The following is a 144,179-nucleotide window of genomic DNA, read 5'->3' as shown; positions in this document are numbered from 1 at the left end:
AAATTATTTTAACCAGATGCTGCAAAAATTATCTCATTCTTTTCCAAGATTATTATTATTACTACTACTACTACTACTACTAAGGGCCAAATCCCAGGAGAAACAAATTTCACACTAGACTTAAAAGGACTTTTACATAATGAAAAAAAAAGGGGTCTTTAATTTGTCTTTTACCCTCATTTGCTGGTATTCCCATGACATTGCACAGGCATGGATAACAAAGATGAAGTGCTACGTCCCCTAGTATAGATACACCTGCATCTTTATTCCTATGATCAGATCTCAGTTTGCAGTCACATTATGAACTTTCTTCAGTCGTATCTCATTATGGAGTCAAAATTGCTGAAGCAGTCTTTTGTACACAGTGTTCTGCATTTGTTTTGATTTAGCTTTCTGTGGAGTTCAGCCCCAAGATCTGATTTATAAAAGAACTGCTTGGCATGGAAGCAGGTCAGTTATTTCTGTGTATTTGTGTTCAGGACTGGTTTAACCACTCCACTCCCCAAACCTGTTTCCTAGATCTTAGCATGACACATGAAAATGAGAGCACTCAGTTATTTCTGTCAGACTAAAATCTTATGGTTTTTCCTTCATCTTTTCCCCCTTTTCCTCCTGATACCAGTTTTTGAGATCAGAACAGTTGTTCCTATGCTTCTGGCACTCAATAAGAATTAATAGAGTTATTGTCTACTTCTTTGCAAAGGAAAATAAAAGAACATAATTATTAAGAAACAAATTAGCTATGAGGGGATGAAGATTCCAATGAAAGTGAGAGGCCATAAAATTAATAGTTCAAGTCTTTAAATCCTTACCATAACAAATGAAAAACCCTTCCAGAGAGATATCCAGCCTTCTGGACATGCAGGAACTATAGTTGTTTGGCTATGAACTGCTATTACCATTGCAGCTCCTTCACAGACAACACACCTATAAGAAGACACATGCATTCAGTGCAGATATGAAGGAAAACATGAAAGCAGACCAAAATTGTGTCTTCTAGGATAGCAGCTACCTAATGGCAGAGCTTACCATAAATGTTGTAATTCACACAGGTTTTATTGTCTGTCACACCAGACAAAAATTGGTATGAGGTGGGAATTAGTCCCAGAACATTTGAGCTTCCTAATCTTGCCTTTACTGAAGTAACAAGCTAAATTTTTTCATATGTTCACTACTTTATGTTGTTATGGTTTTGATCAAAGTTCTGTACCTTTATTTGCCAAGATTAGAAAAAGTAATCTTTATTTCCGAAATGAAGAAACTATGAAGCTGAGCTACTAGACAGGCAACAACAGGGGTAGGGCAGGCTAGAAGACAGAGTGCAAAGCTTGCTTTTCCATCTTTGTTTTTGCTAGTCACGGTCTTTCATGTTTTTAGAGCTTTTCCTCTTAAGATGCTTTTTGTCCTTCTCAGCTGTTCTAAAGCAACTAAAAAGGGCCACGTTTGCACAAGGGTGTTTCCTAGCAGAGAACCTTCAGCCTCAGCTTGCAATGTTCTTCACCAGTTACAGTAAATGTATCACATGTCATTGAATGCTGAACTTGATTTATACTCTATTCCAAATAATGAAGCTGTCTTTATTTCATTTTAGTCTGCTTCCAATATACACAACAGACTTTTTAAAAAATATCACTGCAGCCAGTAGGACTGGGTACCATCTTCTCATGTCAGATATGCAGATTAAGCCCTGTAGTGGGACTCTAGCTTTAATCTAACTTTTCTTAGAGTATCACTGAGTATCTGATATATTCAGGTGAGTAATCAAAAATCAGGTGGTTATTAACAGTGCTTGTACTGGCTGAAATGGGCAGGTCTTTGCCTAAGATTTGCCATTCAAAACAATTTATAATGTCATTGTGGTTCCAGGCGAGAAGAGCTAAAACTCTTATACTCTTACCTGCTTATATGGGGCTCTAGTGCCCTTCCAGAAATTGGTGCCATGTCTACTGGCATTACTGCTGCAGTTGACAGCCAGTATGAATAGTCATTGCGAGAAGCAAAACTACAAATGTCATTGGTGTTACAGAATAAGAATGGCATGGTGGTAAACCTCTGCAAGCAGCTACCAGCTGTTCCTAAAAGACAAGAGAGGAGAGGTTTGTGACAGATAGGAGATTACATTTAGTGCAGCAAACAGAAGAGACAGATGATGGCATCCAATCTACTATAGTGAGAATTAAAACAGTTGTAACTATAAAGGGAGAAGCGTCTGTACAGTGGAATTGTTCAAAAGCAAAATGCTTATGTTATATATAAAAATATATACATAAAAAATAAGGGCTAAGAACAAAATCTTGCATCATGACACAGTGCACAGAACAAAATCAGCTGCTTAAACAAAAGCTTCTGGTACCATTTTTGACACCCTAAAGCACCCCATTTGGTCTCCAAAAAAGCAAGATTCTCTCTCAGATCCTGTGTTATTACTGTCAGCCCTGTGCAGATGTTGTGAACATTTATATGCTATTTAGATGTTGATCCATCCATAAGTAACTGAATTCCTCCTCAAAAGTGTCTACAGATAGCAAAAAGGGAATACAGGAGTGCAGGAAAGAAAGGTGTCTTTCAAGCTATGATTCCTGATTTGACTCCGAGCAGCAGACCACTCTAGAAACTCATGGTTGAAACCAATGTTCATCTCAGAGACTTACTATGAGTTTGGTTTAAATGACAACCTAGCATTACTGAATAGATAATAGTTTCTTATAGAAAATAATCTGAAAATTTTTACCAATACAGTACCAAGATCTTGTCCATGTGCTCGTTCATTTCCTTGTACAAAAAGCAGGGAATAGCCAACATAGATCTGTGATGTCCCATATGGGCATGAAGGAATCTTTGTTGACTGACTATGCCGGGTAAAGATAAAACCTCTTCTTGTTGGACCAGCAATGATAGTACCTGGTAATCCAGGTAACCCCTGTAGACCTGGAAAGCCAATCAGTCCAGGTTGTCCTGTGTAGGAGAAAGAAATATGACTTCAAATGTTATAACTGAATTTTTTCTTAATTTAAATTAGTGGAACCACTTGAAAACATTTATCAGTAAGAAGGTACAACTTGAACATCGGTGGTATTTGTTGCTAGATGTATCAGCTCCTTCAGACCTAGCTCAGGTAGCTTTATATTTCATAGTTTCATGGAATAGTGAGCTATTTTAAAGAAACATGGCCATTTTTACTAAAAAAGTTGTAAAAACATTTTATGGTGACTAAAAAATATTTAGTTACATTTTGATGTCATTAAAAGGCACACTGATACCTAGGGATTTCAAGTGGATAAATAAATGTGATTAATAACAGAGGAGCACAGTCAAGCATATTTTTGTAAATTATTATTTCAGTTGTGAACATGCATCTGTTAGAAGTTAAGAATGTGCTTGAGCCCTAAAGCTACTGTAAATGTTACAGAATTTCAATACATGCAAGAGGAAGCATCTACAGAAATCAGGAATACAGTTTATCTGTAAATTCAATAGTAGCAGTCAGAGATGTCTGCTTTCCTGTACCTCTTTGTCCTGGAAATCCCCTGTCTCCTTTTGGACCAGGCAGTCCTGGTTGACCTGGACGACCGAAACTTCCTGGTAGACCTTTTACTCCTTTAAGTCCTAAATTGTGATCCAGAAAAAATGAGACTCATATAGCACTAGTTATTCTAGATTTTAATAACTGTTAATGAATAGAAGTTAAAATCCCCAAGTAAATGTAGCTGCATTAGAATAAAAACATCAGCATGAATTTACGAAGTTTTGAGACTGTCTGTAGTGCTACTGTATTTCCTATCAGGAAGATTACAAGGAAATATTGAATGTATTGCAGAAAAATATTATTTCCATAAGAAATGTTTACAGAAACCAAAGCAAATAGCTTTTTTTTTTTCTTTTAGCTTGTGTCATACAACAGAAATATTTAAAAATATAGTAACAGGCCATAATCATCGTGGTCACAGTTTATAATTCTATAAATAATGCACCTCCTTTGTAAAACAACTTTAAGGAAAGTATAAAAGAACGGTTCTCTCGTGCCTGCCTTGATATGCTGGAGGCAACTGTCATTCCTGAGTGGGGAACGCCTTCTGGCAAGCCCGCCCCCTGAGGAGCTCTCTTCCTGGGGTGAAAAGCTGTGCTATTGAGAAGGGTGGCCAAGTACCCATTGCACATCCACCTCATCCTACCCGCTCCTTGCTTCCCCATTCTTCACAGCCGTGACAGGCTTCACTTCTAGTGCCAATGGAGAAGTAGCCAGCCTCTCCTTTCCCTTCCCACCCCCAGACTATAACAATCACTTCATAGCACATCTATGTGTGGTAATTTTGCCCACAAAATGACAAACATGACAAACATGCCAGCATGGTTCTGGTTGTATGAAAATGGTGAATGTTTTGATCCAAGTTTACTTTTTATTCCATTATTCTGTTTAGGCTTATATTGAGGGAGAAACTTACTCACTGATTGTGAGGGTGGATGGCACGTGAAATGGGACCAGTTATAAATACAAGGTTGTTAACAAGGTACAAAGAGCTATTTTTAAATATGGAGAGGTATTTTTAAAGACAGATCAATTTTCTATCCAGATGCACGTTTTCCCACCAAACAAAAATGTTTCACTAAGCAGCACACAAACATACAGAGATAAAAGTATAAACCACCTTGTAGTCCAGGAATTCCTTGAATGCCTTGATCACCTGGTGTTCCTGGGATTCCTGGCAGTCCAGGAGGACCCTTACTTCCTGGGACAGAGAATATTCTCCCAGGGACTCCAGGTGGACCTAACAGCAAAAATATAATGGAAGAGCTATTGTTTTATATTAAAAGAAAGCAAACAAACTACAAAACAGAACAAAATAAGTCAACTTAAGTCAGCTGGTATTAGAATGAGAAGGGTTGGTTACCATGCTGGCCCTTTGGTCCCCTTGGCCCTTCTGCACCTTGTGGTCCAGGGGGTCCTTGATTACCCTTTTCTCCTAAAAAAAGAAGATTGAAGACGCATGTGAAAACAACTGTCAAAGTGTCAGAGGCTTATTTAAGTGTCCTGCAACCTTCCCAAAGAGTAACACAGTCTGTAGACTCATCTGAAATGCAACAGTGGACTTCTACATCTCTGCTGTTACTGTATAATTTATAGGCCAAGTGCACTCAGTTTATAAGAAGATGTTTCCATGCCTATCTTCATAAAATGGCTGGTCCTGCAAGCCGAGTCTAAAATCTCAACTTTAGACTATGTCGTTTTTATCTTATGTGTTTTTGTCACTGAGTTTGCAGGTCAAGTGCTGCCTTCAGTGATGCTATGCAGTTCAACTCCCTTTAAACCCTACTATCAGTTATGCTGATGGCTCTTAGGAGGGTTGTATAGTTTTTCAAGTGTTTGAAACTTAATAAACAATTATTTTCACTGTGCAAAATATGAGGTTACATTCAGATTACTCTCCACAGCTTTGCTGGAAATAAAAAAAAAAAAATTGGTATCATCAAGTCAGGAGATTTGACTGACTATTCCATGAAATGAGTGTTTTTTGCTTAAGTATAATTACTGTCTGTATGGTGACTTTTCAATTTAGAACAAATTTAAAATACACAATAATTACCATGGAACACAAACCAGTAGGTTATACAGTCAATGACATTTTTGTGTCACTGTAAATCATGCAGCTGAAAAATGAGAATACTGGACTAATACAGACCTATATCAGTTTTAAATCACTAGAAAAATATCTAAATTAAAAGGATTTTTAACCAGCCACTGATCCAACTAACCCTCAGCAATATGAAATTAATGAATCCAATATATCTAACAGTTTGTCTGCTGATAAACTGGTAAATTAGGTTATAACTGGGACTATTCTTACAGCCAACAGAGGACCCAGTGCTCTGTGTTGTAATTGTGATTAAATGCTCTTGAGTTCCACAGCTAAGAGGTTGCCAAGAAGTCACATTATCTAGCAATGGTGTGGCACTTCTAATTAGCAGACTCAGTCCCAAAGTCCTTACACATTATTAGTCACTAAGGACAAATTGTTTTGAATTTGCCTGGAATGGAGGTGTTTGAAGTTTCAGCCTTTCCTCAGTTTAACATCAGTTTGAACATACTCATAGCATCTAACTCAAAGAAAATGCTCTCTTAGTGAACACTTCCATTTACAGCTGACCTACACCCTGCCCTTGATGGAAAAACCTCGTCTCTATTACACAAATACTATTATAATGCAGCATGTAAATGGTTGTATTTGGCCCACAGAAGTGTATGTAATAAATATATGAATACCTTTTACACCTGGGAATCCAATAAATCCAGGGTCCCCTCTAGCACCAGGATAACCTGATCGACCTTCTACTCCCTGCAAATCAGGTAACATCAGTAATAAACAGGAAGCAGCACCTGCATGCTATAAAATACTTTTCCTTTTTATCAGAATATTCAAGGCATTATGTTAACTGAATATGCTACAACTAGAATTATCTGCATTTGTGAGCATGTTAGAAATAGTCGTATCATTGTTAATATCATTCTGTAATACTGAATGGCCAAGGAAATGACATGCCAGAAATTCATAATGATTTCTTTTTGGTCCAATTAAGTCCATAAAAACTACTTTTTATATCCATTTTTATATCTTTCCTCCATTACAAAGGTTTTTTAGGAGGATGTGGTTTTGGTTTTTTTGTTTATTTAGGTTTTTTTAAAGTTGTCCTGGGTGTTATTTTCATGATAAGAGCAAATGAACAATGGAGTAAGAAAGAAGCAATATTCCTTTCACTGACTTTTGGACCAGGAGGACCAGTGTCACCAGCTGGGCCTGTTGGCCCTGGTATGCCATCTGCCCCTCTAACACCTTTGCTTCCTTTCATGCTGGGAGTGGAGAGACCAGGAGGCCCTGGAAAACCAGGAGCACCTGCACAAAAACATCAGAATAAGTAAAGGTTACTGCCAACAGCATTTCACATACATTACATACAACGCAGTACAACATTCAACAACTCTGTAATGGTGCTCATGTTTACCACCTCAGTGATTCCCCCAAAAATATACACATTTAAAAAAAAAAATCAACTCATTTTTCCTAGCCTGCTAGTTTGAGATCAGAGCTGAGCTCTTGCAGTACCCTACAGCACTAGAGTTTTCAGAATATCCTCCAGTTGTAGTTATGCCTGTAATCATGCATTCATAGAATCATTTAGGTTGGAAAAGACCTTTAAGATCGAGTCCAACCATAAACCTAACACTGCCAACTCCACAACTAAACCATGTCCCTAAGTGCCATGTCTACACACTCATGCTATCTCATTTCTTGTAAAGTTGGATCTCAGCTGCCCTACAGACTGCATGGGAAGAAAGCAAAATAATGCGATCAAGTGGACTGCAAAGCTTAGTGTTCTAATTTACATCACACAGCACAGACCATCACAATGTTTGCAAGGGTAACACTGCATTAACTGCTAGAGGAACTACCTGTTTAATTATGAAGTTCTCTTGGGGGAAGACCCCTTTCAACCTCGAGTTCTGGACAGGCTGAATTCTGCTTTCAATTATTAGTGTATCATGTCAGATAAAAAGGAGTTATAGCAACACACCTGGTCTTCCATCTGCACCAGCAATACCTCTATTCCCTTTTTGGCCAGTAATTGCCATGCCTGTTGCGCCTTGAAATCCAGGTAACCCCAGTAAACCAGGAGGTCCAACAGGTCCTTGATCACCGTGATGACCTTTCATACCTGGTGGCCCTGGAAAACCAGGCAGTCCCATGTCCCCTTTGATTCCTGGAAAGTATAAACATTACTTTTGAGGAGAGCTGTCAAGGTGGTAAGATGATGTAACTACACAGAATATGTGTATTTACTATACCACAAAGGTGGAATTCAGCCTTTGTTTTAAGTATGGAGAAGTTCCCAAAGCCACCTCGCTACTGTACAGCAAAACAGTTGCAAGAAGACAGGACTTGCTGCAAAGTAGTGTACGCACCACTCTCCATTTTTTTAAAAAAATGACACTTCAGAAATTGCTCATACAAAGGAATAAACTTGAGAAGAGGGTAGAAAGACCAGAGCAGGGAATATTTCTCGATGCATAAGTAGAAGAAATGCTCTCTGAACATCAGAACTGACAAATCCTTTTAAATTAAATTCCAGCTAAAAGCATCAATATGAATACAACAAAATAAGAGACTACTCCAAAAGGATACTGTTTTAAGGTTGGTCTTAGAATGCATGATCTATTTATGGAGAATATGAAGACAGATTTTTTTTTTTTTTTTTTTTTATACAGTGGAAAACCTAAGAAATGGAAAGAGTCCCCTCAGTAAACTGTTCGCCAATATAAAAGGGGAGATGAGCAAAATTAAAATGCCATCACTGCAGCTTTCTTACAGTATACTTAGTATTCAGCAGCATCATGTGTTTTCACTAGAACATACTCTGTTAAGTATCAAATTTCAAAAGCTCTGGAATGTGTATACCACCTTCACAAAATCACAGAAGTTACCATCTTTATTTTCCTTTTACAATAGTCTTAACTTTACAAGCAAGAACTTTTGACATTTAATATATAGCCCCAAATCATTGAGATCAACTCTTGATTTCCTCCAACACTTTGTGCCATTACAAGCGTCCAAAAGCAGGAAGCAACATAAAGGTGAAGATGATGATTCTGTATTTAAAAATTCAGGTTTTGCTTTCTGAAAAGACAACTCACCTCTACGACCAGGAATACCTCGAAGGCCAGGGATTCCTCTCCCTGGTGCTCCTGTAAAATATTAGGTCACATTATACTCAAAGTCTTGAATAATTGTTAGAAAACATTATAGTTGTGTATTTCATATTTCTTGGGAATTCACTGAATCAAAACATAGATTTTTAGTTATATGTAAAATACAGTTTCTTGATTATTTCCATTTCTTCTACCCAGAAATCCAAATTAAATTTGTAAGTTTTTTATTATAGTAGGAACTTACTGATCAATCATATTTGAAGTACATTCTACAATAATAAGTTTTGTCTTTTTTCAGACAAAGAAACAGAAGAAAAATCTGCATGTTAGTTACTAAGAAAAATAGAAGAAGAAATGCAAATACCTAAAAAAGAAAATATAACAACAGCGACTACTTCAAACTTAATATGAAAACACTTAATACTATGAATGCCTTCTCAGTGTCCTCTTTATACTAATATACAAAGAAACATTTTCACTGTAAAATATAAAAACAGTTTCTGTTGGAATTCAGTGGAGGACTAAATCTATCTGTGAGCATTGATGACATCAGGAGTGACATTTAAATGAAAGGTTTTACAACCCAAGAGCCCGGTCACAGAAACCTTCACTGTTCATGTAAACACTATGATTCCTTTATCTCGCATCCATAGAAGAGAGGAGTCTCCTTGAAAAGAATTTTGGTTATTTTCATCTTTTTGAGATTAAACACACAAGAACTGTTAAGAGCAATACTTTTTTACTAAAAACATTTTTAGGTGATATTATCACACATCACATGTATAATAGAGAAGCGACATGTACATTTGGGTTGACAGCATGTGCAACAATTACATAGAAAAACCTCTGAATTATGTAAAAGTGAAAAACCTTCTACTTATAAATTTATCTTTGGCTTCACAGAAGCTCCTTATTAATCCTTCCCAAATAATCCTTGTCAGTTTAACTAGCAAAAAGAACAAATGTCAAATAGAATGAAAATATTTCACTGGTGTTACCTGGTTCTCCCTTTACTCCTGGGGGACCAGGCATACCATCCTGACCTTGGTTACCTCTCTCACCAAGTAGTCCATTTTTTCCAGGGTCTCCAACAGCACCTGTGAATTATAATGGACCAGAATATCATTTTCACTTCTATTATTTTACATGTCAAACGGAGAAGATATGAGTTCCCTTTATAAAATGTAGTTAGTCCAGCTACTTCAAAGATAGATTTAACTGTGTAGGTATATAAACATTTGTAAAGAACAGCGTATAATTTTTACTGAGCTCACTGGACTCTGGCACTGTTTTCACAGGCAATAACTTCCTGTCTTTTAAAGACATTGTAGGACCCTGCCTTTGATTTAACCCATGCTGGTGGGAATCCACACAGGCAGCATGGTTTCTCTCCCTGACTTGATTACAAATTCAAGGTTTCTTGACAGGGAGTAGATTCTGATCTTTGCTAAGTCTGCTGATAAGCCAGTGTAAGTTCACTAAGTCTATAAACCCACAACATCACAATTTTGATGAGGATCTCTGAAAATAAGAGTATTCAATGACATTCAAAAGACAGTGACTGGCACTCACTTTTAATAAAGTCTGCATTGCATACCTCCTTGTTGCTGCGTATTTACACACTCCCCCTTATGTGTATTTTGAATGGTTTGATCTTTTCTGCTGCTTTAACAAGCTGCAAGTGTGCCCCCTCTTTCCACTCTAATTTATTCTCCTCCTCATCTAGCTACGTCTTAGTTTATTATTCTCTTCTAGGAGATAAAACAAGCTTTCCTTACAATTGTGTGGATATCATATCTTGAGACCTTTGGATTAAAAAAAAAAAAGGCAAAAAGCTTTACAATAGTGAAAAAAATTTAAAACCTCTTGCCTTGGCTGTTCTGATAACATTGAAAACAGGCTTTTAAAGACCTTAGCTGGAACCAGAGAAGGTAAACAAAGGCTAGAACTAAGATAAACAGAGATTGCGACTGCATCAGTTAAATTCCAAAAAACTCAGAACATTAACTACCTCATTACAAAGAAAATAACAAACCAGTATTTGGGCAGTGATTTGGGAGATATGCTATATACCATACCAGGAGGGCCTGTAATGCCCTGTTGCCCTGGGCGGCCCGGCCGTCCTTTAACACCAATATCTCCAGGAGGTCCAAGCTTCCCTGTAAGAAGAGAGTGTGGGAAAGGAGAAGAGGCATTATCACTAGATCCAGACTCAGTCTGAGAACTTTGTTATCATTTCTGCTTCAGTCAGCTGTGAAAAGATTTCTAGCTGACACTAGCTAGTCTGGCTGCACTGACTACAGAGGAGCTGTTTAGGTTTACAGCAGCTGAATACAAATGTGCCAGCCCACAAGCACCCTGTGTAGTTATTAAATTTATTGTAGTTTATCTACTCCTAGAAGCATGTCAACATCTCACCATTCCGCCAAAACAACACATACCTGGGATTCCTGCACCTCCAGTTTCCCCTCTGATCCCATGTGGTCCTGGTACTCCTTTGTGTCCTGGATGACCTTGGGATCCTTTTTCTCCTTTGATGCCCAAAACTCCTGGGAGGCCTGGATCTCCCTGAGAAGTAGCAGTTGCACACAAACAGGTAAAGAATCACATTACCGTAAATACATTACATTTCATAGTTGAACAAAAGAAAAATCATATGTAATTTTAAATGTTAAGTAAGTATAATCATGGTTCATTATGATTTTCAGACAAAAATCAAAGTAGGCTAATATGAAGTCTTATAATACCACTGATCTTTTAGACATACCTAAGAAAAGATTTTTCTTTGATCTGTACAAACTAAATTGAGTCTTCAGATGTTTTCACCTGCACATAGACTTACCTTCAATTTTATTCTAACAGCTCCTGTTTGGTTCAAAACAAACATTCCTTACAAAATGTACAGCTATACAAAATACTAAAATGCCTGTTTTTCCTTAAATTCTTACTGATTTTCACACCAGTACTCTCCTTGTGGCTACCCAGCTAGTACAGAAAATAAACAGATAATTTAGACAGATTACAGGAGTTGCAGTGCAGTTTACACCCTTAACCACATATTTCAGATAATCTTATATGTAGAAAGACTCCCAGTTGTTCAACAACCAGAGTATGTAGAATAAAATTGTATCCAATTGGCCTAACTTAAAAGATACTGTTTTTTTCTTAGCAATACATATTACTGAACATAATATATACCGAACATAACATATATTGCTAGAAAAAAACCCAATTCATCCTGTGTAATGGTATTACTAGACTGTCAAAAACCAACAGTACAATTTTAGGTTACAAAACTTTCGGATTTGTTAAAATTATGTTCTTCTGTACTTTTTAATGTACAAATGTTCCCACTGCTGACTTTTTAAATGGAAGTCCTTGTTCTTAATGGATGAGCAACTTTTACAGAAACTTCACAAATAAATTCTTGCACCAAGAGATGAATTAAATAAAAAGAACTCAAAAATTTCTGAATAATGACTCCACAGACTTTTTGCATTTCTTATCACTAACAAATCATCTATTTCCACAAACCCTACAGCTCTTGCTTACATGTTGTTCTGTTTCTATAGTCAAAGGCTCTGCTTACTGCCTAATATGATGCTGTTCCCATTGCCTTCATACCTTTGGACCAGGTTCTCCTGGAGGCCCAGCAGATGGGTACCCAGGATCTCCTTTGTCACCCGGAAAGCCACCATAGCCTGGTGGACCAGGGTCACCTGATGGTCCTGGAAAGCCTGGAGATCCTTTCTGTCCTTTTGGACCTGGAAAAAGAAAGATACTGAGACAATTCTTAAAAGGATCCTAATTGCATACCACACCTCATGTTTTGTGAACTACTGCTTGTACATTCAGATATTCATTCTTCATTAAAGTAAGTTACACAGCCAGTGATTTTTATTTCTAAACATATTAAAAAAGAGGTTCTTACATGTAACATAATAATAATACATAAATTAAAGAAGTTATATTTCATTTAGAGAGAGGGAGAACAGCATTCTACAAGTGAAGCAAATGCTGGGGTGGTGTGAAGTCTATAGTACTGCGAAGAATAAATCCCAGTCTAAGTATTGTGTAGTGTGCTTACAGTAACTGCTCAAATCTGTGCAAATGCTTCTATACAGCTCTATGAACTTGTAATATGGCTTGACAGAAAATGACCTGGAATTCCCATGTCCCCTTTGTTTCCTGGTGCACCTGGAAATCCTTGTCCTCCAGGAATCCCTGGAAGACCCATAAATCCTTTGACACCTGCAAGATGAAGAAATGTCATCATCACGTGTTTGCTTTAGACACTAGCTGGCTAGCAGAGCTGTGATAATACAGAATCCTCTACTGCACACACCTTGTCAGGGTATCTTCTTATTTTGTAAATCAACATGCAGCCTTTGCCCCAGATGCAGATAAAATTATCATTATTGTTGTTTGAAAGTCAAAGAAATAAAAAGCATCTCATGGATCAACATTAAAATTAAGGTTTGTGACCACAGCACTTAGGAGCAGCAACTGAAATATACCTTTGCAAATTCCAGTCAAGATCGTGAATTTATATTTATGCACTGGACTCTCCTTTCATTGTCTCCCTGAGCTCAGTCTGGTTTCTGTGCATGTCACGATCCCATTATTACTTGCCTATTATGCACTTCTCATGACTAGTATACTCAAGAGCTGTCTGAGGCACTTCCCCCCCCCCTCCCCTTATCTTAAGCTTAATTCAGCTAAATTAGCATTCAGTTTAATGACTACAAGATCTAGTTGCATCCAGAATGTCCAGATGTCTAAATTCCAGGGTACTAGCAATACTTGAACATTTAAGCAGGTGAGGTCTCATTTTCTTCCATAAAAAGTTAGGGAGTAATGGAGCACTTGCAATTTTTCCCATGATGGTTACATTGCAATGACTACAAAGGATGCTAATAACAGAATATAGCAGTGATGCTATAATGACATATAGCATGAATAATTACCATCATGAAAAGAGTCATTCTGATTACAAGTTTAAAATTATTTCTAATTGTCACCATTTTAATGTATCTAATTATATGTCATATACTTTTCTAGCAAGAAGTTATCTCAAGGAATCGAAGATGCAGAATACAGAGAAATAAAGATGTTTTATTAGCATTACTTTGAAAAAACAGATGCATCGCCTCACTCAAGGGTCAACATGTATCATTATGAGAGCTTATGTAGGTTTATAATTTATGCAGGTTATTTCTAATTCTGCTTTTCACTGAATATCTGGTAACTGTCCAAATATAAGCCAGACAAGCAGGCTTTGAAAAGAGAAATAAATTCAATCTGAAATAAAAAAAGCTTCTGAAATATTTCCATTCCGAACTGCAATGTTCCTATTTTAGAATTTTTACTTTTTTTTTAGATCACTGTGAATTCAAACTTCTATCCACTTTTATAAATATCATTTTTTATTCATCGGCCTCATCAGCTTTTAGATTTTAAAGTTATTTAGGATTTAATATTATTTTCTATTTATTATCCCCAAAATGGTTGATATTTGAAGGAAACAAAGAATCATTTGGCGCTAGCTGCTATGCCTTTCAAATAGCAGCTTTTGAAATTGTTCCAGAATTCTCAGAAAAGCTTCAGTTAATACAGAGAATGTAGCGCTGCTGCTGGAGCCGAGTTTATGTGCTAGCATTGAGGTAATATTATCTCTACTCCCCATGTGACACAGTCATTTTCAATATACAATATTCCATACCTGGAAGACCAGGTATTCCTTCAGACCCATCAAGACCTGGGGGACCTTGCACTCCAGCATCTCCTTTTTCTCCTTTTAGACCCATTCTTCCTTGAACTCCTAAAACAAAGTTTAAATTAAAGAAAATTACAAACCAACATCTTCAAGTAAGTTTTATGTAAAGTTTTAAGTTTTATAACTCTTAAAGCTAACGAAGCAGAAGTGGAGCATAGGATTTACACTCTGTGAACACACATAAGCAAGACACAAGATCACAGTTAACGCTCTCTCTGTTTCCCATATGGAGACAAAAGGAAGCTTCTGAAAGCTTTCATAGGAAAATGTCTACACAAAAAGCCAGATAGCATTAGTTAAGTAGTTACAACTCATATACAGAGAGTCTATATTAATATTGCAAACAAAGGAGTTCTTCTGACAGTCAAGTATTTCTGAGAAGACTCAACTTTGCAATTCAGCATCTAGTTGGTAAGCACACCCATTTCAGCACTCATGGGCTACTACTGTGTAAAACCAGCAACATGTAGCATATTTGTATATAAGCCTTTTAGTACTACTGACACATTATTACTAGTTTAACGTTACAATAAAAGTTTTTTAAAGGAGTATGGACTTGTTAAAATGGAAATAAAAATTCAGTGTTAATATCCAACTACCCCATAAATAAAAAGGCAGTTACAGTGTTCAGCAATGATTATTTCAAAGCCATGTGAATACTCTCAGTAGTAGAGTCAATTTTTTCCATCTTTTAGAGTCCACTGGAACCACAACATAGGTGACAACCCTAACTAGTTTTGAACGACAGAACAACGAATGTGTACCTTTTAAGCCTTGTTCTCCTTTATTTCCAATACCAACCAAGGTCTCAGATGGTCCAGGAAAACCTTTATCACCTCGTTCACCTTTTGCTCCAAGAAACCCTTTTCTTCCCTTTAGTCCTGGGAAACCAGAAGAACCTGCAAGAAAATATAATTAAATTTTCTGAAGAAACCTGACTAGACAATAGCATAAAGGAAACAATGAAACTTCCATTTTCAAGGGCAGAAGTTTCATTTATATTTACACATGTAAATATACGTTCTAAATCCACAATCTAAACTATCTTCCTAATTACTCTAGTCATCAATAAAACATCTATGAGCACAATTATGGCAAGAGTATTGTGCCATTAACAGTAATTATTTCTTATACTAAATATACATATAATCTTGCATCTGTTGAATAGATATAATAATGATACTTGGAACATGAATGGGATGGAAAAAATCGAGCCAAAAAAGCTCTCTGCTCTTTATTTAGCAAATTGCCAGCCACTTTTACAAATACCAAGGAAATAGAAAAGGTGGCAATTCAAAACTGCTAAAAAAAGAGTAATGTCATTCAGTCTGTAGACTGCACATATACAGAAGCCAAAGATCTACCAAGACCCAAGAAATCCCAGTATGACACACATACTCAGGAGTGATAACATACATCAAGATGGATCACAAGACTAACTTCAGCATGGAAGTTCCTATATTCTAAGTAATAATGAAGGCAGATACTATGGCCACTTGCCTCTGATACCCGGGTTGCCAGGTCTTCCAATCACGCCAGGGGGTCCAGGAATTCCTAACCAGCCCATTATACCTGGTTCTCCCCTTGAGCCTGTGGAATTGAAACAATAGAAACATATTTGTTAGTATTTGATCAGTGAAACAGAACATTACTTCAGAAAACTACACATATGCCTGCCATTTAAGTGTTTAATTGCTTATTTATTTTTTCTCTCCATTTCTATAACATACTGTCCAAGCCAGTTTTCTACTCTTTAACCACAGGAATGGTACTTACACACATAGTAACTCCCAAATCACCTAGATTAGTAGCTGCAACAGCTTCTGTCCATAAATGAAATAACTGACACTGAGGGTAATGTATCTGAGATCCACAAAGGGATAGGAAACCTGTCATGGGATGTATGGGAGAGACATTCCTTTCTGACTCAGGAGTTGAAGGCCAGCTGGGACATAACAACTCCCCTCAAATGACATAAGTCTAGGTTTCCATAACTGACTCAAGTGCTACACGTTTATCACTAGTTTTATAGGTTGTATAAATAAAAAGGTATGTACCATCTCCTTCCCACAGGATGATGAAGTATTTGATAGTAATGAAAAATCTTTGTTAGAGATAAGAAGCATTACATAGTTGATTTCTTTTATTCTAGAAATCAAATTTGAACACATTTCTGAAAAAAAACCCTACAGGGATTACCCTCCTTAAAGTTAGCTCTGATTTATGCGACAGAGTTTGATCTGACTTGATTGTCAGACTCAAGATCTGAACTCACTTTTCAAGGAAAAGAACATAGCATTAACAAGCTCTCTGTTTGAAAAGGGATGCTCAGTAAGAACTAAACACACTTCAATTATGATGCGGAGTTGCTTTGGTTGTTAACTGTTTCATGTACTACTGCAAAGACATTACTGTACAAAAAGCAGTGTGAGGTAACCCTCTCTTCTCAGAAGACTGTTTCAGAAAATTCAGTGCTGTGTCGTGACACTCTTCATTTAGAAAATTGTTACTTATTTGTTTTCCATATAGATCTCAATGATATATGAAAGCTGTTGACAGAAAAATATTTCAGCATCTTCTATTTGGAAAATCATGACTGACACCTTTTTGCAGAGACTGACTTAATTTCTGTATCAAAACAAGTATTTGGGAAATCCTCACCTGGCACACCAGAGATTCCTGGCCTTCCAGACTGTCCCTTGGGACCAGGTAATCCTGTATTTCCCTGAAGACCTCTTAAACCAGGTTCCCCTGGTGTTCCATAGATTCCCGGGATACTCAAGCCAGGAGGACCTAGTTTGCCTTTTGAACCTTGCGAACCTCTTCCTCCTAAGAAAAATGCATGATAGTGTAGTACAGTACATCTGCCTGGAAAACAAACCTTCTTCTCTATCTTGGCATCATGAGAATTAAACTCTTCTTGAACTCTGTCTGTTTGAGGGCTAAACATTAGATCTGTAAGACAACATACACATTCAGGAAATCTTAAGAGTTGTGGGTTGTTGGGTTGTTTCATGGTTTGGTTTTTTTTTGTTTTTTTTTTTTTTGTTTTTTTTTTCCTAAAGGGAAACAAAAGGTGAGAGTAGAAAATTCTGTTCTCTTTCAGAAAAAGAAGAAAAACCCAAACATGAAAAACCCACCAATTATGCATGCATTCTCTAATAAAATTAAAAAAATGTACCAAAAAAAAAGTTAGAATTTTGAGATCATATAGAGAAGGACTGTGCTAGGTACTCAAGCGTGTTTCTTTTGGAATGAAAATCATATACAGTATATGCAGTATTTTGAGACTGTAAATTGGTTTTCTACCTGGATGAGCTCTTCCTCTGTTTTGCTTCTTTACGAATCACATTGTACACCAAGGAATCTAAATTCAGCCCCATATAGGAGACATGACTGAAATATCCTTTTTCCTGCAGAATTCTGGCCAGTTTGTAATTACTCTTCATACTGTATAATATAATCTAAATCTTAATCCATCTTAATCAGTGCATGTGTTTCCTCCATCTGCAGAAAGTGCATCTTTTAAATGGGCTCACACTTTCTCACAGACTATCCTACAACCAATGTCCAGAAACAACTTCAGCTCCCTCATGCCATTGTAAAGTAGAAACAAAACCCAGACGCACCGAGCCAAACGACACATTTGATTCAGAAGGTCCTACCTGGTGGGCCTGTAGCTCCCTGGCCACCAGGCAAACCTGGCAGGCCAATAAGACATTCAGCAGGTTTCCCTGGAAAACCTGGATCTCCAGGAACTCCAGGTGAGCCACGATCTCCTAAAAGAAAAGAGTCCAGATTCACAATGATTTAAGCAGAAGTTTTAAGCTTTGAGTGAGCATTGTTTGACTTGGCTTCCTTTTCCTTAAAATAACTTGCAGTGCTCCCTGAGCTTGTTTGACAACAGTACCTCTTAGGCCATCATCACCATCGTGTCCAGCACGCCCTGGTAAGCCTGGAAGTCCTGGAAATCCAGGATCACCTTTTGAGCCAGGAATGCCATGACCTCCTGGTGAACCCAGTCTACCTGGCTCTCCAGGAATAACCATGCCTGGGTCACCCTGCAAGAGAGAGAAATGTAAACTATGTTTTGCAAATCTGCCAAAATAATTTATCCACCATGTAATTAACTAACTACTTTTATTACAGTAATCTTCTCCAGATCCCTGAGGATCCTTCTCATTATAGTTTTTAATGGCCCTGATTCAGCAGACCCCTGGACATTCCTTATCAACCAGCTGCAGGTTCCATACCAGAGGAGTAATTTGTCTAGACAGCTTTTGAACTCTGAACTCTAAGAAATTGCTACTGAGCAATGCAAGACACTTCCCTCCATTTGACCTTTACTGCACTGTGATGCTTACTGTAGCTGTGAAAACCTTTGGACTTGTATCTGAAAATCTGGTTGAAGTTTGCGCAAATACAACTTTTCCTTTATTTTTATGAGTCATATTTTTATCAAAATATTTATTTATAGAATCAAAGTCAGTGCCCAGATATGTCTTAGAACACTCGTGTCATTGGGTTTTTTTAAATCATTCTTCTGAACGTTGTTTTCCATGAAGGCTAATTTTATCACAAATGTCCCAAGTCTATTCCCTGAAGGGGAACTTTGAATTAGTTGGTTTTTTTGTCTGACTGAACTGCTGGTTGTTTTGAGTACTAGCTTTGAGTATCAGCAAATTGATATAGCAATAAAGCAGGTCAGTAGAGCTGAGTTTATAACAGTCACTGATGATATACTTGGACCACAAAGGCTATTCCACATCCAGCTGTTCTGTGATGTCAAACACAGATTAAATAATAACCCTCACACCCTCAAACGCCACACTTTGTCACGTCAAAAAACACACAAAAGAACGGCGTAGGAGCACACAAAAAAAGAAATGTCACTTTTTCAAAACACATAGGTATTATTGTTTTGTTCAGATTGGAATCCTGACTACACAGTAGTCAAGAATCCTATATTTACATATGCCATCAGTAGATTAACTTCTGTTAATCAGCAAGAGTGGATGTAGTATTACCTCCAACCTACTTCCTTTATGCTTCACTTCAACAGAACACTTGTTTAAATTAAATGTATACTTATTTGCTACTGACCTCCCTCAAATATGTGCTTAATTGCAATTTTTGAATAGCCATCTTTTCAGAAGCTATGGCCTTATTTATTTACTGTAAACAATGCAATATACTCCTTGGGCTCCGAAAACTGAAGTACCAAAACATTCAAAACACTTGGAGTTATGAAATCCTCTATCTGAATTTAAAATTTTGGATTGAGCCCCTTTTTACATAAAGAATTCAATTTAATAATTTGTGCATCGCTGGTCGGGAAGCATAGGAATTCCTGTAATTCTTTACACTTCTTAATTTATTTGCTCAGTGTCACATTTAATGTATGGGACCTATGGAAAAGTCTGTGCTGTATTTCTAACCAAACCTTTTCTCCTGGATGTCCTAGGTTTCCAGCTCGGCCTGGATCTCCAATCTTTCCTTCACAACCTGGTGACCCTCTGCCTCCTGCAAGTCCTTTATCTCCTGCAAAAGGAATTAAATGGCAGTACAGATGCTACGGGTTATCACCTTATTTTACAAATGGGTATTTCTATGGATACAGTTATGAGCCTCTGACATGAAAGTAGCTTACATGAGCTGAAGACAGCATCTTGATTTCAGAGTTGATGTGACACACTGCATCTTGTACCTTACATATTCACTCAACAGTAACTCTTATCAGTGCTTGGTTACTTGCTTCAAATTAGTTATTTAACGTGGGAGGTTTTTTCCAAAGTGAAGCTATTCTGATGCCAGTTCCCTACTGTTTTCTTTAACAAGCATGTTGATAATCGTTTTAGTATTGGATATTAAGAATTTGGTAATACTTCTAGTGTCCAAAAGGGGGTATGACTTTGTACAAGGAATGTCCAAATTCACAGTATTGAAAATGCTTTCTATTACCTGCACATTAGAGCAGGTATTGTATATAACCAAAATTGATTAAAAATAAAGTACTGACACTTATACATCTCTGTCTCTGTAACACATATCCAGGTAAAGAGAATCACTCTGAAATAAGTGTGGCACTCAGGTGAAGCTGTACCTGTTTGGGCAGTATTCCAGGAAAAATCAATGTCTTAAAATATTTTCCTACTACCACCTTTGATACTTGATTCTCTGAAATACTTAAAAATATTTCCAACTTATAGTTCATAAGCCTTAAGGCAATAAATTACAAGAGTGCTAAAAACACTTGCCTGAGTAATGTTCATTGATTTTTTTTTTAACTTGTCAATTGCTTTTAATGTGGACTAAAAAGAAGTAGATTTGGGGTTTTGTTGGTTTTTGCTTTTTTTAAAGAACATTATCCAAAAGAGTATTTTACCTTTTGGACCTGGGTTTCCAGGAAACCCAAGCCCTGGAAAGCCTGTGTCACCTGTTGGCCCTGGATGTCCTGAATCACCTGGCTGACCTCTTGCTCCAACCCTACCTGTACAAAGAAAATAAGTAAACTGTGATATATCTTACTGCAGAACATCAACTTGTAAGATTAGATGGCTTATAGTTCAACATTATTAATTAGGACACCACTGTATATTATTAGAATTTAGACACTATTTCTCCTTCACAGCAGATTTCCACAGTTAAAATGCTAATTGTATTCACAATACCCAAAGCAGGCATGAGTCTGTGAGTTCAGTCTTTATGCAAATTGCCCAAATTCCAGACTTCTAGGAACAACTACGTGCAGATACAAATTTTCCACTTGTTGAGAAGATACAAGCACACATTATTGGGGTGAAGTTCAGAACGGAAGGAACTAGAAGAACAGAAACTACCTTAAGTTGGAGCTTTAAGGACTGTTGTTCTACAAAACCAAAGCAAAGATGCCTTACAGTTAACCTGACTTACTGTTATTCAGGGCATTCAAAAATTCTGCAAAATTTAAAACACCAGCAACCAAAAAAATCCCACCTATAACCCAAGCCCAAAACCTACCCAAGAAAGAAAAATCAGGTTCTTAGTATCTTAGAACAATGGTTAGTAACAGTCACATCAAAAAGGAACCAAGAAACTTAGTAATACAGTTACTTTTTTGACTGTGTCTCTGCAAAGCATGAGAAGGGCTAAAGTCTTCAGGAAGATTAAGAATGCTTTAACCTAATATTGTTCCTTCTGTTTTGAAGGCTGCAGCAGTCCCAGCATAATTTAGGATACACTTTTGTCAAAATTATGCTAGAGGCACATTTCTGGATAAATAAGGTGGGGCATATGCCCCAGATGTTTTTGATTCTTGGAGGAACCAAGTCATAGCATAGGACTGCTTGGAATCTCTGCCATACTGCACACCATGGACATGGCCCTCTGTGCCCTTCCTATTCACACCCACTTCCCCCAGTTTTCTTGAAAATAAATGTTACAGCTAATTCCATAGCTTCTGTACCACAGAAATCCTTTTCATAGTTATTTTAAAGTAACGCAACAGGTTACAGTAACCCATCTGGCCAGAGCTGGAAGAGAAATCCCAGATTATCTCTGATTTTTACTCTGTTTAGTGCAGATGTACTCACCAGGCACTCCTGGGGGGCCAGGTAAACCATCTGGTCCCTGAGGTCCTGGCAACGCAGGCAATGGAGTTATCCTACTGGTCTCTCCTTTCAGACCTTCAGCAAATACATAATTAAAGATTACAAAGGCTTATAGTTTGGTAATATGTAATCTTAAGCATTTAAAAATATTAGTGATCCATCTACTTGGTTAAAAATGCAGTCTACTATAGTTTCCATATTTCTGAAACTCCTGGCTTCATAAAGCAAAAGAACTTTATTGACACCAAGCCCACCTTCAGTCTTCCCCCCAGCCCTCCTGCAGTCTAGTGGAGACGCAGAAAAGGAAGCACAGAGTCAGAAGGAAAATGACGCAATTGAGAAGTGCTTAATCTGCAATGCCATTTCATGAAGATTTAATGCATATTCTCTTTTAGAAACCTTGACTATATCTGCCATCCAATTCTGAGTTCTTCCAGATTATGCTTGCCTACAAATAATACTGCACTGCTATGTTTTTAGCACTCAAAAATTAAGTCCTTCATATCTTCCTCGATGATTTAGCTCTAATGATGATAACTAGATGCAAGCTTGAAAACTTTTTTTTACTTAATTCATGATGAGCACAGTCAAGCACTGGAACTGGGATGACTGGAGGTTTTCAAGGCCCAACTGGATAATTCCTTGCCAATAACTTGGTTTGATCTCATTGTTGACCCTGTCCTGAGCAGAATTTTTGACAAAATACCTCAATGGGTCCCATCCAACCTCAATTATCTTATAACCCTTTTGCTATTATCTCCAGTGGAACAAAGCTGGAACAACACTGTGGAAACCTTGTCGCAAAAACGCCTTCCCATTTCATAAATTATGTCTTTGTCTTGAATCTATCTGCAATTTCAACCAAGTACTCTTTAACATAGGTAAAACATGATAAAATTGGAAGTTACAAACCAGCTTCTCCAGGTAATCCAGGTGGGCCAGGTATTCCTTTAGAGCCTTTGAAACCTCTTATGCCTTGTGATCCATATCCTGGCAGTCCAGGAAGCCCCATCTCTCCAGGAGCACCAACACTGCCAGGCAACCCCGGTAGTCCTCTATCTCCTTTTGAGCCAGCCAATCCCTATTAATGATTACACACGTGTCTATACCAAGCATTACTTGCTCACTACACTAGCTTTCATAACAAAATGCCCGGTTCTCTGTCTGACTATAATCTTTCATTACTTCGGTAAGATCGTAGCTCTGATAATTTAAGAGGAATTTTTCCTCTGGTTTACTTGTGACTAAAATTTGAATACCAATAGTTACAAATTGAGGGCTATAAGAGTAAAATAGTACAAACAAATACACCAGCTTGATTTTTTCAATCACTGTGGCACTATACTGTACACTTTTTTCCTTTTTAAGACGTTTGATTAAAAAAAACCCTCAGCTCTGATTTGCCTTGAATACCATGGAGTCAGGTTTAGAGATAGTTATATCTGAATCACTAACAGTTTCTCAGCCAACACAACACAACAGTCGTTGTTACTTATTGTTTCTGCTGAACAAAGAGCTCTGCCCTAACGATTGATTCTAGTTTTAGGTCAGTCTTCCCAGCTTTTGTGGTTTCTCTCAGCCCCGAATGAAGACTGAACAGGACCTGTTTAAATTATTGTTTCCTTTTAAGCATTACAGAAATACCTAAACTAACACCACAACAGACTGCCAAGGTTTTTCAGCAGCATATACCTAAACTAGCCTCATCTCTCTCTGGTATTACATACGAATATTTACTCTTATTGTTTCATGCATGTTGGTTATGCATACTGGTTGCTAACCAGTTGCTAAACCAGGTAGAGGATATTCAGTTGAAGTATCAGAATAGACAAAACAGACTATTATACAAGATATAAATACCGACTTAGGTTTTCATGAATTCTAAATTAATTGTAAACAGTGTATACCCACCTCTTCACCTTTAGAACCCTTGGATCCTTTAGAGCCAGGTCTTCCCAGAAATCCACTTGAACCTTTTCTTCCTTTGTCTCCCCTGGCTCCTGGATCTCCTCGCTCACCTTTCGGCCCTTCTGGATACACATATCCTGCCTCACCTTTTGATCCTTTACGTCCTTGATCTCCTCTAAAACCTGGAGGTCCCTGGAGCAGATCGATCAAAAGAATTTCAGTGCTAGACACGTGTCAACTGTTTTCAAGCTTTCTTTTTTTAAATTAAATATGTGAGAGTGGTCCTTTATTCTCATCTTTATTCACAGTAACGGCACACTTCAATGAACAGTGGGTTGTTGTGGGGTTTTTTTTGGGGGGGTGGGGGGGTGTTGGTTGGCTGATTTGGTTTTTCTTTTTCTCCTGCTTTTGCTCCTTTTGGCTCTGATCACAGTTTCATTTATGCTACTCTAAGCAGGATTAATGCAAGATCCATTAATGGATCAGACCGTTAGCTACCTGGTTGTGCTTTGGTGGCACAAAAAGAAGGACAAGAAAGTACCTTAAAATCTAATTAGAGATTTCTCTTTCACATGGGAATATCTCCTCAGGGACACTATAACTACCACAGTTCATTCTGTTCATAGTTAACATCTCCTCTCCCTTCTTTCCCCCTCAGGGTGTACAAAGTACCTGCTATCACAGCCAAAACCAGTAAAGCTGAAAGCACACTGGGCTTTAGTGATCTTGCGCTCATGAACTGTTGTGAGCCTTCTGAAAAAGCCTGCTAGCAGATTTTTTGCATCTGTACAGCAACTACCACAATGAATACTTGTGCGTGATATTTTTTTATTGGACAGCATGAACTATAATTTCCCCAAAATAATTACTACTACAGGCACAAGTCAGAACAACCAATTGTTATGTCTGTGGCAGCAGGTGTCAGCCTTCCCTCTTCATAATGTTTCCCAAGAGGGAATGTTCTTTGCACCCCCGAAGAGGGTACTATGAGAAGCAATTTGTCCCCACAGCTGGGGTCTTAGCAAGTCCTGAAGATCTCAGCACACAAAACTATATATGCTTTACAGGCACTGCTATGATTATAGAATTATGTAGATGAACAGAAGTTAACTGTAAATTACCTATACCAGGCAGAAGAAGCAGTCTAGCCATCATGAAATGCAGCACAGGTTAATCACACAGGTATTTATTTACCTGCTTCACTGCCTGGGCTGAAGTTCTTACTGCACTGAGCAAAACAGGCTCATGTAAAGCTAGGTCAGCCATACATCACAGTCTCTACCTAGGCTTTCCATGCAGACACATTCATTACTACAGTAAGAAAAGCGTTGACATCACCTAGTATGACACTGCATGTAACAGCAGCCATGAGGTTTCTCTGAAATAATTCGTGTGAAATCTGAAAAATTATTTGAAAAAACTAAGTCTTACTTGAGCCCCTGGAAACCCTGGTGCTCCTGGAGAACCTGGAGAACCTTTTGGACCTGTCGTTCCTTCTCTACCTGCAAGAGAAATAGTGTATTTTGTAAAGAAAAATAAGACAAGGACATGGATTTTGACAAGCTCCAGTAATCACACGCAACACTGAATGTTTCTGCTTGTTACACCAACTGAATCATCACAGACTGACCTGGCTTCAGGCCGCACCTAAGCCTATGAGCATTCTGACTGCACCTCTTTTAGGGCTTGTGCTCACATCAGTGGATGGAGCTGCATCAGGCTCTCACACTCATCACGACCTCAGGGCTAGTTCAAGGCCTGCATCCTGCAGACATGCCCATACCTGATACTCGTATTAAAAGCAGAATCATTAGCATTTCCTATTATACTGTTAGAAACAACAAGATAATTTACCAGGCATGCCGTCCTGGCCACGTGGCCCAGGAGAACCAGGAAGACCAGGTATTCCCGGAATATAGCTACAGTCAGTACACATGTAAGCTTCATCGCCTAGAATAAAAATAATCATTAGTTGTTTTACAGAAAGTCATTCCCAAGCTTAACTAATGTGTTACATAGTTTGCTATAGAGGATGGCTAACACTTTTTGGCCAGAGAGTGGCAGAATCATGGCCTTAATATTGTTGGAAGATCACTTCCAACACAGTACAAGATTACCTGTGGTCAGACAGTGAATCAGAACTGATTACATTTAACTGAAAATGCAGAAACACTTGATTTCAATATTTTTTTTTGTCAAGTCTAGTTTTAGTAAACCATTTGGATACAGTGACTCTACTGATAAGTCAAATTCAAAAGAAGAAAGGGACATAGGCTTCAGACTAACATGGCTCTGTAACAGCCTGGGTGACTTTAATGACTAGCATGTGGCAAAGAGATTCAGCAGCTGCTGTGGTGAAATTTGCAGAAGGAACCCTCTCTCAGAACAACTGTAAGCATTGAACATACACATTCAGAGAATATGAAAACCCTAGCCATCTGTAATAATTGTTCCAGTGAGGATCTACACTCTGCTGCAGTGCTGCACAACTGGTGTGCAGCACTGGCACATGCACTGCTCTTTCAGCTGCTGTTTACTGCAAGGGGATGAAGGCATCTTGCTACCCCTAATGATTTTTCTTAAATCTCTGAACTCATCAAATGGCTTAAGAAGTAAATTAAGTTCAAAATTTCACAAGGACCCATGAAGATTACTGGACTGTATCATCTATTTCTGAGCAACAGTTTTCTGAAACTGACCTTTCACACCAGTATCTCCTGGAGTTCCTGGAGGTCCTGTACGCCCTGGCTCTCCAGGAAGTCCTGGTAGACCTCTTCTAAATGTTACTTCACCTGTTAATGAAATGAGCATGGCATCATTACATCAGCAGATTATTCAGACAATTCTCTAGTTGCAAAAAGAGAAAAAAGTTGCAGGGATAAGCTGGAGATAGTATTCTCATCCTTATTGGTCAAGTTGGTCCCTTCCAACTTGAAATATTCCAGGATTCTTTTAGAAGAGAGAACTACCTGGACAAATCCAAACCACCTGTAACTGCAAGTACTTGAGGATAAATATGGTAATGCCAAAATAAATCTCAGTAGACTGATAGATCCATCTATCTAGGCTTTAAAAAGCATAGTCCCTTCTGGGGAAAGTATTTCCATTTTATTTGAATCAAAGGAACACAATTTTTTTTTTTTTTTTTTTTTTTTTACCACAAATGGGAAGGAAGCCTTTATTTTAATCCTAAATTATTAATGCTGTTCATGTATCTTTGACAGAATTATTCTCCTGTATTTATTATTTCTTTGGAAAAACTGAACACACATCGAACTATTCCTAAGGTAATATATTTGGGGGATAGATATATTTTTCAAAGGGAGAGAAAAGAGAACCACTACATTGGTACTGGTTCAGAAAAACCATACCAATTATAAAAGAAACATCATGCTGTTGGTACTCCTAGTTAAAGAGGTATTCCTAGTTAATACATTTTCTGGAAGTTTTACAAACTGCTGCCTCTTTATTTCCATGCTGCCAGATCTTCAGATCTACTCTAAGGCCCTGTGAGACCTCTGGAGGCATGCAAGGGATTTTCCTAGCTTTCAGATTAGCCCCTTCTGAATTTAGTTTCACAGATTTACTACAACCTCTAGGAGAATTAATTTTAAAAAACAGATTTTCTCTCATTAGTCCTTCCTGGTTTTATGTTGCAGAATTTTACAGTCTGTTACAGAAAAAGGTGAGAAAACTTTATATTGGGAAGTCATTGTTTCTTCCCCACAGAATTTCATTAGGAATGGATCACATACCGTCACTACATATGTGTTTCCATGAATATCCTAAACCAAGATTTTAAAAAAATAATTATATTCTACTGTATTAATCAAAATATACTCTCTAAATAATGTATTTATATAATCTTGTACATTAGATATTGACATGACTCTGGATTTGTTCTTGTTCATTATATATACAATACTGAAATTTCACCTGGTTCCCCCGGAGGACCTGGTAATCCAACAGAACCAGGTCTGCCAGTAATACCAGGTAGTCCTGGAGGGCCTACAGTACACAAGCCCGTTTGTCCTTTCTCTCCTTTTGCTCCTTTTGGCCCAGGAAATCCTGGGGGACCTCTCAAACCAGGTCTTGACACACCTAACCAAAGAGGAAAAAATACAAAAATGAAGTTAAATGAAAAATGGAATTTCAAAGCAAACTAAGTACTTAATAGGATGAGTGAGACAAACATACTGAGTTAATCTCAGAAATCTTTTTTATCTTGTAATATACTAAACAAACACAATGAGAATGTAGACATTTTAAGATTATCTTTAACTTCTCTTTAAATACTTGGACCATCAAAGCTTTCGGGTATCAATTTTTTACCACTTAGAGGTACTTTTAACATCATCTGAAGCTAAGATTCCACAAAGCTGATTCAGTATAATGGGCAGGAAGAATCATGTATTCTACCGTTTGTACTGGATCATTACATGTACCTGGTCTACCAGCATCTCCGGGATGACCCTGTGGCCCTGCAAAAGCAATGTATTTAGAACTTGAGTTAAACAACTGTATACTGTGCAAAGTCACTACTCGATAATACTGACTGCAAACTTTGGGCTTCTGCATTTTAGGCTTACTTTATCTTTTAAGAAGTTGGTTTTGCCTGAGTAGGCATCTACTGCTTATGCTGCTGTTGCATACTGACAATTCTCACTGAAATCTGACAAAATATGTATGTTTACAACAGGTAGGAATAAGATCCACCACGTTTATCTTAGGTGGGGATGCAGACAATTACTTGTGATCAACTTACAGGCCTGAAAACTTGCTTCTTTTTGCCACTATTATTTGCACTAGTAAAGATACCATCTTTTAACAATGCATTAGTATCTTTGCAAGGCTCAACTTCCCTGTTGCCATCCCTTGCAAGTATGTAAGTGGATTTGTAACAACAAAGAGTATTCACTGAATGCAAGAGTATTCACTTGGATACAAAAATACTCATAAAACTAGAACATCAAAACAGAAGGCAAGGACTTGCTGGATAAGTATGAGATGCTGTCTACAAGATGATGCCTCAGAGTTCAGCCCCCAAGTCCTTGTTATAGCTGTGATACAGCTCAAATAATAAATCAGTACATTTTCATTTTATAGCATAGCCAATCCAAAGTAAAAACTTGCAGATCATCACTATTTTGGAATGACAGACAATAAAAATGGTGTAAGACAAACTATGAAAGCTGAAAAAAAAGTGCATGACCTTTAACAGGAGACTTTCAGCCCTTATGGTTTGTCTATGGCATATACAAATAATGTGCTGATTCAGTAATCCACTAAGGTCATGACACAGGATGTCAGTGAGCTTAGGTGCTCAACACAATTATCTGCACAAAGAAGTGTGCTGGCTCCATTATTTTTAAGAGGAAATAAAGCCATAAATGCAAGTTTCAGGATACTTTTCAATTGGGTAATTTGATGGGAGTAATTTGGAAATATTCTTGAAAAGGCAGAAGCAGGTTGCTGGGTACTCAAAAACCTAGCCTAAAACAAGCCATCTGAGTAGACAGCTCTTGCTAAAAGATTCTAGTTTCAACATCCCACTCACCAGGCATGCCACGTTGACCTTTTGGTCCTGGAGGTCCAGGGGGTCCTTCATCTCCTTTTTCACCAACCCCATTATCATAATACTCCGTCTTAAGAGAGAAATAGTAAGAAAAGAAAGAACAGTAAGAATGAAGAAAGAAACACAGTATCTCACATTGAACATCTGGTTAGAACAATGTTATGATCTCATTCATAATTTTGATGGTGTAACATCATGAGACCTTTCTAATCACATGGCAATCACAAACAGCCAGGAATGAATTCATAATTGTTATACACAGATAATGCCAAGAGACCTGTACAAATAGATGGGGCTGGGATTTCAGCTCAGTTCCTCAACTCCCAGAGAACTCCTCTGCCTGCAGATGCAACTATACAGACAAGGTATAAGTTGGAGACCCGATCATGAATATTATGGCAACATGAAATAGAAAATATTCTTGAAAGAAATCTCTAGGAATCACTTAGTCTATTCCATTGGCTCAAAGCGGCATCAGCTATATCTAGAGTACTCTTAAATAATCATATATGAAACTCGACAATAATCAACTACTTAAATAACATGTGCACTAAAAAGTAATTCCTACAAAAATCAATTCTTAATTTATGGCAGGCAAAATCAAAAGTCAATTTGCTGGAACTCTGTTTTATTATAACTAAGTATTTTTTCCCTTTCTGGATTTTTTTGCATGGGCACCATTACTGGCAAATAAACATCACACTGAAACTTAAACTGACCCTTAATGCACCAATTTTAAAAGGAATAAAAAACTGCTTAAAATTACAAATTTTTACTTTTCTCCTATAGATTTTTTGAAAAGCAATGCTTTTTTAGTACTCTATCAATATCACAAATGATTCAGCTTTTTACAAAGTTATTTATTCTGAACAATTTGGGCAGAAGGTTTCCATTAGCTGTGCCTGGCCTTTAAGAAAGCCACTAGTGAGACAGCACGACTAGACAGAGAAGTTGTACTCATAGCATCTCTTGCTTTCTTTAAAAAGTCTTAGGGTTTTAAAATTAACACTACCTGTTCTGGAATTGTCTTATTAGACACTGTCTTAAAAATTAACTCCTGTGAATTTCTGTAAGTGTTCTGTGACAGTTCAAGCTCCTGCCAAAATTGCTGGAACTGAGTGAGGTCTAACCAGGCCCTCACTGCATCCAGCTCCACATGAAGGGAGATGCCATCTCTGTGAGCCTCCCAGCAACATCAGTACTTTGAGAAAGCCATGCCTCAAATAGAGCATCATGGGACATGTATTATTGTCTCATACAGTCAGTTTGGCTTATTCTAGTGGTTTAGAAAAACAGTATGATGAAGGTAATTTACACTTACTTGACCACAAGCTCCAGGTGGACCAGTGTTTCCTTTCATGCCCTTCATCAGAGAACAGAGATGGGTTTGTTTATTTAAAACAATACATGACATGACATTTGGTACCCACTGTTACTTCAGTACATTGCACATAATGTTAAAGAACTTCTGCTCCTGACCAGTTCTTCCCCACCCTTATCTCTGTTCCTCACACAACTGTTCAGCCACATACACCAAAAACTACAGGAACACATCAGCAGGCATCAATGGACACCAGTTCAAACACATGATCTATTTCAGCTGATCCATTCTTTACTGCACAATATCATTACTTGTCATCTGTGAGGTAAAGTAAAATATACGGTACACACAGTGATAAATAAAACTACATAACAACCCCAAAACATACCTTATCCTCATCCTCAAAAGCACCAGCAAAACCATTAGACAATACCTTATCTCCTTGCCTGCCAGCCACTCCTGGTTTGCCCTGTTCACCCTTTTGTCCCTGCAGGAGACAGCACACAATTTTATGAGGATTAATCTTTTAGCTTTAGCACTGTCATCAATAAGATCTAAAATGGAAAGCCTTAATCTTTCATGCTTATGGCAAGGTGAACGTGTCTTGCTCAGGGAAAGACACAGCTTGGAGTACAGTTCTGTGTCTGTGAGATACAGAGATACTGCAGGTCTCTCATCCAAACCTGCCCGTGTAATGGCACACTCCACCAATCCCAAGGTGGAAGCTGATCAGGACAGCACAAGTGTAGGAGACTCTGGTTTGTTCTCCCTCTGCAAGCTACTCAGCAAATCTCTCTCCAAGAACTTGGTCAGTCTGCATGATGGTGCTGATCTCAAGAGGTGTCAGCAAAACCAGGAGGGAAAATAGCACAGACTGCTGCTAAGGCTTTCTGCAAATGTGTATATGCAAGGAAAACAGACTTTGCAGAGGCTTGTGCAGTTGAATGCACTGCTAGCTAGTAAAGTTGAAATGGGAACAGAGCAATGACATGTCTTTGTCATGACAGAAAGTTTTTTTACTGTTAGATGAGGTAGTAGAGCTTTATGGTCTGTCATTCCACATATTTTGTCAGACTGGAATGTGTTTAGACTGTCTGCAAAGGTTATTTTGGCATAATGAAGATGATGTTTTAGTAAGATATATGTGAAATGGGGTATTTTGACAAGAATTCTGATAAAGTATTTGTGAGGTCACTGTGACCCCAATGATGTCGTTAAATTGGAAGCAAAGTAAATATAAAAAAAATATATTTAACCAATTAAATACATTTGAACAAATTTATCTTTTAAATTAGTACAGAAACAAGACAATTTTGGTTCTAAAATGGCGTATTTTAAGAATTGTATGATGACAACAGTTTTAATATCTATCAGTCATCTTATTTCATGCCAAGGCAGCTCTGCCCTTGACAACTTTTCTTTGTAAAAAAAAAAAGCCTTTGATTCTAGTGATTAAAAATTATTAATTTTGCTTCCTGATTTATGCTGAAGTGAAGGTATAACTCTTTTTCAAAAATGTCCACATGACTAACCAGAATTAAACTCAGTAGAATTAATTTTGCGTAATTTGGACTGTATCTCAAACTCATTACATAGTCACAGCAAGCAACAGGCTTTTTTATTTTCCACAGAAGAGACAACATTTATGAAATGAGCCTCTCTCTCCTGCATAAATCTATGAGGACATGGTTTGCCTCGAGGCCAGCTTTGTGAAAGGAAATGTTTCACATGTATGCAAATCAACATTTTCAAACATATTCTGCAACAGGAAAAAGCTGTGACAGGAAGATATGACCGTGATAAACAGATGAGTATTACTTGGAAAACATTTAGAAGGCTTCTTTCATTACCGGTAAGCCAGGTGGACCTGGGGCACCTTCTTTTCCAGGTTTACCCTACAAAAGAAAAACATAAAATAAAATAAATTTAATAAGCTCAGAAGAGAGGTTGTTTTATCCAAAGAGCATAACAACTAAATGTTGTGCATGTAACTGTATTTTAGGTCTCTGTAAATTTTGAAAAGATACTAAGCTTATATTAAAAATGTTCATTATTTCTAATCATTATAAATGTTCATAAAACTACAAAACAGAGAGTAAGATATTCCCTGGACATTCCTCCTTCTGTGGAGGATTAGTTGAGGCAGACACTTCACCAGCACGAAGTGCCAGGCAAGTGCAGAAAGCTTGGTGCAAAATCAGGTCCTTGCAGAAGCAAGACAAATGATAAAACAACATAGCAGCTAGCAGTCCTTCTGGTGGAGAACACGGAAAGATACTGAAGCGAAACTTTTCTTTTACAGGAAACAGGGTTAAGAGATGACTTGGAAGAGAAACTATTTAATAAAAAAGAACAGGGTTTGCACTTCAAAGGTATTGGAAGTAGGGCAGTAGATGGAAAAGTGACAACAGAAGGAGGCAACGTGCCAGAGGTATCTGCTGTCTTCTATGGCACATTAGGCAGCCTGTGCTGGGGACCTGGTATCTAGTGTGGGAACAATATGTGTTAAGCAACAACAGAACAATGGAAGACAAAGGAAAAGGAGAGGAGGGGGGAAAATGGGGAGAGAAACAGAATGAAATGAAAACATAATTCTTAATATGGATACCTTGCTTGCCACCTTGAAGACAGACATGAGGAAAACCTGGTACATTAAAATCCACAGCAGGAAGTTAGTGAGAAGATAAAAGGGGGGATGAAAAATTATGAGTTCAGAACAACAGGGAGAAATTAAATTTTAGAAATTTTTTTGCACAGAATAAATTAATGAAACAATATAATTTTGAAAAAGATGTCCAGACCATGAATTATGATGTAAGCATCACAAAAACCAGCAATACTTGAAAGACAGCAGAACTTAACTAGAGATGATACTTCAGAAGAGAAGGTGGTAAACTGGAACAATGTCACCACAGGCTCAAAACTTGCACAAAATAATATTTCATACATATTTCATTTCATAAAGCCATTTCATACTTTGTGCTCACTGACGTAACTTCAACAGCAAAAGGACGTATTTTGTTTTCATTTTAGAACAGCCCATCAGTCAATGTCTTAACACAATCTGTATTTCCTTAGCATTCTTCAAGTTCAATACTTCCTCCACAAGGGAGCACGGGAAAGGTCAATTAAAAGTTCTAAAAAATACTGCATGACAGGACAGGGCTTTTGCAAGCAGAAAACATAATATGGAAGAAACACAAGAGACTGGGGAAAAATAACACATATTGGATAGAAAGGACATTTAGTACTTTACACCAGTAACTTGAATAGAAATTAAAATTTTCATAATGTATAGGAATAATAAAAATAACAATCACATTGCTCTATATCACCATCACTATAGCACCATACAACTGAAGAAAGAGCAATCTACAGGTAGTACTGGCCTTGTCTTGCTACTTTTTCTTGTGGAAGAAAATTTACTGCAACCACAAGAAGCATGGGAAAAGTTTCAAAATACATGTTTGCACTGAATGAAATTTGAAAATTATTTTTCTTAATATCACTTTCAAAATGTATTTGGAATCAAAAGGTTCTATTCAGAAAATGTCAGAAAACGTTTTGATTTGTTTGGGTATTTTAGGGTTCTCCCCTGATTACATACTGGTAAGTTGTTATGAATTCATAGAGTTTTAGTTACTAAGAACCTGCACTTTTCATTGATTATTTTTTATCTGAAAGTTTGAAAGCCATTTGAATGCAAAGTGGTAACTTTCTATTATTTCTCTTCAAAATGCAAATATACTCAAGTAAATGATATTTTAATGTGTATGCTTTTAAAAAGAAATCTATTGTTTTTTCCTCATACTATCCTGTTAACAGAATAACTCTCTTATGGCCACTTTCTTCATAACTCCACATACCTGCTGGTTGAACACAGTAATTTAAGTCTGCTGCCTTAAGTAAACCCAACAGTTTTTATTGTCTTATACGCTGGCACTGTAAAGTGAGTATGTGTTTAGAAGAGCACTTTTTTTTTTTACTAAGTTTCAACAGTAGAACCTTTACAGCACAACAAATAGAAGTGCATCCACCACCGTCTGATCTTTCCTTCATGTATGTGAACTCATGTATGTGAGCCTGTATGAACAGCCACTTGACTTTCAGCTGTCTAGTCTGGTTTACTGGACGAAAGAGCTTTTGAATCTAAGAAAATTTGCTCTGAGTGGCATTGAAACAAAAAATGGAGATCCATACTAGTGCAAAACTGCTTTTCAGAAAAGACTAATATATGTGTATTCAACTGTTTGCACATACCTGTGCTCCAGGTTCTCCTCTGTCACCCTTTTCACTTTGAGAATCTCCAAGTGGCCCCTGTAACAAAAGCACCCTCAAGATACACATATTTTAAGACTGACATTTTCTAAATTAAATATATCTTTTATAATTTTGTTATCTTTAAAAAGAAGTGAAAAAATAAAGTACATTTCGAATGTTACTAACAGGTGTCATTCACTACTTCTACTCATTAAAGGTCAGAATAAGTAGTGTAAATACTGGACTCCAAAGAGAAGCATTTAATATGTGATGCTGTTGGATTTAAGCAATTTACTTCTGGTCACTTACTGTAAACCCCCTTGGTCCTGGAAGCCCTCTTGATCCTTTTTCTCCTTTCTCTCCTTTCAAGTCCTATTATACAGGAAATAAAAATTTAATATGATCTCTTGGATTTTTCCTGTGCTTACCGTAACACTCAAGGAGAACACCAATAGGAAATGCAAGCTTGTTTAAGCAGAGACAGTTCTACTTAAATGACTAAGAAACAAACTCCATATCAGCACTCCTGCCTCAGTCTATCATGTTTGAAAAAGAAACTGACTCTGCACATATTTCTGAACACAGTGAGTTCAAAACAACATACCTGTGGTTGCATACAAGGGGACTGGAGTAAATATCCCCAGAAATGGCAACAAATTGCAAGTGAAAAGCAAATAAACCTCAGATGCTTCACTGAAGCTACAGTTACCTCCAATACGTAAATGCAGTGGCTACCCACACAATCCTTGCCTCTGTGGGCTCAAGATTAGATTACCCTACTGTGTAATGCAATTATGTATTGGGCCACATCCTAAGGTCACTGTAAAGCCAAAGTTTATAGACTGCCTAATTACCTGGTTAGACCATGCCCCAAACCATTTATGTAAGGAGTTTTGAGGGGTTTTTAAAAACTACCACTCCCCCATGATAAACTGCCACAGCTGTGAGTGGGAAGTGCTCCAGGTGGTCCATATTTGATTTAAACGGGGAATTGCTACTGTGCCTAAAAGCTGAACATTGCTTCTGCAGTCTTTCTATTCCCTCCTCAATACAGTCTTGATGCAAAATTCACTTTTCAGTTTAACACATAATGGAGAGGGAGTTTTGATAAATCCATGGATTAAATACAAAGGAAATAAGGAAAAGAGAATCAAGAACAGGTTGAAGGCTTGTTCTGTTAATAGGTGAACACTTAAAACTGTGTATCAACTACTGCTGTTTAAGTTCTAGATAAGAACAAAATACAAAAATCTTAATTAACAAAACAATACTTAAAATGAAGGCTCAATCAGAGCATTTCCTTTCTCCGATACTCATTGTTTTTTCACTTTTCATCATTACTCATGTTTCAGTAAAAACAATGAGAAAATAAACCCTGAAATGTACATGATCATGTTGTAAGCTTCTGTGAAACTCTGGTAGCTCAGAGTCCTGATATTTTCAGTGACAAGGCCCAGAGGTCAACACAGCTGTGGCTTTCATAGCCATTCAGAAAATTCATGTTAATTTGGTGAAGCTAAAAGTGATTTACTTTTCATGTACTCAGAGATCCACAGCAGGTGGGTTACTAATAAGCATTTAGCATTCCACTGGCATTGTGCAGATGTGCATGTGAATACACAGGCCTCAGCCGAACTGACTGTACAGACACACTCTAAGAAGAGCTTTGTATCTAACTAAACAAGTCTGAAAATGTTAGGATGAGTAAAAGGAGATGTTATCCGAACAATGAAGACAAAAATGTCCTCTCAAAGTAAAACCTAGTAAGATGGCTTATCTCAACATGATGTTTTAACAGTTTTACTACCGTCATGTTATCTGGTCCACTTAATGTCACAATAACGGTTCCTGGTGGTCCAGGGGGTCCAGTTAACCCAGTGTCACCCTTGGAAGGAAAAAAGAAAAATAGAGCAATTACAAGTGGTGTGTTTTTATTGTTTCAAATTACTATCTCTATACCTTTGACACTGAACATTTTTCTGTCATTACGCTCAGCCTTTAATACAGTTAACATTTTTCTTGGCTTGCTATTCATCTTCCAATAAAAAAGGCATATAGAAGACTTAAGACTACTATGGTAACCTTCTAGCTGAGAAATATTAAAATGCATATGCTGATTTCTCTTCAAGTATCTAGAATTAGCTTAAGTTTTTAATACTATTTGTCTAAAACTTATACAACCATTTTAAACCTAAATCAGATATCTCCTTCATTAAAATTTTTCTCTCAATTTAAGTCAATCAATAAAATACATGAACTGTCTTTGTTGACATCATCAAAACTGAGTGTGTGTATTACAGGGAGATGTGCTAACAGATAGAATTAGCTCTCGTGCCCTTAACTAAAACCAATATTACAGTATACTTTTTCATTAAGGATCTTCCAGAACAGGGGAAGTCCTAAAGGTGATCTTCCCTGTGGAGCTCAACAAAATAACATCCATAACTTCCAATGATTTTAAACCAGTGGAATGCCTTTGCATGCACTTGCAGCGTTAACAGCAAAGAATGCATCACTCTTTCCTAAGGAAGCAAGATGCTCTGTGGTCACGTGAGCTAATGAATAATCAATTCTATTTACAGAAATTTTCCTGGGAAAGTTCTAGTACATTTCTGGTAGTAATTACAAAGTTAAAACCACTCCCACTGTCAAGCAGTGCTTTTTCAGTTCACAGCTGAACCTGTTCAGGTCAGTTAGCATAACTGTGAGATGCCCCAAGTTCTTGAAAGGATCCTGTTCAGGCTGACTAAACTGGTTCTCCAACTGCAGGCTGAGGTCCTGAGAGGCAATATATGTATTTGTAGTCATTTCTAGCTTGATGTCAGTTATATGGTATACAAAGTAAGAACACAGATGACAAGTCATCCAATTTTTGACCAAAATCTGGGAGGTTTTCTAGCATCATAAAGGCTGACACTGAAAGGATGTTGGCCATAAGAAGTTGGGAGTCTACAGATGCTAAATATTTACCAGTGTGTACATGCTGAGATAAGCATTTAGGAATACTGTGCAAATGATACATAAATTAATTTAATGCTATGTGTTAATAAATATTAACTATTGGCTCCTCTTAGGTTTCTACCCTTCTATCAGGAAGTTTATCTCATCGGCTTGTATGTGAAAACAGTTTGTCCTTAGATATTAATTGCTGTGTTTCTATTTTCCAATAAAAGACTTCCACATATATACTGAAAATTTTTATTTCAGAATACTTACTTCCACAAACATTTCACCATAATATATCAGAAAAAGCACAAAAGAGAAACAAAACTTTTAAAAAGTTTTAAGCATTTTATACAAGTACCTTTCTTCCTTTAGTTCCTATTACTTTCAGTCCCATAAGACCCTGTAAAAAAAATCCCCAAGTGTTATTTTTTTTAATTTTAAAAACACCTATAAAATGAGTTATTTGATGCTACACATAATAGGAAGTTTTCATTTTTATTACCAATCTGAGACTACCTTAGGTCCAGGAGGTCCTGCTTTCCCTGGCATGCCCTACAAAAAAAGAAAAAAAAAAATCCTTAAAAAATTACAATATTTAGCACCAATATAAGTGTTTTGAAGTATCTTCACGAGTTATATCACTATCTTTATTCTTTCTTCCACCTTTACAACTGCAATTTGTGAGTGGGTGACAGAATGTCTATACAGTCTAGTTGCAAACATATACATCTGTCTTACAGTTATACACATTACTCTTTAAAGGGAATTTATGGGTATTTATTTGAAAATTAAATTTATGCCTACATGGACAAGTATGTTTCTGAAAACATGGATATTATCATGCATAAAAATAATAAAAAGAAACTGGAAAAAAAAATCAGATGTGTACAGAAGGATATGGATTTCACATACACGTCTCTAGACCTCAAACAAGTCTGGGAGAGTCAGGTACTTGCATTTGTGTAATTCCACAGGTTTCTAGGAAAATCAAAGGTTAAACTAACAAGTGAGACATAAGCTCATACTCACTGAAGCTCCTGGAGGGCCTTGTGGTCCAAGTTCCCCAGGATATCCTTGAGCACCCTGGGCACCCTGCATATTAAAAAAGAAACAGGAATACATCTCCTGGCAAGGTTGTGAGCAAACCACAATGCTAAATTCAATGAACTGAATAAGAAACAGAGGAGCAGCACTGCCTCTGGATTTCCTTTTCATGTCTCAGGATAACACAGAAGCATAATTCCTCCTCACTGCTTCACTGGTTGGCATATGTTTTGAAACATGAGAAAACATATCTGTCCTAAAACTGAACTACTCAAGTGAAGATGTATGTCCACAGTTAAACAGGACATTCTCATACTCCATACAGTCCTATTGCTAGCCCTAATAAACCTTTAATCTTTCCAATATCCTATGCGATAAATTCTATACTTTAAGCTTCATTTTTGAAGAAATGGAAAATTAAAAAAAATATTTTCCTTTTAATGTCTTTCATTTATTTTAACAGTCAAAAGAAATGTTTGCTCTGCCTTCTCCTATTAATCTCCATTTTAAAAATATGGCTCATACTGTTCTTTGTTGAACTGGTTTAATCTGTTCCATTTTACTTCATCAGGAATTTTTGCAGTTGGACTCAATGGCCGTTGTAGGTTCCTTCCAACTGAACTATTCTATTCTATTCTATTCTATTCTATTCTATTCTATTCTATTCTATTTTATAAACCTCTAAATCTATGACCAGCTTTTCTCCATTTCTGAAGTGTCGTTGTTTGTCTGCAATCTGACTTCCCTGTCTCACTTTACTAAGACATAAAGAACATTCTTGTTCTGATGGCAAAATTAATTGCTATTGTCTTGGTGTACTCTGTTTTGTAAAGTCAGAAGAAAGGCTTTGAATATATTGTATTAATCAGATTACACAAAGTTCATAATTTTTTAAAAACAGAATTATTTTCTGGTTTAGAAATTAGTGATATAATTGTAAAAAAAAAAACTTTATACAAAATACAGAATATGTTAAAATTATATATCATATAAAAATCCTTTATATATATATACACGTTATATATAATGTGGTTTTTATATATATATAAAAAAATCTCACAGTGTGAATTAATTCTGAATTACCCGAAGTCCAGGCATTCCTGGAAATCCAGGATCACCTTTTGCACCATACCCTTGGTTATATCCCTCTGCAGGGCACCCCTGAAAAGTTAGATAAAAAGAAAGATAAAAAGCTGTACTTTTAAAAAAAAAGTTTACAGAACTCTGTAGTGGGACAAACCTTTGAATAGTTTGTAGGGAAATAAGCAACATCAGAATTGCATGCTGATGGCAACTGTCCACTATGGATACTTCTAAAAAAGGTTTTAATAAAAAGACTATACCTTTTTCAGGCATTCCAGTTCTCCATTAGGAGCAGTCTTCATTTCAGACATACCTACATGACTCACCCACAAACCTAACCTTCAATTTATTTTTGGTGTTTTTTTATCCCTTTAAAATACTCTCTAGTGCATCTGCAGATTTCTATATGAATTCATAAGATGTCTTGGGGAGGGGCTTAGTTCTTTGTGTGCTTGAAAGGATTAAATTCATTACATGCAATAACAGTAGTTAAAGGGGAAAAAAACCCTTAAAATACTGTTTTGTAACTGGAGGTGAATGCAACTAGTACAGACAAAGCACCAAAGTTTGTGGTTGCTTCTCTGGAACATAGACCTTCTGCTTCCCATGAATGGAGATGTTAAGAACTCTTTTCCAGCAACAATCATACACACAAATTATTGATCACCAATAAATATTTCACATAATATGGTACAAATAACTGACCTTCTCTCCTTTGATGCCAGCAATACCCTAGGGAGAAGAACAAACCTATTAGAACAGAAAAATGAAAGACAATGGTGAAAGGACACAGTCTAAATATTCTCTAAGCTCAATGCTCTCGAAGTGATTTATTTTCATGTACATAGTGAATAGCCAGGTACATGTTTATTGTGCCAGTCTTCAATTTAAGAAGAAAGGGCATATTGTTAAAAAATAATCCAGCCTCAACAGTTACAACTCCACAAATGAAGGTAGAAAGAGCTCTGAAGCCTGACCTTAATAAATAAATACATTACATCAGGAGAGCTGTTAAAGTAAAGATCAAGTTTAGAAGTTATTAGATTTGAAGCCACTGGAACTTGACAGACGACATTCCTTTTCCATTTGTTTGAAGTTTCTTTTAAAAACACATTTCTACAGAGAAAAAACAAATCCTAGGGTTAAAGCAATACCCAGAATGAGAAGTTCTGGGTTTAATTCCTGGTTCTTACTGACTTAATTAGGCCATATCCTCAAAGATATTTATGCATGAACTGAAACTGTAATGTATGAAATAGACATGGAACATCTTTAGAGATGGGAGTGGTAAATTTTCGTGAGTATCCACTGAGACACTAAAGAGCTAACACCAGTCAATGCATTTGCATGCTCTCATCAACTAAGAAGTTGAAGTCCAACATGCAGCTGATAGAGCATTACTTTTACCTTTGGTTTCTTTACCACATGGTTTTCATATTAATAAAATGGGGATACCTATGTATTTCAACTGTTGTCAATAGCAGCTAATGTAAGGCTGCTCCTTCATTGAATGGCTTTATGTGGTAGAAATGCACACAAGCATGATTTTCACAGATACCTACCGGAATGCCTGGAGCCCCTCTTCTACCTGGAGGACCTGGAAAACCTCGATCGCCCTGAAAGTAGTAAGAGTGACTGTTAATGCATATAACTATTATTTGGTCTGATTTTAGCAAATGTGATTACAAAAGAAGTTTTTTATGTTATCATACTAAATTGTGACTTGCATTGCCATCATATTTGCTAGAAGGGGCTCAGCCTCACTGTATGGGTCTTGACTTCCACCCCAGACATCAGGCTTTATTAGTTATGTCAGATCAGTTCACTGGTTCACTATAAATGTATGATTTTCCATAGTAGGCATTCTACTGATTCCCTCTTTCAGAGTGCTGGAAACATTTGCTCATAGAGCAAAGAAAAACTAGTAAATCTGTAACAATGTTAAGCTTTTTCTTTTAATTGGTTTCAGGACTTACAAATTGCCAACTGCAAGCTAGATACCTATTCTATAACCCATTTCAACAAAAGTACAGGTTGGACAAAACTGATTAGGTCTTCTGGATTTAATGAAAAAAGTTTTATCTGTCAAAATATCAAACATTATAGCAAAGGCGACTAACATGTATTATTTCATTATCTTACAGAAAAAGGCAGCACTTCCTCTGGCCTCATGATTCAACTTTTTCCTAGTTGATAAAGTCACAAACCAAAACAAACCAAAGTTGTAATTGCAGGAAAAATTCAGAATGCTTTTTGGCCATTCCTAAGCATAGTCAAACACAATATCCGTAATATTCAGCTTGGTTTGTACCTTTGTGCCATTGCATCCTGGAACACCCGAGGGCCCAGGAGGACCAACAGTTCCTGGTTCACCCTAAAAAGAAGTGCAAAATTGACACAAGCTTTGTTTTTGCGCACTCATATTACCCTACAGCAACACTGAAAGAGTTTATGTTGGAGCAGTGTTTCACAGACTTGACAGATTACAATGTGTTCTTAAATCATTACAGTGAGTAAGAATTGCTGATGCTGAGTCTCTAACTGAAAGAGACAATGCTGATGATGAGACTAGAGTGAGCACACTGGGCTGAGGACAATTGTGTACTGAAGATTGTAGCAATAGAGAAATGGTTAAATCAGTTTAATTTTTACTTACTGGAAGGCCTGGGGGACCTGAAAATCCAGGTATTCCTGGGACTCCCTAATGATATAAAAAACCAGAGGAATAGTATTACTAATATTAAGGAAAGGTTCATGACGCAGTTTTTCTTCTGATTTCATTTTTTAAGAAGAATGAATGCAAGTATGATTCTATAAAAAGATTATTACTTCCTTAACACTTCTGACTGTGAACCAAGTATAATGGTAGCTTATGCACTGTTAACAGCCTGGTTTTGCCCACAGAAAAAAACCCCAAGACAACTCTTCATGGAATTCTAGTCTGACTTTTTCATAGCACATCCCAATACTAAATACATACAGCATGAACCTTGTACATATAGTGTAGCAAAAAAGGCAAAAGTTTTAAAAAGTAGATAATGCATGAGCATACTCCGTGTCATAAATTTAAAAAATCATATATAATGTTTCATTTTTATTTTTCACAAATAATTGAACCAAGTTGGCATTTAACATGACATTTAATACATACAAGTCTGTTTATATAAATACTTACTCGTATACCTTTGGGTCCAACAAAGCCCATAAAACCTGGAGAACCCTAGATCACAAATGGAAAACAATGTATTTCAATATAACTGACAAAAAGCGAGTATCCGTCAACAGGACAGGCAATATTTTTAATACCATTTCCTAACATGTGCAGAAGAAATGATATAAATAAATAAATAAATAAATAAATTATTTGCCTGTTACAGACACTATAGCAAACAAGCATTTAATACAACTTATGTAAATCATGGCTTACGGCCCTCCCTTTCAGTGTTTACAGGGGATATATCTCATCATAGGTCAATGTGTTCAAACTGTGAGACCTGGAAGTGCTTTCCTGTGAAATAGCGGGAAGGCTCCTGGACACGGATGATGTCCATGTAATGATCAGGTGTGTACATGTACCAGCCACTCTCACTTGCACTGCTGTGCATGGAAAGGAAAGCCAGGAGCAGGCTGAAAGGGGGCTAAGCAAGATGGGAGAGCAAGGCTGAAAGAAGACAGCAAACGATGTCACAGCACAGTATGGACAGAACCTGTTGGAATTGCTTCAAGGTGCTTAGAGCTTTACTGATAATAAGAAACTCTTATTGTTCCCAGAAAGGAAATGGGGATTGTACAGAACCGCATAGCTCCTAAAATCCCTAGTGACATTTCATTTAAGATAATGTACAGGCACTGAACAGAAAAGCTAACTGGAATACACTAGAGTAGATGGCATTGAGGCTGACAGAGATGTTCTTACTAGATAAATTATCCTTACTTTTTGCCATTCTTGCAGAAGTTATTATCACTTATTAAAAGGGAAATGCTCTACTAAACACTTTTCAGTAAGTTCAAATAAATGGCTCATCAACATGTACAAGATCCACCATGAGTATTAGTTCCACAAAGTATTGTAAAAATAAGATAGGACAGAATAATACAACAATACCCAAGCAAATAAAAACTGTAAAAAAAGTCTGTTTAAAGGTATGAGTAAGTGCTAGAGCCCCATTAGTGCACATCCTAGACATAATGCGACTGTGGCAGTACCTTCCTGTGGCTGTTTACACCATATATACATACAAATAATTTATTCACCAGAGTCAATTTACTGATGACAGCAGCAGTGCTGTTCCTCAAGACAAATATAAATAAAATGTTATTTTAATGAGCAATTTATTTGGTTTTGATGCTCATGCAGGAGTCATTGAAAATTCATATTCAGCCTCAGTTTAGGCATAAAGGAAAGGAAGAAAGCCCAAGTCACCAAAGAGAAGTCACTCTCTCCATGCTGCAGGCAAGTAGGTATGTCCTAAAGAGATCAAGATTTATCTTTAAAATCCCGGTTCCCTTCAAATTTTCTTAAATCTATTTTTCATATTTGTCTCAGTAGTAGATAGTTTTGCCTCTTTCCAGCAGTAGATGTCAGAGTATACTGTTAAGACAAAACTGAGGTTATGCTGCTAAAATCTATTTAGACCCATGTTCATTGCCTCTGGCAGTTCAGTTCAGGTACTTTAGCACTGGCCAATGGACAACTGACAACAAAAGCCCACATTCCTATCAGCTACTTTGACTCAGCCAAAAATGACCACTGCAGCTGGTGACCACATAACATCCCTTCCTGAATAGGAGACTCTGCAACAGGTTTTGGTTTGGTTTGGTTTTTCAAAACAGATTTCTCTACCCAGTCATAGCTCACTTTCACAGTCAAGAACAGAAGTTTCTCTGTCTATCTCTCTCTCTGTCTCACACACACACCTACCTTTGGTCCCTGTGGCCCTGGAGGCCCTTCTGGACCAGGAAATCCTCTATGACCAGGTGGACCTGGAACACCAGGAAAGCCTTTTTCACCCTGTAAACATTAAGAGAATGAAATTCTTAAAATATCCATGAATTCTCCTTTTGATAATTTATTTCTAAGGCATTCACTACTTTCAGTACCTCTTAACTTCTACATACCTGTCTGCTACTGTGGCAGATACATTTCCCATGTCTATACTGACCTGTTTTTGTGGTCCTGCCTATGTGCTGTCTAGGCCATATGGTAACACTGAAGTAACATGCTCATAAGTGTGGCTGAAGATATCAGAAGACAACTGTATTCATTTGCAGAATACAGAAGTTAACTGCCAGCATGAAAAGTTTAAGAAAGCAGCTGATACATATTCCTTGCTAATATTTCTACATCACGTTTAGTCCCTACACGCAACACAAATCCAAATCCATCATAACAGCACTTTGTAAAGGGGTAAACTTAATGACTACTGCTGTACAGCAAGGTCATCTCCAAATCATCAATACCTCTCTTCATGCAAGCCATGGAAAGAAACAGTGAGAGCCAAATGTAACAAAACCATTCAGATAGAATAAAAGAAATTGAAGTGACAACTACATAATATTGTTCCAAGTCTCAGAAATTAAGACACCCAATTACTTTTTAATGTTTTTTAAGGTCAAGTTCAAATAACTAAACCATGTAAAGGAAATACAGAATATTAAAGCTAGAGAAATAGAATACAAGAGGCTAAATTACATTGAAGGGGGATTTTCAGATTTTAGTTAAATATAATGAAGATGCAAGTCTTATCTTGGATGGAAAACTGACTGTGAGCAAGAAATGTGTACTTATAGCCCAGAAAGCCAACCATGTCCCGGGCTGCATCAAGAGCAGTGTGGCCAGCAGGTTGAGGGAGGGGATTCTCCCCCTCTACTCCACTCTCGTGAGACCCCCCCTGCAGTGCTGTGTCCAGCTCTGGGGGCACCAGCATCAGAAGGACACAGACCTGCTCGAGTGGGTCCAGAGGAGGCCACAGAGATGATCACAGGGGTTGGAACACCTCCCTTATGAGGACAGAGGCTGAGAGTTGGGGGTGTTCAGCCTGGAGAAGAGAAGGCTCCGGGGAGACCTTATAGCAGCCTTCCAGTACTGAAAGGGGGCTGCAGGAAAGGTGGGGAGGGACTCTTCATCAGGGAGTGTAGGGATAGGACAAGGGTTAACGGTTTTAAACTGAAAGAGGAAGATTTAGATTAAATATAAGGAAGAAATTCTTTCCTGTGCCGGTGGTGAGACACTAGACCAGGTTGCCCAGAGCAGCTGTGGCTGCCCCTCCCTGGCAGTGGTCAAGGCCAGGCTGCACGGGGCTCTGAGAAGAGAGAGCCTCTCTCTTCTCAGAGAAGACACCTCTGGAAGGTGTCCCTGCCCATGGCAGGGGTTGGAACAAGAGGATCTTTAAGGTCCCCTCCAACCCAAAACATTCTATGATACTATGACTTTTGTTAAAATAAAAGTGCTTCAAGCCTAGAAACTCACAGAAAAGGTATTTCAGCTCTTTAGATAGCAGCAATTTAGCATGCTCAATTTTACATCGTGAAGAGCTGTGTATTCAAGATTTTACATCACAGCATGACAGGGGAGAGAGAGCATGCGGGATTATCAATTCTCAGAGTCAATTTTCCTATTGATTTATCAGGGGAGAGTTTTACAAAAAAGCATTTGAAATTTGTGTGTACAGAATTTCCAGTATCTTATTATTCAATGTACAACATAGGATCCAAAGAAGTGTCGAGGAAGACAAAACACCTTGGCTTGTCCCTCCAAATCCCACAAACTGACCAGATTTTAAATAGCATCTGAATTTTTTTAAAAAAGAACAATAATATATATATAGAATCTAATTCCATAATATTTTAACACAAATAAGAATTGCATTATGAAGTCTGTGAGATCTCAATCATAAACCAGCACAGCTTTTTATAACAAATTTATCTCATTCACCAGCATCCTAAGAAAGGCAAAAAAGGATAAACCAAGCTGTGCCACTGGAGGGAGTGTGGTACTAACTCACAGAAAATTGAAAGAATTCCTTGATCTTCCTTCACTGAGTTTGCTACCCACTCTCTCTGGAGCAAGCCATAGGGTGCTCTCCAGATGCAGAGCAGCACTTCACTCTTCTGGCAGCTTCACTCCCCTCCATACAGTACAGGCAACTTTATCCTCACTTTCCTCTTGACAAATCAACAAGATCAGAGGATTCTCAGGTTGGAGAATTTCTTAACACTGAACAGTTACCAACATATACCGATTAATGTAATTGTCCTGACTTTCCAAAGCTGCCTGAAAAACTTCATCAGTGCAAACAACGATTAACTCTTACCTACTAATTGCTCAGTTGCTTTAGCATGGAATTGATGAAGGTAAGTTGCAGGTGTTCATTTTTAATATTTCTCTTTTAGTGGGCAGCTTATTTTTTTCTGATTTTTCAAATGGTCTCAATTTTACCGGTTAGGACAAAGTCAGGTTAGACCAACCAAGAACATGAAAAATAAGCACCAAGACTTTACTAAAGACATGAATCCTTTCACACTTATAAAAATATGTTTTCATAATGCACATATTTACTTTGAGAGAACTTCTCTGTAACACTGAAATGAAGCTTCCTAAAAGCAAGACTAGCAGTGTTTACTGTGGTGCAATAAGACATTTTTTCTTGGTAGTAAAAGTACAGGAGGAAAGGTGTGAGTAATTCTTTACCAGCCAGATAAGTCAATCAGTGGGATTAACCACATCTAGAATCTATTGATAAGGTTTAGTATGACAATCACTATGTCCCCAGTTAGCCTGAATTACGTAATAATGCCCCTTTCATTTGTGAATCGGTTGTTTTCCATCTACAAGCAGGAGTTTGAAAGAATTTTTGGCATTTGTGTAATTCAGGTTTGTCTAAAAGCCACTCCGAGCCTCTGCCAAGCTACTATTTGCAACAGGCAGAGCTGTGGCTCTGTTCCTTTTGATGGATTTGATGCTGTTCCCTCACTGCTGACAAGGTATTTGTGGTTAGGACCCAGAAACTTACCCCTGTTTTGGTCTGCAGGAGATTTATCTGTTTGTGCCAGTGCATGTAGCTTTTGAAACTTCAGGAACCAGAAAAGGGGAGATGGGCAATGTCAAAAGAGGGGAACAGGGAAACACTGAACATGACGCTCTGGATGGCATTATGAAATTTGTAACAGGAGAGCTGCTGCCAGGGTAACTGTATCTGTGGGCATTTGTTAGGAGTTTGTGAAAGGGACCTAGTGGTTCAGACAGCTGTTCTTCTGTTGGTGTTCAAACATCATGCAATGCTGTAAACAAACTAATACATTAAAAAAAAAAATAATAATTCTAAGTCTTCTTAGTTAAACAGTGTCCCCAGAGTTATTTTCACAGGATTTTGTAAGGTAACATATTCCTTTTACAATTCTTTGTAGACTCTGTTGACAACATTACACACAATAAATTCACTCATTGTATCAACTCAACTAATGTATTAATTGTTTCCAGGTATATGCTAAAAATGTAAATATAATAAAAATGTATTTGTCCTTACCTTATTACCCTTCATGCTATTGCAAAAGCAGGGACTTTTACCTTTGCATACACAGCTCTGAAAAACAAAAAGACAAACTTTATAATAAAATCATTTTTCTCATTGTGTTGTTTGGTGAGGGGCAAATGAGATCTCGGTGGTTTTAGTAAGGTAATTATTTCACAGATAATACAACTTTTTAAAAAAATGTTCCTGAAGAGTGGCAATTCTCAACAACGGAAAAGAACTCATTATTACTCTGTACTGTCTTTTGAGACAGATAAGGGCACTAGTTTAATTTTATAATTGGGGTAAAGGCCAAGAAGGCGTGCTTAACACCACCAGGGTTATAATATCAGTATGAAGTGTAAAATTCAAGAGTTTGGTCTCACAGCCCTGAACATTAATGATTCTTTAAAAACTTACTATAGAAACAAACACATATACCAATACTGGTTTAGATTAAAATGATATTGGTTTTATTTTAATCTATTAACCAATAATTTTCTGTCTTTTTCTAGCTGTGCTCACCTCCTGACCCTGGCTCCTGGTACCTAATACAATTACAGAGGACCCTCAACTTCATTGTTTCTTAATTCTAGAGGTTTCCTGAGCCTGGAGTTCAAGTGAGCCTGGAGTTCAAAGGCCTCCTTGGAGAGCTGAGTGTTGCACTGTAGCATCCAAACCTCTCTTTGTCTGTGACCTCTACTGCTGGAGTATGGCATGGCTATATGGGAGCAACCATAACCTGGGAAAATTCAATGATTAATCAAGTATGAAGAGATATTCAGGTTTTTACTGTTCACACTTAAGTGAAAAGAAACCCAACAAACAAAAAACCCAAACAAGGATTTTCAGCATGTAACTGGATAGACAGTGTGACTCAATTAGCTAACTCATGGGTGGTAGCAGGGAGCTCAGCAGAGCTGCACAGCACATCTGAAATCCTGGATGAACATGAGAACACTTAACCCTTCTGTGCCCCGTTCCTGCTACCGCTATCACGTACTCAGTACCTGAGCTAGCCCAGTCTGGCCTACATTCATGTAGACATACCCTGTGTCAGTGGAGTGGAGGAGGAAAAAAAAAATCCTTTGTTAACAGAAATATTATACATACTAAAAATAGCATTGAGGTTATTGAAGCCATGTATTTCATAGACATGTGGAGTAAACTGCATTTATTGCCCTTCTTTGTACACTTAAATTCTATCATTTGTTTTTGAAGCCATTGCTGAATGACTTTTTCGATTGTAGCCCTGCAGAAAGAGGGTTATTTTTCAGTTTATTCTCCCACTTTAAGTATAGATGTCTATCACAGTGACCATATACTATTACAGTTACAGACAGTATGAAAGGGATAACTATCAAATACTGGTTATGAAGATATTTTTCTAAGTTGCATGAAATTCAGAAAAGAAGGAAGAACTGTATTTTTTCCTACAAGATTAAAGTCCTGAAGATGATATGATATGAAATTTCTATTTAGAACTTGAAGACAGAATTAATTAACCCATACAGCTGGTCATAATACAAGAGCAGCACTGTTCCAAATTTATAATTTTTCCAGTGGTGTTCTCAAAAAACAGAAAACAAAAGACAGAGGAAGAAAAAAAGTTCTCCATTGCATTTTTAAATTATAAAGTCAGATTGTCATTAAATTTAAATTTTCCTGTATCAATCTGTTCAGGTAAAACATTTTACACAATTGAAAAGCATCTCTTCTTCCCACAGGCTAGGATCAATTTCTTCTATATCATCAAAAACATGGTACATGGTATCAGCTAGCTGATTTCATTTCTTAAACAGTTCATGGTATTGTCTCTTTCCTTTGACTGCACAAGGAAACTAGTTTGGAACAACTCATCCAGTCTCTTTAGGTGCCTCTTTTAGGATTGAGGAAAGATGCTGCAAGTACTTGCTGTTCCCTATAGACTGGACAATTACTGACAGTAGCTGCCTGTCTTTTAGGTGGCTGAAGTTAGGTGAGATAATACCATGTATTAATTTAGAAAGATGCAGGGAGTATTTCTCAAGTGAACAGCTATTTAAACTTAAACAGAAATTAGAATCAGTTGGCCATGAAAAGCAAATCCCCCAAGAAATTACTGTGTCTGCCTGTGTTCTGTAGACAGATTACTATGTGATTACTTGATGTTTCAAGCTAGATTTTTCAAGAGTTGCAAACGTTAAATACTTAATTCTTCGGCATATTTAAAGAAGACTCTTTCTTCCCCTGATCTGACAGCTAGAATTCAAGTGGTACTGCGTCAGAAATTTGGAAAACAAAGGTGTCATGTAAAACAGCAACTGTGTGACTGCTACCTTTACTATTATTTTAATCAATATGATTGTATCATCAGAGACACAAGAATAAATACTAGTGCATCATTAATAACAAACAGTATCCTGATTTTTTCTTGGTGAGGACTATCAGTTTAGCACTGGGTAATCTAAATTCACCATGCTATATGACAGATATTTTAAGCCTTTAAGCATAAATACCAGAGGATAAAGTGACATATATTTCAAAATGAATTTGGAATAGTCTATAAGCCAATCAATTTTCTTGTTCCCTATTCAGTAACAGTACCTTCCATCCCAAAGTATTCTCTTCAAAATAGGTGACACAGGTTATTGGTACATGTCTACTAAGCAGTATAAAACCAGTAACTGTTCAATGTTCAGCATCCCAAGGAAAGATGAAAACACAGTACACAATAAATGTAGTCTTAAATTGCATGCACTGCATTTTACTGCTGTGCAGGGCTGATGAGTGACTCAAGCTACCACATTCTGAAGTATTGCACATGAAAATTGTAAATTACCTACAAGACCTATGAGACCCATTTCCTCAGCAATCTTAACTGCTAAAGCACAAGATTAAGTTTACAAATTTAGCAGACATATGTCTGAGTCCAGGAAAGGTACCATTTACTGAGAAAAAAATGTTTACAGTATTCCAAATCCTCTGAATTTCTCCAGGGTAACTGGGACATATCCTGGCTGACCACAGAGAGCTTTCCTGAGGAACAGCCACAGCTGGCTTCTAATCTTCCTAGTACCAGTTATTTACCATTAGAGTTCTATAGACCTTCATGGAGTTGCATCTTATTTCTACCTGTGGAAGTATGGCTAGAAGCAGATTCTTTACAGTATTTGTATGCAAAGCAGTTTTCAGGATGTGTAGATAAATCACCAAATGAAGTGTATCTTCAGTAACAGGTATAATCTGCAGAAGACTTCCTATGTACAGATACAGAAGAAACTTTTTATTTTAACTTACAATCAAAGATAATCCAATGTGAAGTTAAAAACATGAACATGTAAAAACTTATGATGCTACACAACTAATCAAGGTATTAAACTATTTAAAGAAAAAGAGCCTTTGCTCTTCAAGAAGTCAGAATGCTTAGAATATGTTTAATTTGCCATTAGTAAGCTTTCAGATCAATTTAGGTCTTTTTGTGTACGCATATCACTTTAAACTAAACTGAAAAGACCAAAGATGATTTTGCATTACACACTCAGTTAGCTGGATAATACTAAACGTTTTGGCATATGATTTTTACATAAGATTAGATTATGCCTGCTGTAAAAGAGCTCTGAACCAAAAAATCATTGCTCGCTTATACTACTGGATGTTTCCACATCCTTGCAAGATGCCTGCAGCTCCTTCATCAAAGGATCATAACAAAACAAGAGTATATTGCCAGGTTATAAGATAAGGAAATTGAGTAATAGTTATTAATGGTTTATTAAAAATCCTCACAATAACATCTACATAAGTAAATGTACTAACAATGCCACAGGTTTACTGCATGTTTTTCAGTTTTGTTTTTTTTATAATAATCATCTACATTTATTTCAAATATTTAGATATGGTAGATGGCACTAGATTTTTGATCTAAAAATCTAGGTCAAAGGATAAAGCCAGATCATGATATGAATAACAAATCAAATTAATCCACCAATGAACCAAAGTGAAAAAAAACCCAACACTTTCTTCGAGTATTTTATAGAGGAGCTCCTTTCAAAAGTGTTTTGAGTGACAGTAGTAGCATTATATGTTCTTTAAATAATTACAGTTGTGCATGCTGACGCATATTTACTGCCGTGGTTAATGTTGAGTGCAACCTTATCCATAACACTGAATTGCCCTTCCTACACTATGGGATTGGATTCTATCGGGCTGTGACCTCTTTCTGCCCCCAATACAGAGACTAAAGCATCTGCTTAAAAAGTGTTCCAGTCCTCTCCTTCCCTGAAGCCCTCAAAGAAATGACAAAGAAAGAAGGAAGAAAGAACATACTATTATACACACTACATAGTCACCTATACAACACTAATATAGATTCAGCATGGCACTGCTACTCCTACCATTGCAGTCATGGTAACTTATTTTGGAGTATTAAAGAGAATCTTATGCAGCTCACAGCACTTTGCCAGTAGAGCTAGTTATATGAAAGGTGTCGGAGAATGTATTTAGGGACGTTGCCAAACCTGAGTATGTCAAAGGACGTCACAAAGCGTTAACGTAAGGAAAAAAGCAAACAGGGATAGGAGTTTCTATCAATAGCACAGGCTTTGAGTCCTGACACATTTGTGGGGCAATACAGTCATACTGGGTACGGTTTAAAGGCAGGAAGATGGGGAACAGGCAAAATGAGCCAGCGAGGATGATGAACCAGTATTTCTCCATTTATCTCCTTTTGGAATGACATATAGGATGACAACACAGAGTATTTGTTTGCTTTTCCAGATCCAAAGAAGATCAGAATAGGTCAGCTATGAGTTCAAAATACATATTTGTATTAAAAACACTTCACCCAGGACAGAGAGGCAGCAAAGCGTTTTGTTGCAGCCAACAGGCACCATATTCTTTAAGTATGTTTCAGATGAAGACTACATCAACACCACACAGGATGAGTAATAAAGACATTCAGATGAAAGCTGAGATGAAATTAAATGTATTCTGTAGGAATATAGTAATCTGGCTGCAGTGGGGTTTAAGTTTACACCTTTGGCCTGATTGGTCTTTAATTTCATAGATGAAGTCCACTGATTCCAGGGTAAAAACTGGTTCACATAAATGAAAGATAACTGTGCAACATAAGGAATTTCAATGGTATCGTAGTAGCCTACAAATATGTAGGTCATCACAGTGGTCCTTTGTAAGTGGAAGTAAATGATCAGGTAATTTCCAGTTTTCTGTAACTTCTCTTCAGTTCCAATACTTATTAAAAATTACACATCAGTGAGCCAGCTCCTTTAAGAATCTTGATTATGAATTTTCAAGGGCTGCTGACACACTGAGATTTCTGAATTCTTCCTGAGATGTCTCAGTGCAATCACTTTACACATTCCAGCTGTGTCTATAAACCACAACTGAGTACACGGAATATTACTGCTCAAATAGTTGATGTTAATATAGCGCTTAAAACTACAAAGGGCCCATTTCTCTGATGTTCTCTACTACATGTTTTATATTACATCTAATAAAAGTGGGCGTAAAGCATTATGATTACAGCAAGTAGAAAGTTTTGCTTTAACATTTATCTACACCACAAATGTGCTAGGGTAGGTATGCTGCACAGAGATGTGAAATGCTGCACTTTGTGGAGGACACTATGGTGCTAGCTAAAGCTCCTAGCTTGGACACAGTTGTTTTCAAAAATTTATCCTAACCTATTCAAGCAGAGGATCTGAGAGCAGAGCGGTATAGAAAAGATTTCCCACTGTGGCTATATAAGTAAAATCTTTTTTTCTGAGTCTGAGGCACCTGTGTTGGGATACTTAGCTGGACTAGCACAGTCAGTAATTCTATCTAGACATGGTTAGTAGATACGTGACCTTGGCAGCATATTCCTCATGTTGCACAACTGTAAATCACCATGCAGCCTACAAGCTACTGGAGAATGAAGTCCCCTCACTCCAAAACATTGCTATCAAAACAAAATACCAGTCTCACAATTACAATCTGTATACTAAAAGTTTTTCATGCATTCTAAGCATCAAACATGAATTCATTAAAATTATCAAAGACCACGGAGATCTTTGTGTTTTTTTAGTGATTGCTGGACCAGTACAACAAAACCAAATTATTAAGCCTTCAATAAGTATAGAGAGCATAGAGCAGAAATAGGAGATGATGAGATGAAGGAAAATATGTCAGTTCCCAAACTCTGAAGCATTGTGTAGTCACTTGTGAACTGGAAGGCAGCCAGACATTCCTACCTTAGAAGACTCCTGTTAACAGCCATGTATGCTATGAGAATGCACAGTATTTTGCCTACCAGTTGAACACCTAGCACCTGCCAAAAATGATTTCATTTTGACTTTCTATTATAAAGAAATACACCTGTAACTTTAACTAATAAACAACCTGGTAAATAACATCTGAAGTAGAGAGACCAGATCTCAAATAACACAGTGGAAGGCAACTGTTCTGCTACAGATGGTGTAACTGCTGAATAAACTCCATCAAACTCTTGTAATGGGAACCTTGCTCAGGCTTTGTATTACTGCTTATGTGCTCTTTCAGTGTGAGGTGCAGGAAAGAAGTCCTAAGCACTTAGGATCGTAGGAAAAACCTTTCATAACACTTCACAGAAGCAGGATTTTGTGTCTATCTCAGAGTAAGTAATAATTACATAATTTGTGATCCCACAACGTGAACACACATGTCTATCCGAACATGACAACACTTTCCCTACATTCTATCCTTAAACTGTCAGTTCTTTTGAAAGGATATAAATAATATAATATAAAGATATATTTATAATGGTATTTGCAAACTAACTATGGTAAATGACTGGTATGAAGAAACAGAAGAAGCTGCTGCAGATGAAGATTTAAACAGCTTTCTACTATGCCAAAGGAACATGTGTATGAAAACCCTTTTTCACTTTAGACATTGAAACTGTTTTGAAAACCTCTTAGTTTTTAAAGCAAAAACCTGTTTAGTAAGAACTTTGTATATTAACAATTCTGTAGTGTTAGCCAGATCTTTTCATTATAACTATACATACTTATCACAATTAAAAAAAACCCCTAACATAAACCTTAAGTAAAGTAAAGCACTATAAATCAGACGAAAACAAGTTTTTCATAGAACTTTTGGCATCTCTTGCATATGTTTAAATGAAATAAATTGTGTCCTTGGGAAAAAAGGACACAATTTATTTCTAACAACCAAACACCAAAAACAAAACCAAAACCAGTAAAGCACCCTGCAGTTCTTTTTTTGTAATATACTTACATATTACATAGAGTATCTTTTCTGCTGTGAATGAGCCTGTCTGTATGGAAGTTCCAAGAAACTACCATAACATAGCTGTTCATACTATTCTTACGAAAGCACACCATTCTGCCATCTTGCTTACAGTTCCACACACAACTTCCATGGTGCCAACCATATTCTCGTCCAAGCAGACACAGTACAATTAATCACATGGAGCTTCTCCCTTCTCTCTAAGTCACTAACAGTAAAGAATTAGGGAGTGGGAGAACAGCAGGGTTTAGCAATCTTCACTGTGCCTGTATGTTATCATCATTGTGTTAGGATAAATCTGGCAAAATGTAATTTAGAAAAAAAACCCAACACCCTGAGTTTTCACAAACTCAAATTGTTTGTAAGCTCTGCAGTGATGACCACTAAGGTCTGTGTTGTAGAAGCTGCCTAAAATTACTTAGTATATATGTACATAGACCTGGCATGTTGTATGCAGTTTTGGAAAACTGTAAGTTGAGGCTCTCAATTGGATCTCTGTTTTTTGGGGTTTCTTTAATTGCTTTTGGTCTATAAAGAGAAGATACAGCATTCTCTTTAAACAGAGAGAATGATGTTTTGATTTCTTCTGCTAAAACATAGAACGTGTTGATACTTATATTTATAATGACCAATATCTTACTCTACAAATAATTTCACTGGGGTGGAAGTCACTGTGATGAGGACTATCAGAAACTGGACCAAAGTGTTCACGACATATTCAGATGGGTAAAATCTCCAAAGGCAAACCCCTAAATCCCAGTGCTGTGCGTTTCTTCTCCTGACCTTGAACAGGACATGGGGACAAAAGAAACAAATATTCTTCCTTTCCACAAGAAAAACAAGATTAGGCAATTAGGCCACAGAATTTTGTTTTGTGTAGCAAACTCATAAGGGTGTTTAATCAGCTTATTCATCCGTGCTCTTTCTTCCTAACAGAGGGTCATCTTAAAAGAGCAATTTAATAACAAAGAATACACACCATTTAACAGGTGAATTTTTGCTTACCTACCATAACATGGTTAGCATTACATCACACAATTTGCATTTCTTCCCAACTGTTGAGTGTGGGAATGGTATTCAGTATAATTGTTGTCTCCTCAGGCCTGTATATTTGTATATTCATAAAATTCCTGGTGTGCATCTTCTGTTCAGTGGTACAAATAAAAATGAAAGCAACAGTAGCTTATTCAGGGAAAGCTTATTGCACGTGCTTTGGTTTCTCCTTTTTGAAAGGCTCTGTGATTTCACAGATTGAAAAAAAAAAAGAAAATGTTACTTTTTCTTGTAGCTTCCTCCAAAATGATCTGTGGAAAAATGCTGCACAAAGCTCGAGTTAAAAAGCCTTAACTGAACCAGGCCAAATGGAAAACCTGTAAACCTGTGAGACTTGTACCCTATCACAAAACTGCCAAGTTAAAAAAAGGACAAACAATGAAAATAGAACTAAAATTATACTAGGTGTGGCAAAATGAAACTTTTTCAGTGTGTGCTTGAGAGACTGGGGCTGTAAACAGTTAAGAAGAAAAAAGCCTTTTTGTATTTCACCTTCCTCCTAGGCTCCTGTAATCCATGCCAACATACTGAGCCTTCTAGTATTACTTTGTTAGGCAGTAGGGTGAGAATGTGACAGTAAAACAGATGACCGGACATCCCATGCTAGTTGCACTTAATAGCAGAGTATTTTGTTTCAAAGACACGTTATGATAAATCAGCTCTAGATATTGCAGAAGAGATTGCTAGCACAGATCTTGAAATAAAATGCTGTATAACTATATGAAATGCAAAGCAATGGAGGAAGAACCAGTGTTAGCCTGCCTACTTTGATCATTTTAATGATACTATTCAGTCAGCAAAATAACTTGAACTATAGAATTTTGCTTAAATATGTTTTTAACTTGCAGATTTGTTAGAAAAAAATCTATACATCAAGTGTTAACAGTTCTGTTTTCACAGGGGTTTACCAAGATCACCTAAGGAGATTCATCATCTTTCAGTTGTATGATACAGCAAACATGTAAGTACACTTAACATTTCAAGGCCATATCAGAGCAAGCCCCCATGTTGTATAAGACAACAGAATTTCAAAAATTTTGATGCACAAACATCAGGGCAACTCTGCTAATTTGTTATAACTCTCTTGGCCCAGTAGGAAATGCATTACTCTGCAGTGCCCTGACATTGGCTTGTTTATGGAGATGATGGCTGAATTACAACTAATTATAGAGGCAATCAGGATCAGAACAGTCTAGTATAAATTGGGCCCAATTATCAAAGTAACACCCCCATTGACTTCAGAGCTGGGATCATATTAAGCAAATCAAAGAGAGCACTTCACAAAGGACTTGTTTTTCTAACATGCTCAGTGAACTCTCTTTTGTATATTCAGGTGCACATCTTCCCTTCTCAGCTGCCTTGTGCGACAAAGAACCTGGGTGCTTCCAAAGGCCAGCAGAGAAGGAAAATTCTCACTGTGACACTTGGTCCATCCAACATTTTGATTCCCAGTTAAACAAAGTAATCCAGCCTGCATCCATTCTCACCAGGCTTGGAGATGCTCATGGCTGAGCTAGAACACTGCTTTTTTTCCTTCCACACACATGTATTAAGATCTATTTGCAACAGCAATATAGTTTGCATATAATTAGGAAAAAAAAACATTGCATGAAGAAGAAAAGATTAGTTTATTAGCATTTGCATGTAAATTCTAACATTTATAAAAAATGAAATTAATTGGGGAAGTATGAACACTTGCGTCTAGTCACAGACAATAATTGAGAAGGGGGATGCATAAAAGATCTTGTCAAGCCTTACAGTCACTGAATTTGTTATCTCTCCTCCTTTGCCAGCAGCACATGATGAAAAAAAAACAGAGTAATGACTGAGGCAAACACAGAATATAGAGCATTTAATTTTTTTACTGTGAGCCAACACGATGTTGCAATTGTCTTACAATGCAAATCAAAAAACGGTAGTAACATGGGGTGCAGCTAACTTGCAATCAAATACTTGCTCAAGTAGAAACTCTCTTTTGTCCCGTTTTGAACACATGCTAACATAATGCCATCATAAAAATGATCAAAGCCACTAAGCAGCAGTATTGATTCAGTACTAATGAACTTGACCTAGGTATTTTTCTTATTACTGTAATTTGAACCAACAAATTTTAGGAAACATTTTGAGATTACTGCTTAATTTCAAGACATACAAGAAGTACATGGATGGTATCAAAAGAACACACTCAAGAGAATTAATTGGATTGTACACGTGCATCAAGACAGTATCAGGTCCAGGTGCTGTTAAACAAAATGAAACAATGAGAAAGCAAATGCATTTTTCTCTGAGAGGAAAAAAAGTAGAAATGAGGAAGACCTTGTTCCCTGAGGAAATATATTGTTAATTTTTATTCTTCTTCTAAAGTATTTAACTGAACAGTGGGAAAATCCAAAGAATTATAACACCAGTATTTGGAGTGAAGGAATGTACCAAGCAAGCTGAAAAGCCTTTGACATGGGAAGATGCTACTTCTGCTGAGTTTTCAGATGTGATTAGAGCATGCCAATGGCCAAGACTGCAGCTAATAATACTCCCCAGCAGATGCCAGAAAGTTCAGCCTCCTAAGGGCAGGAAAATCTGGACTCTGTGGCCTGTGAGGACCAAATTTGCCGTATAAACAGCAAGAGACACAAATTAATAATTTTCTTTTTTGTCTTTGAGAATAAAGCATTTATTGTGTTATTACAAGACATACACTTAAAACTTTCCTAAGTTGAAACAGTTTTTAATCTATGCATACAGCAAAAATATTGCTTGCTGGTCAAATGTAAATTTATTTTATAAGAAAGTGTAGCACAATTTTAAAACACAAACAATACCTATTTCTTTGCAATGGACAGCCCAGCTAAGATGTAATTATTTATTAATCAATTATGTCAATTAACAGTAGCCACTAATATTTAATTAGTTTAGATAAAATTGATTTTTAAAAAGTTATTTCCTCCATCATCTAGAAAACTTTGTTAGACTTTCTCTTACGAAAATACCAGCATTTTCATACAAGAATAGAAATGATCCCATTTGAATCTTAAACTGATCTATTATCTGCTGCAAATCTAGTTTAAATTAATCTCTGACAACATTTCAGATCCACTGAATTTTCAAAGCACCACTGAATCAATATATTGTGTTCAAACTTTGCTTTAACAGCAAGATTTCTGTAGAAGACACTTCTTACCGTGTTTAAGACCTAAGTGTAAATCAGGATCTAGTAATGACAATGCTCTAGAAAACCGGTACCTCAGAACTTCACGATCTACCTTAAGCAGAAAGACTGCTAATGAACATGAGTCTGCAAGACTGGCAAATACTCTAGGATCCTACTGAGGTTGCTAAAAAGTGTCAAAATGCTTTATGGAGCCATATGTGAGGTCCTACCCATCGATACACCTCCTTTTCCCTTCCTTTGTAGATAAAAGCACAAAACGGGATGACAAGATCAACACAGCCAGAATAGAAGCTTAGAAAAAGTGAGAGTGTGTCTGTGTGGGAGTGGGGGGAGGAGTTCCTGGTACACAGCCTGCGCTGGTTACCAGCCATCCAGAAGCACACATGACGATGTCCATCTCTTAGGAGCAGCAAGGGCAATGGATGGGAGGTGCCAGCAGATGAAGAGAAGAATGGAATAAAGAAAAGCAAACTGGGTAGAAGAGAGAGGCAGGTCTTGAGTTTATCAGTCTTCCACATCTTGCTTTTAGATTAAAGATCTGTCCTAGGCAGAGCCTGAAACAACTCTGCAGAAAATATGTGCTTTACAAATAGATCTGGTACCTCTGTTCTACATAAGAACTAAGAGGTATTTTAATTCCACTACAAATAAAACAATTAGATCTTTGTTAGATGACTAAACTTGACTGGAAGTTAGAGTGCCATGAAAGAAAACGTTTGGTGAGGTGCTTATGCTGTTTCCAGACACTTTACCCAGAAAAGGTGATTGAAAGAGCTGAAATATTTTAGAAGAAACATTATTACCAATTAATCTGCTTCAGATAATTATGGTAGAATGTGGCTCTATTTTAGCAACAATCAAGTGGAAGATCAGATTTTTTCCTTATAAAGGTGACCTGCAAAATGGTTTGATAGGCAGTAAAGGGTTTTGGTGCACTGCTTTAGAGCTTTACTCACACATGCAAGGAGAAATTAACACTGTTGACTATTATGGGAAAAACAGAATTTGAAATTTACTGAAACTGGCAGTTTTCTGTTTAGTATCTGCCAGAAATGTTGACCCATTTACCCTCACAGCTGACTGCTCTTCTCCCAGTCGGGAATGTGCAATCTAAATGTTATAGCCAGACAGAGGAGAAAGGAACGGTAAAGACAACAATATGATTTAGGGGAATTTATCGACCAAACGGTGATGCACTCTCATCATTAAACCTCAACCTGTGAGGTGAGTCCGTGGGGAAGGCGGCACAGCCGGTCCAGGCGGTGAGTGCTACTCTCAGTGTTTACCTCAGAGACCGTCCACGCCCAACACCGCTCAGCCCTCGCCCTCCGCATCCCCCGTCTCCTGCGGAGCGAGGCGCTGCCCGCGGGACGGGCCTCCGCGGCCGACTGCCCGGCCGGTGGCGGGGCTGCGGCCCCTGGCCCCCCGGCAGCCCCTCACGGCAGCCCCGCAGCTGGCGGCGCGGGAGGCCGCCCGCCGCCCCTCTCCTTCGCACCTGAGACAGCGGCGGCGGCGGCGCGCCCTGCGCGGGGCCTCCCGCCCTCACCTACCCCCGCCGGGCAGCGGCGCAGCGGTAACGGCACCTCGCAGCTGGGCGAGAGGCCCCTCTCCTCACCGTGCCCGGGCGCGATGTACCCGACGCCGGTATAACTTTAAATACAATAAATTCGCCTTTTCTCCCTCACAACTCGCCGACGCGCAGCGCGCTAGCAGAGGGGGCCGAGGGGCTGAGCGCCGCCTCGCCCCAGGTGACGCTGCGGCCGCCGCGGGATCCCGCGCCCCGGTCCCGCCGCGCCGCCCCAGCCCCTCCGCCCCGCGCTCCCTCCCTCACTCACCTCCGCCGCCGCGGCGCGGCCCGGCCCGAGCAGGGCGAGCAGCAGCAGCGGCAGCGCCAGGCGGCTGGGACAAGCCCTGCCGGCCATGCCCGCGCTCGGCGCTGCCTGCGCGGCGTCCCGCAGAGCTCGGCCCGGGGCGCTCGACTCTGCCCCCCGCCCGCCCGCCGCTTTTGGCCTGCGGGCTGCTGCTTCGCACCCGCCTCGGCGCTCCCGGTGCCCTGGGGTGGGGACAGGGGCCGGGGCTGGCCGGGGCGGGGCCGGCCGGGCCACCCCTCTCCTCCCCTCTCCCCCCCACGTCTCCTGCCTCGGGCACCGCCGGCAGCCGCCGTCTGTCCGTCCTCAGCGGGCATGGAGTGAGCGAGGAGCCGGGGGCTTTCCCGCCTGGGAGCTGAGGTGAGTGCCGCGGAGGGGCAGCCCCGGGCGGCGGTACCTGGCGCTCGGTACGGGCCGCCCCGCCCGGCCTCGGCACCGGCCGGGGCCGGGCAGCTCGCTGCGGGGCCGGGCAGCTCGCTGCGGGGCCAGCCCCGTCCCGGGACAGCTGGGGGTGCCCCGGGTTACCGGGCTGCCTCCGTCCCCCGCCCGCTTCTCCCGCGCCGCCCTGAGGGCGCAAGGTGGCGGGCGCCGCCCGAACGGCCCCTCGGGGCTGCGCGGCGGGACTGAGACGGGGACTCGCCCGAGCAAGGACACGGCCTGGGCCTGCCCGCAGCGCCCCGGCGGGGGAAGGCGTCGGTTCAGCCGGGGTGGGGGCGAGGTGGGAGGCGGCAGCGCTGGGTGCGCGAGTGAGGCGGTACCGGGGAAGGCCGGCGGCAGCGCGGGCCCTCCGCGCCATCCCGCCGCTGTCCGCGGCGCTCCCGGGCGCTGGCGGGAGTGTTTTCCTTTCAGCAACGCTTTCCTCCCCCTCGAGTGTTTTCGTAACGAGGCAGCGGAGACCGAGAAGTCCCAGAAGGGGCAAAGCGCTGCCCGCCGCGTAAATGGAGATCAGTGAGAAGCGTCTCTCCCCGGGCTTTCCACATAGCTTAGCGTGATGTAGAGGTTTTCTGAATGGAAGTGGGATTTGTAAAGTGCTGGCAATAGGTAAAGTTTATCGCATTTATGTTGCTGACAGAAGTACTGCATGTTCAGTGTAGCATCTCACCAAATAAAGTCCTGTTCTGAGATGGCACAAACTTAGAAAGTTTGTTGGCCAGGCCAGCCACAGCGATCTCGCCTTATCTGTAGTGTTCGTGAATGCTGTAAGGAAATCCTGCCTTACAGGTTTTATGAAGCACTACACGTGATAAAGAAAAGCAACATTGTACAACAATATATGTGTATAAATCTATTTAGAACTATTGATGAGATAGAAACCTAAAGCCTTTCATGAGCAATAACCTAACCACAGAGATTTGTAAAACAGCCTCTCTTAAAAGCATTGAGAGTAGAGCTGGATCTCCATTCAGCAGACAGTCCTGTCAACCCCCTATGAAATCCGCTGTGAAATCTAGTTAGTAGAGGCTACTTTTCCCAAAAGTCTGGTACTAGCAGCCAGAACATACCTCTGGAAGAGCTGAGCAGTATGTTCAGTATCAAAGATCTTGTACATCATCACAGATAGTATTGGCTCTGAAATCTCAAGCATCAGTGAGAGCAACGTGGTATAGACAGCAATGTATAAAAGGAAAAAAAAAAATCCCCTGTTTTCAAGCCAGATTGATGGTGACCATGTAGAGGAAATAGTATCATAGGGATAAAACCACTAAACTGATGCATTTTATTTGTCAGATTCCTCAGCCTGTTGACTGTAACAATGCTACATCTTTTACACAAGAATACTGTAATAAGGACAAAAATGGGGTCCCCAGTTGTTTATAAGCCATAAGCACCTATAAATACCTAAATCCCCCACTGAAATTTGACATTAGAAGAACTACTGGTGTTAGGCAGAAGGCAGCAGAAACTTATTTACACAAAAGTGAAAACAAAAGGTGAGACAACAAGGTCAGAGCAAGCGAGACTACAGTGGAAGAGAGTGGTCAGTCCTCAGAAACGATGCAAATTTAGATGCAATATGAACAGCATGACTCACGGAGTAAAGAAGATAGGACTTAAAAGGAGAACTCTTGAATACTAGGCCAAAGAAATACTGGAAGAAACAGAAGAAAGCAGGCAAACCACTGTTAGAAGAAATAAATTAATACATGCAGAATACCCAGTGAATGAAATACTGCTATAATAAAAAGATACTGAGTCATTTTTCAAATTATGAAAACCCTGTGTGGAAATCTAAAAAAAGGCAAGCTCAAAGCAAATATGAGAAAGTGCTAACAAGGGAGATGCAACAGAAAGAAGGAACATCTTTTTAAAAAAGTCTACTTCAAAGCCAGTCTTATCCCAGAACCACCTACTCACTGACGTTGAGCCGCTGGCTGCTAAGCATTATGGCCCAACTGGACGGTAGCTCTGTGTGTTAGAGTTGAGAAACAGCAAGTAATGTTGCATTATGAAACTGTCACTTAAAAGCATGTATGCCTTTATGTGAGTTTCTAGGACAAATACGTGACTTCAAAGTAGCATTGAGCTCTAACAGAGGTAAGATCAGCCACTGAGGTTCTCCTGCTCATTGCTGCCATAATGGCATTCATCTAAAGAAAGTCTTAAGAAATCATGATGCAGACTGTGTTGCTCTTACTGTTGTAGTCTATAGTATCTTCAGAGAGCTACAAACTGAGAGAGACGGTCATGTCTGGCAAAACAGCTGGCCGGGCAGGATTAACATCAGTTGTGTCAAAATGTATACCTGCAGCTGTCTGCAGAGGTACTTAAAAAAAAAAAACAACAAAACACCAGTGTATGAACAACAGAGAGGTCAACCTTAATACTAGAACACATTTGAAAGATGGAACAAATTAAATTTTAGCGCTTTTTTTTTTTTACAGTAATTGATATTTAATGATTTTAGCTTTGATTTTGTTTCCTCAGTTCTCTGTGGTAAAACAAGGATAACAGTGTCTTCTCTTTTTATATTTAAGGGATATTTTTGTGGGAAACATTACAGTTGTTTGAATTTAGTATAAAGTGCAAAGTTTCATAGGACACTGTAAAAGAAAAAATAGGACGTAAGGAAAAGGATGAAAGGAGTATGGAATATATCCATCATGAATGAGGCAGAAGTTCCATGGGAAACAGCGTATATGTTCTTGTACTTAAAGTGACTATCCTAATCATGTGCATAAAAGAAACACAGTAAGACTGAGCACACAACCCTAATTTTTATTTCCTGACTTCTGAATCCTTGACTTTGCAACTTCAGTGACCTTGTTACATATGATGTTGGTTTCTTTGAATGTAATGAGAATATAGTTAGGGTTGCTCTAATTTTTTATATCTCAACAACTACCTATGTGTCTGTCTCAAACTATGGCTCATATCCTGTGATCTTATTTTATCAGAGTCTCTAAGGATGAAATTGTCTTCCTCCTTGGTCGTCATCTAAAAACTAAACAACTAGGTTATATTGCAATGCCAGCTTTTCTCCCTCTGAATTTTTAGAATTTTAGGAGTTGAGGTTTGGTGATGCTTGTACAAAACCTATTCCTTTGGTAATATTGAGTGTGTTATCCTGGGGATATTTTATCTTCTTTTGAATTAGGTAAGTATTCTGTTGAGGTAACTGTTGTAATTACTACAAAATACAAAACATGAGATCAGTTTGACATATCAATCTAAATAACACTTTGTAGTCCTTATATTATTGCATCAGCTGCTGAACACTCCAAACTGTAGGAAACTGTTCGGAAAATGATGGGTTTTAGATAGCCATGATAGCAAGCAGAGTAGTTTTAAGTCTTCCACTCATGCCTTGAGTATGGTTTCAAACTGTGTGAATGGGTTGGATAAAAATGGATTTTAATTTGAAAATAATAGGTTCTTTCCTACTACAAAGCAACTGTACCAAATTCCAATTTCTTCTTCATTTTCAGAACCTGTTTGGATAATTAAATGAGATGGATAGTGGGCAACAGGAACAAATTTCTGCAAAGCCAACACTTTATGACTGGCTTGGATTTTCTGTTTGAGGCAATCTGTCCCTGCAGTATTTTATTGCCTTACAATCTTGCTTCTATTATTTATATTATTAAAATAAAAGATGAGTGAGGTAGGAATGTTACTGGACTAGTATTTTATTATTAGGACTGTTGTTCTTTTTTTCTTTTTTTTTTTCAGATGGTGAACTGGGGCACAGAAAGAGACTTAGAATTTGACAGATGAATGGATTACTGTACAGTACATGTAGGGTGTGATCTTGCAGCATGAATTGGCTGCCCTTAGGCTACTTATTTGTTAGTGCATGGTAGCTTATAAAATCTCTTCTTCATACTGTGGGATATGGATATACTGTGCATATACCCAGGAGTAAATATTATTTATAGATTACTTCTGGTTGGAAAGGTGTTACACTATCTAAACAATAGAAAGCAAGGCAGTAATATTTCAGGAACTGTACGCTCATTTTTTTAATAGAAAAACATAGCTGCTTGTTGAACAGCAATCAGAGAGCAGCCAGTTTTCTGCAGGTTCACATCCTTGCTCCCTTCTCAGTAACTGACTGCTTACTCAGGAGATTTCTTTCTCCAAAGGAAGTGAACGCCTGTCAGTTCACTCTAGTCAGCGTTGAGTCCTCTCAAACTTAACCTCCCCACGTTGGGAAGACTACAGCACTAAAAAAATAAAAGCCTATGATAATCTGTGCCATCCTGGGAAAATCCCAGCCTCTTAAACCCTCAGTTTGAAATAGCCAGTTCATTTGCCAGATGTTCCTTATTCCAGAGGATTACAGTTTTTTTCTTATTTGGGGGATGTAGAAGTGTGCACAGGAGCTTGCCATTTCTCTGGATTTGTGAAACTTAATTTTACAAAAACGTCGGTGCAGCACGTTTGCACATAAAATTGCATATATGCTGTTGGACCCAAGTCAGAGGTCACAGATGCACTGTGTAATTTATGCATGCAAAATTTTCTGTGTAGAGGCCTCTGGTCAGTCCTGCTCTTAGAGCTTCCAGCTTCCTAAATCCTGCCAAAAACTGTGGAGAAAATGTTCTAAAAATAAAGCTAAAAGAATTTAGACAGTGTTTCCAATGACTGTCACCTATCCATGTGTATGGGTAGAACTCTTGAGCTGAAAATGTATATGGCTTATTCTGCATTTGAGAGTAGTCCTCCTTTGCTCAGATGTAGAGAGACACTGGTCCAGCCCAGTTTGTGTAAGATACTGCTAAGTCTGGTCTTGAAACCATAGCAAATATTTTCTTGATTTTTTTTCAAGTTTCTTAGGTCTTTACTGTAGACATATGTCACTTTTTTTTGTTTTTGTTTTTTTTTTTAATGCCTTCAGCTAAAATGATGGGTATGATAGCTTTTTAAGAAATAATGATGCGGGATGCTCTTTGTTCATTATTTCAAACACTGAGTGGAGACTATCTCTCTTATAGGCTGAAATCTTACACCCTTTTTATGTTCATCTATAATGTCTTATGTAGTTCCCTTGAAATAATTGGATTACTGATAAAATAAAATGTGGCCTGACTAGGAATAATATAATGTAGTGCCAACATAAAGCCGTGCAGTATGACATCTGTAAATGGTTAAGACATATTTTGGTTATCTGGTAATTATAAATGTTGGTACATCAGATGTATATTTTAATGTAAACAGGTTCAGAGGAGAAAACAACAACAGTATGGAACAGTGTTTATAGACCATCCACAAACAGAAGGAAAGAGAAGACCTGCTGTTTAAAAAAAAGAAAGAAAGAAAAAAAGTGCTGCATATACAAATCCTCAATCAGCGTGAATGGCATTAACAAAGGATTCATTTGAACGGATTAAGTGGCTTATCACAGCTGCCTGGTGAGTTTTACAGATCACTAAATTTTTTAACTACAGTCACTAAGATATATTAGCTATCAATTTAACAGTATTAAAAAATCACCAGCTAAATAATTTGTAACATGTCATAAATTTGATGTCAATACGATAATTTATTGTATTTGATTTTGATTGCTGGTCTATAGTTTATATCATTAAAATTTCAGGTACTATACTATTTAAAAAGTTGAAAACAGGAACTATAATTCTGAGTCTGTTTTAAGAGGAAAGATATTCCTGCATTCTACTGATGAACATATCTGGAGAAGAAAAAGTAATGACCAACTCCCCAGAATAATTTTGCAGATGAGGGAGAATTATTAAAGAAAAACTTTTAGAGACTGTGATGAAAATACCTGCTAGCAGCTGTGGCAGGAGTTCTTTCTGGTGGAGAATGATCCTTAAGAGAAGATTAGGATCACCATGGCCTGGAGTTTTCAGAGTGGTGTGTGGGATCAATGATTCCATCCCTATAATATCTTCTAGGAAAAGTCAATCCAATTTTTCTGCTTTATAAAACTTCATGAACCAGGCTCTTTAGGAATGTCAAATTACACTTTTCTAGCTTGGAAAACTGGACTAGCAAACATACCTTGCTTGAACCTGACACCCTCGCTGCTGGGCAGTCTTCTGGCTGCTCTGACAGAGCCTGAACTCTCTCCAGTGTCTTTTTCATGTTTATTTGGTTTTCTCAAACCCAGGCTGCTTCTTATTCAGATGTTCCCCAATGTAGCAACCTTCTATCCCAGCCATCTCTCCAAGGTAGCTCTTCTTGTCTTTCTTCTGTGTTAGCTGTGGATGACTTACCTCTAACAGACTTGAGCTGATTTGAGTACATTGGCAATGTCTGTCTGGCTTCAAGAGGCAGGGATTTTGAAATGACAGAGAACAATCTGGCAAACACATGCCTGGTGTATATGACTAGAAAAAGCATGGACTGTAGTGTTGTGCATGAAGAACAGCATCGAACAGATTTCCATTTCAGTTGTGCAAGGGCTTCATGAGAACCTGGCATTTTCTTAAATGAAAAATAACTCACACCTGGCCAATGTTGATATGGGAAAAAATATTTACAGAGACTGTCTGCAAGTTCAGAAGTTTAAAAGCAATAATGGCCTTAAATTAGTAGCAATCACAGAATAAACCAGTGCTATTTTCTGCTGCCTGGTGGAAGTGTTCCTGTGGAGTTAAATCCTTTCTACACAAACTTATTTGATGCATTAAAGGATGAACTACTGGGATGCACAGAACTTCTCCACCATTTACTGTTGTAGCTAATCATCTGGCAGTCTCACTGTTTAATCAGTCTTTTGTTTCTCATTTAGCAAGAGACAGAATGAGCTTCTGTCATCAGTTACCACTAATTATCTTCATAAATATTTTGTTTCAGTAAAGTCTGTGTATTTGAAAAAAAGTAGTAGGCAACATAGGTTTAAAATGTATTCTATACACTATAAAAAGTGTATAGAATAAATGTACATAAATGGCTAAAATATGTTAAATTTGTCAATATTGAATTTATCAGTATATATCAGTGCATATACAGGTTATATAATTTGCAGTTCTAATCTATGAATAATTAATAATCAGGGAGAGTAATCCTGGGTTTGCTGGGCCAGTTTTCAGTGCTCCAAAGACTTGAACATGTGAGTAACAAAGAAAAAATAGAGGTTGATCGCAACAGGGCTTTGGGAAATTTACTAAAATGCCTAAATATTTGCAGGTTGGTGTAATTTTGATACAGGCTTAATGATAGCCTGGAGAATAATACACAGTAGTCTATATATAATGGCCATATCTAATCTATCATTTCATGTGAGTGAGCACCTTAGTTCTCATTAATAATAATGTTAATAATGCTGGTTTCCTGTATTGCTGTAGAATTTTTGAGCTACCTTTTGTTTTACTTAATTTTGTGTGTGTGCGTGTGTGTGTGTGTAGAAGTCATAAAAGACATGATTTCAACTTTACAATCCACCACTAGCAATGGTTGGCATGGAGCTGGGCTTCCCCAGTAGCTGCTCTGGTATCGTGGCTATTTTGAGTGGTGCTTTGCTCCCTGCCTTTTCTCGCTCTTTCTGAGCAAAAGAAAACTGTACCAGCTAACTCATTTTGGGGCAGATGCAGATCACCTCCATCTCTGCTCAGTTTCCAACCCATGGTGTTCGTGGAGGTGCAGAAATCTGTCTGGAATGGTTCCTCTCTGGCCATTCCTAATTGTGGGATTGGAAATAGTTTACAAGGGGGAAGTTATAAGGACTTTTACATTGTCTTGTTTGTGCCTATCTATTTGTTCTCAGTCTCACCAATCCAGAAAGACAAATATATATGTATCATGTGCTGACCATTTCTTGATGGTGCATACACCTTATAAATACAGTCTTTCACTATATAATCACCCCAAACAGGACTTAATCACTTGCACAGGCTTCTTTTTAGAGGCTATGTTTTTGTGAAGATTGGATGTTGGAAGTTTAGTTTTAATTTAGCTTTCTTTCTTTTTTAAATCAGGTGGCTGCTGATTTTTTTCTCAGCACAAGAAGTTGACGGGGTAAGTGACATTGATATTTACTTTAGACAGGTGATAGATAGGATGGTATAGTTCAAACAAGTAACACTATATACACCAAAATGACCTAGTTCTGTGGGAAAACTGTGATGTTTCTTTCAGTATTTCTGCTGTTCTAACTTCCCTTTCTGTTCCTGTTGCTCAGCTTAACTGTTTTGTAATTTTTCCTTTGGATTCTTCTAAATTCTGACTTTGACGTCTTTAGATGCTTTTGGAAAGCTGCACATAAAAAAGTCTCACTCAGGCACTGAGTCTGTCTCCTTATGAAGTCTCTTCAATGGCTCTATATTATAGCATATATCAAACTCTAGCTTCCAAGCCCTTCTTTGTATGTTAACCTAGATCTTAAAAGTGGCCTCCCTGTACATTCCCATCTCTGAAGCCAAAATTTCACATATAATATAGTCTCAATATCTACTTTATTTTCCTCTCTGTACTGTCCTCCATATTAACCTTATGTTTGCAATGCCCTCACTGAAACTACTTTCAAGTCCAACATTTATCTTTCTTTCAAATATTTAAAAGCTCTTTTTTGTTGTACTTTCCCCCCAAAGTCATCCCTTTTTAGCTGAACTAATGAAAATTTAAATATTTTTGAAAGTAGATGTGTTCAGTTAGAACAAAGGGTAACAGCTTACATGTTATTAGACACTTGCATTCTATTGTCATTCCAGTAGAGGCAAGTTTTTAATAACTAGGTGAGAGACTAGTGTGGAGTAGATTAGTAATTTCATGGGAAGTCCAGTATGTGAAAGAGAAGCAGTCTGGGAGAGAGATCATCATACCCTCTTGTTCTGAGGTTTGAGAGTACCAGATATTCTAAAAATATTGTAGATAGAAAGAACAGAATTTTTCCTCCTTATCTAATATTTGATAACATTTTCTCCTTGAAAAATTTGAGTATCAACCTATACTGTTCTGTTGGTTATTGAAACCAGTAGCAAAACAATGTTGACCTTGATAAAATAAAATCACACTGAGCAAATATTTTCATGTTATCACTCTTTACTTGTTTATCTAAATTATTCTTAAATCTTTGAATCCTCGTCATCCCTTTTGAAACAACTTTGATAATTTACACAATTTTGCCAAAAAAATAATGTCACTTAGTGGACATTCCAACAATCTGAGTTTATAAATGCATATAGTGTGGATAATTGGTGTGTGTTTAATACTACACTTTGGGAAATAGAAAAGAATAATAAAGTTATGTTCACTTACCACACAAATATCTACTGAACTTACATTTTGTTGTGTTTTGTTTATCCTTGAAAATGCTTTTTTTCCTCATTGCAGTTTGATGAAACAAAGTAGTCACTTCTTTGCTATTAGGAGGACAATGACAGAAAGTTTTAATACAAGAAAGTAAAGTAAATTAATGGTAGGCAATGCATAATTACACTGTGCACACACTTCTTTTTTCATTTAATAGACAAGAATTAAATAGAAGGCTTCATTGCTGAGTGGGCTTCTTGCTTTTCAGCCTTTTTTGCCTTTTGTCATTTAATTGTAGTTAAACAATCTCCTAACCTAATGTGATGGGTTATGAATTTCATATTATTACAAATCAAATTCTGACTCTGTTAACAATTTTTTTCTAGATGCACTCTATTTCTTTAGTTGTATTTAGCTGTAATATTTATCATTACTTGACATAACTTGCAGATAACAGCTTTCACCTTTTACAAGCAACAGCCAGCATGTTTATGCTGATGAGAGGACCAAGAAGGTTAGGAGGATTTTAAATGTAGTATTGATGTGTATATTCTATTAAGTAAGCATTGGAAAAGGTTCATATGTGTCAAACTGAAAATCTACACAATATTCTGACGTTTGCTGCTATGCCAAATTTCTTCATCAGAAGGAAATTGCCCTGTGGGGTATGCAAGGGTAGCCAAATCTTTTGCCTTAAAAATCATCTAATTGGATAATGTGTCCAGCTGACAATATTTGATGAAGTGATTGTTGTCTGCTGTATATTGACAAATCCATAAACTTTCAATTTTCAGGGAGGGTATGCATATATTGACCCATGTGGGGGACAAGATTGTTCATTTTGTCGGTGCTTTCCAGAAAAAGGATCAAGGGTAAGTGATGATTAGAACTTTTGATATTACTGTTGTAAATACCATTCATTTTGTGCACATTGCTGTTCTTTAAAATCAATATTGTTGACATAGGTCAATAAATCAATATTCAGACATAAGTCTAAATATAGCAAACTAGCATAGTTCACTCACTGGTATGAAGTACAGCTGTCACCAAAGGAAGTTAACACTGTAAACAAGTTTGCTTGTAAATTAGGTTTGTAATAATCATGGTGCCTTTTTTCTTAGGGATTATTTGAGATCAATTTAGTAGTTAGACAAAGATCATTCTTAATACACATTAAGTTTAGAAATTCGTGCTCATTTTCTACTAAGAGTTGGTTAAAAGAGAATGTCTATGCCATTTACTAGTTTTATGAGAACTTAGACATTTCTTATTTACGTTAGGTGATTCTTGAAAAGTTTGCAGACTTTTTATTTTACTAACTCAATGTACTAAGTATAAAAAAAATCTGAATTCTCTTTGCCTTTATAAATAATTGTAAAATGTTGAATGAAGCCAAGGTATTTTCATATTATATACTAAAATTAGTAACTGCACATCGCTATTTGTTAATTGAAATATGGTCCAGTGATGACTAGTTTGTTATCTTGGCTGTTCTTTCTCATAATACACATCTATGTAGTGATAGCAAACAATTGAAATGTCACATGAGGAGAGGATTTATTTAGATAACGTACCCAGATTAGTGAACTGAAAAACTGTCAGTTAGTGATGGAAATTGTTTTCTTTCAAAGTACTAATGTTAAAGTTTAGGGTTAGAAAGCTTGAACATGGTGGATCAGTTTTTAGAAGAGCTGCATGCCCCATTTGTTTGTGTACAACCTGAGTAGCCACAAAAGCAAGACACACCTTTTTCTTCCTGTGCTTGTGCAGTTAGCTGCATGCTTTGCTGTGTCATGATCACTGCCCTGGTGTCCTTGGATCCTGTCCTAATCCTCCAGGATTATGTCTATATGAAAGTCCCCGATGCTGTAGGATTTTCATAATAGGGGCCTAGGATGCGTCTATCTCTGTAACACTGTGTTAACAAAAGGGCATCCCAGGAAAAGTATTTTGACTAGCAGCATTGCAGTGTCTCTCAGCACTACTGAATAGACTGTTTTGGATACCAAAAACCAATCTGAAGTGCCATTTCAAAACAACTGGCTTTGAAACTAGAATAAATTTCCCTGATTCTGGTTCTCTCTCAGTAGCCTGGAGGTTTTGAATTATGTGCCCATGATCAGTCAATAACAAATACTCACTGCAGTCATTATGGCTTTTTCCTAGGGTAAACTGAACTATGATTGTTAGTTTTCTAAATACTTCTAAGGGTCTGGGCCTACATGGCAAATAGAAGTGTAATAAACATTTCAGAATTGTACCACTTTCTGAAATGGCTCTGAAACATGTATGCGCACTGATAGATGGTCTGATTTCAGGCATCGTTTCTATTAATCAATAGGCAAGAAACAGAAGTACATATCAGACCCGACGTAAAATATGGCTTAAAACCACTTCAGATTTGAAAATATTTTCTGTACTAATGTATGGTGATTAATTTTTTTCTATAGATAACTTAATCTTCTTTTCATCCTACAGTTCTGTTGATTTCTGAACTTTACTCTGTTCTGCCTTTACACTCTGACACACTAACGTTGCTTTCTTAGCTTCTGTGAAGACGACCCGTTACAAAATAAAAGATTTGTTTATCTTATTGTTAGCTTCCTAGAATGCAAAACATCTGCTTTATCTACTTTTCTGTCGGAATCCTGCTCGCAGGCTGGCTCCTCAGAGTTTTGTGTCTTCCTCAATTCTTCCTTTAAAGTGCAAGAAATAAATGATCATTGAAAGCCTCTGGCACTGTACAGTATGCAAGCCTAAAACTTCAGAACTGTACAGTTTACTAAATAATCCTTCTCTGTAAGGAAGTTGAGATAAGGGCAACAGTATACATTTGGTTGCCTGGCACCATATTTTGTTTCTTTTTCACTATTTAGCACAGGCTACCTGTCAAAATTAAGGATGAGCTGGCCCCCTCACCAAATATATGCTGAAAGCACAAAAAGATTCTAGAAGACTCATGGCAGAAGGCATCCAGACCAGCTGGAAAGCCAACCTTACAGCAGCCCGCAAAGTTAACAAGTCTTCATTCAGCTCTGTTAAACCAACTGCAGCATCAGGCAGGGGCTTTTGCAGAAGCTGAATGAGAAAGGCAGCATCTGAATGAGCTACGTCAGTATATGTATTGAGTTACACTGATATACATAGACCAGTCCACCTATTTTTTATTTTTTGTTTATTTTTTAACCTCTTTTATCACAGGGAGTCAGGTGTAGGGTATTCCCTTCGTGATCTTCCATTGAACATGGTAATCTAAGACTTACAGAGGAGCAAGGGCAAATGTCTCATTGTTGTACTGCTAAGGTATCATCTGTGTTAGAAACACACAAGGTCAGACCTATTATGAGTTGATTAAACATGTTATTCAAAGTCTTCCAAGAACTGCAACCAAATCCTTCATTAGACTAGCTGGAACATGACCATTCGTATGTTATTCTGAATCTTTGTTGTTGGCTGAACACTTCCAAATAGAGGTCCAGTTTCAATGGAAAGTTTCTGTTAACTTTTATCTCCCCTAAAAAGTGCACTGGGGGAGAAGCTGTTTAGCAAAGTGCATTATTTGTAGTACGCCTGGTGGAATGCATAGGAATTATTATCCATAGGAGAGATGCTCATTGTATCATAATGTAGACTTTGTGTTAGAGAGATGTCATAGGTCCAACTTAAAAGTGGTAGTTTAACATCTGAATAAGAACCTAAGCAGTTTGGTTCACACGTTGCTAATAGTCACTTCCCTGAGTCCTTCGCCACACACTAATGAAAAGGAGATTTTTAGAGAAATCAGAATATCCATTTGCCGATAAAGCAGCAGTTGTATGGTTTCAAAGTTAAGATGTGCCCGTCTGATAAGGGATTCACTTTGTCACAGATGGTGAGGAAATGACTGTTGCTAGATTCATTTGGGGCATTTTTGTTTACACATAAAACACTATGACAGGTATTTGATGACATTGCCATTTTACAGCTGTTAGGCTTTGCCTTCTTTCTTAGACTTTCAGTGGAAGCATTGCACACTGGAAATTTAGCTTGTAAAGTGAACAAACAGGTTATTTTTATGTTTGGAGTAGACTTACAGTTAATCCATAACAAAGATTTCTACTTCTAAGTTAGAACAAAAGCCTTAGAGCTGAAATAAATCAGCTTTGTTTATTTGTAATTACCAGCAACAAGTGAAGCATGTTCACATTTTGCACAACTAAAAGCATTGTAAGCTGTGTATGACATAACTGTAGTCCTTATCTGTAACATCACTAAAATAGTAAAGAATTAGGGTCGTAAGTGAATAGACACCTAAAATTAAACTCCTAAATATATTTAGGTTTATGAGTTAAGTAGAATGGCTCTCAGGAGCATAGTATGCTCTGAAGTTTCCACAGGAAAGTAGGACCTTAAACCTTGTCAATGTGGTCTTTGGCATAATGACCTTTCTTTTTATCAATTTTTTTTAATGCAGTTTAAGTATGATTAAAGCTATGGTTACCAGGGCAGTGTAAGAAAACTGCAGCTGACTGTGAATGCAGTGGGAATTAATAGTTTGCCTTTTAGTTGCCCATTTGAAAATCTTTTAAATGTTAACATAGAAAGCCTTCTTCATTGTAAGTGGACAAGATAATTGAGGATTTAGCTAGAGAAAAGATGACCATGGGAGAAAGAAAAGGAAACTGCCATGGCCTTACTTGAGCATATTGAAATTGGGCAAGTTGGAAGAAAAGTAGACACAAATAGCTGAACTTTAATTAATATTTATATAAAACCAGTATATTTATGCACTGGTTTTAGAAGAGCTTGCATTCCTGTTGGGTTTTATTTCTCTCAACCTTAGATAACTGTGCTATAAACAGATTTACTGTTTGTACAGAACAGATTCGTTAGGAATAAATCACTGTCTGAAAAACATTCTAGTCACTATTGCTAGTAGTATATCCCATGCTGATATCACTACAGTTGTCTACAAGGGAAGTTCGACTTATGTTTAATTGGGATTACTGCCTTGTTGGAATTGGTTTTACATTATACTGTTTATCTCTTGATCTCGTGTCACAACTCAAAAGGACTCTTTCTTCTATAGGACACCATTAAAATGTGGTGTTAAATCTCTTTGCGTATACTGTGTGCTACCATACATATTCATATAGGAACTACAGAAGAGATGAATGAGGGGAGAAAATCATTAGTAAAAGTGTATGCACCAGTAAGCGTTTTACCCTATTTTTAGTGCTAGCCTGGAACTCCTGCCTCTTTTTTTTCCCAGGCAAGGTTTATAGTCTTCCAGTAGGCAGTAGCAGTTAATGCTTTTAATTAGAGGCAAACAACAACTTCATTGGTTTAGACTTTTTGCCTCTCTTCCTCTTTGGTCTCCCATAATGTCTGTGATTTTAATTTTCTCCCAATATGTCCAACATATAGTGAAACCTTTCCTCCATTTCCTCCTCTTTCTCTAACTTGGGAATCAGTTTCTTGATAACTCCTGCAGTGTTGTATCAGAGGCCTCTAAAAATGCTGGCTGCTGTAACAGAATTCGGATAGTTAAAAAATGTCTGCAGTTAGCACTGGTTGATTGTAAACCTGTCCTGTGCCGACCCTGGAGTTTGATCCCATTCAATTCCTTTGGCTTTGTTTATAGAGTTAAGTAGATTTAGAAAGCAAGCATCTATTCATGACCCAACCTGATCTAGCTTCTATGAGATCATGTGAAATGCCTGGAGCAAAGTGAATAATAAATATAACTCAGCAAGACTGATGTTCGTTCTTTTACAGATGAAACGAGTGGCCTATTTTCAAACTAGTGTAGGAGAGAACCTAGCAAACAGAACTCTGAGAGGAAGGTCTCACATTTTCTGGCATATGAGATACAAGGAGTAAGCATTCACAGGAGATGTTAAGTCAGTTGGTTGTCACAGGTAAGTTGTTAGCAAGTCAGGGCACTTGCGTAGGAATGGTAAAATTTAACACTATAGCAGTTCAGTCATTTGGCATCACTTCTCTTGTAACACCTGCCTAATGGATCTTGTGGGCTGTCACATCTCCCTAGTAGATCCTGTGGGTTAACTGAGTCTGATTTACAGCACAGTGTAAACATATTTAAGATTCACTAACTGGGAAATTGCAAATTCTGCCTGTTTTGGGGAGTAAGAGATATTAATTAAATCGCTTTTTTGCATGTCAGTATGCAACAGCAGTCTGTCATTCACATGGAATATCCAGCACTTGCAATTGAATTTTCAAGCTGAATATTCAGGAAATGGATATGTAAAATCCATCTATTTGATCTCAATTACATATGCTTAGTTGAATCCACTATCAGATGTATGCATACTGTTATCTGAGGAAACCCAGATCTCTCCTACTATTTGCCTCATATCTGTTGATCATTTTTTCAAGTATATTAGATAAGATACAGTTCTAAAATAGAAGATTCCCAAGACCAGTTATACATTTCTATAGTATTTCTATTGCATTTCATTTACATTTGCTGAGAACCATAGGAAAACAGACCTAAAGAAATGAGACCCCTAAATCTATAGCTGAAGCAGACCACACTTATTTTGTAACTGGGCAGAGCAGTCGGCAGTTCCCTGGCTCCAGAGGTTAGGATTTGAACTGGTAGGGAATGGAGCCTGCTTACCAGAACGTGCAGTAGGAACAGGATCACTCCATTCTCCTCACTGTAAGTCTCTTTGAGGCTGTTCTTCATACACAGTGTCCATCTACAGCATCTGTAAATTAGCGTTTTTCATATTTGACATGTTCCCAAATTTTTCAAAAGTTTTGATCTTGTTCAGTTATTCCTCTTTTTGTTCTTGAGCATCTTTCTTTCCTTAATACTTTTGGTTCCCCAGTCTCACCATACTCAAACCAGTGTTTTTCTCAGTTGCTGCAGATTGTCAAGCTTTTCCACATCAGGCAAGACAAAACTCTACAAAATCATTCTTCTTCATTGAATCAACCAAAAATTGCTAATCAGTGACTTGTTTCAATAAAATGAATCAGAGCAAAATTTTATTTTATTTTATTAGCTAATCTGGTGTTAAATATTTGTGGTCTAAAATGCTCTATTTGCAGCACTCTGCTTTCAGCCATTCACAGTGTTTCTTAGAGTTTCAGTGTGAAATTATCTCTTGTTCAAGTGTTTGTTTAACACAATAGTGACACCCACTGGCTTATTGGATAGTTTTCTTTTCAAGATACCACAGGGTTAAAACACGAAGCAAAGTACATCATGAAAAATGTTTTCAGCACTTCTGTGATTTGTTGTGCTTCAGTGAAGTATCACTGTGGATACTAAGCTGCATCATAGGTACTATGTTCCTGTGGCATACTGGATTATTGAAAAATATGATAAAATAACACAGAATTTTCTAGTCGTTTGCAGCATGATCCAGATTCTGAGAAAAGTCAAGCATTAAGAGTTACTATTGCATTTAATCAGCCCAAAATCTGACTATAAAAATGAAGTTATCTAATACTGAAAAGTCATTATGGGATCTGCTGTTTCTGAACAAACTGAGAGCAAAGCACGTGCCATACACTAGTCTGACCTTCAAACACTGTTTAACCCACAGTTACAGAAAAATTTGCTCTATTAAGGACAAGAGAGTGGATTTAATGCCAAGTTGTGTGCTTTCTCAGATTTATCTCATCTTGATAAAGTTAATATTTAGGTTTATTTTGGAGCCTTGACTTACAGTGAAAATGGTTTTGGTCCCAGTCCTACACAGTTACAGTCGGGAGTGGAAACTTCCCAGAATGGACACTCCTACAAGCCCTTGAAGCTGTATCTTTGCTGTGAAATAGGCCTGCTCTCCCAAAAGGGGAGAGGCCATGGGTGGAGCTTAGAGTAGCAGCAGATGCTCCTACCTTACTAAGCAAATTACAACAGAAAACATCTGTCTTCAAATACCTTTGTGTGCACTCCCCAGACTGCTCTACTTTCCTCCCTTTCTCTGTCCTGCTCCTGGTAAAATGACAAAGATTGGTTACGAGCCAGAGTCCCATGCAGAATGAAAAAAAGCACTGTATTATCTGACTACAATCTGATTCTGTGGAGTTGCTGGGCATTTTCATTTTTGTTCATGTGAACAGAAGGTAGATGCATTTCACATGTCACTGGTACATCCACATAGCCTGAACATAGGGTACTGTCCTAACTGAAGGCAATAACTGGACTTCTTTTGACTTTCGCAATAATGAGAAGCAAGACAGAATTCACTCTAATAGCATGAACCATTTTTTTTTAATTTCCAGTTAAGACTCCTTTAAAACATTGTGCTTTCAGACAATTTGGTGCTCAGGGCACTCTCAAAATCAGGTGCTCTTTGGTGTTTCAGGCAACCAAAAAAAGTAATTCCAAATAACCTTGGCCATTGCCTTTCCCAAACAGCATTAAATACTTTGCTGCATGATTCTGAAGTATTTGCACTCTTAGTCTTAGGAAGCATACTTAATTAAAAAAAATATTGTCTTGTTTTGTCAAAAGTCAGTTTCTTACTGCAGATCAAGCCCAGGATAAGCTAAAATAACAGACCGTAGTCTTGGCATGGGTAGTTCCTGACCTAGACAATTAGCAAGGCATTGAAATCCTAAAGGAATTTATTGGCATCAGATGGCAGAGCAGGCATAATATTCTGTCCATTTTAACTGAGCTAATTTGTCATTTCCACATAAGCATGACTACCTTCATCCTCTTTATTTGTACTGTAATGCTGTGGTAGTCACATTGGATGGGCACAAATAATAGATGTGATAATAGATGTTATGACATGGTATCAGTTTGGTCTTAACAAAGCTCCCAGTCATTATCAGTCTTTGAGCTGAAAGAAAGAGAGACAATCCACCAGCTTCACATGGCATGCTAAAGTTGTATCAGCTGTCAAACCTATTGTGAATTCTAGATTCAGTGACTCTGTTTTATGGCTTCACTACCTCATACTGAAGACATAAACCATGGAGTCAATTAAATTCACAGGGTAGCAGCTAACGAAGACGTTTTATAAGCTAAAGGACTACATGTCCTGGAAGTGTTTATTGGTTAATTATGATAAATAATTACCACAGAATTCATACAGTGTCTCAGCTTATTTCTGAGTACTATCCAAATCATGTTTCTTCCACTGTCCAAAGGATATAACATGATTTGAAAATTTTATCTTCCAATTCTTAAACACAGAGCCTATACACTATGAATGAAAAATGTTAAAGTTTCTGCAGAAACTTACTGTCAACAAAATGCATTGATAAGACAAAGGCATTAGAGCATTAGTGAGAAATATCTTATGTGGGCATTTTTCCTGCTGATGAATGTTACATTTTGCATGGTAACAGCTAGTTCAGTGTACTAAAAAAACATACCGCTTCCAGTAGAGTGAATGCTTCAAACAGTTATGTTTTACTGTATTAATAGTCCCATTCATTTAACTTTTCTTATACTCAAAATTATGCTTTAATTAATATGGTTGTCTAGACATTTTTTTAATCAGATATTTAAAGAGTATAATAGCTGCTTTAAGAGTACTTCAATGAATAAATTCAGTTTTATGATGTGCAAGGTACTGCCAGTAAACAGGCTGCAATTGTTCATGCAAGCAAATACTCAAACACCCAGAATCCTGACTGTCCATTCATTGTTAACAAGGATGCAGAATCAGCAGATTTTAATACTAGCCTTAAGGTAGCCCTTAATTTCATGATAATTTACACTGCTCAAATTATGGTATCAAGAAAATGGTAACTGTTGCTGAAGACAATATACCGATTCTGCCCTGGAATTTCTGCCAGCGACTTCACTGGAAGCAACATCAAGGTTTAAGTGAGAGGAGCCAGTAAAGACAAATAGAACATGAGTCGTATGAGGATACCTTTTCAGGTAGTCCTTATTTATAAGTGTAGGACATCTTTTCCTAGCCTCTGGACTAAATTCCTGTCCATAGCTTCAGGGCCAATGGTGATCCAGTCCTGCTTCCAGTACAGCATAAGCCTATAGTGTGTTCCTGTTCCAAGCATGTAGTAAGTTACCTTCTTTACTCTTTCTTTGCTGATGTGATTGGATGATGCATACCATACATTTCTTCACTTCTTGTCCAACTGTCCAATCACACTGATTTTATTGACATATTTAAAAGACAAATAGAGAATAAAGAAGAAGAAAAAGAGGTTTAGGTCCCTGCTTGCAATTCACAGGATAACATTTTTTCCAGACAGATTCAGTCTGTTGAAATATTTACACTGAGAAGCAAGCAATTCAGTTCTGTTGCTTCAACACAGTTTGATCCCTGAAGCCAACATGCCTGCTTACAAACACCTTTGATTTCTGATACTTTGTTTTCCTTTATTCATAGAAATAAATGTATGGTTTGTCATTTCTGTGAATGGAGATTGTACCGATATATCTTTTACTGCCCTCAGGTGGTCTTAGAGCCATATGCTTTTCTCAGGAATGCATGGGGCTCCATTTTGCTCTCTTTTTTAATAATGTGGTATAGTTGATTGATGAATTCTGAAAAGAAAGCAAAACACTCTTCAGTTGGGAAACAAAACAAGTTATACCTAAACAAAGATAATGATACAGAATGAAAAAGATGAGTAAGAGAAATAAAGGCCTGTAAATACATAGATTTTGTAGACAGCTCACATGTGAAGTCTGATTAGAAAGCTTGCTTTATTCAGCACTTTGAATCTGTGATTTAATAGATGTTTAGCAGCACAGAACAAAAACTGCAACAAATCCAAAACAACTCCACACCAGTGCTATAGACTGAAAAATCCAGTTGGCATAAGAAGTATTTTTACTTTAGGAGAATATATATTAACCTTGGGATAGTTAGTAGAAATGCATGGAGATGGTGTGTATGGTACTGTAGGTACAGATACTCATTTCAGACATTTACAGATAAATGACATTCTGCAACCTCCCAAATAATTTTAACACAATCTATTAAAATGGATAATTTCTGTAAATATGTTGTCTAATAACTATAATTTTTTTCTGCAGGAAACTTCACAACTTTTAAATATGGCATTAAGATCTGAGAGTGAGGATGGAAGATATGTGAGCTAGAAAAACTCAAGATAATTAGCATGTAGTGTGACTTAAAGAGGGAACTCCCTTGATTTGTTCTAACTGTGTACAAAGTCCCTTTACCTAAAATGAGCCATCACTTTTGTGGTGGCAAAAATATGATGCTTAGTGGAATCTTACGCTTGCAGAAGCTGATACTCACATTGGTAGAGCCAGGAAGACTTGCAATTTATCCCAGATGTTTCAGATAGGTGGGGCTGGAGACCTCATGAAGGTGAAAAGAAATTGTCGCCTTAAGCAAGTTGTTAAATTTGAAGGTCTTGTTCCTATAGCATCTAGTGGATGGATCAGATCTGCAGGCTGGACAGCAAGCTGTTTTGAATCACGAGTATGTATACACTGTAAAGCCTTGTTTTATCCATGCAGTCATCTCCGCAATGCTGCCTGCTGCAAGGCTGACAGCAGTAGTCATTCATTTCTTTGGACTCTTTTCAGGGTCAGCCTGGTGAGCTGGGAGCTCAAGGATGGATTGGGTCCTTGGGATCTACAGGACCAGCTGGTCTGCCAGGGGAAAAAGGAGAGAGAGGTGAGAATGGGCAGCCTGGGCCAGCTGGAGAAAAAGGTGATAAGGTAGGAAACACCATAGACAGCTCTTTTAGGTGTATATACTATGTAATGTTAAATATTGGGCAAATGAAACAGAATCTGAAGGATCAAAAAGCATTTGCCAGACTACACTCTTGCTCACACAAAATTCTCGTTGTAATTAATTCAAGCTTTCTTGAAAAAATGTTTTAGGGGATTTTTGCTGTGGATTGCAAAATTAGAATTGTTAGAAGACATAAAATAAAATGAAACAGACCCAGTCTCTGATTGTTACATACCATTGTCATCTTCCTTAACCTTGGAGGGCTGCAGGAGGAACATGGAGCAGGAGGGAGGACTATGGTGCTTTTAAAAGCGCTGTACACTAAAGAGAATTTTATTGCCACTTAGGGAGTATAAATTGCCGTTCAGGTCCATATCTTTCATAGTTATAGAATCCCTGTTCTTGGCTCTTGGTACTTTGTATTAGTTTTAATGGTCTAATTCCAATGATCTTGGCCAATGACAGAATCAAGCACACCTGAAATGTAAGCACTCTAAATAGAAATTGTGCTGCTGGTATTATCAAAAGAGGAGCAGGGTTGTGAAATTACATACAGAATTATAAGTTATAGGCAGCTTCTCCTTCTCTGTCATATTATAATCTCTGGAAAATGAATGAATATGAGAGTTAGAATTTTGTCCTGTACTGTACCACCTGTTACATGGGTAGCTATTGGCACTAGTTTCCTGCTAAGCCCATATAACTTTTTTTAGATATTTATTTCTGACAATTACAGCTTTTGATTCATATTTCAGACAAGACTGTTTCTTATTTCTTGCTATATAGTATCACATATTACTGTTTTTCATTCTTTTTAAGAGTTAGTGACCTCAGCAACTTTGTTTTTTCATGTCACCTGTTTTTAGGGCCCCACTGGAGTCCCAGGATTTCCTGGTTTAGATGGTGTTCCTGTACGTATTGAATGAATATTGCTTTATAAAAATTACAGTTTCTATAAAGTCATAGCAAGTCCTCTAACAGAATAATACACTCAATACATTGTTTGGCTTTGTACCTATTGATGTCATGTCACTGACAGAATTACATGTTTTGTAAAAATGTAAAACAGTCAGGTTAACTTGAACTGTGTTTGCTACTGGTAACCAACTCCACAAATTCCCAGTGGGGTAAGTACATAATTTTCATGCAGGAGTAGGGCAGTGAAGATAGAGACTAGCCCATGTCCATGCAGCACATGTCAGTGCTAGGATTAAAAGCAACAAGTTTATTTTCTCAGGCTCTACAGCAGGCTGTAGTCTGCTTGCTGCATTCTTAACATCTCTGAAAGTATCTCAAATGATGTACTGTTTTCTGTTCAAATGTTTTGATTTTCGCTTGTAGTCCTTTTGCAGGAAAAATAAGCAACCACTCAGTCCAGTAATTTTAACCTGAACAGGCACTGAAGAATGACAGTGGGTCCTAAAGATATCTTTATAAGCATGTGATTAGTATTTTTCTGAATGTCTTTTTCAGTGTGGAAATGGGTGTGGTAAAAGAAAGATAGTATCTCTTAGATACAGTATTTTGAAACATTGTGTTTATTAGAACTGAATTCCTATGCTGTTATTAGTTTCATATGGATCAAACAAACTTAAAATGTTGAATTTTGAAAGTGAAAACAGAATCAGAAATCGAGCGGGTGTCTTAGCATCTGTTTGTCAGCTATCCGCACTTGACAATGGGACTGTTGCCAGAATGTCCGTATACTGTAGAGGTCACAAAGCCAAAATTTAGCAAAAAAGAAGTGCTCCCAAGACATGTATATGTTAATAAAAAAAAAAACAGTGTCCACAAATTGGGATGAAGAATCTTAAAGATAGGAAGAAGGCAAAATTGACAAAAACAGTTCAGGCAGATGACCAGGATACTTTCCTGGTGGTTTTTCAGAACTGAAAACACACCAATAATATGGGTCAAAATTACTATTTGTTCCTTACAAAAATGTTTAATTCTGTGAAAATAATTTTTCCTCCAATGTAAGGATCATTCCAAAGGAAACCTCATGGTTTCTATTGCCTAGTGTTTAATTTGCATTAGAAGTACCCCCTATCTGGACATTAGTTAATTCTTACTAGGCTACAAAATTACTTCCTCAATTCCTTAATGTATGGTCATAATCTCTGCAATTACTGTGTGCTTGAGTCAACCTGTGTCCTGTTTTTCCTTGTTTTATCCTATCAATTAAAAAATATGAGGCTGCTTGAGATTACTTCTGTGTATTTCTTCAGCTTTTCTTTACAGCCACAAGAAAGATTATAGCTAGAGGGCTAGAGTCTGCTTTCTCTGAGAAGATAGCACATTACTTTTTGACTCAAGTGAGAGCTCGATCCAGCCCTCTTAACCAGTGCTGTCCCTGTTATATTTGCTATGCATCAAAGAAAAAGATAGGAAATACCAGTTGTTACACACAAAAAAAAATCTACTGATCACAATAGAAGACATTTCTAATGCAGAGTATGAAGCTGGGACCACTGTGAGATGCCCTCTGTTTCAGATCTGAGACACTTGTTTCTGAACTGTTCCGTTAATTTAAAAAGTAACTCCCTATTTATCATGGTGTATCTTTAATAAATATTAAACTGTCTTTCAGGGATTACCAGGAAGTGAAGGACCCAGGGGCAAGCATGGTTTAGATGGCTGCAATGGCTCAAGAGGAGATCCAGGATTTCCAGGCGAAACTGGTTATATTGGACCAAGAGGTCCTTATGTACGTGAAGGGCATTCCTACTGTCTGTGAATACCGTATATGTACATTTCCCCTCCAAACTAAAAGCTCTTAAAATGAAAGGATTTTTAGACCATGGCACTAGCCGTACACTGCACAATGAGTTTCCAGGCATTCTTACACAGGTTAATGGGAGTGAAGGACACTTGGTGCCTTAACAGATTAAGTTTAAGGTTGAATGTGAAATACGTTCCTATAATGTTGAGAGTTAAATTCTGCTCTGTTTTCCCAGTATGTAACCCCACCAAAGCTAATACCATTTCATGGAAGTACAGCTGAAAAGGAGGAGCTTGAAACCATCATACCATTTATCAATACCTGAAATTTCTTAAAAGCCTTAATAGTAGGGACATACATGAGATGAATGAGCAGTAAGTGGAAGCTTCAGCAAGTCTAAGTCCTGTACACTTCAAGATTTTTAGTGGTTGATCACACAGGTGTATTAGTAGGTCTCTTCCAAAATCATGCTCTTACAGTTTCATGTGCCACTTACACATACCTATTCATGACTGCTCTGTGCACACCTCATCTTGCCTGGGTGTTTATCAGAATATGTAGAGATTATTTCACTTAAAATGGTTAAAATTAGCTTTTGCTGTTGAAGTGGAAAGCATTTTAAAATTGGTTAAATAGTTGTGTTAGCAGTGCTCTTTTAATGAAGATAAAACACAGATTCATGTCAGTAAGGAATATAAATTACTGTAGTTCCAAAGAAATTTCACTTAACAGATCTAGTGCCCAGTTTCTGACTCTTCCTGGAAACAAGTTTTAGTTGTGAAAGATTAATACCTGATTAGTTGGTCTGAGAGCTTCCCTGACATTTTCTAGCACATAAATAAAACAATAAAACAATAAAGAACAACTGCAATTTACATAAAAAGACAAATGTGTTTAGTAGGAGCTAAATAAGATGCTGATTCAGCCACAGGGAAGCAAAAAATGTGCAGTGGGTGCCAGAGTGAAGAGATGTTATAAAAAATAAAGCAATTAGAAAAAACCTACAATTTCAGTCTTGGGCCTGTAATAAATGCTGCGAAGTACACAAACTGATAAAAAATTTGATGATAATCTCATTTGTTATACCTTTCAAAGTAACCCATTAACCCTCCAAATGGTAAAATAACCTTTGCTCAAACTGTAATTTTACCTGTATTCTCTTATTATGGCTTTCAAAATAGTTTTCCCATTTATAATTAGCCAAATGACAAAAAGGAAGAATGAGACATGGGACAAATTACAGTATAAATTCTTCCAATTCCAGGAGCATGCTCTCTGGCAGGCCTAGAAAAGTTATTTGCAACCTACAAAGAATGGGAACCACAACAGGCATGTAGGCTTGCATATGTACAGTAAAATTCCAGTGCAAATTAATTTAGCTACACAGAAAAACAAGTCATAGTAACCATACTTGCTTTTGTACAAGAATGCTATTCCAGCCTCTCTCTGCAGATTGCCTATTTTTAAATCAATTTGTTGCAGCATGTACCAACTTGACTATGTATTACAGCTATCATTTTAATGTTATTTGTAACATTGTCCCGTATAATGTTGTTTAATACTATGTACATATTAATCAGCTTTACTTCTGTTACTTTGTAGAATCTATACATTTACCTCACTAATAAATTGGATAAGAAAGTAGTTTCTATTTGTAAGCCCTTACCTAAGTCATATAGAAGGTAACAAACTGAATCTAACAAAGTTGTTTTATTACACAAGAGATCACATGTAAAATAACCAAAGACAAACATAACTTTTGATGTGTTTAATGTTTCCTAGCAGCTGTTGTTTGATCTGTGAAATCTGCATCCAGTCTACTGTAGCTATATCCAGCTGCAGACAGCTGTAACTCTTCTTTTAATTGTACCATTCCAGAGAGAAGTACTTTCCCTGTTTCATTCCGACTTCAGAATTTGAGTAGCCAGTGTATAATATTAGGAAACCAGTACAGTTTTAAAGTGATTAAATTCTATGAAAAACAGTATCCCATTTTATTGAAATCAATAGTGGTTAACTAAGTTAAATTATATCCAGTACATTTGGATTTCAAATGAGAAAACTTCAGAAATAATGTCCTAATATATTTGTTCTTCAGATATGTACATATCATGCTCTTTACAACCAAATTTTTAAAAAGCAGTCAACTTTCCTACTAAGTCAGATCGAGGTTTTGAGGGTTCCAAGATTGGCAAAGCTTTACAGAGGACTCCCCAGTGAGTACCATGGGAACTTAGTTTTTAAAAATACAGAGACTTTAGGCATCAGAATTATTTTTTTTATGGGCTGTGAAACATATTTCCTAAGGATGGAAATGTTGAAGATTATGCATGTAACACAGTCCATACTTTCAGCTTTTTAACTGTATGCAGAATCCCACTACATATTCTTCTAAATCACAACATGAACTTTTGGAGAAGGCAAACTGCTGATACTTAAAGCCACTGCCTCACTGAAAGAAGAGGTAGGCATATTGATAGACTTGATAATAAAGGCAAGATTTGTGAAGATTGTAGAATATTGAAGTACCCAAGAGCTAAGGAGCATGTAACACGTCAGGAGATCCAGGAGCTGTGAGGAGCTGTTTTGCTCAACTGAGCAGAAGACAGTTTTACTCATAAGGGTCTTGTTAGGCAAAAGAACACCAAAATGCTCATGCAGTGATGGTGGTTCTAGTGGATTACCTAGTGATGTATGGGCACCAGAAAAGCACAGCCTGAGAGATTATCATTCAATCACCATATAAATGTAAGGTGTCAGTAAGTGGATCATGTTTTAAAAGACTTCTTTTCTTTACAGGGAAATCCAGGGCAAAAAGGAGAAAAAGGAAATGCAGTGTATGTGTCATATTTTGAAAGAGGACCTCCAGTAAGTATCTGACTGAAAAAAATCATATCTTGAAAAAACATGTATGGCAAATGTAATTGTCATCATAACTCCTTGCTGTTTAATAAAGCTTGGTGAAAAAAAAAAATATTAAAAACAAATATACAACTGGAACAGATAGTTTGTGATCTTAATAGCTATTAAGTTAGAAAATACCTACAACAAAGCTTGTAATGATTCATTTGCTAAATGACTGTCATTGCAGGGAGACAGAGGTGATCCTGGACCCCCCGGCATGCCTGTAAGTACAGTCAGTGGGTTCTGAGCTTTCAAATTTTCCTTCTTAGTACAGTAAAGAAATACTGGGTTTCTTCCCTGCCTGCCTTAAATAGCAAAATTCCAGAATAAAGTCTAACAAACATCGAGTCCCTATAGTGTCCCTCCATGACTAGTTCATGCTGGTTGAAGAGGAGCAGAAACAAACCATACCCATCTGCATTAGTTTTGCATTGAGCATCTGTCACCCTGGTGCTCACAGTTTGCAGAATATTTTCTCCATGAAATTCAAGATATGTAGAGATGTGACACCTTCTTCAACAGTATCTGGTGGTTCTCCCAGGAACATGTAGCATGTTACTGTAGTTTGGCCATAAAAACATGGGAAGAGAAAGTTTAGTTTTGTTGCTGACTTACACTCTTAATGGCTTTGGGTTCCTCTTTTGCCCTTCAGAAAAGTATTAATTGATGAACTGTATCAACTCTCCACACTAGCACAATTACTGAAAAAGCATTCTTTCAATCCATTAATAACATATAACTGTGCACTCTCTGGTATCTGTACAGTATTATCCAGAAACGTGCTGAGCTGCTCTAGTGACAGCTTTCAGGTACAGTATAAGTTTCAGGTTATGGGTGGAATGCAGTGCCCAGTAGACTGAGTTGAAGTGACGCAGGCATTTTGGAGGGACTAGTTCTGTGGAGAAAAGGGTAAGCTCATGGTATTTTTACAACCAGACCTTTTGCCATCTTTTCCAGGGACCTAGAGGGTCAAGAGGTACAACGGGCCCATCTGGATACCCAGGCCAACCTGGCTTGCCTGTAAGATCACCAGTTATACAGCCTTGCATTTTCAGGATATGAATAAATTCTGGTCTTCCAATTTTAGAACTTGACTTAATGTGAATCAAAGCGTAGAAATCACTTTTGAGGCAGATGATAAAAAGAGAGGTTTTTGCCTTACTTTGTGAGATGGAAGTTCAGGAATTGGAGCATATACTCCTTCCCATGCTTGCCTGACCACATTTCATCCTGGCAGTCTGTGGTCATGGAGGAATGCCAGGATGACCTGTGGAGGGAAGCCAGAGTTCAGCCCTCCCGAAAGCAGTGACCAGGTAAATTGCAAAAGTAAAAATTAGTAAAAAGTAAACTGCTCTTTGGGGTAGGCACATCCCAGGAAGAAATTCTGCCTCTAGGTGCTACTACCAGAGGAGGTAATTTTCAAAGCAAAGCTGTCTCTAAATTAGACATACTAACTTGTATTCATTCTCTTTTAAAGGGTATTCCAGGTTACCCTGGTTTGCCAGGTGAACAGGTAGGCAATGACTTTTCCTGAAGTTGTTAGTGAAATAATAGAGTATTTTATGCAAATATTTGGAAAGTCCCTTATGGTTATTTATTACTCAGTTTTTCAAAGGAGCTACTTTATTAGATTCTAATGTCAGCATTTTCTGATTATCTTCAAACTGTGTACATTTTTTGTCAATTAGGGAAATCCAGGTATTGGAGTGGATGGACAAAAGGGGGAGCCGGTAAGAAAACAAATATTATTAAAGGAAACAGATATTATTAAACATATTATTGCTGTAGAATTAGGAGTATAATAGAGTCTTGTTTGTTCCCTGGAACCCATTAATTTGTGACTGTGTGGTCCCACTGATGACGTTAGAATGGAAGTAGTAATAGAAGTTATTTACTCGATTAATTCTGTGCAGAAGCGATTACCCTTCAGTGAGCTGCATACAGGAATAAAGCATATTCTGGAGGTTTTGAAAAGCAATAATCAGTATGTTAGTTAGCATTTACATAGCAATTACCTTCTGTACAGACACTGCCTAAGTGATCACAACAGTACCCTCCAGTAACAGTGGCTGTACCAGGTAGGTCACTGAGTCTCATCTCTGGCTGTATCTAGCAACAGATGCCAAGGAAGAGGGGTAAGAAAAGGACAAGTGCATAATAATAGTTCCTCTCCCAGTCTCCACCTGTTAGTATACTCAGGACTTAACAGAATCAATGTGAAATATTTGATTTTTCTTTATGAATTTATACAGTCACTTCTTAGAATTTGTGCAAGTTTCTGACATGCACAACTCTCCATAGAAAATCAATAATTTGACGTTTGCATTTGCAAAGCTTTGTGCTCAAGGCTTCAGTCTGGAACATGAGAGGCTTTGTGGACACACAACAGACTTGACAATCCTGTAACTATCTCCACAGCAGACTTGGAGCCGGAGCTATGAGTACACAGTTCTCATTCATTTTCTTAGCCATAACATTATTTTTAATGACTGAAGAGAATAGGAGGGGATTAAGATTGTCAATCTTGCTCATCTAGGAAGACAGTGGAGAGGCTTACAGATCTCAGTACAAACCTTTATTTATCTACAGGTATTAGTACATGTTCACTGAATACAGAAATACGTAGTGCAAGAGGAAAACATGGTGGGTCTCACTGAAACGTTGCATGGAACAGAATGTGTTTCTGCTCTTCCTTTGGCTTCCACAGGGTGATGTTGGACTTCCTGGGCCGCCTGGGTCACCACTGTTAGTTGGACCTCCTGGAGCTCAGCTGTTCAAAGGAGAAAAGGTGTTAATTTGTCTTCATCTTTAACTGTGCTCAATTTGGCAAGTACAGTCCTGTGATGTAATTTTTGCAAGGATGGCATAGGACAAATCCTTCTTTCTGTAATAAACCATCAACTTGATCAGAAATCTTGTTGTTCAACATCCTTCCTACAGGCTTTCAGGAGAAGAGAGCCCAATGTGTACTTTAGCCCATGTCCTTGAGGGAAGACTGTCTTGATGCAGAAAAGAGATGCTGCCCTTGCTTTGTTTTTCTTAACTATTTATCATTAGCAAATCATATTTCAGGCATCTCAGGTAAAGCTGGTTATTCTGCTGTTGAATCTCTTTTGTGGCTCTTCACTGACACTTCTATTTTTCAGATCTTTGACAGTTATTCTCTTTGAGATTTCTCCAATATAATGTTTTGAACTATCAACCCTAATCCTTTTAGGGTGCTCTTTTAATATGAAAATCAAGTGTGATGTTGTTGTTGTCTGTTTTTAATGCAAATTCCTGTTATTTACTGTACTTCTTCAATATCACACCTACTGTAGCCACAGTTATGTACCTTAAAACATTAGAATGTTTGTTTAAAAAGAACAGGAGTTACAAAAATTGCATTACATAACCCTATATTGGAGTCTCTGTGTCCTCAAGTCTGATTTGTCTGAATACACAAATGGAAAGGTGAATTTGCCATTGCCAGCCCCTGCAGCCTCAACTCAGGGAACCGATAGGCTTCACATATTGGATCTTAGGCTTTAATTATGCAAATAGTTGCTATGTACAGGTGTACGAGGAGGAGGGAAAGGGCCAAAAGAACTTCTGTAAATTCCCCATGTTACTGCAAACTGTGATATATGCTGCTGTGCAACACATGACATGATCATGACCATGTAGCAGCCATGCATCCCATTGAGATAGGGTCTGTGCACAAAAGCGTAGATTTATGCATGTAAATACTTGCATCAAACTAAATAGAGTGCAAACAAAAAAGAATTAGCCATTCATGTTTGTAGGAACAAAGCCCCGATTAGCAGGTCCCTGCAAGTGAAAAGATGTATCTATCTCACTCCAAAGTCATTATGCTGGTTTGACAATGTTAACAGAAATAAAAATCAGTACAAAATAGTTTTTCTTGTTTTTCTTCTGCCTAGTACACCTAGAGGAACAGGCCCAGTGCTTAAGAAAATACTATTTAACAGGTGTAATCAGAACAAGACTCTAAAAGAGTTAAACAGTACATAGGCATGTCCTACATATTAATATACACACAAACTTTCCTTGTATACGTAGGGCCAAAAAGGACTGCCTGGGGTAACAGGATACAGAGGGCCACGTGGACCCAAAGTAAGTAATGCGATTTTTTTTTCATGGTGCTAGCAAAGTCCTTCTGTGGTTATTAAGTTAATCTTTTAAAGCATAAGGTGACTGAAGAAAGAGCAGCATTTGTGCTGTGAAATTTAATCACAACCTAAATCAGTGTGAAAGCAAAAATATTTCAAAACCCTTTGGAAAACCCTTCTGAGTCTGTTTTATATGTACCTATTGAATGCTGCCTGGTAGCGAAAGGTCAGTGTTGTTTCCAGTTGGGCTAGTGACACATAATGGACTGTCACTGTGAAGAAATAGAAAAGGTTGTTTTTTCTCAAGAAGAGAAACAGAGAAGATCTGTATGTATTCTTAATGGGGCATGATGTATGTTTCCTTAAGTATGTTAGGGAAAGACACTGACTTCACATTATGGGTATCCTCGAGAGTAGAAAAGGCAGAGCCACCTGTTTGCAGAAAGATTTGCTGTTTGCTATCTATTCTAGCCTTGCTTTTCTTTCTGTCAACATGATTAATTTAAACATTGGTGTGCCAGTAAAGAGTTCCTGGATGCTGAGCAGAAGCAGCCACAAAAAATACTCTAGAGTCTTTATTGCTTATAGATTTGGAGGAGGAAAATTCACAGACAGGAAACTACGAGATCTCAGAAAAACAGAAGATAACTGGGGACAGAACAATGAGTCTACTTTATGTTAAAAACTTATTTAGCTTTGTAGGCAGAGGAGAAGAAATGAAAAGCCTCAACATCACATTTCTAATTCTAGCACTTTTTCAGAAAGTAATTTTCTATCATGAAAGTACCACTGTTACTTAGCACTGGAAAAGAAGACAAACCCAGTGTTTTTGTATCAGATTTACTTTGAAAAAGATGGGCTTTATATCCTTGCTCCAGTACTAGCTGTCCATGTAGATAATAGTACAGTTCTTAGTTATAAGCAAAAACTCAGGAATTGAGTGATGCAGCCCAAAAGATGCCCAGAGCTTTAAAAAACAAAAAAGAGCTTGAAAGCTCTTTAAACTTGAAGAAGAAACCATAGCAAGTTCCTTGAATAACACAAGCTATGTAGGCTCTGCTAGTGGTGCTGTATGAAGTAATCCCCAGTGATTAAGCCTGGCAAACGAAACAAGGTCCATTAGCCTAATATATACATTATAAACATGCACAGAAAATAAAGTTTATGGCAAACTCCATTGAGCATCTTATTTAAACAAAGTATTTTGAATGCTCCAGGGTATACTTGGGAGAGGAGAAAAGGGTGAAAAAGGCATTCCTGGATTCCCTGGATTGAGGGTAAGGAAGTTACAGAATAAATTACTTCATAAATTCACTATAATTAGGTTCATAATATATTTGGCAGTCTAAGTTTGCATTTCCCAAGGGAAGATTTTAAGGATTTTTTTAAACTAATCTGTCATACTTTCTTCTATAGAAAACTTAGGAGTCCTGTGCTAGGACTTACCTTGTCTCAGACTTAAAGCTCATACAGACTTTCAGTCCTTGGAAAGAAAGTAAATCTGTAGGGTTATCCTCTAAATATTTAGAGCTGCACAAAGCTGCTCTGGAGTAGCACAGTACTAACACAGTAATTTTAATATATTCCATACATGCGGATGGCAGTTTCTTACAGCAGCCTGTGCTTGATTTGCACAGCAGTGCTCACATGGAGCACCATGTCCATTATTGTGCTTGGTGCAATAAATTAAGTGAAGACCTGCCTGGTTTACTTTGGTCTGTAGTTCAAATTCACACCTATCTCTCATATAAAGTATTTGCAAAAACTTTGCAAAGTTTTTGGTAAGTTTCCCAAGTAATAATTATCTAAGGAATATGAACTACTCAGCAATTCTGAATAATAATATTACAGGAAAATATCCCAAGTAATAATTATCTAAGGAACATTAACTGATCAGCAGTTCTGAATAAGTGTAATTTTGAATAAGCTTTTACTGTTTTAGCTCACATTCTACTTGCTTTTATCAGGGTAATCCTGGTTCTTATGGACATGCAGGTTTTCCTGGGATGAAGGTAAGACAAAGTATAAGCAGCTCCCTGAACAGTGGGATCAGTGAGATTTGATTTTCTGTGTGTTTGTGCAGATTTGGAATTTCCACATACTTGATAGCTCACATTGCATTCCTTCGTTTCTCTCCTGCTACCTGTTGCCACTGAAGGGGTATGACCGCTTTCTAATGGGATCTGAAGTTGCAAGCAGGAGGAAAAGCCAGTGAGGACATGCATATAGCATGACAGAAAAGTTACACAGCACGTTAGCTGTTTGCCATGGTGGCATTGTTTGTGTAATTTTGTGTTATATGCCTGTTTTGTTCATCTTTCTGGCTCAAAAAAATCCAGTTTTGCTGTTAAGTCTGCTAAATGTTAGTTATGAACTTACAAAATTTTACTGGAGTAAAGAACAATGGATGTAGGTACATAGATCTACATCTTGCCCTTTTTCCTATCTCCTCTCTCCAGCTCATTTTCAAATGTAGTTAAGGTAATGATCATGCTATTCATAAATCACATTAACTTACAGATATTTGCATCTTGAGTTATGTTCCAGGTGACTGTTTTATCTGTAAAATTACTTTTTACTTTTTTACCACTGCCTAACAAAAGAGTTTGAATACTGGAGGGATAAGTATAATAGTAGATCATAAAAGGAGAGGAGTTGATACACAGATGCTTTCCATGCAGTAATAGTTTAAGAGGGTCATTCAGCAGGCAGCAAACCAATTTCAGCTGTATTAAGCAGACAGAGTCTGCTGGTCTGTATTCCAGCTAGTTCTGTGCCTCAGCTACACTGAATCCGCTGACCACTGTCTAAATAAACTGGCTATACATGTTGTGGGTTTTTTTAACAGAAGGGATTCTATGAAACATAACATCTCCTGTACAAACCCAGTGAATTTTTGGAAACAAGCTGCAGATGCTATTGTAACATGACAGTATTGTATCACGGCCTTACTGGTCTTTGTTCAATTAATTATATTAATCAAATTATATTTGTGACCCTTTCCAGGGGGAAACAGGATTTGCTGGTTTTCCTGGACAACCTGGCTATCCGGGCATACAGGTAAAAAAACCAACAGACACACAAGCATGCACACACACACACTCCTCTATGTAAATGCTAATGATTCCTCCCAAAATGTACCTGCTTATCAGACTATTTCCTTTTATACAGCCATAATTACTTTCAAGATTTAGTATTTTCATGATAGTCATAGTTACTCAGCAGCATGGTAGTAAAGAATGATGCAAGTAAATGTTCCTGCTTGGTGCTTATGAGAGTGGAAATTCCATTTTGTGCACCATAGAAATTGGTTAATCCCAATTGCCAAAAGTTATCTTTATACCCGTATCACTATCTAATCCATGAACTGTACGACTCTGCAAGTTACTCATGGTTGAGCTGCAGTCCCCATATGCTAGGTAAAGGGACCTGCTGTTTAGGTAACAGTACGATCCTAAAATCTTTGGTCTATGAACTAGTATGATAATTGACACCAAATGAGGTGGCAAAATTTTGTACAGGTGGGCTTGTTTGCATGACTTACCAAAATCTCTTTGCATGTGTTCAACCTGTTCACATAAGTAGCTTTTCCAAGATGCTTACCACAATGGAAATTGGACTTCTTCATGCCAGCTTTGTTTACACATTTCCTACTTTTGCTCACTTAGATGACGCTAGCTATTTTTTATTTTACAATACCTGCTGCTTTCCATTAGAGATCAGGAGTGTAGATGTCACATCCAGGGAGCTAAGCAGTAGCAGAGGCGAATATTCATATGAAAATTATGGAAGAGAGGCTTAATACAATTTCAGAAGACCCAGGTGCAAGTCTAGTGACATTTCAGGATAGAAATTTATGGAATTCTTTTCTGCAGGCTACAGAACCAATGATCATATTGTAATTGTGACTGCTGGATCATATTGTAATTCTAACAACAAAAACTTGAATGAAGGGAACTATTATATTTTCTATGGAATCTACAATGCTAAAGCACATTGAGAATGAAAAAACAGTTCTGGATGCTACTCTAGAAGGAGCAAAGCAGCAGTGAGTCTAGCTGGGAGAAGGTCTAGGAAGTCACTGGGTCAGGGTTCAAGTGGTCAGCAGTGTATGAGCAAGAGGAGGAGTGAAATGCTGCAATGAAGAAGGTGGGTGACAGGCTCATCAGTAAAAACTGCAAGGTTGAAAAAGCTCATCAAAGTTATTACCACAGTACAGAGGACAAACCCAATATTGCACAAATTGAACTAATTGCACTAATGAACTTGGCTCTAAATATTCTGAAATACAAAGGTCAAGAAGTGTTTATTTCCCTCAGAAATAATATTTTTGGAAAGCTGCATATAAAACTAACTTTTCTTAAAGCACCATTAATTGCACATGTGAAATCACAGAAATTACACTCAAGAGATTTGGGCAAGAGTCACTTGTGTTACAAATTAGAAGTTAAGATTGGAACACACTCTACATAATCTCTGATGATACAAGGAAGTAAATGGTGGCTGGTCCAAACTTGCCATAAGTAGTATACTGCTAAAGACACAGTTGAAAGTGAACAAATAAAAAGCAACAAGTTTTCAAGAAGCAGGTTTACAAATGAGAAATAACAAATGCATGGAGTAAATAAGGAAAAATACAGTAAAAGCATCTGGTTTAGTTTCAGGCTTACTTGTTTCAAAGTTAGGACTGCCAGGAGAGTGCTAGATCAAATTCTCTAGCTAAGATTTCATTTATGCAGTTGTACTTGGGGGGGATATTGTCCATGGATGTTCATTTTTTTCTCTACTTGCCCATCATCAGCTTCACGATAACATGCGATTATTCAGATACTAATTAGACAGAAATATTGCATGTCTTATTTACACAGAAAAATCATTACAGTTCATTACTCCCAAAAAGCAGAATCAAACCTTCAGTGTTTTGTTCTTAAAAAGTACTCACCCTGATGTGCATATTGTTTTAGTTGGGGGCATCATTAACAAACTTGAGACAAGACATTGTATAGACAAAACAGTGCATTATTGAGCCTCCACTGATTAGACTGCAGTCTGAGAAGCCATCAATTAACACTGCAAACTGTAAGCAAAAAATAATTAATTGTTGGTAGATTATGCTAGGGAAAAGTTTGAATGCCTGCAGTAATGATTCAGAAAGATGAAATTGCAATTGCTAATGCATGGAGCAAAAGAAAACAAATCAAGTATAGACACAACTTTAAAAAAAATCAGGTTAAGTCATACATAAAATGTGGAATGATTGCACAGATGCTGTAGTTTTGCTTGCAAAACAACTGGATAGATCTGATTATTCCTGAAAAGTGCAGATCTACCTAGACTGCATCAACTGTTCATCTGGACTCTACAGGTGTTGCTTATGATCTGTTAAAAATCACATAAACTGGAGGGACAAGAATATGTTTTAAAACTCTCCAGAGAATATCCCATCCTCAAGCAGATTTTCTAAAATAAACACATTTAAAGAGAATGTAAGATGCATTCAGATTTAAGAGCAAGAAAGAGACTCAGGAAAAAACCCAGTTGCATTCAAAGTAGATTTAATCTTCAAAAAATGTTAATGGTTGCTTAAAGCAAAGAATAGACATCAAGTAATTGTTGGCATACCTTTACCTTTTGATCCCTGAGTCTGGACACTGGCAACACTGTGTGGATATTGAAGAGGAGCCAGCAGCATGCCCTGGCTGCGAAGGCCGCTGATGTCCTGGGCTGCATTAGGAGAAGTATTGCCAGCAGGCTGAGCAGGGTGAGCCTTGCCCTCTGTTCAGCACTGGTCTCCATCCTTGTAGATACTCTAAAGCTGTCTAGACATGGTCCTGGGCAACCAGTTCTAGGTAGTCCTGCTTGAGCAGGGGGGTTGGACAAGAGATCCATTCTAACCTCACCAATTCTGTGGTGAATATGAAAAAACAAAACGTCTTCTTCAGACAAAATACAAGGAGAGTGAGAGTCCTGATGAAATCACTCTGAGACCATTTGTCCCTGCTACTAATGGAATGAGTCTCATTAAAATAAAAGAATGGTCTTTACAGCCAGTGCAAAATGTTCTTGGCCATTCACATTATATAACACTATGGAAACTTACAGAACAAATTCAGTGTTTAATGCTTAAGGGATATCAGTAAAACTGGTGATTATAAGCTTTCATTTTAAGAAGACTCCAGGTCACAGAATACAGTAAAGGTATGCCTCTGTTGAACATTTTTGGCATTTTTAGGTTTTTTTTAATAGAGTGTTGGCAAGTCGAGACTCTTTAATTTTTTATGGGAAAACAGTATCAGTTAACAAAATAATCCAAACATATATATGCCACTATGTAGGAATGTTACAATAGTGAAAACACAGCAAGTACAAAACTGCCATCCAGAGTCTCATAAGACCTAACAGCCTAAGGACAGAGATTTTCAGAGACCACCACTGTAATTTGTCACTTAAGGAGATACCAAGAACTGAAATTTTTGACCTTGGCTCATTGACTCTTCAGTTCTTTCTTGTGTTCTGGTTTTGTCAGTTTAAAATCAGCATGAAAATCATGCAAGACTTGGGCCACACCCATCTGTTGTACAAATCTTTGATACTTTTATCATCATTAACTTCAAATCTCAACATAATTTTTAAGTTTATTGGAGGAGGAAAAATTCTAGGTTATTTTTTCTTCCTTACCAAACAGAAGACTCTTCTGTGTCATTAGGGAAGACAAATTTACATTCCTGTTTAAAATAGCCAGAGGTGACATGAGGCTATTTCATTCTGCAAGATATAGTCAAAGGGAAAGGCCAGCCAGAAGGCCAAATGTCAAGAGGAGACAGTCAGTGACAGCTCCAGAACCATTTAAATATCCAGATACCATTTTTTAAAAAAAAAAGCCAAGAAAGAGGCATGGACTCCTTGTTTTTACTTGTGTAGGAGTGGGTATCCAGTTTTGCAGTCCTGGTTCTTGTCTGTGTCCTAAAAGACCCTGAACTCCAGTCCCAGGAATGCAACCTCACTACACAGATCCCACATTCACATTCTTGTTTTCTCAGTTCCCATTTGCTGCAGAGAGCAGGGTTGAGTCCTAATCTACAAAGCAAAAAGTCTAATACAATTTGCCACATAAAAGACTTCCCATAAAGTCCACTTCACTCACAATTCTAAATATCAAAATCCAAGCTAATTTAGAAATCCTCCAAGCAGAAGTGATTTTCCTTGCCCTTAGTAGGCACTTTTATGTTTCCCTGATGCAGGTTTTAAACTTCTTAAAAGAGCTTTGAGTATCTCTTACCATCAATAATATCTGTCAGACCATGAAACCTCTTTTCTTAATGTTTATCTGTCATCATAGAAGTAATTTCCAAATTCTGATATAGAATTTTGAGGCAAATAAACAGCTTGGTTGTTAAATCAAAATTTCTCAATTAAATGGGTACTGATTTACTGTAACTCATTCATCTTTACAATAAATGAATGAAATAAAATACAGCGGTCAAGTTCTGAAGAGTCAAATAGATATTTGCAGTAGGTATATTACTGTTTAGTCACTGGTATCCTGAAAGATGATTATTTTATATCCTCTTACCTGGTTTTAAATGCTATAAAGTGCCAAAATCAAGTTTCCCAGGTGATATGTGTCACATACTTACATACCTCACCACTGTTGAAATTTTCAGTTACATGCTAGCACTGCATATTTGTATCTATCAGCAAAATTTATTGTTGGACTCTTACAGGGGGATCCAGGAGAAAAAGGGCCCCCAGGTCCTCCCGGAACTGTTGGAACTCCTCTGCTTCCTATAAAAGGTAACAGCTAGTTTTAATAAGTCTTTCTGCTGTATAAAGTGTGTAGGACCTATTTTGCTACGGTATTTGAAAGTGATCACTAGGGATTCAGGGGACAGGATCCTAAAACATCTTCCTAGTGGCCACATTTTTGTATCTCACTGATCTTACTGGACCTACATTAAACATACAAGTTTCAGAGTAAATGTTTGCTTGAAAGATCTTTATACATATGGTCACAGCAAGATCTGCAGGACTATCCCTAGTTATTGAACCTAAGCATATTTAAGAAAAAGCTATGAAAAATAAGCTCAATAATAGATTGCAAATAAGAAAACCATCATTCCCATTGTTATTTAGAATTCCTATTTTCAGAATTGCTACAACACACAGATATTAGACTACAATTAAGCTTCCTATTGCATAGCAGGGGTGAAATCATAGAACTATTACTCACAACAGAATACCTGCCAATCTTATTACCTTTCTAACTAAACCTCAGGCTGGGCTTTTATGTCCCAGCTCCCTTTATCCTCATCTTTATCAGCTAATTGGTGAAAAAGTGTGTGGAAGTTCTTACTTCATAGCAGGAGGCAGTGGGGAACAGCCAAGCCTGCTGCCTGGAAGGGATTTGCTTTGGCATCTCACACTTGGGGAACCTGTATTGTAAGAACATTTCAACAGAAAACTTACCATAAATTGTATTTCTAGTGCAGCAAGTGCTGATCGTGAACACAGAAGTAAGATACATCATGACCTCAGTTCAGCAGAACCTCCACATTAGATAGGGGCCTCATCCAAAGATCAATTAAATTTGTTTTCTGTGGCTTCTGTGTTAAAGACTTAACCCCATGCTTAATATCTCAAGTAACATTTAGAGTTAATCATGTGCATGGTATGTGAGTAGATACATTCTTCAGAGAAAGGGGGCTTTAGCAGAATTGTTTGAGAATAGAACTACTACCAATATTTTGTTTTTCCAGTTTAATGAAGCCCTTTATGTCTGATTCAGGTCTTCTTTATCATTGTGTAATTGCAATTTTAAAATTAATTCATTATAGCAATTTTGAAAATACATGTTTTAAAATTTGGATAATTTCAACTGGGATGATCCTGAAATAACCTCTGTCTGCACTGCCAAATGTGTATAACATGCACAGTTATTTTAAATGCTACATGTATTCATTTTGGGCAAACACTTCTCTCAGCATTGAAATATGTAGCACAAAGATACTAGTACAGAGTGACAAAGAGTTGAAACTGTGCCCACAAAATGGGCAAGAATCCATAGAAAAGTAACCAAATCCTCCCACCTTAAAATTAAATTGTTACACATTTTAAAATGTTTCATAAGGACAAAAGAAGTTATTGTATTTTACTTCTGTATATTTCCCAAATTAGAATTTTGGTGGCAGTTTAATTTAGATTTAAGCTGTCAGTTGCAGAAGGTGTTCAATTCATGTGTTTTTATAATTCTGTGTAGGTCCACAAGGAGATCCTGGGTTTCCGGGTCCTGCTGGTGATATGGGGTCAGTTGGACCAGTTGGTCCTGCAGGCCTGCTAGGAAGACCAGGAGATGATGGAACAAGTAAGATAAGTAGGGGATAAAATGTGAACTATATACCAGTAGGAGAGAAAGCGGCTAAAAGAAAACCGTTCTTTGTTCTTGCTTGATGCAAGTCACCAACAGTAAGGATCTGAGCTCCACAGAGAGTTCAGTAAAAATATTAGCACAGCACTTAGTGGTCAAAAAAGAACCAAAATGCCCCAAACAGAACATTAAGAATTACTAGAAAAGGAACAAAAAACAAAGCAGAATGCTACCATGCACTGTAAATCCATGGTATGCCTGTATCTGCCGTGGTGTGCTCAAAAACTCTATTCTGCATTCCAAGAAGATACAAAGGAGGGTGATGACAATGACTTTGCTGTGTGCAAGGAACTAGAATAACTGGGATGTCTGAAAAAGAGATGATGGGAAGGAGGGAAAAAAGTATTTGAAGGTCTAAAGCAGGAGCCTCTTTTCCTGGGAATCCTTGAAAACCAAAACATTTAAATTTAAGTCTTTGTTATATAGAAGCTCTTCTTCAGGAGAGTTCTGAGTGGTCTGTAATTTCCTCCTTCATATCTTGTAGTAATCGTTTTTATGAAGCTGTATGGGCCATATACCATTATTTTCTTTACAGGTCTGCCTGGTCTGCCAGGAGTAAGTGGGGCACCAGGACCTCAAGGTTTTCAAGGTGACCCTGGTTTCCCTGGAACGGGTGAATCAATCCCAGGAAGACCTGGATTTCCTGGACCACCAGGCCTACCAGGACAGCCAGGAAGACAAGGCTTACCTGGACTACCCAGTAGGTTCAACAGCAATTTATATGGCATGCGTATTATTCTGCATATTAATAGATTCATTGCTTTTGTTGGTCCTACAAAAAACACAGAGGTGTAAAGTGCATTTTGACAGATACACCAAACTTTACATGTGATGTATAAAACATGTTTTTCCTGTTATTTATCGATAAGTGAAATGTCAAGATTTTCATAGTTTTCTGGGTGATTTAAACCCACAAAGTAACATATATGAAATATGTCCCTAAAAATATATCACCTGAAGTTAAAGACACAGCAGACTGGGGAGGAAACCCAAATCAGCATGCTTTAGTAAAGAAACAAGAGTCAAAGTTATGCAGTTGAAAAAGGAAGAAGTAGTGGCAATGAAAAAACAATGTGTCAGCATCAACTGTAGCCAGACTGACTTATGGTATGATCTATAAGCAACGGCTTGTAAAACATTTCATAAAATCTTTAGCTTCTCACATAAGGATAGGAAGATAAGGGAGCAGAGAACATGTGATTTAAGCTGTGGAAACAATCAACCTGATTTATACTAGCTGTACAATATTTTTTTTCAAAGGTATAATCTGTACTGACAGAGGGATCCCTGGAGAACCTGGAGCAAAAGGTCAGACAGGCCTTCCGGGAAGAAAAGGTGAAAAAGGAGAAAAGGGTAAGTATGCCTGGATAGAAACAATTTGAACATGAGACCTTTGCCAGATACGTCAGACCTAAATTTGCAAGAAGTTTATGGTAACTTGGAGGATAAGGCCCATCAAAGTGTGGAATTGAAGGGCCTGTTGGCATTGGGGCTTTTAAGTCAGTAATGTCAGTGCAGCAGTTATTCAGCACTGTAAAAAGAGACTGATCTGCTTCAGTCCTTGGGAGGACATAATGAAAGAAAATGGTCTGTACAACACTCACAGAGAAAAGAAAAAGGGCAGTGTTATTGTTTTGTGTATTAATTTTGCAACTGTTTTAATGTAATTTTGACACATCCACGTAGGAAATCAAGGCCTCTGCTCATGTAGTGCTGGTCCTCCTGGTCGCCGTGGTTTGCAAGGACCTCCAGGTGCTCAAGGAAAGAAAGGACAAATGGGATACCCTGGAAGACATGGAGAAAAGGGCGACCCGGGTTTGTCTGGTGCAATGGGATTACCAGGGCTCCCTGTGAGTAGTTTTCATGAGCTTCAGTGAATAGATAACATCAAGTCACCACTTATGCAGGAGGCATTTCAGCAGAGAGGTGGAGGAACTGCCCTGGAAAAGTATCTGAAAGTTTTATCTTATTTTGCTTTTTCAGTCTTGTTGGAGGATGCATTTTATTAGCTTCTCTCTGATTTCCCTTGCGGCAGTGGGCAGAGTTTTATGCTGAGGGACAGAATCCCATGCTGTGTTTGTGGGATGGTCAGGAGGCTTAGAAGAGCTGGTGAATGTTCATCTTGTTTTGTTTTTACTTGTTTTTTACTTGTAGTTTTGAATACCCATTGTTTTTCTTGAAAAAATTGTAGATGCACAAATTGCTCCACTGAAGATGATTTTTCAGTCATTTCCATTTCCAGCAAAACCTTATCGAGGCAAAAAATTGCATGATGTCAGCAGGTCAAGATGGATTTTATATCAACATCCACCTGGGAGGGGGCAAGGTCTGAAGAAAAAGGAACCCTTGATTTTATTCAGGCATTCCAAGTCATTTTCTTTACTCCTTTTTTAAAAATTAATTGAAAAGCTTAACTAATTTGATATGTTTAATTTATTTTATGAGACAGCCTGAACATAGAGTGCTTCATTCCCACAGAGTCTGAAAGGCATTGCTCTTTGTTAGTGTTTATCCCTTTCCTGTTACATATCACTTTATCATCTCCCATTTTCAGTCACTATTCAGCCAAAGTTTGTTCTCCACAAGGATCACCCACTATAGGCAAAGCCTTGTCTCTCTCCAACATACACATTAGCAATGAAGCAGAAATGGAATAAAAAATTTGCCCTTGATTTAATTGTTCTTAGAAGGAAAAATTAACCATCAAAATAAAGACTTTTCATTTGCTTGAATAGCTTCCTTGCAATGTAACAATTTAATTTCAAGTTCCTCAAGATCAGAAACTGAATGAACTTTCTGGTAGTAAAGATTCTGAGTACTAGAATCAATTGACAGCTGCACACAATGTTAATTTTTTCCTAAGACCAGTTCATTTCAGTGTTAACAAATCTGACATCCAGTTTTTCATGGAAAAAAAAGATAAAGATTTTTCATGGCAAGGTGGGGGAAAGAAAGTAATTAAGAAATATATAAAAGATACCTTTAGGTCAGATGTGTATTTCTACTTTAATATGGGCAGTTTGCAGGATTAACAAAGTAAATTTGAGCTCAAGTGCTTTATGTTTACTGGGTCAATAATTTACTGGGTGATGCTTGTTGGCTAACTAGGTGAAACTAGCCATTACTTTTGGAAACAGACTTATTTTCTTTAATGTGCTTCATATAGTTTATCTTATTCCTCACAGTAAGCAATAATTCAAAATACCACTTAATCTAAGTGCTTCAGGAATACATTATAAGATGATTTACTGAACTTGCTGTAATTTTGTTTCACCTGTTCTGGTCTGGCACGTGGACTGTACATCCAGGATGCTGCATACCAAAATGATGCCAAATAGAGGGGGTTTTAAATATACTTTCTTGTGTATGGGAGCTATTTCTTTGAAAATATACATAGATTCTTTGAAAATATACATACAAAGATACATAGATGTGCTTGGATTTATGACTGTTTTATTGGGGTTTTTTTGAGGTTTTGTTTTGGTTTAATAGCAGAACCCTTTTTCACACGAGAAACTGCTTAAAAGTTTCCAAAGAATTTTATTTCAAAAGAAAAAGGAAAAAAACCCCAAACCATTGTGAGACTGAGAGAAGGAGGTGGAGAGGCTCTGTTACTCTAGTTCCAATAGTTTAGTTGCAAGCTTTGCATTTGTTCTTTTCTTAAAATTCTATTACCTGAGTGGATTATGTGAGATTTTGATCTTTTTGCTACTTTTGAAAGTATGCTTTAGACCTTGTGGGTCTGAAATAAAGCTTGAAGCCTTGTCCTGAACACTTTGGTGTTCTTAGATTAATTAAGTAAGAAATGAGGACAAAGTAATCAGTTTGGAAAGAAATAATTCACTTTGATACAGAAGTGCTTTGGTCTAATGAATTTCCTACATATATACTTTTTCCATTTTTCTGCTCTCTTTTCTTCCTAAATATCTCATTCTGCTTTTCAAACACCAATAACTGATCACTGGAACTTGAAGATCTAGATATTTTAACAAATAGTCACTGCTAGTCTCAGATACACCACATTTTTCAGAAGTCTCCTCCCTGTTTTACAATTGTCATGATTTACAGTCACATTATAAATTATATTTTCTCCACCTATTTCTTAGTGAAAGATTCTGAATAACAGAGAAAACCAGCTAAATAATACCCCAGTTTTTCAACCTTAGTGGCCTTCTATGTAAATTTCACATGGTAAAATATATTTACCCACATGTGCTGTTGCAAGATCAGCCCCTCACCAATGATGATATGCAGACCACACTCAGTTTAGAGAGCTGAGAGTACAAATCAGCATAAAAATATAGAAAAGTATTTCTTTTCCCTTCTAAACCCGTCAAGTCATAGATTCTTCTGACAATACCAGGTACGTAACTAGACATAGATAAAAATTTTTATTGGCAGCTTTGTGGGCTTTCACTCAGTAAAAAAAGCACCACTTACCTACTGCCACGGTCACTTCTGGGAGGACAACCTCATCCAGCAGGCACTGCCCTCCAGTGATTCCCCTCCTGTGCAGCCTCAGTGGATTGTGGGTTGAAGTCTGCAGTGGGAAGAGTTTGTGAATCGTTTGTATCTTAATATTCTTGCATTTACAGCCACAGCTATATACACCGATGGGTCCAATTTTTCTAGCATTAAAATTTCTTGCAGCTGTGCATCTGTGCATTTGGCAGTCAGGTGAAAAGGCCAGCGGCCGTTCACACACCTCTTTATAAGTCATCAAAAGACAAGCATTTCTTTTGGCATGTTACTTTAATTGGTCTGGTTGGGGGAAACAATGCAAGAGCCAGAGATAGATATCTAATTTTCCCCTCGATTCCCACACTGATTTCTTGCTGGAGCTAACTGACAAATTTTGTTTTGGTTTGGTTTTTTGTCAATGGTAAGGGGATACCTGGTTCTGCTGGACAACATGGCGAAAAAGGAGAGAAAGGTGATCCAGGAACAGTTAGAATAAAAGGTAAACACAAGTTTTTTCATTAGCCTTTTTGTTTCCTATACAATGCCTAGGCAATAGTGTGAGAAAACCATATTCATCTACTCTTTAATATTAAAGTCATTAGTTTGGTGAGTTACTGAAGTCATGTTTATCCAAACTGCTTTGTTGGTACCATCTTGCTCATCTTCTTGCTAAACACAAAATCAACACAGTGTTTTGTATTTTTTACTTTATAGTTGAGCCATAAAAGGGTTCTAACAGCTTGTTATTAATGCTAACAAATGACTTTTCATGTCATATGATTGATAGGGTTCACAGAGGTCTGTATAGCAAAGACTAAGCAGAATACAATTAACATGAAAGCATGAAAAACTATTATTGCACAGAAGCCACCTCCTTGAGTGACATATGCCAGTATCCCAGCTGTTATCTCAACTTAAACCATCAACATCCGTCTCGGGAAAAACTCAGTCTCAATGGCTATTCAGATTCCTGCTCCTATTTCTAAAAATTACTCTTGACCGGGCATTGAAGAGAAACAATAGGTCACCAGTTGCACAACTGAAATTCTTGTAATTAAATAGATCAAAAGTTCTCCACAGTTACGGTTATGATTTGCAAAAGCAAAAGAAACAGAGAACAACAAATTACAGCAATCTGATGGCAAAATTTAGAAATGCTAAACTAGTTATTCAGACAAAAGATTGTCCATCTTATTGTTTGGAAAAGTTAGCTTAGCTTTGGATGCCTATGTTTGTTTACAAATATTGGAGCAGGACAAAACATTTGCTGTTTATTTGCAAAGGATTTCTTGACCCAGCAAAATGAATCTTTAGGTTAGAATAGTTTTATTGTCCTTTATGCAGAAATTACATTTTCAAAAATATTAGTGCAAGAGAAGTCTGGAGGTAATAAATAAAATAAAAACCTTTTGGGAATATTGATGCAAATATTCTGCATCACATGGCATTGCTATATTCTGATTTCACTGAAATCCAGAATAAAACCCTGACTGATTTCAATAACAAAATAGTTTCACTCTGTATATAGCGTGAACAAAAGCCACATTCTTGTGGTGCCTGTAAACATGTCTTTCACAGAGAGACCCAAGTTGTTCCATAAGGTGTCCAAGTACATATTGCCTTCCTAAATCTAAAATACTTCATTAAGGAAATGTAAATTCAGGAATTGGAAATTATCATACAGATATGATGAATGGTTACCCAGCATTTATCTGAGCAAAAATAAAAAATCCCAAAACTTACTGCAAATATTATACTTCATTTTTTTCAAATTGCTTTAAGGAATAAAAGGTGAAAGAGGTCCTAGTGGGGTTCCAGGATTTCCAGGCCAAAGAGGTAACAATGGCAGAGATGGGGAACTAGGATTGCCTGGGGAAAAAGGAGCTGAGGTACATCTGACTTTCTCAGATTTTTCTTCCATTTCAGTTAACGTATTGTCTTATGACAGGACTAGCTACTTAATGAAAAGTACCATTTTATTCCACATTCCTAGCAGATTAACCACTTCTATAATTTTATGTTAGCCTAAATCAAAAATCATAGTTTTTATCTGTTGAAAAATTATTTCCTTGAAAGTATTAACTGTTTATTTTAATATTCCTGAAAACCCCACAAAACTCTACCCTTTATTCCCATTGACTTTGAATATTTAAAACTAGTATCATCCATGTAGTCACTTAATTGTGGAAGAGTTGTTTCTGCAGATAATTCTCTAACATGGCTTTTGATAATCAAAGGGAAGAAAGAAATTAGGTCCTGTTATTTTTTTATCAACAATTTCTTTCTTTTAGGGTGATTCTGGAGTACCACTGCCAGGCGATAAAGGATTCCCTGGGGTTCCAGGACTTCCTGGGGTAAAAGGACAGATGGGATTGCCTGGTTTGGGGTTTCCTGGCCCTCCAGGAGTCCGAGGTAGCCCTGGGGACTTTGGTGATACTGGTAATGTTGGGCCACCTGGTCCAAAGGGCCAGAAAGGTAATTTTGAATGTTTACATTAAGAATTAAATAACAAAATACATGTTTGTTAGCATCCATTTTTCACATATATATTATATATACTGTTACCCATTTATAGTGAAAATTAATTTTGGCAAGCTCAGTGGTCATGTGAAACATGGCCACTGAAAGGTACAATACTGTCAGCACTTAGCAGCAGACACTGGTGAGAATATAAATTGCTAGGGGTCTTAAACCTGAAAAGTGACACTTGCAGACTATCAGAGAAATTATTTTCTGGAGTTAAGAGTATTCCTGAGTGTGAGGATTTGCAAGGCAATGTTTTTTTGCTGAAGGAGCAGGAAAATACAACTCATACGTAAGGTTTGTTCTGTTTTTTGGTTTTCAAGAAATTCCTACCAAAAAAAAAAAAAGTACAGTGATAGCAGTATGTGTAAACCAGAAATGTACATAGAGTTGAGATGAAAATAGTATTTTTCTTGCAACAGAGACTATTGTAAAGACAAATTTCTGAGTCAAGTAAAAAAAAAAATCTTTGTCTTTACAGAATACAACTGTATTACAATAATTTGAATCATTACCATTCTCTACAAAATTCTCTACAAAATAAGTGTCAAGAAAAGTATATTTTAAAATTCTTCATCAAACCTTAAGTAATACAGAAATAACAATATGCATAAACAGGCCCTTCTCTTTACCTTTGCACATCTGGTTGGTTAGTTCCACAGAAATATTACAGTGAATGTTCAGACTTCATTTATTCTAAAATAAAATAGGCCAGTTTCTTTCTCCCTCTTGCTTCAGGTGAGACTGTCTTCATTACATTACCATACCCTGGAAGTCCAGGTCCTCCCGGTTTTAAAGGTGTTCAAGGTATGTTTACAGATGGGAGAATTTTTGGGTTTAACTGAAATAGAGTTTTAAGTTGCTTATAATAAAAAAGAAGCTGTCCTAAAAAGATATATTATTTCAGTTTTTCAACAGATACATGTCTCAAAATGTAAAACTTCAAATACATGGGAATATACTCATTAATAGAATTAAGGGCCAGATGACAGCAGTTTGCATGATCAGGAGGTGTGCAGGCTGCCTCTGTAGAAATGAATGAATGAAGGTAGCTTGAAACTCTATCCTGCCTCAGATAAAATGCATGAGAGAGTCTGTAAAATACGCAGATGGCTGGCATTGGATAAGAACTAGAATATGTATATCTGGATACTGGGAAAAAGAGGTGTGCAAGGCAAAGATATGCTGCAAGCCTGTAATTTCTAAAACTGTATTGCTCATGGCAAGTTGCAGTTGAACCCTAAAATCTGAATATGTAGTACCATTACTTCAACTCGTTCAACTTTATTTAAATTCAAAGAACTCCTCCAGGAACTGGCAAAATGTTGCTTGTGATCATCTCTAAAACATTTGAAATACCCCAGAAAATCCTGATCAGAACAACTGGAGATACTGGATTTTCAAGCTGCTTAATATGGTATTACACAGCTCCTTGATGCAGTATTGTGGGTGGTAGCTAAAATTTATAGAGACATGAAAGAACAAGGATTAGTGTGTTAAGCACCTCTGCACCATGCCAGAAGCAGCATATAGCAGGAGAATACAAGAATTTGAGTTGATACAGTTGATTTCATGTAACATCAAAATGTTATAGGAGATTATTTTTTTTCTAATTTACTCTGGTAATTTGTGGTCTGCTGTTTATGGATTAGGGAGGAAGTCCATTTAGAAAAACAGCAACCATGTATTTGGTTGTGACTTGGGTGGTGGCTCTTGCCCATAATGTTAGAAGCAGATGAAATCCACTTGTCTTCAAAGCACATGAATATGTATGGATAAAGATGCAATACTGTTTCCTTAGACCACACATTTTAGAGCTCTGAGTTTTTTACATATTTTCTTTCTGTCTCCAGGACCAAAGGGTTTTAAAGGACTCCCCGGTCATCCTGGACTAAATGGCTTTCACGGGCAAAAAGGCCATCGAGGCAGGCCAGGAGCAGGAATCCCTGGGCCAGAAGGTGAATTGTGCTTTTCTGAATCCAGGAGACTTGCTGGTCAAGGTGTTATGCATACATGCAGGGTAAGGTAGCTACCATGGTAGAAAAGAATAGGAAGGACATTTCAATGAAAGCTAATGGAAGAGGAATCTTTACCAGTTTCTCTTTCTTTCCTCCAGCATTGCAGGTGGAAAGTTCAGTGTCCAGAGAGGAAATATTCTCGGAAAACTGAGAACAATTAGTACCATTTTAGCAAAGGGATTGAACTGGACAAGAGTGCAGTACACAGGATAGATGCTGCCCCAAAGAAAACTGCTGTCCTGCCCATAGGAATGTTTACTTCCTTTGATCCTCATGTGTCATTAGCTGTAAATGAGAAACTTGAATTTAACATATGATGTTATCCTTCCTTGCAAAATAATTTAATTCTGGTTAAATTTGCATTAGAATATTCCACGGTTTTGGAGGGAAAACAACCCACAACTTCTGAATTATGCCCCATTTAAATTTTAAAATCCTATCAACAGGCTTTCGAGGCAAAGCTGGTGATCCTGGTGATGAAGGTGAAAGAGGATCTACAGTTGATGGTAAAAAAGGCCCTCCAGGTCCACCTGGCATAGACGGTCAGAAGGGTGTTCCAGGCGATACTACATATGGACCTCCGGGAATCCCAGGCAGCAGGGGACTGCCAGGACCCCCTGGTTCACAAGGAGCAAGGGGTGATCCAGGCATTCCTGGGCTTCGAGGTATGAGCCAGTTTTTATGAAGCATTTCCATATGTTCAGAGGAGAAAATCTGAGCAAAGTCAGTCCTGATTCAGATAAAACTTTTATCTGGATCTATAATAGTGACTGTGAAGGGTACACCCTGGTTTTATGTTTACATGTTTACAGTTAAGGTTGATCAGCCCCTGAGGAGATCTGCTCTGCAGGAAGGGGAAGATGCCTTTACCCAAGTCCATGAAGTAACAGCGCAGCTTCATATTCTTACTACTGTTACCTGCTGCTTAGGGCCTCCCACCCTGCCACACAGATAGTCCCTGCCTCGGAGCACTTACTCAAATCTGAAAAGAGTGGCAAAAGGTGGGAGAACATTCAGGGAGAGGGGGGGGTGAACTCGTTTGCCCAGAGTTATACAATATAATCCTCAGCATCTTGGGCACTGCACTCATCATTTCTGCAGGGAAGTTTTGCTGGTTGCTGCAGGTGTCTCCACAGTGCCACTTCCTTCCCACTTCACAGCAGATGTTGCTGTCTCCTTTTATCGGTTGTCTTTTGCCTAGCCCTAAGCAGGCACACCCCCCTTTCTGTGCAGGGACCCCACTGACTGACTATCGAACTGACCCCAGTGCTGTGTAGCTGGTGCAGGCCAGTGAGCTCCTTCCGTTCTGCTCCTGTGCATCAGAAACTAGCTTTTTGTGCCATAAAGTCATCCTCACCTGTAGGTGTTCCTTAAAGAAAGATGCTCTCCACAGCAGCCAATTCTAAATTGCAGAAAAGCATCGGTTTGCACAAACTATGCAAAAACAAACTATGCAAAAACTAGAGGTTAAGAAGGATATTACAATAACGAACATGTTCATTTCAAAATTACAGCTGGGAATTCTGAGGGATAGTAATGGAAGTAAAACACTTCACAATATCTTTTGTTTCCAGGACAGCCTGGTACCCCAGGATTTCCAGGTGCCAAAGGTTTTAGAGGCCCAGAAGGTGACACAGGAGCACCGGGCTGTCCAGGCTTCCCTGGTTCACCATGTGACACGGCCTTACCAGGGCCACCAGGCCTCAGAGGTGTCATGGGCCTGCCAGGACCTCAAGGTACACGACACAGCTCTAAGACGGGTGCTGCTCATTAGTGAGGGTGTACATTACGTATTGCACATTTCCTGAAGGAATATATAGTGTGCATCTCAGATGTTTCCCAACTTTTCTGCCCTTCCCGTACGGTTCCTTAACTGGCCAAGTCACAGTGTGTTCACTGTCAGGTAATAAACAGAAGAGTTATCTCTTATTCTGCTACTCTGTTAAGTTATTCTGTTATTTCTTATCTCTGTTGTCCTCAGTAACTTACTGAGCTCCTGTCATTACTGTGATACTTTTATCTTTCTTATTCTTAAATGGAAATGTTATTTAGGGAGAGGTAGGAGACATATATATCAAAAGTATTTATGAATTAGTAGGGATTTTTCACAGGGTGCTTCTAATGATAGGTCTCTTACTAAAGAAATATAAGAAAACAAACATTTCAGGTGAAAAATCTAGGCAGAGCCAGCATGGTAGCAAAATTTCCAAGTTATTTTGCCATGTTTGATGATGTTTATATTTATACCAAAATCTATCACTTTCTACTTTTTGGATACAATTGCTGAGCCCTTTTCCTGCATTTACATACACAAATAAAACTCTTTCTCAGGCTTACCAGGCTTCAAAGGTCAGAGGGGAGATAGGGGCCTAGCTGGGCCACCTGGAGTCAAAGGTCTTAAAGGCTCTTCTGGCTCACAAGGTCCCCCAGGTCCTCCAGGCTCCCGAGGACATCCGGGACTTCCAGGCAATAAAGGACCACCTGGTTTCCCAGGAGAAACAGGTATGTTAAACATCCCACAAACCACCTCATCTCTAACTTCACTTGTAGAGGGAGCTATTTCTACTGCTATTAAAGCTAGGAAGTACTTTGCACACTCCTCCCTTTCCAGCTTTGAGAACAACACCCTGCAAGAGAGTAGAAGCAATAACAGCATCCTTTGTTCTTTCTCTTACAATACAAAGGGATAGAAGTAGTTTGATGCATCCTGGTGCTTTACTTGTTTTACAACACTGACATATTTCCTTGTATTATTTCCTGACTATTTGTAATAGGTTGTTGTTATAATATGCTATAATAAGAACAATATACTTTTTGTTATGTCCAGACAATATCCTTTAATGATGCAGTCTGTGACTGTATACTGATGAGTACTGGATTCGTGGAGAAGTAAGAAGGGGCGTCAGCAGAACTGCTACCTTGGGCATCTGGAGGGCAGACTTCAGCCTGTTTAGGAGACCGGTTGACAGAGTGCCTTAGGAGGGAGGCAGTCCTGAAGGGCAGAGGAGTCCAGGAAGGCTGGACATTCTTCAAGGAGAAAATCTTAAAGGAGCAGAAGCAGGATGTCTCCATGTGCCAGAAGACAAGCTGGCAGGGAAGACCACTGGCTTGGCTGAACAGAGAGCTTTTCCTGGAAATCAGGAAAAGAGTTTATGAGCTTTGGAAGAAGGGGCAGGCAACTCAGGAAGACTACAAGGATGTCATAAGGTTAATCAGGGAGAAAATTAGGAGGGCCAAAACCCAACCAGAACTTAATCTGGCTGCTGCTGTAAAAGACAGTAAAAAATATTTCTGTAAATACATTAGCAACAAGAGGAGGGCTAAGGAGAATCTATCCTTTATTGGATGCAGGGGGAAACAAGTGACAAAGGATGAGGAAAGGCTGAGGTACTTAATGCATTCTTTACTTCCATTTTTGATAGTAACACCAGTTGTTCTCTGGGTACCCACCACCCAGAGCTGGAAGACAGGAATGGGGAGCAGAATGAAACCCCCGTAATTCAAGGGGAAATAGTTTGCAACCTGCTACATGACTTAGACACACACAAGTGTCTGGACAGGCTGCCCAGAGAAGTGGTTGAGTCACCATCCCTGGAGGTATTGAAAAGATGTATACATGTGGTGTTCAGGGACATGGTTTAGTGGTGGACTTGGCAGTGCTAAGTTAATGATTGGACTTGATGATCTTTAAGGTCTTTTCCAACCTAAATGATTCTATGATTCTATGAGTAAGCAGAGAAATAGCTTCACATTATGTCAAATACTTACAAAAAAATGTGACCTTGGTCCCAAATCATCACTGGCTAACAGGCAAAAGTTCTGAGTAACTGTAGCAAAATTCTGTTTTCCTCTCTGTCATCTGGAGAGTAGGAGTCACGATTTCTGGTAACCACATGCAAAACCTGGTGGTACGTAAGGCTATGCATTTATTGTATTTAAAATGTGTTGGGGATAACTGCTTTAGTAGTAAGTGTAGCCTAAATCTCCAGGGGTGGCAGCAGGGAGCGGGGAAGATGTTTGTTTTAAAGCAATCTGGATTTCTAGACAAGTTTGATCTTGGCATGAAGCCATGCTCCAACTACTGTTCTCTAGCCTTGCTGATTTCCTAAGGAGTCCTACTAAACTTCCTGCCTTTTGCTTCATGCTCCTCTTTTGAATATGACAGCAACAGCACAGCAGACTGAATATGTAAATAAAACATTTAATATTACCAGGAAGCAAAGGCATTCAAGGACCCCAAGGATTCCCAGGACTCCCAGGAACACAAGGCCCAATGGGAATCTCTGGTGTAAAAGGTGAAGAAGGAAAAGTGGGTCCACCTGGGCCTAGTGGAGAATGTGGGGATATGGGAATAAAAGGTTTGTAAAAATCCCCTTCACTCTCTAGTTACATTACCGCTATGATTAAACTGTGCTAGGAATGTATTTACTTTTTCTTCTTGTTATAAGGGTATATTCAGTTCTGTTTTCAGAGATACTAAAATACTAAATCCAGTTATCTCACTTATTTCACATAATGAAAAATAACTAAAGAAAAATTAATTTCACTCCAATCAATAGGTTCATTTACCACTAAATCAGAGTAAGATCACTTATTCAAACAAACCTTGAATTTTGTCCTGTACACATCTGTGTTCTTCAATCTATGTGAAATGTACAGGAAATAATCTCTAAATACTAATACAGGAAAGAGAATAACCATCTCCAAGGTGCAATCACAGACAGTACACTGTGGAGTCGACAATACAATTGCCATCTTTCATATTCCAGACAAGCAGGGAGTAATTCTGATTTAACATCACCTGAGTTACTACTGGGTTAACTAAAAAGCAAGAGAAGGATAATAAATTCTGTTAGCAGTGAGCCTGCTGAAACAACTGAGAACTGCATTAGTATTTGAAGGCTTTCTCTGTTAGGGAAGTTGTCACTAAAATTAATTTTCAGGACATGTCACTCATGAGGATTTACTTACATTCCATATGTTTGGTTCAAAGGTGAAAGAGGGCCTCCAGGAGACAGTGGCTGCATTAACATCCGTCTTGAGAAAGGAAAAAAGGGGGAACCAGGGTTTCCTGGTGAGAACGGATTTAGAGGTGAAAGAGGTAAATTCATAAAAGAAAGCTGATATAAATCACTGGTGTTTTTCACAGGTCTGGACTCATAGCTGCAGTAACTTCCAGCAGTTTTATTGTGTCTATAGATTCTTAAACTAGCAAGCTGCTTTCTTTGGACAATTACTAAGATGATACACAAAGTGTAAAAGCATAGCCATATTCAAAATAAGTGTCAAATAATGGCTTGACTATATTGGTCATTATCTTGTTCTACAAAACTTCAGGTGAAAAAGGCAATACTGGTTTCAGAGGCATGCCAGGATTTCCAGGGAGGAATGGTGTCCCAGGACTGCCAGGTGACCATGGTGACACTGGACTGATGGGCTTTCCAGGATCACGGGGTTTCCCAGGACCAAAAGGCTTTGAAGGAATTACAGGTTTTCAAGGACAACCAGGTGACCAGGTAAACAAAGTGGTAGTGATCTGTCCTGGACTTTGCAATTATCTCCTGCCTCCGAGAAATATGATGAAGGGTACTCCTTTTGTACTTACCCATTAGATGTTCCTTCTGGGAAGAGATTGTCTGTATGATAGGAAAGATAACTTCCTTAATGCAACACTTCAACGCTTTGATTACACTTCAGCAGGAACTGTAGTCAGTCAGCAAAGGGCCTCTCCCCTCTCTCCTAGCTGCATGTTGTGATTTTGTTATATTGCCACTTGGTGGAACTCCAGGCTACACTGCACTTGGGACAAAAAATGGATACACAATCAAGTCTTTAACATTATTCCTAAGAACAGATTGATGAATCACTTACTGCAGAGATGATAATGTAGCAGCAGCACAAGTATGAAGTTAATATATAGCTGCTTCTTTATTATCTTGCTATGTGAAGCAGCCAAGCCAATAGACAAGCCAAAACAAGTCTTCTGTGCCCATACCGACAGCTTGCACCAAGTGGAACCCAGGCAAGCAATGCTGCTCAAGAACAAATATACAAAACCACACATAGAGCACATATGGTTATAGGCTAAAATTCTTCACTGACTTATATGCTAGGTAGACAGGCAGTGAGATTACATGAAGCATAAAGCACAGTTGGTTTTTTGTAAAGGGACGTATCTTCCCTTGTCTTGTATTTCTTTGAAGAGATAATCTGTGTTTTGCTGAATATAGGTCATTACTCAAAAGGAAAAATAGAGAAATCTTTGCATTTTTACTGTTACATCATATTTCTGGTTAATGTTCATAGTAAATTTTGGGTAATATACAACAATATTTGGTACATTTTTATGGTACCTTTTAAATCAAATTACTCAAGCCATCTGTGGGGAATTTAAGCTGTTCAAGCCAAAAGTTAGCATAAACTATAAAAGCACAAATTCTAAATGATTAGCAAGTCTAATCTACAGCTTCTTGGAAGTGTTAGTGGTCAGTGTTAGACATGTAACAAAGACAGCATGCTTTTCTGTTGAGCTTAAGATACAGTTTTGCTATTCATATTGATTGCTGGTCCGTTTACCAGTGTAAGAGAACCAAATGCTCTTATAGATCATTCCTGCTACACATATCATATGTCAAACACTTTTATTTTGTTTTTTAAAAAATCAGGGTGACTTTGGCTTACCAGGAATCCCTGGAAATCCAGGACTAACTGGCCTAAAAGGATCTAAAGGTAATGAATTTATATAGACATGCTTTTGAAAAGAGCAGGATTGTTAGGATGCATACGCTCTGATAGATGGTGAGGACTCACTTGAAAAGGGGAAGCAGGACAGAAGTGAAAATAATTAAAACATGAATTTAATTAGAAACAAGTCTGACTTACCTGAAGGCAGAATTTGCATTTCAGTATATTCTTTAACAGTTTGTTCCTATTAAAGTAGGTTTAATTTAGAAGATAAACTGATGTCAGATCTCAAAGAGTTTAAAAATTCCATCAAACACATGTAAAAATCCACTCATGAAACTGTAAAATTTGTCAAATCAAATAAGAGAAAATGCAATCATTAGGGTATTATGGTATGGTATTATACAGATACATACTATTTTTTAAATATTCTAACATAATTGATATTTCCTCTTAACTCTTCACAGCAAAATCAGACATTGAAGCTGGAGACAGCATGAATAGGTAGGAGAGGTCAGGCATTTACACAGACAATGTAAGGCAGAATTGCACAGAATTACTGATTCTTTGATAAACAGGAACTTCAGTACAGACAGAAAGAAGGTGGTGTGCTGGCTTAAAGTCCCCAGCTAGACCCTAAAAGGTCTTTGCTGAGTCAACAGACTCACACTGTATTAATTTTGCACAACCCCACAAACCTACATAAGTTCTCTCTGTTTAATAAAGTGTTACAGGCAATAACATGCAATATCTCATTTCTGGTATATACTTTTGGTATTGGGAAAGTTCCCATAATTTTTGTTTCTGGGTTTTTTGGTTTGTTTTTTTTTTGTTGTTGTTGTTGTTGTTTTTTAATTATAGGAAGTTTACATTAATACTGCCAGGAATCATAATAAACACAAACTGAGTTAGTAGTTCAAGACAAACTGAGCTGGCAGACAATTTGCATGTGCCAAAGCATTTTTCATTCTGTGATCTCTGAGTTCCTTTTACAGCTGTTAATATCTATGAGTAAATTATCTGATCTTACAAAATTGTCCAGCTTTGGTTTTGTGGATGAAAAGGACACTTGCATGAAATGAAAGTCATTGTACCTCAACAGGCAAGAGAGGCGACCCAACTCCTCTGCTTGGTACACGTGGTCGAAAAGGGCCTCCCGGAGATCCAGGATTACCAGGTATCTCTGTCCAACTGAAGAAAAAATTGGACTTAAGAACTAATTTTCTCTAAGTTTTGTTAGTGGGGAGGGTGCTCTGCTTTCTGTGCATATTGAGCAGTATTTTTCTATAGTTATAAACACAGGCATTGGAGAGGCATCATAATGTGCAACATGGCTAGCACGAACATAAGAGGTAGAGCCTGCTGTTTGTCTAGTACAGCACCAATGAACTTTTCAATACTTACCAGAATAAAACCTGGCTTGGCTATTTCTTGCTAGCCATTTCTGCTCTTCCAGATATCACCAGAGAGATCAGTATAATTCATTGCTAATAAATAGATGCAAGGATCTGAAATATTTGAATAAAATGCTTTTTCTAGTCTAGAAACCCCTTACTGAACTTTTATATTTTAAACTTAACATGAGATGAAGAATGGGCAGCTTTAAACAAATAAATGCTAGATTTTATTTTATTTCTTCTTTAAGGGCTCTGTGGATTCCCAGGAGAGAAGGGTTCATCAGGTATCCAAGGGCAACCTGGAAGACCAGGATCTAAGGGTGACCCTGGGTACCCAGGAATACCTGGATTTCCAGGTAAAGCCAAAGTTTAAAAAATAGTGCTTTGTAACAGCTCAAAAGAGATACGGAACAGGAAAATGCCGCTGAGGAGGCACCTCTATGGAGGAGGCTAGAGAAATCAGAGATCGTATAAAGGCACGTATCAAAAGCCATTTCAGTACCTATAGACAGCAGCAATAGTCTGCTCTGAGTCTCAGAGAGCAAGAACCATTAACTCTTCATACTTTCCCAGAAACTTTCAGGCACCTCTGCTTCACACAGTGTTCTGCATAGCGTGAAAAAAAAAAAAAAAAAAAAAAAATCAACAGTTTAATAGATTTGCATATTCACGGATTTTTAAATTTTTTTTTTCCCCACTCTCAGGAGCTACAGGTTCTCAGGGATTGCCAGGAGAACGTGGAGAAAAGGGAAGACATGGAATTTTGGGACCTCCAGGATTGCAAGGGTTAACTGGATCCCAAGGCAGAAAAGGTAAAGGGTGTACAGTGCAGTTCTTCTGGCAACATGACAGCACCAGACATAAATACCCTTATAGCAGTGAAAATGGAAAAGGCCTACCTGTGAGCATGATTTTGATTCTGTGTTCTCTTAAACTACTAGAAGAATTAAGCCAGTTCCCATCATGTTTGAAAAGTAACACAAGTGCTACCTCAGAAAACTGGGCTACAATCTAAAATGAGTGAGGAAGAAGGCAGAAACAGATTCCGGCTCAGCTGATGTAACTGATAGCAGAAGTTAGGAAAGAAAAAGGACTTTGCAGTAATTCAGAAGTGTCACTTTCACTTCAGTTATGCTGTGTTCTACCTTTTCACCATGGAGTGCCACTGTTACTCTACAAAACCTGCAGACTGCTATGGACAGTTTTGTCTTATAAATTTGTTTTAACAAATTGTGATAAGGTAACTTGGGTTGGTTTTTGTTGTTGGTTTTGTTGGTTTTTTGTTTTCTCCTAAAACTGATTTTTGGTGGATTGAACACAGAAATGTAACCTCCAAATTCTAACTTAATCTTCTCACAATGACTGTTATGTTTAGATTGAACAACAGTTCATCTATACAGTTGTTTTTGTTGGAGAACATTATTAATGTCTGCTATACTCAGAAGGATACACTGAAATTATGTTACATTAATACTTCATAAAGAAGGGTAATCAACTATGTACTTTGTATCCTCACCCTGTTATAGTGTGCTTCATAACCAGTTCCTGGACAAGAAGGATATTAGTGACTCATATACAGAAATCACAGTAAAGTAACACTTGGGGCTATGATAAATGATTAGAGAAGACAACAGACTCACTTTTTCAAATTCAGCCTGAGGAAATATTGAGAAAGTTTCTTATAAACTACTGAAAATTTAAGTGAAAAATGGAAACCATTTATGATTACTTGCAGTAAATAAGTGGTGCTGATTTAAGCTGTCATGACAGATTCCTTGCTGGTGCATAATCTAGAAGAGAACATTTCATTGTTGCAAACAACATTTGCTGTAACAGAGATCTGCAGCAACAGGGGTGTCTAAATTGAGAGAGGTCACAAAAAAAGAGAACATTCTTCTGCTGAAGACTTCTTAGTAGCAGATGCACTCTTTCCTTCTCGTCATAAGTGGTGAGACACTTCTTTTCTATGTTGTGCAGAAGCTATCCCAAGTCCTGCACAGAAAACATAACAAATTAACACATGTGCTGCAGAGGGAAAAGTTCAGTTCCAAATGGCAATTCATTAGAGACCAAGTTGCCTGCTAAGCCTTAGGATTCTAAATATTGCCAGCATAGTTGAAAAGAAGGTTAACACCTTTGAAATTATAGCCAGTAATGAAAACTGAATGGAATTTGTATTCCAATTGGAGAATATAGATCTTAATGCTATTTTCAATAAATACTGTTGCTAGCTTTAGAAGTGAAATGGTTAATTTGCTGTTCATAGCTAAATACACAGCCTTGTTAATCTAATTGCTTCTCATTTACATTAAATGTCTTGTGCCTCAAGAACTTTTAGATTAAAAAAAATCAAACAGCATCTAGCAAAGCATAAACACATTTTCTTTATTACAGAGATAGTTTTACTAGTTAAGGGCTTAGTCTGGCAAGCCTTACTTGTGTGAGTAATCCTTGATGAAGCAACTAATATTAAGAACATCGGCAGAATTACTTGTGTGAGTAGAAGCTGAACTGGGCTGTAAAATACAGAAACAGTGGTTCATACACAGGTCAGCCAATTCAGCTGTACCTAGAAATATGGGACTACAGCAATCCAAAAATCTAGAATTACAAGGGCTGATATTATAATGGATTGTTGGCAAATGTGTCAGAAATTCCCTGGAAAGCAAGTAAACCAAGCCATCAATCTTGACTGAATGAGCTCAAGATCAAAAAAGTTTTAAATGGTGACCAGGGTGCCAAAAATAGTTAGGAGTTCATAATAATTTTAAAATACCACTGTTAAATTCCCCAAACTGGCATGCAACTGTTACATAAATTTGAAAATGGGAACATGCCCAAAGCACAGGCAGGCTACAGAAAGCAAGACCGAAACTCAGAATGTCATGAAAAGTTAAAAGAGCAGTTAATTAAGGGCATAGAAGATATTACTAGTTGGATTACTAGTATCCCATGTTATAAAGGGGATTACATAGAGAATACATTATCAGTGTCTTGCAGGTTTTCAAACAATCTTCTGGATTTAAAATTTTTCCAGTCTGGTGTTTGCTACAGGCTGGTTTTTTGCCTCTTTTTGACCCCTTTCTTTTCATTCCTTTGTTAAATTTTAACTAAAATACTTTAACAGTTTCTGATTACAAAGCTATGGGGTTATTATTTTTGGTGTGTCTGTTAGAGAAATCTAGTGCCCTTCTATTTTTCCTTTCTCAGATGACCTATCTTTGAACTAGAAACCTTTAAATTTGGCAGATGAAGCAGTTGAGGAAGGGCATTTGTGTTGCTGTTCCTACAGCAATTTGTCGCTGCCAAATTTGACCAGCTTATAAACTTTAAAAAAATGAAACCATTCATATGAGCTTAAGTAGAGCAATAAATTCTCCCATGATCCATGCTCTGGCTGTACAGCAGTTTTGTGTGCTGCAGGACATGCTGGGATCAAGCACAGGAGCTGAAATGAGAACCTACATCTACTCCAGGAAGTAGCTAGACAAGGAGAATGAGACAGACAGAAAGATAATTCAGACTTGTGGAAAAAAAAACTGCAACTGGACCGGGAATTCTACATGGCAGGGAGAGGAAGTGGTGGGGAAGAAAACTGGACAGAGATAAGCAGCAGAGGTGGGAAAGAGAGAGGAATAGGCACTGACAGTATTGTTCAACTTCTTGCTGATCAGTGTCCACTCTATCTGTCCCCCTCTGGAGCAAGAACCATCCCAAGTCTGAAACCTCTTTGAAACCTGTTACCAAATGACCCATCAGTTTTGCCAAATCTGTTTAATCACCAGATGATAGGCTGCTATTTGCATTTAATAAGTGTATGTCTTCACATTTAACTACATCTATACAATCTAGGAAACTATAAAGTGCTAATGAGATGGAGATATTTTTACCTTCCACTGCAAGCAGCAAACACAATCTCAGATCAGTTCCATTAAAAAAAAAAAAAAAAGGATGAAAAAATGCCATCTATGTTTTTACTTATTGTGTTTTAGCAATTTTCAAAAAAAGATCAGATTATAAAGCAAAATTATATCTAACTACCATGAATACAGCCTGTGATCTGGTCATCTAGTGAACATCACTAGTGACAAAACTGCTCAATACTGTCAGATGTCAGCATAGGTCTCAGTTACAGATTTGTTGTCTTCAAAGACTTTGTGCTGTTCAGTTTAAAGAATTTTTTTAATAGCGTAATGCAAAAAAGCATAGTTTTCTGTGTGAAATCTGCAGGACCAGGGAAAAGACAGGTGAAAATTTATCTTTTTCTACTGCAGCTAGGTTAAATCACATTTACATTTGGAACAGAAGCTGTAGATAAGTTACAGCTTTACAGTTATTTTAGGTAGTGTCTGCATCCCAGTCACCTGGTTGTGCGCTAACACAGCTAACTTTGGACTAGTTAATTGCATTAGCAGTAGTAGTCTAGCCACAGACAGGAGGTTCACTATAGAGTAAATTAGCCCATACTGAGTTTCCTGCTGCTAGCTGCAGAGTAGAAACACCTAAAGGAATAAAAGGTATATTTTCCGATTGCTCTGATGTGAAACTGTATTATGATGACTATTTTCAGATTTTTCACATTTTCCTTTCCAAAAAGACTGTACTTAGGTGCGATGTGATCTCATCTTCAGTTGCCAATAAGAATCAAATTCAGCAAATACCCTGTCTTGATCCAGAATGTGTTGTCAGGAAAAATCAGCATCATTTTTAATTGTGACTGTGAAAGATTATTGTGGCACCCAGTCATGCCTGTAATACCTCTCAGGTCTTCCTGGACTGCCCGGACTGGATGGCTTGGATGGACTGAAAGGTCAAAAAGGTTCTACAGGAGCTCCAGGTAAAGAAGGAAAATGGCTATACGGAACAGAAAATCTTCTCTTAAATGACTGCATGTGCAAGAAACGATGCACATTATTTTGATATTTGCCTTGCCCAGAAGATATCGTTAAGACTCAGACTAAAGTTTCAAACAGTATCTAAAGTATGCATAATGACACACCTGCAGTTATTTGTGGGGAAAACTTAAACTTCCATTACTCATACAGTTTTGTTGGAACCTTTCAAGACTGTTTATAAAACGAAAATGTTCAGTGCAGATGATTCAAAGGAGAGCCAAGTCTCCAGGTTTTTTTATATGTAAAAGATAAAACTAACAAATTAAAAGGAGACATGAAATCCCAGCCCCATTAAAGTCTATGGGCAGTGTGCCACAAATTTAAGAGGAACCTGGATTTCACTCACGCTGATCTATTTGCAACTTTCAAAAGGTGCTTTTGAAGCAGTATTTAAAAAGAGTGGTCACCATCTATCTAGAGATTACAACTCTATGCTGATAGAAAATTGAATTTAGGACCATGCAATCAGTTTACATTTCAAGTTACAGACAATAATGACACCATATAAAATAACCCCTGAAGAAGAGCATTAAAGCAAAGAGATTACTTTCTTTGAAAGAGATGAATTAGGGCCAGATTCAACAAAACTCTATCCAGCTTCCAAGAGAGAACCAGAAAAATAGTACTAGGCAACCCTTGCAAGGAGGAACATCTGCAGCTGGTATTTCTATTCTGCACATCTGTATTTGTACTCACTATAAGCTTTATGTACGTAATTGTTTTCCTATACAGGTCAAAGTGAAACAGGGCCCCCAGGATACCCAGGAGAACTGGGACCAAAAGGAGACAGAGGTGAACCTGGATGGCCTGGTATTTCTATTCCAGGCCCTCCTGGAGAAAGGGGATTCCCAGGATTCCCAGGTAAGAAAGGGTTTTCTTCCTACTGGTGCCCTGCAGTGCTGAAATGACAGGCTCTTCCCCTGGTTAGTATGAACATCAGTACATACCCAGAAGATTCCATCCCTAAAAACATCTCTGTTGCTGTAACATGCTAATGTTTCCTGAGTAGGTACAGACACCCCAGTATTTCTTGCTTGTTATGTTACAGGAGAGGAAAGAATGAGAATAGAAAATGATGGACTTGGACAGACTCAGGGAACTTCTAGGTAGAGTTGTTTCTTAGGAAGAAATTCCTGAAGAAAAAGAGTTCAGGAGTCACAGAAATACAGTAAATCAACTATTCTTGATATAAATGCAGGATGAAACTGTTTCACAAGATTGCTATGATTATTTAAGAGCCTTGGTGATACGGGAATCACATAGAAATAGGAAAAAGCAAGTGTTTGAGGAAGGGTCACTAAGAAGGTTAAGAGATTGGAGCATTTGTCATATGAAGAGAGGCTGAGGGAGAACTGCTCAGGCTCCAGAAGAGAAGGCTCAGGGAGGATTTTATCAGTGTGTTTGAGCACCTGATAGGAAGGACATGGAGACAGATTCTTCATAGTGGTATCCAGGGACAGGGTAAGAGGCAGTGGGCACAAACTGACATACAGGAAATTCTACTTAAATATAAGGAAGAGTCTTGGTTTTCCCGTGAGGATAACTGAATATGGGAACAGGTTGCCCAGAGAAGTTATGAAGTGTCCGTCCCTGGAGATACTCAGAACCCATCTGGACAGAGTCCTAGGCAGCCTGCTCTAGCTGACTCTGCTTTGAGGAGACGGTTGGACTAGGAAGTCTCCCAAGGCCCTTTCAAGCCTCAGCAATTCTGTGATTAGAAGTGACATTAACTTTGCTCTACCAAACTTTGCCACAGCATCACATATCACACAGAAGAAAAATAGCAGAGGTAAATTCTGGTGAGGTGAATTAAAGATGAAGACGCAGTCATTTTTCTCAATTCAGTTACTAGTTCATGAACTGGGGGAGTCAACAGAATGGTGCTGTTGAGGAAAAACGTCAGAAGTTTAATTCTGAGATGTATTAAGACTGCTTGACATAGGATGGACAAGGCCTCTTATGGTATACTGTGTCCAGCTTTGACAAATTAGTGAGAACTCACTAGAGAGGAAATGGAAGGATGGGGTCGAAAACAAGACTGAGGAAACTAGATTTGGGGTTTTGTAGAAAAGAGAAGGCAACAGAGTGCAACACATGCTAACAAGCTGCAACTCTTCAGAAATGTTATGCAGAGAATGGTAACCTGTAACTTTTCCTGCCTTTCACACACAAGGGCACTAACTAATGTTTTATGTTGCAAAAATCGAGATTACAAATTAGGGAAAAAAATACATTTAAGGCTAGTAAATTTACCTTGTTTACTGATGTTTTTAAGAAATGGCTGAACTCACTTTCACATGGAACAATCTGTGAATACTTACCTGTCCCAGGCAGAATGATTTCATAGTCCCCATTCATCTTACATTCTTACCATTTCTCCTGTTGTTAGAATTCAGGGGAAGATGACTATTTGTGGTGATATGTCAGTGTGTGATGATGCATTCTATAGTTTAAGTAGATTTTACGGAAAGAAATATATATTTTTAAAAGATAACAAATACTTTCATTTCTACAAGATGCCTTCATTAGTCTAGTCACTCATATGTTCAAGTATACAAGTGAGAGCCTGTGTTTCATCCATGACTTCATATGTCAGCATTCTTTTAGTCAGTAAGTTATTTCTGTAATCTAGAAAAAACTCAGATTTTTTTTTTTTTTTTGTAAAATGTAATTTCTTAGGCAGAAGAGGACCTGTTGGACCCACTGGACCTATGGGAAGATATCCTGATAGCGCTTCTCCTGGTCCTCCAGGTGATCAAGGACCACCTGGTTTAGATGGCATCAGAGGTATTAAAACCAAAAATACCAAATTTGATCATGTAAAAAAAACCCTGAGACTATTAGGTTGCTGTCTGTGGAACAATGTATTGGCAACGAGGAAACTAAGCAATACCTCAAGTGAATACACAGAGAAGTGAACACTGGAATGATCACCAGAGCAAGGATAAAATACAGATCTCCAGATTCAGTTTTCTGACCCACATGGTAGTTCTGGAGAAGTCCTGCTGCTACAACATATCTCAGTTTCCAAAGAAGCAAACAGAAATAAGATTACCGGCCTCTCTTCCTAGCAAGAAGGCTAACACACATTGTCCAGAAGCCTGATGTTGTTGGTAAACCAACAAAGTGCTTGCTAATCTAAATCCGGCCCTGGGAAAGCTAAAACTGGCAACTCTTTTGTAAGCATTTATGTAGGCCTCACTTCTGTTACAAGCCGGGGTTGCCAAGGGATCCAGTCAGTTCCTATAGATTCTGGTCCTCAAATGGAGCTCCTTCAAGCTGTTCTGACCCCTTACATTAAGTATTATCTGAACCCTTCCTTACCCAGTACAAAGACTTCCTATTGGGAAATCAGGGATGGAGACTGGCAGGGTAAGCAACACTATAATAAATACAGAGAAACAGTGTCTTGGTGTCACTAATTTGCCGCCTTTTGTTTGCACAGAATGTACATAGTTTGGGGAGCTATTCCTATTGTCTTCCTTACAATGCCTTGGACAAAGGCTAATACTAATGTTTCCAAAACCACGCAAAGGCATGCCCAAAAGTAAAAAAACCACGATGGAACATGACTATTTTTAGATGTTTATGCTTTGTGTATAAATTAAGATTAAAGTTATTTTACCATAGGTCAGCCTGGGAATCCTGGTCCTCCTGGAGAGACTATCTTTGTGCGAGGAGATCCAGGTGATACCGGTATTCGAGGGGCACCGGGTAATCCTGGGCAGCGAGGGCAACAAGGAGCCAGAGGTCTTCCAGGGAATCAAGGCAGAGGAGGCCCAAAAGGTATGATCTGAGATGTTTTTAACTAGCATATGCACTTATGGCCAGCCCTATGCAAATTGTGCACAGGGGGTTACCATTGGAGACTGAGCCACACAGAAGGGGTAGGCTGGAGATTTCATAGCTCTGCTCTGTTACCTACAGAGGAGACAAGGCTGGAGTAGAAGGTCAGAGTAGAGCCAGATTCATGTGTACTGCTTCCAGCAGCTTGCTGGAAGACTCCTCTACCAACCTGAGAACGAGACAGTAAAACAACTAAGTCTGCCAGATAAAGCAAACCTTGACCTCTCTGCAGGGTCTTGAGAAACCATGGAAAATGCAGATGTGTTTGAACAAACACAGACTCCACATCTGCCCCATATCAATAGCCTTGGGCTTTCAACAGATTCTTTAGTTTGAAAACAGGCATCTAAATACTCTGTTTCCTCCACACACTTCAGAGAAGTCCTACCTACACCAATCCCTTCCAATTAATTCAGTTTAAGACCAGGGAGAGGAGAGGAGAATGCGTGTTTCTTTCTGGGAGATAACAGTTGAGCTGTCCCAACATCTTCTGTTACTCAAGCAGCCAGACTTCATCTTATTTATGTGTTCACCTTCTCAGAATGTAACCACATGTAACTGTTCAACTGCTTTCTATCCAGGTCCTATGGGAATCCATGGCCCCCAGGGTCCACCTGGTGCTACAGGACAACCAGGAGACCAAGGTTTTCAAGGAAAACCTGGTCCCAGAGGTCCCACAGGTACTTATGAACCTGTTGCTCATTGTCACTCAATTGTATCCATGATCTTACTATTCATACATAATCTTACTAACGTTTACTTGCATACAGACCATTTAAACAATCTCATAATAAAACCAACTTAATTGATTTCTCATTTGAGCTGTGTAAAAATTTCTGGACTATGTATTTGTTTCTAATGTAACTTCATGTAAGTGCTTTCAGTTCTCATTCCATTCTTTACTCTAATTTACATGCCTGAAACTTGTTTCCACCTGCACCACAATGGCCGCAATCTGCTTTCCATTTTTCAAATCCTTCAGGTTTCATAGGTAAGTTCATGACTATTGATTATTGTTCTTTTCTTGTGGGCTTCCTTCTGTATAGATACATTCCACTTTTATTAGAAGGTATTCTTGGCTTGGCTGCTAGGAATAGTAAGATACTGCTACAACATAGTTCTAAAAGATTTTTCACATGAATAGCTAGCACTTCCAAGCAGACAAATATCATGATAATGCTACATTGAGAAGTTTCTTGCTGTGATGTCAGTTAGATTTGCAAAACACTTGTTTCAGATTATCATTTTGTTTTTTGGTTTTCATACAAGATGCTTTCTAACAAAAAACTTAACAAAAGCTCAAATCCCAACACTGGATTACTACAGACACTAAACTCCTAATCTGACTAAATTGATCCAGTTCTGATTTTGTTCCACAATGCAAATAGCCACTAGCTTTCAGTAACTTTCAATACATAAAATGTGTCCATTCTTTATTTTTTATTATTATAATTATTTTAAATGAATATTGTGAATTAGGTTCTTCGGTCTGCTTATTGGTGGTTTTGCAGCCACAGAATAGGCAAATTGCTATAAATCTTCACATTGCCAAGGTGTTTGCACTGAAGTTGGGTACATTTTAAGCTTTAACACAAATCAGTTTGGGGCACATTAAGACAGAGACTGTACACCAAATATTTGAAACATAGCAGCTAGCATACACTTGCAAACACATGCTTGCCATACTGTTAAATGCTGTGCTAAAAGACTAAGAGTAAAACTAAAAGCAGTAAGACTCAGTAATTCAAGATTTTAAAATACTTAAAGTATACACATGAATACCAAAAGCAACTAACAGTTATGTTGATTTTTCACATGGGAGCTATTAAGCAATCTTCTAATTTACTTTCATATTACATATTCCAGGTGACCCTGGTGAACCAGGGAAAACAGATGATTCATGCCCTGCAATCCCAGGGCCTCCTGGAGAAGCAGGACAAAGAGGAGACGATGGCTCGGTAGGACTACCAGGACCAGTAGGCCACCCTGGGCCCCAAGGTAAGCTTATGATTTGAAAGCTTGGATGTCTATTTTAGCCATTTAGACAACAAATTGAAAAGGGTCAGAGTGTCAGTGTTACTTCTCTATGTTATACTATGTCTCTTCCCCTTAAATAGTTATTAACAGTTCCCCAGAGACATGTATTGGGCTGGTTAAAGGCTGAGGGTGATGGATCAATATAGCTGATCCAGGCTGCTTGAGCCTGCCTGCATTGCATTCCCTTTTCCTAGGCCAGGGAGGGCAAAAATATCAGGCACTATTGAGTTCTTCAAAAGGTATTTTTCCTTTTTACCAACAAATGAAAAAGCAATGCCTCAGACTACTCCTATGGTTTAGACAGGTTATATTTGGAGAATGTTAAAAATAGACATGCTTTCAAATTTAGCAATAATAAATCACAAAGCTCTGCTAATCAAAGTCCTAGAAGGACACTGAAGTCAGAGGGATGGCTATGGTAACACTTTCTATCTGTTAGAACATGAAGAAGTTACCACAAAAGAAAACTGACCAAAGAGATCTTAAAAAGATGAAGGTGATGCTGGTACTGATGATTCCAACAGAGTGGCCATCTTCACAGAAATAGAGCATAGCATGTCTGTGTAGTGTCTTCAGTTTAGGTTGTGTCTAAATGTGGTGCCTTCAATTTAGATAATGGAATCCTTCATGTGGTTTTGGATATTTCTTACTTTGGAAATTGAAATTTCTTGTGGTGGCTGCAGTGGACATCCAGTGTCTCTAGAGAAAAAGAACATGATTTTCTGCCAGGAGAATCCCTGCAGTAGTCATTCCCATCATAAAAGTGAACACAAGTCATTTTCAGTGGACAATGTTGTTTTACATATCTTCACTGATTTGCCAACTAAAAGGTGTTTCACAGGTTGAGTTGCTGTGTTTCCATTATATACATCATTAAAACAGTTTCTGTAAAACCAGATAATACAATCATACATACTTGCACTGGTTTTATGAAAGAAACAGTAAGGCTTTTCCTTTCATTAAGATAGCAGAATTCCAATTTTCTCCTGGCTTGGAAGGCAAACTGGAAGTTTTACCAGCAAAAGCAATGCATATTACTAAAATGGCAGTGTACTTGAGCCTTGGCAAAATAACTAGGCAACCAACCTTCAAAAGCTGTTTAATTGTTTTGACTGGTTTAGATTTTCGTAATGAATCTAGTAAAAAGTAACATGGGGAAATTATGAGTGTTGTGAGACAACCTTGAATTACTCAATCTGCAGGTTAAATAGCAAAATTTTCAAGGAATGAAACACAAGCCATTAATGAGAAACAACTGTGGTGCTAAAGAAACATATTCATCTGAAAACTGTTTTTTACCAAAAGAGGAAATACATTGCTGAGTGCAGTAATACCTGACAGGTGTGGCTTCGTTCAATTCAGAATTGAAGGGGCCAGTGAACAGGAGCATCACTATCTGTGCCCTACATGAGATGTATCTTTTACTTCATGGCCACACCTCGTTATCTGCTAATGTCTGAAAATGCATGTGCATATGAGAAATCTAAAAAGGTGAGATCATCAGAAGCCTAAAAATATCTTTACCCTTCCCGACTGGATGCAGTCTAATTCTGCTGTTCCCTCCTTGTTCTGTAAGTACTCTAATACAGGCATTACTTCACAGGGAGTCCAGTACGTGTTTAAAGACTTTGCTGAATTGGGTCCTAAAAGATGAGGGCCTGCTATAGGATGAGTTCTAACTCATTACATGGTACAGATACGATGGCAATTCTGCAAAAGGCTTGTCATGATCGTGTTTGCTAGTGCCTTCATTTCAACTGTAAGTCACACAAGTTCTGTAGAGAAGACATAAAAACTTAGCAGCATTGCTGTACTGAAGTTGTGCCTCTGAGCCACTACAGTTGTCACAAGGAGGATAAGCTGTAAAGAGAATTGCCAGCAGAAAGCTGCTCTGTACCTCTCTGTCCTGAAGCGTCATTTCTTGGTGGTGTCAGTTCTGCTGACTGGCCCTTTGCATGCTCTGTGTGTTTGGAGAATGCATAACCTTTAAATGTAGCCGTATGAAGGGAAAGCACATACACTTTGTATTTATCTAGGAAGAAAAGGTGAAGAAGGGTCATGTGGCCTGCCAGGCCAAGATGGCTTACCTGGGGCACCTGGACCACCAGGTGACCAAGGGATTACAGGAGAGCAAGGATTTGCTGGGCCACAAGGTAAGAACAGAACATGACTTCTGGGGGGGAGATGAGTGAGATGATGTATAGACCAAGTTTTCTCTCTACTCCTCCAACTCACACAGGGATACATCCACCTCTAGCCTGAGATACCATGACACTTCTTTCTCTCTCTCAGTTCAATACTGATAGTGACATTTGTGAATAATTTCATTACATATAAGACCACCTATCTGAAGAAAGTTTATCTCAGCATCCGTTATTAACCAGGAAGGCAATTAACCACACATGCTTAAACACTGTATATCAATAAGTATGTGTTTCTGAGTCAGGGCTGCCAGGGCAACTGTCTGTGAGTAATTAAAAATATATTTTAACTGTGGCTGCTATTTAATAAATTAATGGCTTAATATGTATGTGAGGAAAGGGCATTGACTGTTACTGCAGGGATTCAAATTCATTCCAGACAAGTCATCCTAGCGAGTGAGTCTGGGAAATCATTGCCCACCTCAGTTCATTTCTTAATCCATACAGCACAGGACAGAGGCACAATACAAAAGCCAGCTGTCAAGCATTCAGTGGCAATCTAGTTCATTTCTCTCTCATAAGGATAACATGAGTCTACTGGTGTCTTTATTATGACAACCCGTGAAGTTGTATTATATTCAGTCAGGAACCCCTTACTGAACACATAAATATAGTAAAAGACAAAAAGTTCACAGTAGCTAGGTGTTCGTACAAGTGAATGTCTTTTACATTTTCTCTTATGTGTTAGGTCCACCTGGCCAGACTGGTATCCCAGGACCACCAGGCCCCCATATTAGATCTGCAAGTGGATTCTTGCTCGTCCTTCACAGTCAGTCAGACAGAGAACCACTCTGTCCACAGGGGATGCCAAAATTATGGACTGGCTATAGTCTGCTGTACTTGGAAGGACAAGAGAAAGCTCACAATCAAGATCTCGGTATGCATTGTAGTATATAATTGCTCTCCAGTTAAGAGCTAATATGGTGTGATCTGTACAATGAAAGACAAGTCAAATGGAGCACACTACAGAGTCATCAGTTACTTATTTCCTACAGACTAAAAACTAATTTACACTGATTATAATGAACTTGGTTATGCTGCCCTATTATGCAACCCATTTAAAATTGCCTTCTGCTGCTATGCAATTGAATGAAAAAAGTATTTCTACCTCTAAGTAATTTTGAATAGACATTGGAGAGATGAGTGGTTCCTTTTACTTATCCTGGCTAGCCATTATGGGGTGTCTTTGAACTCAGCGGAGAGATTTTTCTTGATCAGGAGTCTCATTTGGCCACTCTGAAATAACTCCCTGGAGAATCTGCTTCTTTTTACTATAGGGAGAGCTTGGGGAAAAGAGCTGGTTAAGGTAGGTGGTTATGGTTGGATAGCATAAATAACCTTTACAAATAAAATTATGCATCATGTGTACAGCAGAATTTTGTACTTTTAAGAGTCAGAAGATAATATTTTTTGGAAAAGACAGACCCAAATTTCTCCCAAAGACAGCTACCTTTGGTGTCTTGGGTCATTTCTTATATGTCTTCTACAATTCTGACTAAAATTAGCTGACTAAATAAGCCACCTGACTTGCAGCCTGAGGAACTGATTGGTGGCGATTTGCACACAAGAAATTTCCTAAATTCTTGTGGACTAGTTATACAAGAGGCAGAGAAGTCTCCTAGGAGGAAAGATCAAGTACCTAATAAGCTGGACAAGAAAAAGAAGTGTTTAAAAGAGCAATAAAGCCCCCATATTTTTAGTACAGCAGTGTTGTTTTGAAATGTTTTCACTAGTGTGTTTGGTATTCCCCAAACAGTTGGGAGAGCCAGTTGGTAACAGAATGCCTTAGAACAGCAGTGAAAATCAGATTCAAAGAAAATAAAGTACTTGTTTCCTGTGACCAGTGTGTTCTTTTTGCAGGTATCTTCCTTACTCAGGCTACTCCAGAATCTTTATTAGTACTGGAATGGAATATTAACAGTAATAAAGAAAACTGGCTTCTGTATAGAAACCACGTTTTTAAAGAAGGCATTAGGGTTTTGGGGCGTTACAGAAATAATACATCACACACAAAGTTCAAGGCAGAACATACATGCAGTGATTATTATTAACTAAATAAATCATCGTGAAACTGTTCTAAATTCAGTTCCTGAAGAACTTCACCTCTGAAGTGTGCGCTAGTCACTTCTTAATTCCCACTGATGTCTGCCTGATGAGAATTTTGCAGGATTGGCTCTGCAAAATCCCTCGATCCTTTTATTTCTTTGAGAGTCTGTGAAACCTTTCTGGAAGGCAACAGAACAGCTGCTGAGATTTCAGCTTAATGCACTGGTAGCAACAGCTTGTCATACTTTACAAAAATTTTCTATTTATCAGCATTGGCATTTGGTTTCTCACTGATCCTAATGAGTTTGTAAATAGCTAATCTCCTTTTAAACCAGCTGCCACCTCTTGCCTAATTTATTTTTCAGCGTTGGCACAGCTAAGAAATTTGTTATCATAACTGTTTCCCATGGTGACAAACTACATTGTGTTTAAATACTGGATTGTGACATAATTAAATATTATTGATCAAAGGAAGATACTTATTGGTAAAAAAAGTTTCTGTTTTCAGTATAACAAGTCATTTTGGTAAAGAGCTTGGGAAGTTTAAGATCTGTGAATGGCATAACTCCTGTTAAGATATATAGTTTTGCAGCAACATTGGCCAGAACACTGTTTTCAGCTTACCTAGAAAGAAGTGGAGTATTTTTCACCATTGTTATTATTTTCAGGTCTGGCAGGATCTTGTCTTCCTGTGTTTAGTACCATGCCATTTGCTTATTGTAATATCAACCAAGTCTGTTACTACGCCAGTCGAAATGATAAGTCTTACTGGTTGTCAAGTGCGGCTCCTTTACCAATGACACCACTCTCCGAGGAAGAAATACAACCATATATAAGCAGATGTGCTGTATGTGAGGCCCCAGCTCAAGCAGTAGCAGTTCACAGCCAAGACGAGTCGATTCCTCCCTGCCCAGTGAACTGGAGGAGCCTTTGGATAGGATATTCCTTTTTGATGGTAAGAGTCTGGGCACATGATCATATATCTAAGTTTCTTTCATACAGCTTTTGTGTTCTAAAGGTTCAATGATTTTTAGCTCTGAAAAGTAAACTATCCCATGTCCAACAAACATTAAAAAGGAAAATTTGCAAAAAAGATATGAGGGTTAGTTCCAAATTGCAGAACTTTGCTGTAGCTATATACATTAAAGTCATAGCCTTAAGCTACACATTTCTTAAAATTACAAAAAATTTTGCTTGCTTGTCTTTAATAAACAATGGGATTTTCATGTACAAAGACACACTTTTCAGAATTAGAAGTCCAGGTCTTTTTAATGCCATCCTCTAGTTACATGTCCAGTAGTTTACGTAACAGCATTGTTTAGAATCAACCCGGATTACTCTTTTATTCAGTTTGATAAATACCAGAAAAATAAATGACCTGGCTCTAGACTTTTGAGATTAACTCATTACAGAGCAAATTAATATTTTTTTTCAGCAAAGGAAGCTTATTCCAAATTAAGATCACCAGAAACAGTACAGTTAAAAGCAACTAAAGTCAGAAAAAGACTGATTAATGTAACTTACCTATTTTTCATGCACATTTATCAAGTTCTTTCATTGTTCTTCCTCAGCACACTGGATCTGGTGATCAGGGTGGTGGACAGTCCCTTATGTCACCTGGAAGTTGCCTAGAAGACTTCAGATCAGCACCATTCATTGAATGCCAGGGTCAGCGGGGAACATGTCAGTTTTTTGCTAATGAATACAGTTTCTGGCTAACAACCGTGATGCCCGAATTGCAGTTTGCATCAGCGCCACTGTCAGGAACTCTTAAAGAAGGACAAGAGCAGAGGAGAAAAATCAGTAGATGCCAGGTGTGCCTGAAGCATGGCTAACAAGCAAAACAAAAATAAACAGCTACAGGGAGACTTCCATAAGGATGAACATGCTAAAGGTTCAAAAAGTATTTCATAGTTGAATATATTTGAAAGTGGGCAGCACTGTTCTTTTTTTTGAATGGTCATTTAAGACTGAAAGATGAAAAATATGTTGAGCCTCATCCACCCGTGTACAAACATCTACAGGTAGTAAAATCTAGTGTAAAAAACTTAATTAAAAAAAATGAAACTGTCACACTGTGGAGTCCACTGCCATAATATACAGGTAACAAGGTGAGCTTGGAGGGTTGAATCAAGTTAAGAATATAAAAAAACCTCTACCTGTTGTGCAAGACAATGGATTTCCTGTTAGAAATGGCATTTACAACAGGAAGAGTATGTGCATTTATAGATACAGATGTGCAAACATACGAATGTTTTAAATCCCTATAGCTGAATTTCCCAAGCTGAAGAAATTTGTGCATGCTGTTTCTGAGGGCAGGGGGAAATAGAATTGTGGAAAAAAAAAAAAAAAAAAAAAATCTAAGTCTTTTACCATTGCAGCACTGACCCAAACTGCAAAAGAACTATTAACTGGGCTTTCATAAGCAACAAAAAGTTGCAAATCTGTTTAACAGCAGATTATGTGAGAAAACAAAATTATCTGAAAAATCCTTAAAACCCTGTATTTATATTCACAATTAATTTCTAAGAGCAGTTAAATTATTAAACTCCAAGTAGCTGAAGAAACAAAGCAGTTTCTAATATTAATTGAAAAGAAATAGTAGCATGGTGATAAAATGGGTGAACTTAATCTGAGTGATGAATACAAGAAGCATTAGGACATTTGTCTAAACTTGAAGCTAATAAATTTTGTTCATTTTCTGTTTCATTTTTGTAAACGCACCACCAAAAAATAGAACCATTACCTTTAAGATCCATACAGAATCCTGGATCTAGAGATATTTTTTTTTAAGGCATTGATTGTTAAAATGTTTATAAGATAAGCACTAATCACTCTTTGAAAAAGTTAAAACACATTTATATCTTTCATTCAGCTCTTAAAACCAGAACTCTTAAATGCATATTTGAATCACGATGAAACTACTGAAAACACAGATTGCAAATGGAGAATTCATCACATGCAGAACAGCCACAAATGCTCCTTTTACCACATAAATAAGCTATGTTTTACTAGAATGGAATAAAATGCTTTTTCCAGCACTTCTCATTCAATGTGTTCACTAAGAGACATGCCCCCAGCAAAAGGGTTTTCAAGGAAACGAAGATCCATGTCCAAGAGTCTGAAATCAAAGAAAACTCCCTCTAAAGCCATCATGAGTACAACAGGCTGATCAACTAATTTCAAAGTCGGATACACAAACTTAAATAGCAGGACAGACATTCCAGTCTCAGCCAGAGGAAAACAAAATAGTCAGAGGGTAAGTCTGTTCAAGTGTAAATGCATCAGACTGTGCAACTGCCTTCCGACAGCACCAGCCAAACCTCTGATCTGCTGTGCTTGCATGGTGGTCACCTAACGCCTCTGCTCTTTCACCTGGGAAAGGGTCAGGAGCCCTCCTGAGGCATGTCCCATCCCCAGCTCTTGGGGAACATTTCCCTTCTGGTCCTGGTGGCCGGCTGGGAGGGCACAGGGCACACCTCTCGGTTCACCCTTCAGCGATGCCCGCCGCACGCGTCACATCTGGCACACGACACAGTCTTTTAAGGAGGGACTAATCCCTACCCTTGAGCTGCACTAAGGACTTGAATCCCCTCCTGCTTCAGACAGCACCCCACATGCTGGCAGGACTGGCTTTCTGGTTTGAGGTGAAAACCAACGTCTCGACTCTGCAAGGTGCCGAGTAGCTGTGGAGCCCACCGGCGTGAGAAACAAGCAGCATGGGGAGAGGAGCACCAGGCCTTCATCACCTGCCTAGTCTCTGAGGCATGCAGACTGGTTCCAAAAAGGTCACAGCTAAAGCCACAGCAGGCTGTTAGCTTCGGCTTATGTCACAGTAGCAGACAGATACCCCACTTCCTCAGGCGATGTCCCCATTCCCTCAGGGGCTATAGGTAATTCCACATTAAGGCCTCATTTACAAGCTTTTCCTGACAGTACTCACCAGCTCCTCCGTTATGCATTTGCAGCCTCTTTTCAGAAGTTCAATAATAAAGAAAGCCTTATACACTATGTTATTGTAGACTGTCATAAGACAACAAGCAAGATGAAATAAAATGGGATTTTGGAATTGGATCTGTGTTCACTTAACTTGAACAAGTACACAGAAAAAATCTTAAAAACATCTGAGTGAATCCACAGAAAAAGATGTGATAATCTAAATAAGCCACTTCATGGCATTTTACCATCTTGCTCTTTTGTTTGATTTAAAAACATCGTGTAAACATAACTGATTTATCAGGGATGCAGGGTTTTGGCACCTATGCCAGTTAGATTTTAATATGTTCTGTAAGAACTTGTATAGGAGATGTATTTTTAAGCTACCACTGATAGGTTAAGTATTTAATGGGTGTGTAAATTCCTGTTTCATGCTTATCTGTCTCTGTAAGGCATTTGTCAGAAACATTGTACTAATTCAAAATGAAATTGCAGATAAATTGCTTAACATTACAAAGCAAATAAGACAGACCAAAGTATAAAGCAGCGTATGCTTTAATTCTGCAATCATTTGTCCCGTAACTATAAGCAGAAAAATAATTGGTAATTCACAGGGGACATAATTATGAAATTATGTGCAAAAAGGAACAGTTCAAACTGCTCATGAGTAAAAGCACTCCTAAAGGCAATGGCCTTGTGCTAGTTATGAGTCCAAATTATGATTGCATTCAAAAGCTTTAGAGCTTGTGTAGGCACAGTATAGAAGTGAATTTTACCCTAAACAGCAGGCAGGATATTAATAGCAACACAGAAAATAAAACTGGCTACACCCGGAGGTCACTGGAACTAGAGCCATTTGGGGTGAACTGTCCTGGAAATAAATGCAGACCCTACAGTTTACAGAGAGGAGACTTGCCCACCTTTGCAAACCTCACAAACAGGCAAAACCTGTAGGAAGCAGAGATGATGCCTGGCTCTAACTTGGGGCAAATCCTCAGGGCATTCTTCTCTTTCACTTCCCTCTGCATCAGGATTTCTGGACTTGTGGAAGAAACACAGTGCATAGCCTGACCCTGATCTGCTGTTAAAAAATGTGGTCATTTTTGCTTCATTTTCAGTTTTTCACAAGACAAGGGAAGAGATGGACAGGCCCAATATTGAAAGTGTCTTTTGAACTGAGTTTCAACTTCTGGTGTATACAGAGCATGTCAGAAGGGAGAAACTAAAGCAAAACTGAAAACAGGTATCACTCATTTTATCACAATGGTGCTGTATTGTAAAAATGGTATTTTTGAAGTGTACTTCATTTGTGTACAGCAGAATTTCTGTATTTGAAGTCCACAATTCACATGGTAAAAGCAGGTATCAGAATGAGGTAACAGAAAAGATGCTTAAACTCCAAAAAGAGAGGTCTTTCTTTCGCTGTGGACACCTTGCTGCATGAGGACTGCACCTGCCACGGGCCAGACCTGCTGCTCCACGTCCACCGCGCGTCACGTGCCACCATACGGCAGCATCGCAGGCCCAGGAGCTGCTGGGCTCCTGTGGTGAGCTGGCCCTGGCTGGCAGCCAAGCACCCACCCAGCTGCCTGCCCTGCCCCACACCTGATAGGAGAGAAAACAGGAGAAAGAGCAAGAAAAAACATTGGGTGAAATACAGACAGGGGAATCACTTACCAAGTACTGCTGTGGGCTAAACAGACTCAATTCTGGGAATTTAACTTAATTTATTGCCATTAAGCATAAATATTTAATCACTGATTCAGGTTTTGGCCCTGTTATTGCTGCAGGGTATACTCAGCCCCTTCAGTAAGGCAAGAGGTGGTGCAAAGCTTCTGGGGGGGCTTCCAGGTACAAAGCAGTTTCTCTGTGCTGCATCTTCCTTCTTGCTCTTTTCCTGTGCTCTGACATGAGTCCTCTGCAGGCTGCAGTCCTTGGGAGGGAGCACCAGCTCTGGCAGGGATCCTCCAAGGGCTCCAGGCCCCTCAGGGGTGCGCCCGTTCTGCCGTGGAGCACCTCCACCGCCTCCTGACCTTGGACTTCTCACAGCAGAAAACTGCTTAAAGACTCCTTCCCAGAATCCCATTATGTGCAAAAAGTTTAAGCAAAACTGTTCCAGGATTTCTTCCAGGGTAAACTCTTAACCAAACAACTTTTTCCTACTTTGGCTGGTTCATGAACACCAGAGATACAACAAAAAAAGTATCAAAACAGTCAAAAAAAGATATAATTCTTACAGTCCATGCATTTTGTGCCTGTGTTTAAGGCAAATTAAACAAACCTTTTATCCATCAATTCAAGTGGCTGTTTAGTTGTTTGAAAAAGCTCCCCCTGAAGTTTTAAAGCACAGTATTGAAGAAAACTAAAATTGCTCTGCATCATGCCTTCTGCTCCCGGTACACAGTTGAAGTTCGCCAGTCTACAATGACCATGCAAACTCCCTAGCATGGCATGCAAGACCACAACATCAACCTTCATCAATCCTTGAAGTATTACCATGATCCAAACTCAGGAAATAAGCCATATCCATTTGGGGAATGAACTTTCTGTTGTTCCACGTGACCCACTGGAAATAACAGGACTGTACAGTGACAGCCCAGACTGAAGCCTGGCCTTTTGAGGTCTTACAAGTAATCCTTAAATAACTTAACTGAATTAAATTATGCCATACGTAGAAAAAGGCTACAAATATGAGGACTTCTAACGCTTTACATGTCTGGACAAGAAAAACAGTCAAAACCATAGGGAAGATATATGATGAAGAACAGTTGTTTACAAGAAAAAAAATTTTGCTCCAAAGCCAGCTGTGAAGAGGAGCAGTCAGGCAAGGACAGAGCTGATCTGCCTTCCCTCAGATATACAAAAGTTCTGACAACTCTGATAAGTAGGTGACAACTCTTTCCAGCAGGTGAAGCAATTGCTTCATCAAAATGGGGATCTATTTCATGACTGGATCTTATTTCAGAAATCAGCATTTTAAACAAAACAACAAAAACGGCCTTTGAAATTCTGCTCACATTAGCCAGCTGGAGGAAAAATGACCATCAGCATTCAAACAGATACTGCTCCATAGTTGTACTTAACACTTCATCCAGATGCTCCAGAAAGTACTGGAAGTTCAATCAGAGCTGGTATTTTAAGTGTAAAGTACAAAACAACTCCACATTTATCATTCTAGACTGAATGTATTAAGCAACCATGGTTCCTCAATACACTGCAGGCAGCCTTCAGTATGTAACTAATGCCACCTCACAGCAAATCCCACCCTGTGCTTGACCACAGTGCTCAACTGCTTCTCAAGAGGTGACAGGCTTGAGCTTCATGGTGTTTGAAACTCCACGTACTTTAATGTTTTCCACAGATTCAGTGAAGCAGAAATGCAAACACTGAGACAAAATTCTGTTCTTAACAAACCTATGTAGTAAGGTACCAGGCTAAAGAAAAACCACTGTGTATTAGCCCAAGTGGTTTATACAAAGATTCAAAATGAAGCACTCAAGCCCCAAACCAGCAGCATGTTCAGCTTGGTAAAACAAAGTTTCAGTACACAGAAAGCAAGGTCTTCTTCAAAATCTATAGTCTTCCATGTACTGATTGCAAATACCACTCCTATAGCAGACAGATGCTCCTTCTTACACAATTTAGCATGATGAAGACAGAGGTGTTTTCATTAGTGGAGATTAAACTTTCTCAGAGGCAGAAAACAATTCTGATGGGAATTGAAGAAATATCTATTAGAAATGGCTACTCTGAGGCAGTTGGAACTGTAGTTTGTTAGATTTTGCATTCTGTATTTTAAAAACACTAAAGCAAATTAGTACTTCCAAATGTTTTATTGTGCTTAAAGATACGTGTAAAAAGTAAAATACATGTAATAAAAGGTACCAATGTTATAGAACTTATGGTCATGCATAGATAGGCTGAATCTGTGCAAACAGAATGTATGATTCCTGATGATGATGTGCAGAAAACTGAGAATTTAAGCATCCTCCTAAAGAAATGTTTAGGCACTACAGTGCCTTCCAAATTAAACGTGTCCCTGATCACTGACCCTCTGTCCTACTCATTTTTCTTACATAATCCAATTCAAAAATACATTTTGATAAGCTAACTGCTCATTCTGGATTTCAGGTCTGTAGCTACTTGTATCAGTAAAGAATAAATGAATAATGTATTTTTAATACAACCAGAAACATCAGCTCTAAACAGCAGCAAAACGATTACCTGGATTCCTCCAACAGACACACGGCAATACACACAAACCTGTAACATCCCTGGCCACCATATAAGAAAATGTATGTGTTTACATAATTGTCTACTTAAGTGCTGTTTTGAACAGCAAAGCTTTCTAGAATCAATGCCACTGTGACATAAGCTTTATTTTTTTCAAAATGCTGGACAAAATGACAGTGGGACATTTGTCCCTTGCACACCACATATTTCATCAGAAGTTGCTGAATTACGTTTTGTACTAATGTAAATACAAAACATTACCAAACCCAGCTAAATTCCATTATCAACTTTATGGCTGACTTTAGCTCTTGAAGATGATCCACCTGTTAACTGGACAAAAGAATACACAACAGCCACCTCAGATGCAGAACTGTGTACATGTATTCTTAATTTAAAATTGCATTTTCAGCAAACAGGTCACTGCATACTCATCACTGTTGTACAGCTTTAGGACCTTTCCTTAACCTGTTACATGTGTAAGGACAACATGGATTCACAGCAGTGGCCCACCCACTGACAGCTGTTAAATGATCCCCATAAAGAGTAATTTGGTGAAGGATGTAACCTAACCCACCATGCTCCATCAAGGAAAAAACATTTACTCTTTGCCTGCCCAACAGCCTTTTCGAGATTTGGTTAACCTGCTCTAAAAAGGCTAAAGGAGGAAATTCCAATATATACCTAGTCTACTGGAAAAGTTCACTATCTACATCTTTTGCAGCAAAATGACTGGAAGCAAAAGATTGCTAATTAGGCTAATTTCTTCTTGTCGATGGACAAAAGAGATGAATTTACCACCGTTCTCATGCAGCAGAAGACTGCATCATACGTATACTTGATCTTCTCTTTTACTAACCTAACTGCTTTACCATTCTGAGCACATCATATAAACAGAAACACCCAAACCATATTAAATTTGCATGGCAAACTGTCTGTGTCCAATTTTCACAGCTCCCGAAAAAGTAAATGGGTATCAGTATTTATTACAAGCTTCAGACCCTTCACAAAGCATGATATTCCTTTAGAAACAGTTCTACAACTCAGAGCTGGGAATTGTTAATATTTCCTTGCCCTCTGAAATCTGGTAACAAATAAGAAATCACCAATTTTATTTTTTATTGAAACATAGGAGACACTTAGTATTATAGCTTAAAACCATAAAATGATTCTGTCCTTCATGTCCACACACCCCTTCAAGAAGCCACTGCACAAACACAAGTATCTGTTAGCCAGCTGTTTTGCTGAAGTGTGATTCATACTTAGCACTCAGGGCTAAACAAACACTGTTACAATTCACTAGTCACAGAATCAGAAGTGAAAATGAGCTGTAACACCTGTTCCTGTCACAGCACAACAA

At 38.0% G+C, this 144,179-nt stretch overlaps 2 protein-coding genes across 2 annotated transcripts in view; one reads left to right on the top strand and one right to left on the bottom strand.

Annotated features, from left to right (window-relative positions):
- The window catches only part of COL4A3 (collagen type IV alpha 3 chain), a 65,799-nt gene extending 3,637 nt beyond the window's left edge, over positions 1-62,162 (bottom strand). Inside the window, exons 1-50 of the mRNA XM_074912366.1 lie at positions 62,034-62,162; positions 48,726-48,782; positions 45,122-45,211; positions 43,376-43,420; positions 42,857-42,901; positions 42,512-42,574; positions 41,763-41,816; positions 40,906-40,932; positions 40,201-40,278; positions 39,103-39,165; positions 38,590-38,625; positions 38,432-38,473; positions 36,935-37,012; positions 35,437-35,499; positions 35,128-35,184; positions 32,718-32,762; positions 31,301-31,354; positions 30,868-30,909; positions 29,529-29,616; positions 28,417-28,452; positions 27,908-28,072; positions 26,671-26,763; positions 25,826-25,921; positions 25,403-25,473; positions 23,975-24,163; positions 22,976-23,144; positions 22,046-22,138; positions 20,860-20,964; positions 19,918-20,015; positions 18,385-18,535; positions 18,140-18,253; positions 17,136-17,303; positions 15,975-16,064; positions 15,239-15,373; positions 14,421-14,519; positions 12,860-12,949; positions 12,323-12,462; positions 11,140-11,266; positions 10,777-10,857; positions 9,697-9,795; positions 8,684-8,734; positions 7,567-7,752; positions 6,757-6,887; positions 6,260-6,332; positions 4,890-4,961; positions 4,647-4,766; positions 3,508-3,606; positions 2,743-2,955; positions 1,898-2,075; positions 813-927 (exon numbers count right to left, since the gene is read on the bottom strand). Of these exons, the coding sequence (XP_074768467.1) occupies positions 813-927; positions 1,898-2,075; positions 2,743-2,955; positions 3,508-3,606; positions 4,647-4,766; positions 4,890-4,961; positions 6,260-6,332; positions 6,757-6,887; positions 7,567-7,752; positions 8,684-8,734; positions 9,697-9,795; positions 10,777-10,857; positions 11,140-11,266; positions 12,323-12,462; positions 12,860-12,949; positions 14,421-14,519; positions 15,239-15,373; positions 15,975-16,064; positions 17,136-17,303; positions 18,140-18,253; positions 18,385-18,535; positions 19,918-20,015; positions 20,860-20,964; positions 22,046-22,138; positions 22,976-23,144; positions 23,975-24,163; positions 25,403-25,473; positions 25,826-25,921; positions 26,671-26,763; positions 27,908-28,072; positions 28,417-28,452; positions 29,529-29,616; positions 30,868-30,909; positions 31,301-31,354; positions 32,718-32,762; positions 35,128-35,184; positions 35,437-35,499; positions 36,935-37,012; positions 38,432-38,473; positions 38,590-38,625; positions 39,103-39,165; positions 40,201-40,278; positions 40,906-40,932; positions 41,763-41,816; positions 42,512-42,574; positions 42,857-42,901; positions 43,376-43,420; positions 45,122-45,211; positions 48,726-48,782; positions 62,034-62,120 (4,761 nt within the window). The 5' untranslated portion in view covers positions 62,121-62,162. The remainder of the gene's footprint in view (positions 1-812; positions 928-1,897; positions 2,076-2,742; positions 2,956-3,507; positions 3,607-4,646; positions 4,767-4,889; positions 4,962-6,259; positions 6,333-6,756; positions 6,888-7,566; positions 7,753-8,683; positions 8,735-9,696; positions 9,796-10,776; positions 10,858-11,139; positions 11,267-12,322; positions 12,463-12,859; positions 12,950-14,420; positions 14,520-15,238; positions 15,374-15,974; positions 16,065-17,135; positions 17,304-18,139; positions 18,254-18,384; positions 18,536-19,917; positions 20,016-20,859; positions 20,965-22,045; positions 22,139-22,975; positions 23,145-23,974; positions 24,164-25,402; positions 25,474-25,825; positions 25,922-26,670; positions 26,764-27,907; positions 28,073-28,416; positions 28,453-29,528; positions 29,617-30,867; positions 30,910-31,300; positions 31,355-32,717; positions 32,763-35,127; positions 35,185-35,436; positions 35,500-36,934; positions 37,013-38,431; positions 38,474-38,589; positions 38,626-39,102; positions 39,166-40,200; positions 40,279-40,905; positions 40,933-41,762; positions 41,817-42,511; positions 42,575-42,856; positions 42,902-43,375; positions 43,421-45,121; positions 45,212-48,725; positions 48,783-62,033) is intronic.
- Positions 62,163-67,571: 5,409 nt separating this feature from the next.
- Positions 67,572-137,322, top strand: COL4A4 (collagen type IV alpha 4 chain). The gene is made up of 47 exons (XM_074911768.1): positions 67,572-67,918; positions 70,448-70,487; positions 72,515-72,592; positions 83,230-83,364; positions 84,250-84,294; positions 85,974-86,090; positions 88,905-88,973; positions 89,197-89,232; positions 89,967-90,029; positions 90,487-90,522; positions 90,698-90,739; positions 91,717-91,797; positions 93,072-93,125; positions 94,339-94,398; positions 95,089-95,133; positions 96,128-96,181; positions 100,846-100,915; positions 102,378-102,482; positions 103,081-103,245; positions 103,806-103,898; positions 104,232-104,395; positions 107,433-107,505; positions 108,789-108,895; positions 109,298-109,481; positions 110,268-110,336; positions 111,383-111,487; positions 111,994-112,212; positions 113,122-113,283; positions 113,879-114,049; positions 115,762-115,905; positions 116,541-116,648; positions 116,885-117,063; positions 118,213-118,276; positions 119,334-119,408; positions 119,877-119,984; positions 120,333-120,440; positions 124,394-124,465; positions 125,256-125,384; positions 127,203-127,310; positions 128,154-128,309; positions 128,951-129,049; positions 129,352-129,360; positions 130,236-130,367; positions 132,443-132,559; positions 133,296-133,484; positions 135,322-135,608; positions 136,225-137,322. Exons 1-47 carry the CDS (start codon positions 67,863-67,865, stop codon positions 136,486-136,488), a joined length of 5,046 nt encoding a protein of 1,681 aa, XP_074767869.1. The 5' UTR covers positions 67,572-67,862; the 3' UTR covers positions 136,489-137,322.
- The last annotated feature ends 6,857 nt before the right edge of the window (positions 137,323-144,179 follow it).

This window comes from Athene noctua, chromosome 8 (assembly GCF_965140245.1).
Source record: "Athene noctua chromosome 8, bAthNoc1.hap1.1, whole genome shotgun sequence".
NCBI classification, from domain to species: Eukaryota; Metazoa; Chordata; class Aves; order Strigiformes; family Strigidae; genus Athene; species Athene noctua.
The sequence above is the reverse complement of the archived record's forward strand: the minus strand, read 5'-3'. Positions and strand labels throughout refer to the sequence as shown.

What these genes read in the sequence shown, in the direction of transcription:
- COL4A4 (XM_074911768.1), top strand. Translation starts at nt 67,863, where the DNA reads ATGGCATTAACAAAGGATTCATTTGAACGGATTAAGTGGCTTATCACA. An exon ending in TGGTCCAAAGGGCCAGAAAG is followed by an intron (nt 109,482 to 110,267) that starts GTAATTTTGAAT and finishes CTCTTGCTTCAG; the next exon opens with GTGAGACTGTCTTCATTACA. An exon ending in AGGCATTCCTGGGCTTCGAG is followed by an intron (nt 112,213 to 113,121) that starts GTATGAGCCAGT and finishes TTTTGTTTCCAG; the next exon opens with GACAGCCTGGTACCCCAGGA.